At 41.5% G+C, this 144,179-nt stretch overlaps 2 protein-coding genes and 1 long non-coding RNA gene across 9 annotated transcripts in view; 2 read left to right on the plus strand and 1 right to left on the minus strand.

Moving 5' to 3' along the window:
- The first annotated feature begins 13,233 nt into the window (after window positions 1-13,233).
- On the plus strand, window positions 13,234-31,754 carry LOC122174398 (uncharacterized). Its single transcript, XR_006176136.2, has 3 exons — window positions 13,234-13,510; window positions 26,079-26,218; window positions 31,548-31,754. It is a non-coding gene; the product is annotated as an uncharacterized LOC122174398 (long non-coding RNA).
- A 5,719-nt stretch (window positions 31,755-37,473) lies between these two features.
- Window positions 37,474-100,340, minus strand: STAM (signal transducing adaptor molecule). 3 transcript variants are annotated; one of them, XM_005308131.5, is made up of 14 exons: window positions 99,646-100,340; window positions 71,759-71,843; window positions 62,488-62,563; window positions 62,295-62,390; window positions 61,125-61,271; window positions 60,687-60,777; window positions 55,729-55,921; window positions 52,284-52,378; window positions 50,279-50,367; window positions 48,430-48,517; window positions 45,031-45,085; window positions 44,275-44,428; window positions 41,115-41,290; window positions 37,474-40,094 (listed from the first exon to the last, which is right to left on the minus strand). In XM_005308131.5, the coding sequence occupies exons 1-14, from the start codon at window positions 99,683-99,685 to the stop codon at window positions 39,872-39,874; spliced, it is 1,608 nt and encodes a 535-aa protein (XP_005308188.1). In that variant the 5' UTR covers window positions 99,686-100,340; the 3' UTR covers window positions 37,474-39,871. The 3 variants fall into 3 exon arrangements, with proteins under 3 accessions (XP_005308188.1, XP_065439102.1, XP_042713354.1); XM_065583030.1 differs by lacking the exon at window positions 62,488-62,563 and having other exon boundaries at window positions 38,060-40,094; window positions 99,646-99,814; XM_042857420.2 differs by lacking the exon at window positions 44,275-44,428 and having other exon boundaries at window positions 38,060-40,094; window positions 99,646-99,802.
- Window positions 100,341-127,670: 27,330 nt separating this feature from the next.
- Window positions 127,671-144,179, plus strand: part of HACD1 (3-hydroxyacyl-CoA dehydratase 1) — a 22,379-nt gene continuing 5,870 nt past the window's right edge. The window contains exons 1-6 of one of the 5 annotated variants that reach the window (XM_042857412.2): window positions 127,671-127,808; window positions 133,803-133,920; window positions 135,112-135,130; window positions 135,214-135,302; window positions 138,917-139,038; window positions 141,750-141,928. In XM_042857412.2, the coding sequence (XP_042713346.1) occupies window positions 127,804-127,808; window positions 133,803-133,920; window positions 135,112-135,130; window positions 135,214-135,302; window positions 138,917-139,038; window positions 141,750-141,928 (532 nt within the window). In that variant the 5' untranslated portion in view covers window positions 127,671-127,803. Of the gene's footprint in view, window positions 128,033-128,319; window positions 128,679-133,802; window positions 133,921-135,111; window positions 135,131-135,213; window positions 135,303-138,916; window positions 139,039-141,749; window positions 141,929-144,179 lie in introns of those variants that run through there. The other 4 variants (XM_005308132.4, XM_024100939.3, XM_024100940.3 and 1 more) reach the window with 4 other exon arrangements.

Genomic DNA, 144,179 nt, shown 5'->3' on the forward strand with positions numbered 1-144,179 from the left:
GAAACACTTTAGGCGCCTGGCCCCAAGATAGGGTTACCAGTTGAGAATCCCAAGTACAAATAGTTGCCTCCTCCAGACTGAATTTAGGCATCAAATTCCCTCAGAGGGCCAGGGATTGGGACACACCTCAGCATCTCCCATTGGCTGTCTTTGGCCGGAAGCTGCCTAACGAGCTGGCTTTTGAGTATCCCAATCTTAGGCACCTATCTCCCTTGATTCATTGTATAAGAAGCTGGAGCACCAAACTCAGGCTCTGTGAATTCCAGTGATTTCCTAGGCACCTAAAAGTTAGGTGTTGTGTGACGCTGAGTGTCACACCACCTAAATCCCTTGATGAATCTAGCCCTAACAGTCTACAAGTCAGCAATATTAATTTTTGAGATACAATGTAGATTACATTGTGCTTCAATAATATGACATTCAGTATATGAATGTGCAGGCTTTTGGTATGTCAATTGACTGATATATGCAGTGGCATTACATGTTTAAATACTGGCCACCATAGCATGATCTTACAGACTGTTTTAAAATAGTTGCTGATTATTGTTGTTTTTGTACAATAAAGCACTTGTCAGAAATCTAACTACTTCGGGCCTGATCCTCTATTCCTTGTGTACCCTTATGAAGTTAACAGGAGTTTTCAGTGTTCAAGGAGTGCACCTATTCTTTTGAACATTTTGGCAAAGCCTCCTGACATTTCAGCAAAGCCTTTCCTTGATAAATCAAATGAAGACACATTTTCCTCTTTTTATATCTGTGACTATTTCTAGTGTTAACAGAAATTTTAATCTGACTGATGCATCACAGTTTAAAAAAAACCCACAAGCTTGCTTGCTTGCTGGGTGGGTGGGTTTTTGTAAGCTCAGCCAGGGCCAGTGATCTGCAAGGAATTCAGGCAACATTACTGGAAGAGAGCTCAGTTGTGCCTGTAGAACACAGCCTGCAATGGCGAAAGTGTGGAGCCCCAGCTCTGTGCAGGAGCACTGGGAAGCAGACTTCCCCAGCACACACAGGGTGAACATCCCTGCTGCTACACTCGTGAAGAGCAGCATACTGCCCCCTACAAGCTGGTCTCACTGTATGGCTGGAATGGAGGAGGAAAGCAAGAAGATGGATCTCCTCCTTGTCCCTTGAGGGCACTACAGGGGGACAATAGAGGGGCCGCCCCTGTGCTTCCTAGAACACAGAGAATGAACTCCTGGCTCCATCAAAGTAAATGACAAAATTCTCAGGGTATTTCTACACAGCAAAGAAAAACCCAGGGCTTGCCCATGCCAGGTGACTCAGACTTGCAGGACTTGGCCTGCGGGGTTGTTTCATTGCAGCTGGATTTCTGGGCATGGGCTTCAGCCCAAGTTGAGGACTCTCCCACCTCGAAGGGTCCTAGAACCTGGCTCCATCCTGAGCCCAGACATTTACACAGCAGTGAAACCACCCCAAAACCCCAGCCCCAGGACCCCAAGTCGGCTGGCATGGGGCAACCATGGGTGTCTGGTTGCTGTGTAGACAGACTCATTGACTTCAGTGGGGCCAGGATTTCACTCAGGGACTTTAATTATGCTTGGCCCTTATACAGGCCATACAAGGTGGGTGAGGCAAGGTCTCCTTGTGATCTCACTCACATATATGCACCCACAAAATGATGGGGCACACTCTGGCCCAGAGAGGAAGAGAAATAAGTGAGAGAGAGATAGGCAGGGGGTCATTCTAGGCATCTTCAGCAGGGATACTAACTCACACCATAAAGAAATCTGACAATACTCCCTTCCTGAATAGCTGGTATTTCTGGCCATCTGACAAGGCATATTTTTACTGACAATAGTCAAATACACACAGTTGAAAATCCAGATTACAGTGTATTAATTGTCAGTTAGGAAACTGTATCTTGAAGCAATATTTGGATTTGTACAGTTTCCCTTTCTGGCTATGCGCTAGGCATCAGTTATTTGTTGTGCATTGCATGCCCATCGTGGGCTCAACACTGTACAGAGATACAGGAAGATGCAGTACCTAGCCCTAAGAGTCTATCCTCTAACTGAAATACAGACAGTACAGTACAGACATGAGCATTTCCCACATAATCCACCACATTGGAAAAGCCTACGCATTCAGATTTCATATGAAAAGTATTCATAGAATCTTTGAAAGAAGGAGGAATTATTTTCCTAAACTATCCTGCCATTTTTTACCAACCGTTAGCAGGCCAAGAAAACTCAGCTTGAGCTAGAACGAGTTATTCTGAGCTTCCTAATGGGGAGGAGTGTCTAATGCAGCTGTCCTAGCTGTACACATTTGTGAGACCCGACCTCCAAGCCTGCGGACTCTTGTTGTTTGTTTGGCTATAGATCACTGGAGGGGTGGGCACTTTGTACTATATTCAACCTTGGTGTAAATATGTATAATTCCCATGAAAGTGTCTACGTCAGATCTGAGTGATTTAATTAGTGAGGCTAGTTACACTCGACTTACCCACATGTACGCAACACACACATGGGCAGGAAATGAAAGTAAGCGATGAAGTAACTTGCACCTATGTGGCATTCAGAGGGTTTGTGGAGAAGAGTAGCTAATACACTGAGGGGAGACGAAGAAGCTGTAGTAGACTGGCATACGTGTGAAGCCTACAGATGGACAATACAAGATAAAGAAAGAGCAACTTCTACTGCATGCTTGTTTATTCTGAACTAGTATAGCTAAAAGTGGCTTTTTAGCTCTCCCGGGAGAGCTATCTATGGACCATGGAGTCCAACTGAGTCTCAGGTTATAGTAAAATGGAGGCACCAACACACATCAGGTCTAGTATAACAAACAGCTAATGACAGAACAGCATTTGGCACATACTCTAGATAGATATAAACTTTTCAGCTCTCTCTGTGTGTAGGAAGCCACCTCTCCCAGATCATGTTTTGACTGGAAGAGCCAACGTTTTTCTGAAGCAGGTCAGCACATCTCTAATTCTGGAACAGCCTGTATTTACAATGAATGACAGTGTCCCTGGCAAAGTACGCTGAAAGGTGTTACTGAGGTCAAAGTGGCTCTTGACTTTTGACAGTCAACAGGAAAATGGAAAGATCTGTATAATTAAAATCATACCCAGACCTAAAGCCTAATGTCCATTCTGCTTCAGTGTGAACAGAATTATTTCCCAAGTCTCCCAGGTGTATATCCAGAAACATTTTTTGATGCCTTGCCTAAGCCTATACCTCTAAGAGGACATCCAGTGAGACTACATTGATGATTTGCTATTAATCACTTTCCTTTTACATTATAGTGGAACATACAGTCAACAGAAAAATGCATTAGTCAGGTCTGCATATTATATACATAATTCAAATAAAAAATAACCCTATGTTAGAAGTACATTAAAATTCAAAAGTCGTTAACTGTCCTGTACATGCCAGATAGGATTATTAGTTTCTCTGAATGTTATTTTTGGGCTTATTTTGGCACATAATTTTTTACTGAATGAGGACATCATACATTCTAAGAAGAATTTTGAGAGGAATATTTCTCTGAGTGAAAAGGAAAATCAAAGCACTGGTTTCCACTACCAGAAATATCTGAGCTATCATGAGTTCCATAACATCCCATTGGGCAGAGCTAGCCATTCTGGACTGAACTAGTTCAACCCATTTTATCCACTATGCCTGACCTTTTTTGTTTGTTTGTTTTTTGTTTCCAAAGTAGCTTCCAACATCATCCCCTTGCTGCAAAGAGGAGAGAGAGACTTTTTTAAAAATGTAGTTTGTTTTAAACACTACATAAATACACCAAAGACTGTAAAATGTTTCCACAATCTAGTTCTAGTTTGTAACTTCTCAGATTCAGGTTGTAGCTGGCCTATGAAAGAACAAACAAGGGTTCCCTCTCCATAGTCCTCTTGCACTTCTGGTTTCTTCACTGCCGTGCTCAGTTTTTGTACCCTTCCTGGGATTTTAAAGCCACACTAGAGCCCAGAGTTACTAGACTTACTCCACACAGTAAATGTGTCAGTAAATAGTCCATAATTTTTGAAGTTACAACCTTATATGAACTGTGTTTATATGTTTAATCATCAATAATAAATTGCAGTATAGTTTTATCAGTGTAGCAATGGTGTCTGAAAGATTACCTTACACATAACATTTATATGAGGTTCAAATGTCAAAAGTCAGTGAATATGAGGATGCAATAGAAATAGAAAGACAATAGTATTGAAATTAAATGTAACATTATATACATCAATAATGCTCCCTTGTCTTGAATATTTTGCTCAGTTCTAGTCACCCATATAAAAAAAAAAAGATATAGCGGCAATACAAGCAGTTCAAAGATGAGACAAATGAATAAATGCATGAAGATATTTCCATATCAGAAGAGAATGAAAAGGCAGTTTAAGAGGAGACGGGAAAGAGGAGACATGATAGATGGACATAAAATAGTGAATGGTATAGAGTAGGTTAGTCGGGCACTCCTATTTATCCTCTCATAATACGGGAACAAGACAACTACCAAAGAAATTTAAAGGCAACAAACTTAAAATATATTTCCTTCATCAGTTTTAACTTGGAGCATAATCCGTGGAACCCATTGCCACAAGATATCAGAGGCCAAGGGTGTTTAGAACTCAAACAAAGAACAAACAGCTATATGAATGAGACCATCCACAATTACACCAAATAGGATAAGAAAATGTGTAAAGGATGGACCCCCCTCATCCTTCAGGATATAAAGCCCACCTCTAATTGAGTCGATTAAGAAAGAAGTTTCCCCATGAGCAGGTTGTCCCATAATTGTCAGTTACAGGTTTTTTCCCACATTCCTCTGAAGCATCTGGTACTGGCTAACATCACAGATAGGATACCAGATTAACTAGACAACAGATCTGCTCCTGTATAGCAATTTGTATGTTCCCGTGTGACAAGAAAATGCCTGAGAAATGTATGAGTCAAAAAGTCATATCCTATTGGCTATACATGAGGAGCAAGAACATTTCAATGTCTTTTTTATACATAAAATAAAAATCTATGCCAGCAACTTCACACTCATGATGAGCAACTGTTTAACAATCCATTGTGCACATATGACAGATGATATTTCGTTGGGTAAGGAAACAGATTTCACTTTCATCTTGAAGGGATTATTATATTAAACAATAACAAGAAAAAAATTAAAAAGGGAAAGCGCTTGCCCTTATTATAGGAATTTAAATTAAATACAAGCAATGCTAAGATATTTCAATATTTGAAGCATAGACAATGTGTAGTATTTTTGAGGAAAATGCTGTCTCAGGTTTCAGTAGACTGTATTTACAATTGCAATTACATCAACTTAACGGACAATGCCAGATTAAGTGTCTTACTCAGAGAACTCTTGAACACTCTCTACTCAGAGCTGGCTGGAAATTTTCCGACATTTTTCACTTGAAAAATATGGATTTGATTAAATGCAGAAATGCATTGACTGACAAATTTGTGTCCAAAACAGGAATTTTGGAATTTTCAAATTTTCATTCCAATTTGGAACAACAACAAAAATTCAAAATGTCGGAATTTCCTGCAGAACAGAAACTCTGAGTTTCAATCAACTCTATCTCTATCTCTGCTCTGCTTCTCTCTAATCTATATCCTTTTAAATACATGAAAGATCCACAAAATGGCAGTCTGCAGCATATCTAACACTGGAAATCATTTTTACAGTAAGTGAATTTTTTTCCCCCCTGAGATAATTTTTTGGAGAAAAACGCAGATTTGCAAACACCAGAACATTTTGTGAATTCATGTAGATTTTTCTGAATTGTTTCAGTTGAAATAAAACCTAAACAAATTCTAAAACCCTCAAATCATTTCATTTTGACATTTTCAAAAGTAAACATTTCAATTCTTTTTATTCAAGATAATTTTTTGTTTGGACATGTCCTTTTTTTATTTTAAAATGTTAAAAAGGCTCAAAATCAAAGCAGGACACTGTGTTTCAGGTTGAAAAGGATGTTTCATTTGACCTGAAATAAGTTGTTTTTGTTTGGTTGGCTGGTTTTTTTTTACTTTTTGAGTCTCTAAGAATTTGGAAACATTTAACTTTCTCTTCACCCCCAACATATTTTTTAATTTTCCAGAATTGCCAGAAGACCATTTGCACAGCACTAATAATTAATTTTTTTTTATGTTTTGCCTATTATACAAAGGCATTGGATTTGTCGCTCCTCCAGAGTCACTGGGAATTGAGGGTGACCAGAACTTCCCAGGAGACACTCAGTACCTCCGAGGGTCAGATTCACAATTTGTATGTGCATTGTTCCCAACTACTGGTTGAATGGTACACCCATTTTAAGCCTCGTCTACACTAGGAAATTAGGTCAGTATAACTACATTGCTCAGGCGTATGAAAAATCCACACCCCTGAATGATGCAGTTAAACCAACCTAACCCCCAGGGTAGACAGTGCTACGTCAACAAGAGAATTCCCCCAATGACCTAGCTAGCTGAGGGGGGATATGATTGCTATCTTTAAATATATTAGAGGGATTAATACAAGGGAGGGAGATGAATTATTCCAGCTTAGTACTAACGTGGATACGAGAACGAATGGATATAAACTGGCCGTGGGGAAGTTCAGGCTTGAAATTAGACGAAGGTTTCTGACCGTTAGAGGGGTGAAATATTGGAACGGCCTTCCGAGGGAAACGGTGGGGGCGAGGGACTTGTCTGGCTTTAAGATTAAGTTAGATAAGTTTATGGAGGGAATGGTTTAATGGTAAAACATAGTTGTCAAGGAAAACCAAGCAATGGTAGGTAAATAGCATAATGGCTAAAAGGGGTCAGGATGGAGACTCTTGCCTATATGCTCGGGGCTTACTGATCGCCATATTTGGGGTCGGGAAGGAATTTTCCTCCAGGGCAGATTGGCTGAGCCTCTGGAGGTTTTTCGCCTTCCTCCGCAGCATGGGGCAGGGATCTCTAGCAGGAGGGTCTCTGCCGATTGAGGTCACTAATAACAGGATTGGGGACTTCAGCAGCAGAGTCCAGGGAAGGGGCGGGGACGGTTTTATGGCCTGCAGCGTGCAGGGGGTCAGACCAGATGATCATAATGGTCCCTTCTGACCTTAAAGTCTATGAATCTATGAATCTATGAATCTATGAGCTACCACCTCTCAGGGAGATGTATTACCTTTGCCAATGGGAGAAGCCCTCCTGTCGACGTAGGTAGCGTCTTCACTGAAGTGCTACAGCAGTGCAGCTATACCGCTGCAGCGTTTTAAGTGTAGACAAGCCCTTAGATCCATTATATGTTAGACTTCAGTATGTCTAATCACTCTTCTGTAGCTGCTGGATACAAAGAACATAAGATTTTATATCTACATAGACATGAATGTTTCACTGTGTAGAGCTAAAATTATAGGCAGTGCTCAGAGCACCACTTATTATTAAGGTTGTTCAATAGTTCCCATTATAAGACTCTGTTTTCAGTGGTTTATAACTTGGCCAAACTTTTAACCATTTGGACAAAAAATATTCTTGCCAGGTGTCTGCCTCGGGCTGAATATTTTTGGAAAATTTCAGCCAAATGGTTCAGCTGTTTCTGAGAACAAGGTGAAATATACATTGTTTTGCCCATGTTAGAAAAAAAATCAGGTAACCTTTTCTTTGAAATGTGCTAGTACACCAATCCTTTGGAGAAGGGACTTTAAATTTGGTAAGAGAATGACCTTTGTGTCAAGGATGTGCCTTGCGCTGATCCTGTGAAAAATTCACCCAAATTTGGCCAATTTGTAATATCTTGAAAACTTGCAGTTTGCACATGCTCAGTAGAGATTTGCTAGAGATTCGCAGCTAAATTCCCTAAAGAATTCTGCCTACACTAGGCGTACTCCAGCCCAGGGCCAAGCAAGACTTTCCCTGCAATTGCAGTTCTGGGCTGATGCAGAATCAGACCAAGATGGGCACCAGAAATTAGAGCAGGGAGCCTCTCTCTCCTGTGCTCTCAAGGACTGACCCCTCTGGGCCTAGGCAGCATGGAGGAGAAAGTTTCCTGATACAAATGCAGAGGGGACAAGAGCCTGACCTGGGGGTATGTGTGTGTAGAGCGGGAGAAGTAGATTGCGGGCTAGTCTACACTATCACACTATATTGGCGTAGCTGTGCCACTATAGCATGTCTGGTGAAGACGCACTATACCAATGGAAGAGCACTCTCCTATCAGCCATATTACTCCATCTCGATGAGAGGTGGAAGCTATGTCAGCTGGAGAGCATCTCCCGCTGACATAGTGCAGGGTGTGGACACCGCTCTAAGTTGATGTAACTTATGTCACTCAGGAGGGGGGCTTTTTCACAACCTTGAGCAACATAACTTACATTGACTTAAGCCGTAGTGTAGACAAGCCCTGAGACAAAGACTGCTGGTGAAGACTGGGAATAAAGACTGGCAGGGAGGAATGCAACTGGGAGATGAGGAGATAAACAGGAAGGAGGGAGGGGGGCTAGGAGCCAGTGTGTCAGAGGGATATTGAGATCTGATGAGGAGCTGGGAGAGAACTGGGACTGACCAGAAGAAGAGATAGGGACAAGGTGCTTGGGTGCTGGTAGGGAACACAACATATTAAGATTGGATGAAGAGCCTGCGGAGGGGCACTGGGAGCCAGTAGGGACAGGTTCAAGTTGTCTGAAATTGGGTACCCAAAATTAGTGGATACTTTGGACCTTAATCTCTCTGTGCCTCAATTTCTCATCTGTAAAATAGGAACAACAACCCTCCATTATCTCATGGGGACGTTATGAAAATTATTTTATTAATGTTTGTGAAGCACTCAGATACTACAGCAATGGGCACCATAGAAAAGCCTATGAGGAAATTAATAATTCTATCTTCCGAGTAGTGTCTGAATAGCGTGCAGTAAATAAGGCCTGGAGCCACACATTGAACAATCAACAGAGGGGTAGCCATGTTAGTCTGAATCTGTAAAAAGCAACAGAGGGTCCTGTGGCACCTTTAAGACTAACAGAAATATTGGAGCATAAGCTTTCGTGGGTGAATGCCCACTTCATCAGACGTGACTTGCGTCTGATGAAGTGGGCATTCACCCACGAAAGCTTATGCTCCAATACTTCTGCTAGTCTTAAAGGTGCCACAGGACCCTCTGTTGCTTTTTACATTGAACAATGAGGAGAATGCAAAATATTGAATAGCTAATCATCAAATGAGCACTCCATATTTTGCACTGAATGAGGCAGGGGTCTTATAGTAAAAATAGTATGTGATCATGTAATTAAAGACCATGTCCTAATGCATATGCACAATGGGGCCGAACTACGGTTGCATAGGCAATCTTAATTCTGGCACTTCCTAACTTTTGAGGGCTTTACTTTGAAACCTTAATAATCTTCTTCTAATATTTTTGTGTGTGATTAGATATTAAAGCTATATATTACAGTTCATCATACTTATTAGTTTCTATGTATATATTACTTATCCTTGTAATTTCACTAGCATGTGTAAATATTTGGCAATAATATTTTACTGTATGTGTTTCTTTTTAAGACCAATAAAAAGTCTGAATACTTCATAATAAGAATGATTTCTAATGTAAGTGTACATATGGGTTTACAGTTTTGTAGGAATTAGAATCTTACTCAAGTCTTGCACCTTTCCTTCAGAGAAAATTTACCAAGTTTCTCAGTGATATCAACTATTAAATTAAAAAGCCTGAAAGATTAGTGAAGGTATTATTTAGCTATTAATCACTGGGGCCTGTTACATGAAAAAAATAGAAACATTGAAAAAATAATTTAAAAAACTTTAAGAAAGAATACATTATTTTATAGACTCAGAATTCTGTTTCCCCCACTTTCTTACTGTTTTCCAACTCTTTCCAGGTGAAAAACAGTAAATAAAGGTGAAAAATGTTCGCTCCCTTCCCTCCCCCAAACTTCACACTTTACCTCCCCCCTTCTCTTTTTCCAGAGGAAAAAAGGTGGCTGGGGACAGAAAGTAAAAAGGGTGAGAGAAAGGGGAAACCCCCAAACCCTATATTTTAAATTGAAATACTATCTGTATTCATTTTGAAATGTCATCTCTAAACAAAATCTTTGTTTTGAATTTTCCAATCTGCAAACTGAAATATTTAAACAAACCAAAACCAAAAAAGTAAGTCAACAGTGTGCCCCAGAAAATGTCAGTTTGGGGACACACACACAAATCACATTTTCCTGCTGATAAAGTTTTTCTCAATCCTTTTAGGTCTGTGACCCACAAAATGGCAGAAAACCCATTCCACAACCAACACTCTTAAGCAAGTAAAGATAATTGTGGAATAAGGATCAGAAACCAATTTTATGGGTTATGGACTAAAAAAAATGTGCATGAAAGAGGGTGATTTGTGGGATGAGGGGTTGCTGCTCCTAGGGTTGGGGTAGAGCAAAGATTGGGGTGATGTTGGTTGCTGGTGTGAGAAAGATGGTATTGGGGTGGGAGGCTGGGCCTGGTAGGATGAAGGAAGCTGCTGGAGTGAGGGGTGCTTTTGGGGGTGGCCTTGGGCTGGGATGAGGAGGTGGTGGACCTGGAGTGAGGGAGGCTGCTCGTAAGGTGAGGTAAGTGTGGTCGGCTTATTCTTTCCTCCTCCACCTGCCCACAACTCAGCTTCAGGACAGCACTGCTCCAAGAGGCTGCAAACCCATCTTCATAGTCCCTTGAACTTGCTCCCCTGCCCCTGACCCTAAGACTCCGAGCTGGAGAGAAATGAGGATGAGGTGGTGGGCATGAGGAGTGATGGCAGTGAGCTGCTCCTTCACTCACCTGCCTTGGCTCCTGCAGTCTTTTTGGATTGGGCCAGAATCCATTAAACAGCAGCTCTGGAGAATTCACCATCCTTTTCCAGAAATTTACAAAAATTGGCAGAAAGAGCAAAAATTAGTAAGAAATGTGGGAACACATTAAATACAAAACCACCTCTATGTTGCCAAGGAACCTGCCATCTGACAGCTTGTCAGTGGCCTGCATGAAATGAATTGTGACCTCAGGCAACCAGATGCCCACCTCACAGAAGCCATCCCCACAACTGACTCTCTGGTTTCACAGTTGCCAACTTTCACACGGTAAATAAGCACCCCGACTTTCACAATGAGCCAAAAATCAAGCTAATCCCATTTCAAAACAAGGTCAAAACAAGCCAATCCCTAAGAACCCCAACACTCTATGTGACGGGATCCCCCGGGGTGCAGTCGGGGACTGTGGTGGGGCCGCTTGCACCCCTGACTCTCTCCCCCTTGCCCCTGACTGCCCCCCCTTTGCCCCTGCTTGCCAGGAGCCAATCAAAAAAAAGAAGCAACAAGCTACAACAAGCAATAAGATACAAGGCAAAACTAGCCAACAAGCAACTCACAAGCCAATTAAGCCAAAGCAAGCCCAATTTCTGCATTTTTTTTCATGGGTTTGGCATGTCTGTCTGGTTTACAGTTTCAACTGAAATGCCATGGCTTGAATAAACAAAGACTGAACCACTTTAGGGTACTGGCACTTTCGTGGGGGTAGTGAAATGGATATAGTCCCAGTCCAGGCTGTACCTGATCTGCACATAAGGAGAACGTAGCCCTCACCATTGCTATTTGTTGAGCTATTTTTCCATCACTAGAACTAAACTGTAATACTTAAAACATTTTTTAAAAGCAAGATGTCAAAACAGAACTAGTACCACTATGTAACAGACACAAGAGGAATTTCCTTGGGAATAATTATAAAGGTAACATTCAGAAAATGCATAAAATCTGAAAAGAAAATAGTTTAGATGCCTAGGATCTAAGCCAAGAGATTTTAAAAGCATTTATGCAACAATCACTTGCTGGGAAGAAGCGTGGTCCAATGTGTGCACATAGGGAGGGAATTCAGGACTCCTAGGATTTACTCTTGCCTCTGTCACTAATTTGTTGAATGTCCTTGGGCAAATCACAATCTCTTCGTGCCTCAGTTTACCACTGTAACAAACACGTATTATTTGGGGTAATTGATATTTGTACGGACCATGGTGTGACAGTGTACCCCATAAGGCTTCATGGGGGGGGGTGTTTATAAATGTATGTATGATATAACTGGAATATGTTTTGTGCTGCCTGTACCATGTAACATATCTCCGTAAAGGTTATGGTCTACTATATCTATTCATCCTATCTGTACATATATATCATTTTCTACTTAAGGTTAAGAATATGGGCTGTATGCTTGCTTGGTTTCTAAGTAAGCTTTGTGAGGCATTTGGTCAGCTTCTTTAGGGAGGAATTCGCCAGGTTAAGTACCTGATCAGGAAACACTTGGAGAACAATGCATCTTGGAATGCTCCAATCCACATAAGAAGTCTTCCTGGAGACATGCAAGATACCATGTGGACAATGGCTTCGGCCTGTAAAGACTGAGTCATGCAGGGGCATGTGACTTGCCCAGGTGACTCCAGAACTCCAGCTTAGAGCTGGACTTTGCATAGGAGGGAGGAGGGGGGTCTCCACCCACAAGAGAGAGTCTATTTAAACCCGTGGGAGACCCCTCCATTTTGTCTTGAGCTGGCTAAGGAAGGAGCCTCTCCACCCCCCCAGGATACTTGAAGGGAACTGGAACAAATGACAGTAACTACAGGGGATGTGAGTGATTGATGGACCCAGGCTAAAAGGAGATTAGCCTGTAAAAGGGAGCATTCTGGAACTGGTGAGGAACTTATCTGTATTTAGTTTGATTAGACAGATTTGCGCATTTTATTTTATTTTGCTTGGTGACTTACTTTGTTCTGTTTGTTACTACTTGGAACCACTTAAATCCTATTTTCTGTATTTAATAAAATCACTTTTTATTTAGTAATTTACTCAGAGTATGTATTAATCAGTGTTATAGAGGGCGAACAATTTCTGGGTTTGCCCTGCATAAGCTTTATACAGGGTAAAACGGATTTATTTGGGTTTAGACCCCATTGGGAGTTGGACATCTGAGTGCTAGAGACAAGCACACTTCTGTGAGCAGTTTTCAGGTAAACTTGCAACTTTGGGGCAAGTGATTCAGACCTGGGTCTGTGCTGCAGCAGACGGGAGTGTCTGGCTCAGCAAGACAGGTGCTGAAGTCCTGAGCTGGCAGGGAAAACAGGATCAGAGGTAGTCTTTTGCACATCAGGTGGCAGCTCCCAAGGGAGTTTCTGTGATTCAACCCGTCACACATGGTGATTCATATATGGCACTTATGAAATGCTCCTAACTATAAAAACTCACATGCAAAGTACTGTGATGAGAGATTCAAGGGTAGTACTTGCAGCAAACCAGATCAAGACTTATCAGACCCTGAAGGGGGGAGAGGAGGTATATCCAAATTAGAAATGCTGGAAACCTCATGAAGGCCCAAATACTGGGCAGCAGAACACAACCTGAGCACTGTCCTGCTCCACAGCAGGAGAGGGAGGAGTTTTTCCTTCCAGAACACAGAGTGCTGCAGTAGTATCCACATAGCAGTGTATCCTCTGGCACCACTTCCTGGGGCCAGCCCGGACACAGACACATCCTGTGGAGGTGAGTAGCCTTGCATGCCCCCTAAGCTCTTCCCCACCCCACTGACATGGCTCAGTAGCAATGGTTCCACTATGAAGGGAGCCTCCAGACCCTGTTTTCATAAGGGTGCAGCTTTCTAGAATAACCCTGCATTTGGAATTTTGTAAGTATTTTTTCCACAGGCAGGAAAGCCATTTTTGTGTGCAAGCCAGCTATTAAAGAACAATATGTGGCTATCCTTCTCTAAAAATATAATCAAAGTTTAACTTAGGTGAGAGTAACCAATGATGATTAAGGAGCAAATTCCACTCTAGGCTATAAAAGAACAATTCCAACAGAAATTATAGTTTCCAATTTATAATATTGTCACATTAATATTTCCTGGGGCATCTCTCAGGACCTTTTTACCTTGGCCTTTATCTCCCGCCTCCCTTTTGTAAATGACCCAAACACTGATTAATAAAAAACAACATGCATTTCCTACCTCAACTGCTGCTTTCAAAGTTCCAAAACTTGCAATGGTTTCAGTACTGTATCCATTGGCATGGTAAGGCTCCTAGAGAATAAAAATAAAATATTTCTGCTTTGCACTTATGTAGCTTGTCTTTCCTCAGAGGATAACAAAGAACTTAAACCACTCATGTCAGACATGTAAGCAAATATTATTTCCCCCCTTTATATATGACAAAAGGAGGTATATGACTTGCTTGACGGAAACGTATGGCAGAGCCTGAAACTGAGCCCAGACTGCCTGATTCCCAGACTGGTGCCTTAGCTATACCACCCTGCTTAAATTACTGTACAATCATTAATCTGTGCGACAAAAAACTGAATCATCACCCCCTTACAACCTTCCTCTTTACCTGATATGTTGAATATACTACCATAATCCCAAGTAGTACATAATTACCACCATAATACTACCCATAACACCAAGTAGTGCATTCCCCAAAATGCCAAGTTGTTTGAAATACAAAAGTGTGGACAGCAAGCAGAAGTGAGGGAGGGATCTGAATAATGCTGCGAAATGCAGAGATTAATGCAATCAGCTCAGAAACTCAACAGCCCCTGAACTGGGCATCTTACATGGTACTACAAATGAGCACATGCAGGGAATGCAAGCCATGACAGCAGTACCACAATTAAAAGACTTCTCTGTGGTCCCAACCTCTGCTGTCTGGACTCACTGAAGTGTAAAACTTGTATATTAGCTTCCCCCCGCCCCCCCCCCCTTAACAGTCCTGGTCCCAAACATTGTAGTAATACACTCTACTAGTTTTTTGGACCATTATTATTGAATTCTATAGTTTTATTTGCTTTTTTAAGCAATGGAGATAGATACTGTTTAAATGAAATATTGAGTTGCACTGTTTTTAAAGATGTGCTGTAACACTTTGTGTCTCTCAAAGGGCCCTCGTGATTGAGGCCCCAAGAAAAAGCACAATTTCACAGAAATCAGCCCAATATTGCGAATTTTCCAACAAAAGGGAGATGGAAGCTGGCATCCGCGTGTGCTAAGCCCCTGCTCGGTGCAGTTTTTAGTGCGCAGTAACACCACGTCAGAGCTGCAGTTCCAAGCAGTGCTGGTGCTGCCTAACATTAAAACCGGCTGCTAAGTCCCCGCAAACTGCTGCTTCGATATGATACTGCCACACGTTAAGAGGCTCACTGAGCACAAGATCAGATGCACATGGCTGCCTGCTTCCTCCTCCTTGCTGCTGGAAAATTTGCAGCAGTTTGTGAAGGACTCAGCAGCTGTGCCATTCCACCTCCCCGGTGAGGCCATGACTGCTCACATTCCAAGTGGCTGTGGTGTTGCCTCTCTAAAACCATCTGCTGAGTCTGCAGCAGGTAAATCAGCTTGGCAGACAGGCACTGTGTGGGAGAAAGGAAGAGAGGGAGGAAAAAGTCTGCAGCTGCTGGAATAAATGGCAGCAGTTGAGGGGGCACTCAGTGGTGGGTTTTATGCAGAGGAATGCAGCAGGGAGCTTTTGCTGACTGCATTCCATGCATATCCTGTGAAAGTTGTTACTTTATCTGTGACACTGCTGTGAATTTTCTAAAAAATAGCTGCCATTTTCTTGGGGCCCTACTCATTATCCTTATGCACTAGGGTTACCATTCGTCCGGATTCCCCCGGACATGTCCGGATTTTTGAGCTAAAAATAGCGTCCGGGGGGAATTTGTAAATGTCCGGATGGTGCCACTTACATGGGGCTCTGACAGCCAGAGAGAGCCCCTCCTCCCCCTTGCAGCAGAGATCACTCCCTCCCTCCCTCCCTGCATTCGCAGATCGCCTCCGGCAGTCTGGAGCTCCTCCCCAGCTCCTCCTCCCTTGCCAGCCAGCGTGCCGGGACGAACGGCTCAGGTCCTTCCTGAGCAAGTTCACAGAGACATTAGGTGAAGGCCAACAACAAGGGGGCCAGGGGGTCGGAGAAGGGGCAGGGAGGTTTTGGATGGGGCAGTCAAGAGACGGGGGGGGTCGGGAGTTCGGGGGGGGCTTTCTGGGGGAGGGTGTGAATAAGGTTTTGGGCAGTCAGGGTACAGGTAGGGGGTAGGGTCCTGGGGGGCAGTTAGGGAGGGGGGTCTTAGAAAGGGGCAGTTAGGGGACAAGGAGTGAGGGGGGGGTTGGGAGTTCTGGGGGGGGGCTGTCAGGGGGCAGGAGTGGGGAGAGGGATCGGAGCAGTCAATGGGACAGGGAGCAGAGGGGTTTAGATGGATCGGGAGTTCTGGGGGGGGCTGTCAGGGGGTGGGGAGTGGTTGGATGGGGCGTGGGAGTCACAGGGGTCTGTGTGGGGGTGGGGGTGTGGATAAGGGTTGGAGCAGTCAGGGTACAGGTAGGGGGTAGGATCCTAGAGGGCCAGTTAGGATGGGGGGAGGGTCTCAGGAGGGGGCAGTCAGGGGACAAGAGGCAGGGAGGCTTAGGTAGGGGGTGGAGTCCTGGGGGGCAGTTAGGGGCAGGGGTCCCAGGAGGGGGCAGTCAGGGGACAAGGAGCAGGGGGGAGGGTTGGGGGTTCTGAGGGGGGCGGGGAAGTGGGTGGGGCAGGGGCGGGGCTAGGGCAGGATGGGGGTGGGGCTAGGGCTCCTCCCGTCCTCTTTTTTGCTTGCTGAAATATGGTAACCCTATTATGCACCCCATCCCAAGTTCCTAATGGAAGGACTCAATGTATGATCCAATTCCCACTTAAGTGAATTATAATCTTTCCATGGCAGTTTGATTGAGGTCAAAGAGGGCTGCCACAAAGAATCTATCTTGAAGAATCTACCTAGGGAGACCTGGGAATCAGGTCCTACATTGTATATGGCTTGTATCCAAGTGGCCATCTCAGAGGCAGTAGGCAGATCATTTGAGTCTAGAGTTGGAAAAGGTACAAAGAGGGACAACAAAAATCATTAAAGGTACAGAATAGCTTCCATACAAGGAGAGATTAAAAAGACTGGGACTTTTCATCTTGGAAAAGAGACAACTAAGAGGGGGTATGATAGAGGTCTATAAAATTGTGACTGATGTGGAGAAAGTGCATAAGGATGTGTTATTTACTCCTTCACATAACATAAGAACCAGGGGTCACCCAATGAAATTAATAGGCAGCAGGTTTAAAACAAACAAAAGGAAGTATTTCTTCACACACTGCACAGTCAACTTGTGGAACTCATTACCAGAGGATGTTGTGAAGGCCAAAACTATAACTAAACTAGATAAGTTCATGGAGGACAGATCCAGCAATGGCTATTAGCCAAGATGGTCAGGGATGCAACCCCATGCTCTGAGTGTTCCTAGCCTCGATGATTATCTGTTCTATTAATTCCCTCTGAAGCATCCGGCATTGGCCACTGTCAGAAGACAGGGTACCGGGCTAGATGGACCCTTAGTCTGAGCCAGAATGGCCGTTCTTATGAGTCCCATATCCTTTGTTTTGGCAATACTTAAAGCTACCGACGAGGCCTCTCAGTGTAGGAAAGGTTTTTTTGTTTTGTTTGGCTGCAGAGGAACCTCTGGCGGCCCACCCACACTTACTGAGTAGTTTTATCAGAAATTTGAAGTCCCACATTTATAAATCTCATGAAGTCATTAGTAAGCTTTCCACACAAATTAATCAGGAAAGTTCAGATTAAAAAAAGAGAATGATTTTAGCATACTAGAGTAAAATAGTAACAAGGATATTTTTCTTTCACAAACATATTTGTTGTTTGTATAAATAACATTTTCCTGTAGAATAGTTTGCCAACTCCAACAATTCACAGCAGGTTTGATATTAGTGTTTTCTTTAAAGAAATTTCCCAAAATCCAGACTTACTTCCTGCATTTCATCTCAAATAACGTCAGCAGTCAATAAAAAATACTGACTTTTTATTGACTATCAGTTAGCCTGGTGTAAAGGCAGTGATATTGTAAACTGCTGAATGGAACCTCTAAGCGTTCAGAATTATATTACTTGCAATATAGTTTAGAATTCTGTTTGAATTGTTGGCCTGTACCTTTTAAAAGATTCTCACTGAAAACATTGCTTAAGAGGGGATAATTATTAGATACAAAGACAATCTCTTAACGCTACAGAATATTTCATAATTCTGAACTCATTCAGGACCAGGTTTATTTGTGTATCCAGTGTAATAATTTCTGCAAAAGAATTTGCAACCTATTTCATTAACCGTAAAATGGACTTTGATTTCCTGAGAATTGCTTGTTTATCTGTATCATACCCTTGTATATCAAGCATCTGTGCATATCTAGGAGCAATGCTTTTTAATAGAAGGACCATCATTTTGAAGAAGCCCTCCATCTCCGTTCCCTTCCCCTTCAACCACTTAACTTGCATCTTCCCTTCATCCTCTCCATTATGAAAGGCTTTCAGGCCCCATCCTTCCTTCTGTTTTTCTATACAGTGTCCGATCAACTCCCACTGATGTCAATGCAAGGCTTCCCCTGACTTCATTAGGAGCTAGTAAGGGCAAAGTATTATCATTGTTTATTATTATTAGAGATCATTTTGAGAAATCCCATTGTTAATCTCACGTTGAGCTAGCAGTGACAATGTATGTGGTAGAGAATGGAAAAATTCTTAACTGATCATTTATTTTCTGCTAGCAGTGTTTTGCACAGTTCTGTGATGCACAGGTGTAGGCCCAAAGCCTAATGGGGAGAAATTGTCTTGAGTAAATTGTACTCCATTTTGCTTATTTTGTTAGCCTTGAATTAATAAGAAGAAATTGTTTCGGTTTTATTCTTTGCTTTAAGTGTTATTGATTGTTTTTAGAAGGATAGAAGTGTTATGGCTGCAATTCTTGCTTTTGAAATTATTTACTGTTTTGTGTGTGAGTGAAGAATGTATGGCATGCTAACAGAGACCAGTACTGATGGGCCGGATGGTCGGGAGGGGAGTGGAGAAATCGAGAGGAATCGCCCAGATGGCAGACTGAGGACCCTAAAGCAAAGGCATAAGCCCCAAGGACAAGATAAAGAGTGGAACCAGAGGAACAAGATAAGAAACACCTGTTGATTCTCCCAGTAACAACCTGATTGGAAGAACAGGAGTACTTGTGGCACCTTAGAGACTAACAAATTTAGTTAGTCTCTAAGGTGCCACAAGTACTCCTGTTCTTCTTTTTGCGGATACAGACTAACACGGCTGCTACTCTGAAACCTGATTGGGAGCAACCTTGACTAAGAGCTCTGGTGTGCCATTGACTGTTATGGGAACTTATTACTATAAAAGAAGGGTGTATTGCCATGGGATTTTGGGTTCATTCTGCATCAACATCGGAGCTTCAGATGCGTTCGACAGAGGCCCAACTCCCCTCCCTCGTGTGCAGTTTCAGCTGGTCACTGAAACTGACCGAGCAAAACTAAGGACTGGCAACTGTAAGATCCAGCTGCAGAACTCTCTCTCTCGCTCTGTGTGTGTGTGTGTGTGTGTGTGTGTGTCCATGAAAAGGGACAGTTCAGCAAGGAAAGCAGGATCAGGCCCAGACAAGCAGGCAGGTAACAGATAAAGAGATTGGAAACTTGCTGGGAGCCTGAGGGGCAACAGGCATGGGAAATTCGAAGCCCCAGGACAGTACTTGATATGGTGATACCTGGGCTGATGGAGGTGTCATTTTGGGAGATAAGCAAGTGATTTAAGCAAGAGAGTGAGAAGTTAACTCTGCAGAGGCTGGAAGGAATTAAGCAGTTGAATGTTGTAAAAATGTTAGAGGCAGAGAAATAATCTGATTTAAATCATTTGACTATGAACAATTTAATCAAATTTACTAAAGAACATAATGGGGAGGGGGGTATTATTGGAATTTAACTGCCCCAAAATATATAAAAGGGAATGTAATTTATGTACAGTAAATAAATAATGTGTAAAATAATTAAAGCAGTGCAAGGGGTGTTAAAAAAAAATGTAAAATTTTAAGAATCTAAACCAACACTCCTGTTTTGTAAAACCCTGCTTTGTAGGTTTAAGATTAATTGGTTTTTTGTTTGTTTGTTTTTAAATAGTGCCACTAAAAATCTATTTGAATTTTTCATTCAAAGTTGCAAAACTGACAGATACTTTTTGCCAGACACAGGTAATTAGTGTTGTTTGGCTTTGGTGTTTACCATTTAACCCTTAAGGTACCACAATGCTTTATAAAGTTTAATATGTTTTTCAATAAAGACAAAAGTCATGGATGTAATAAGGGGCAGCCAAGAGCTGTAGTAAAAATAATAAAAATATATATATATATAAAAAAAATAAAAAAAGGAAAATGGCAGTGCCCTCTGGAGCAACAGTAGGTTAAGGTGCACAAAGAATCAAGGTTAGAAACACTGAGCCTTAACGTAATCAGACCGTCACTTTAATAAAAGTACATGAAAACTCTGAGCACAAAAAAAAAAAATTACTACAATGCTTCTCAGCTATTACCTGTAAACTTAAAGCTTAGCACAGCAGAAAAACTATTACAAACCTGGTCTATTGTATAAAAAGGAAAACTGAGGTACATCACCTCATAAATTTAATAACTGCACAGTGGGATAATTCACCCTAAACCCTTAAAAGGTGGAATCCATTGAAACATGGCCTACCCATAGAACAAAAACACAGGAAAGTATGGGGGTAATCTGGTTTGCCTGCAAATCAACAAGGAATTTTTTTTTTTTTTACACAAGTGTTTTAAGCAATAATCTGCCACACACTCACCCCCAAGGAGGTAGAAATGCCAGCCCCCACAGATGTACTCTCCTTATGAGTCTGGTTGGGTGGATTCAATTTCCTGCAGCCACATATTTACAAGTATGCGGAGATTACACTTCCTTTATGGAAACTGTTAAAGAAAAAGACTCAGTGGGAATGAGGGCTGGAACAGGATTCCGCCCTAAGTACTTTAAAACAAAAAGCAGCCGCAGCACCAGCTTTATGCTTTTCCAACAGGTCAAGGCCATTTGTTATCCGTCTGGCTGCTAATGAAGTAGCTCTAGCAGCTATTTTACTGCAAAATAATAAAGAAGGAAGCTGGTGCCAGTAGCCTATGAATCAAGGATTTACAAGGCGCAGAATTAAATTTTGATCCTTGTGAACATGAATGCCTAGCAGCTGTTTGGGCAGTACAGTCCTTTGAATTACTCACAGGCACAGCTCCCATTACTATTCAAAGTACCCGCACTCCCCTTAAATATATTTTGTCAGGCAAACTGATGGGAGGTAAGGTTTCTAATACCCCCATGGCCCAGTGGACGCTCCTCAGTTAACAGAGGAGTTACTACTGAAACAGTGTCTAAACCAGACATGCTGATGCATGCTTTAATTGAAACAGGAAATAAACATGAGTGCCTAGAGATCACTCTGGAACAGACGATTGCTTTAGTGCAAGCACCCCCTCTTGAGGAATTGGATACTGTAGGCCAGGAAGAGTATGTTTGGTTTACTGATGGGAGTTCCGTGGTGATTAAAGGGGAAAGATGGGTTAAATATGCTGCTATTAACCTAGAGAAGGAGGTTATTCAGGGACATTAGGATCACGTGTCTGCACAGCATGCTGATAACCAAGTTTTAAAACAGTATGAAGGCTCCCCTGTGTATATCTATGCCAATAGTGATTTTTGTTTGAAGGGGATACAGTACTGGATGTATGACTGGCAAAGAAATGTGTGGAAAGAAGCTGATGGAAAGGATACAGATGTGGTATGTAGGTATGGGACCCCCGAGATTATAGATGCAGACAATGGGGGTGCATTTGTGGGGGAAATATTTACCATCATGATGCATGCTCTGGGAATTAAAAGTTTCATATTCCATACGAACTCCAATCCTCAAGACAGGTGGAAAGAATGTATCGCACCATTAAAGAGGCACTGCGAAAGGTGGTGGATCGCACCCGTAAGAACGGGCCTGAAAAGCGGACCTTAATCCTAGCTGCCATCCACAGCAGTGATAGGCTGAGGACAAAAATCCAGCCATACCAAATCCTGTTTGGGCAGCCAATGCGGTTAATGATTAATCCTGAATGCCTCACTGAAGAACACCCTACTGTAACCAGGCATGACTACTTTCAGTGGTTTAAACAATTGCAAGAAGACAAAATTACCTTACAATACAGGGTGAATCAAGCCATTGGACAAATGAATACAAAATTGTACAAGCAAAAAGCCACCGATTCTGATCTATGGGAAGCTGGTGACCAGGTTATGTATTTAAAGTTAGGGAAAAAGGATCACACCCTGGATTTTAAATGGACAGGTCCCTATTCCATAGTTGACCATCTTAGCCCACTAGTGTACCATATTGAAAAAGACTGCAAACTTAAATGGAAACAGAGCTTATTTTACAAAAATGCAGAGATTGAAGTAGAAAAATTAAAAACACATTCATCAGATTATACTTCAATGGAAGCTGTTTCCTTATGGGACCTACCACAGAGTTTGGCTATCAGCAAGCCTGGGCTAACATATTAGGAAGATTGAAGTTGATATTGAGAATGCCTTTACCATCTCACTACACCCTAACACAGAGGTTCTCAAACTGGGGGACAGGCCCCCATGGGGATGAGGGGGGAGGAGAGATAGAATGTATTCTGTGGCGGTATGAGAAGCTTTAGGGGAAAAAAACCCTCAAACTTACTGCATACATTTTACCCATAGTAATGAATAGCTAACAAAGCTGATTCCTACAGACCTATCAGGTCCTCAGATGGTGCTGTGCATTTTGACAGATTTCTGTTAAGCTTGCATAGCATTATACAAAGTCATTGCCATCTGCACGTTAATCCATTTGCTACGACACGGTGTGCACATTTAATTGTAAGCATAGACCACAATATCAGCTTTGCTTTTGCTCTTATTACAATGGATCGTTGGCTCATTCATGCAACAGAACAAAAAAAAAAACCTCAAGTGAAAAACCAAACGTGATTCAAGTGAAGCACTGTCGCCGCATATAATCGGTATATATACTTGTGTGATGGGCCGTGTGTGTGTGTGCGCGCATGTGTAAACTACTACAGACAAGAAGAAGGGGGTATGATCAAATACGTCTGAGAACCACTACCCAAGCATACCCTCTTCCAAATACTGTAAAAAGATTCACTTTTTAAATGCTTAATTCCTGTAAACGGAACAATGTAATTTATGTATTGTACAGGATAGCTGTGATACAGAAATAATCAAAATAACTGAAAGAGTCTTATATTGAGTGTAGCATAAATATGAAGTAACAAACCTGATGAGAGGACTGAAATTGTGGTTTATATCAGTACAACTTTCATAATGCAACAGAACATTTCTCTAGTAGTATGGTTTCCAGTAAGTGTAAAAGAGGTTAGTCCAAATAGCAGTGATAATAAATAAGGCCTCACTACTGGAAAAGTGTAGTGAGAAATTTAAGCCCAGATTTTTAAAGGTTTTTAGGCATTGCTTTTTTTACCATTGCAATGCATTTTCAAAAGTGACTTAGCCTATGTTCTATTGACTTTTGATGAGACTTAGGTGTAGCAAAGCAAAACAATACCTAAATATCTTTAAAAATCTGAGCATTAGTCTAATTGCACAGTAAAAATGTAACTATTCAATAATCTAATGTATTTTCTACCAATAATTCTGTTTTAGCTTTTTAAACTTGTGTGCTCATTTTAATGCATTACTGTATAGCATAATAAAGCATATATTTTATTTGAAAGGTAACCTATGGTTTTCTGGAAATACTTGTCCACAGTAACTCATGCTTATTTATTGTCTTTTTAAAAAGTCAAAGCATAAAGAATTATACTAGCTGTGGTGTGGAAGTTCTCTCATGTTTTAAAGCAGGGGTGGGAAAACTACGGCCTGCAGGACGGATCCAGCCTGCGAGCCGTTTTAAGCCGTCCCGTGAGCCGCACCACGCGGCTCGTCCCCGCTCCGACTTGGGCACTGGGTTGGGGCCACATCACATGGCTCGGCCCCGCTTTGGTTGGGGTGCTGGGTCGGGACCGTACCACGCAGCTTGGCCCCGCTTTGGCACTCCAACCGAGGCGCTGGGTCAGGGCCTGCACCCCTTCCCGCACCCCTGATCTCCCTCCCACCCTCTGACCCCCTCAGTCCCAGCCCAAAGCACCCTCCTACACCACAAACGCCTCATCCCCAGGCCCACCGCAGAGTCCGCACCCCGTCCCACACCCAACCTCAATTTTATGAGCATTTATGGCCTGCCATACAATTTCTATTCCCCAATGTGGCCTTCGGGCCAAAAAGTTTTCCCACTGGTTTTAAAGCAATTCAAAATATGGTATTTTAACTCTAAAAGGTGTCATTTTTGACCCCACATCTAAAAATTTATTTAAACCTGCTTACCAAATTTTTAAGTCTTATTCCAATTTATTTATTTAAAATTAACAGATTCAATCTTATTCCTTTCACCTCTAGTATCTCAGGCAGTATATCATTGGCCAACTCAAAACTTAGCATTTGTACCACCTAGAAATTGCTCTGTATCAACAGAAGCAGACATTTCAGACTGAATCTCCATAAAGTAACACATTTTTCTCACATGGGGAGGGGACCCATGTCAACCACAAATCACAGATAATTGGGATTAGCCATAATGGACACTACTTGGAATAACTCTGTTGACTGAAATTTAACAAATGCTCTGGTGAAGGCAAAGAAATGTTTTTCTCCTGCAAATTGATGGTGTAAGATTTTAAAAAGTCATCGTCAGATTTGGGACAAGACTTCGGCCACCGATGCTGTAGTTGTCCCTTCTGTTTCAGTTGTCAGTCTGTAAGAGGTTAGTCACCCTGTGCAGTAACTGAGGTTCTTCGAGATATGTTCCCCTATAGGTGCTCCACTTGTAGATGTGGCAGCACCTCCGTGCCTGGGATCGGAAATCTTCATCAGCAGTGCCCATCGGACTACACATGCGCACCTCCCCCAACCTGTGCAGTGAGCGGGACACATATAGCATTGTGCAGATCAACCACCACCCCCTAGTTCCTTCTTTGTCACAGAGCATATGTTTTTGGCTCTGAAACAGAGGGGAGGACAGCGGGTAGTGGAGCACCCATAAGGGGACACATCTTGAAGAACCTCAGTTACTGCACAAGGTGAGTAACCTTCTCTTCTTTGAGTGATGTCTGTTTGGGTGCTTAACTTGTAGGTGACTAGAAAACAGTGCCCCTAATTGGAAGGCTGGGGCTCTGAAGTGACATTTACTGCCTATGATAGGACAGTATGTCCTAGAAGAGCATCTGCTGTGTCATCATACGTAATAGCGTAGTGATGGGCAAAGGTGTCTGTTGATATGATGGCAGCTTTGCAAATGTCAGCTATGGGGACATTATTGAGAAAAGCGATCAAGGTGGATAATGAATGCGTGTAATGTGCTTTAATTGTAATAGGAGGTTGTCTATTGTGGAGTTCGTAAGATAAATGTATACACTAGATGATCCACTTTGAAAGGCACTGTTTAGAGGTGGTTGTGCCTATGGATCTTTTGGTGGTTGAGAGAAATAATTGTGGTGATTTTCAGAAAGCTTTAGTCCTGTTCAAGTAAAAAGGTAATACTCGTCTCATGTCTAGGGAGTGTAAGGCTACCTCCTATTGGTTACTGTGATGCTTCGGGAAGAAGCAAACAAGGTGCATCAGTTGATGGATGGAAAGATGATGGAACCTTGGATGTGGGTATAGCGTAACTCTGTCTTTGGGAAAAAGAATGTACAGGGGATAGCAACAAGAAATGCCATTTTCCTTGATAAATGCACGTAAGAGTAGGTTGCCATTGGTTCAAAAGGGAGTCTAAGTCAGAGAACATAGGATGAGGACAAGGTCCCAGGCCTGGGTCAGGTCTCATATGTGGGGATAAAGATTTTGGAGAACCTTTAGAAAACATTTCAAGAATGGGTGTGTGAAAACAAAACTGCCATCGATGTGGCAATGAAAAGTAGTGATTGCCACCAAATGGAGCTGGTGGATAATCCTGATTGTTTAAGGTGTAACAAGTAGTCCAGGATCAGTGGTAGCGGAGCACATGTTGCATTGATTTGGTGTCAGGCAAACAAGCATTGAAATCTAGTCCATTTGTGAACATAAGTGCGTCTAGTTGTGTCATGCCTGCTATTCAAAAGTATCTGTTTGACTGCGTCCGAACAGGTTATTTCCGAATCCCGGAACCACAAGGAGCCAGGTTTTGAGGTGGAACATCTGTGGATTGAGACGGAGGATGTGTCCTGTGAAAGGAGCCACAGTGTTGGATGGAGAGAGATCGGTTGGCATACCATTCTGTGAAGGAGGTAAGTATACCAGACCTATTGTGGCCATGTTGGAGCTATAAATATGACATGAGCTCAGTCCTCCTGTGTCTTGTGAAGTACTCAGAATAGGAGGGGAAAGGGAGGAAAGGCATAGAAGAAGTGGTGCATCATATGTGATGAGGAATGCATCTCCCAGAGATCTGCGTCCCAGTCCCACTCTGGAGCAGAATGAGGGCAGCAGACATTTTGCGGTGACGCAAAATGATATATGGTGAGTCATCCCCATCAGTTGAAGATGGGCTGAAGGGCTCGCATATCCAGTTCCCATTCGTGATCATGGGAGAGTCTCCTGCTCAATGCATTTGCAGTGGTGTTCTAATATCCAGGGAGGTATGTGGCTGAAATGCTAATGTGTTAGATACAACAGTTCCACAATTTGAGGGTTTCAGAGCATAGAGTGGTACCTCGCTCCACTTTGCCTATTGATGTAAAACATGCAGGAAAGATTGTCCATCATGACTCTGATAGTATGATGTTCAAGTGGAGGGAAGAAATACCAGCAGGCACTGCGGACCGCCCATTGTTTTAGGAGGTTAATGTGTTGGGTGGATTTGGTTAATGACAATCTACCCTACACTGTGTGATCATGGAGATGCACTCCCCAACCAATTAGGGAGGCATCAGTTGTTAGGATCAAGGTTAAGGCTACGTTTATGTCACGGAGGTCATGGAAGTCATGGAATCCGTGACTTCCAGAGACTTCCGTGACATTCTCTGTTTCAGCCCCAGAGCTGCAAGACTCTGGAGCTGACAGCCAGTGGGCCCCTGGCAGGGTTCCAGCAATAGGCGACAGCAGCAACAGGGGGCCCCCTGTAAAGTTCCAGGGACAGGTGACAGACTCCGGAGGTGGCCCTCCTCAGGGTTCCAGCGACAGCCTTGCGCAGGAAGAGGGGGACACCTTGAGTGAGCAGCTGGGGTGTCCCGTTTTCTCTTTAGGAAATATGGTCACCCCTGTAGCTCCCAGCCTCCATGGGCAGAGGGGGAACCCCACAGCTCCCAGCTACCATGGTGGTGGGGGAAACCATGGAACCACAGCAGCAAATGTCTCAGATAAAAATGGAAGCCGTGACCTGTTTATTGCCAGTGACCTGTCCATGACTTTTACGAAAAAAAACCATGACAAAATCTTAGATTTAATCATGGTTGGTGGTGGTTGGAGGAAAGGAACTCCGACACTGACATTGTTGGGCTGCATCTTTCAAAGCAGTGAGTCCTTTGACTCTTGTTGGCTTGGATAAGAGTTTGTGGAGGAGACACACAGTATGGATCCATGTCTGAAGACGTCGCATATGTAGCCCTGCGTGTCTGGCCATGAAAGTGGTCGTTGCCTTGTGGCCTAGAAGTTGGAGACATGTTCTGGCTGAGATCTGGGGGCAAATCCCTATGATGGATACCAGATCTGTGAGGTGGTAGGAAGGTTCTGGCTTGTATGGTATCCAAATGCACACTGATGAATTCCAGATGTTGTACCGATGGAAAAGAGGACTTTTCTAGGTTCAGGAGAAGGCCTACCTTCATAAACAGGTCCATTGTTATGTGGACAGCTCAGAGAGTGTTGATCTCAGATGGGGCCTTGAGGAGACAGGTATCCAAGTATGGAAAGAGGACACCACCTTATTTCATTAGGTAGGCAGTGATTACCACAAGGACCTTGGAGAACACCCAACGGGCTGTTGACAGTCCAAAAGGCAGTACCTTGTACTGGTAGTGGTCATCGCCCATGAAGAGTCAGAGAAATCACAGGTGGGCAAGGTGTACTGTGATATGAAAGTATGCATCCTGGATGTCGAGGGCTGAGAAGTAGTCCCCCTGTACCAGTACTGGGATAGTAGTGGAGAGGGTAGCCATGTTTAAGTGCTATAGATTGACAAACTTGTTTAGACTGTGAAGGTCCAAGATAGGTTGCCAGCCACCGGATTTTTTCTGGATCAGGAAATAACGGGAGTAAAAACCCTGTGTTGGAAAGGGACTGATTCTATGGCTTCTAGTTGCAGAAGATGATTTATTTCTCCCCGTAGAATAGGTTTGTGTGAGGGGTCTCTAAAGAGGGATGGGGTTGGGGGCTGGCGGGGTGGGGTGGATAGGAAGGGGATGGAGCATCCTCCTTTGATTATCTCTAGAACCCACTTGTACAAGGTGATTAGTCTACATGCTGGGAAAAACTGAGCTAGTTGGTCGCCAAATTGGTGGGATGTCAAAGTTGGTGGAAATGACTGAAAAAGAGTGGGGAGACTTCTCAGGGCCTCGATCACACCTTCAAAATTGTTTTGGTCGGGGTGCCTGAGAGGTAGCCCGAGAAGTCAGTTGTCTATGTTTGGAGGGAGGCCTTTGTTTTCAGTGCTGGATGTCATAGTGCCATTGAGGATTATACTGCAGTGGTCAGGATCGCAGGGGAGAGATGATACTTTCCAGGACATCTTTTTGGCGCTGTTATGTAGATGCAGAGAGATCAGAGGGCAGCTCAGGAGTCTTTAAAGGAATTCAGGGAATCATCTGTGTGCTCAGAATATTTTTCGCCCTCAAAAGGTAAGTCTTCCACCATGAGTTGAACCTCCTTAGGAAAACCCGAGAGGTAGAGCCATGATGCCGGTCTCATAACTACAGCAGTTGCAATGCATCGGGTGGTGGTATCTGTCAAGTCTAACGAGGCTTGTAGGGCTGTAGAGCCTGGCAGTTAGAAATTTTAAATTGGAGCATGGCTGATGAATATGCATGTCCAAATAAATCCAGGTGTTTCCAATCTCTGTCTGGATGACTAGAATGGGATTGTATTGATAGCCCGCCCCCCTTGCACTGCACTGATCACCAGAGAATTTGGGGTGCAAGAATAGAAATTCTGCATCCTTCGCTGGACCATAATATTTTTGTTGGCACATTTTCAAGTCTGAGGAATGGATGTTGAGGTCTGCCAGAGCATTTTTGCAGAATTAAGAGCTTCACTGATCAGTAGTGCGATCTTGGAAGAAGAGGCTGTACGGAGGATATCAAGCATCTTATGCTTCTGGTCCTTGATTTCCTCCAAAGGAACCTGCAGGAAGTCTGCTATCCTGCAGAATAAATCTTGAAAATGTCTGAAGTCATCGAGAGTTGTAGGGGGTGAAAGCATTATAGCCTCGTCAGGGGAGGAGGAGGAAAAATGTAATGCTGGTGCAGCTTCCTCCTCCTCAGTTGGTACCAGTGGAGGTTCAGCCCAGAGGGTGAGAGACCGATGGAGAAGGGAGGAGTGTAGGTCTTTGGCTTTGCTCCATGGAAAGTTTCCCAAATTGTGCCCTGTACCTGGCCCAAGGGTCCTAATATGGCCAGTATGGAAGGAGCGGAACATGTGGTTGCATTTGTGGTGGTCTGTATCAAGACTCTAGACCAGATATAGATTGTGCATAGTGAGGATCAGTAACCGAAAGTTGTCTGGGACACGAGGGTGTGATGAAGCCCTCCTCCTCATCGTTGGGGAAGGGAGGTGCTGTCTTCAGGAGACAAAGGGAGGAGTGTCGTGAGTTTGGAGAAGAGGGTGTGTGACAATGCGGTTCTGGCGGAACCCAACTGAGTGTGCCAACTCAGGACAAATTGCTCAAATAGGGCAGTTACAGCCCAAGGCTGGGGTTTTTTCCACCTCTAAGGCAAACCAAACCAGCCAGACTAGGAGGACTTCGGTCTCACCCCACTGGCTAACCGCAAATCTCACAAGCAATCTCCTTAGACACTCCAGTTTCCCAGTACTCCCACCAGTGCCACTCGTTATGGGGACAAATGGTTATGAAAACCAATACCCCAGTAAAAGAAAAGAGGTTCTCCTGATTCCAAAGGACCAAGCCCCAGACCCAGGTCAATATACAAGTCAGGTATTACCCACAAATCACGCTGCTGCCAATCCTTTAGAATCTAAAATCTAAAGGTTTATTCGTAAAAGGAAAAGATAGAGATGAGAGTTAGGATTGGTTAAATGGAATCAATTACATACAGTAATGGCAAAGTTCTTGGTTCAGGCTTGCAGCAGCGATGGAATGAACTGCAGGTTCAAATCAAGTCTCTGGAATACATCCCCCGCTGGGATGGGTCCTCAGTCCTTTGTTCAAAGCTTCAGCTTGTAGCAAAGTTCCTCCAGAGGTATGAAGCAGGATTGAAGACAAGATGGAGATGAGGCATCAGCCTTATATAGTCTTTTCCAGGTGTAAGAACACCTCTTTGTTCTTACTGTGGAAAATTACAGCAAAATGGAGTCTGGAGTCACATGGGCCAGTCCCTGCATACTTTGCTGAGTTACAAGGCGTATCTGCCTTCTCTCAATGGGTCCATTGTATAGCTGATGGTCCTTAATGGGCCATCAAGCAGGCTAGGCAGAGCTAATCTCAGCTTGTCTGGGATGTCACCCAGAAGCATAGCATAAGTTTGCCATACAGACAGTATAGAGCCAATATTCATAACTTCAACTACAAAACTGATACACACATATAGACAGCATAATCATAACCAGTAAACCATAACCTTGTCCTAGACACCCCATTTGACCCCCTTTATACAAGATTTGGGTGCCACTACAGGACCTTGGTTGCAACAATGATCTATACGGTCCCAGTTTATGTCAATAACGTCACAGGGTGGAATCGGGGGGAGGGAGGAGAGGGGAAGAGGTCACGTTGAAGTAGAGGTGACTCAGCAGCATCAGATACCAGCAGGTCTTTAGGGTATCTGAAGTCTTGCAGAGGGGGAAAACACATCATCGGTGCCAGCATACAACTCGGTGCTGAAGGAGGGATGTGTTTTCTTTGCAGAGTCAGTAGATGGAGCCAGAGACTTGGCTGGTGCTGATGACTTGGCCGGTGCCAACGCTTTCAATGGTGCCAAGGGCTTGCTCAGTGTCAAAAAGGACAATGGTGCTGGCAGTTTTGCTGGTGCTGTTGCTCCTGAAGTCAGCCTGTTTCAATCTCCAGAGCTGAGAGATGGTGCCGAAGGCTGTGGGTCTGCCTGGCTAGGGTCTTTAGACCATTTCTTCATCTTGGTATTGGAGGTACGCGGATGGGCCCTGGAGCTATGTCCCGTCAGATGATGTCGAGGCAACTGACCTCACGGGGGATGGCATTCTGGTGGGCTGTGCCTCAAAGTGTGAGGAGGGAGCCCATTTCTTTTCATCCGAGTGAAAGAGAGACTAATTTCTCTTCAAGGGACATGGAGAGTGAGGATCAGCAGTTGACCTGCAGTGCATGAGGGCCTCATGGGGAGAGTCTGAGCCTGGGTCCAATGCAGGTTGCAGTCATTTCTCCATGAGAAGTTTTAATCAAATGTCCCAATCCTTTTTGACTCTATCCATCAGGCTGTGGCAGTGGGAACACTTATGGGATGTGTCCCTCTCCTAGAGAGCGAATACACTGCGGCTGGCTGGCAGTTACTGGGAAGGCCCTGCAAGAGATGCACCTCTTAAACCCAGGGGATCTGTGCATAAGGGTGAGGAAAAAAGCTTCCCAGTTAGGAACAGCAGGAAGCAGAAGAACCAAAACCTAAGCTATGAATAACTTTAAAGGTAAAGTTAAAAACAAAACAAAACATGTTTTTAAATAGAGGAAAGGAGAAGAAGAAAATACTAACTACACTACAACTAACAGGTAAGGCACTATCTACTGAGGGAACAGGAGAAGCAGACTCTGCTGCAGATTCTGTCCCAGACCAAAGGTGGTAGAGAAGGAACTGGAGGCAGTTGGCCTGCACAACACTGTATATATGTTCTGCTCACAGCATGGGATGGGGGAGGTGTACATGTGCAGTCCAACGGGCACCGCTGATGAAGATCTCTGATCCCATGTGCAGGGGGCGCTGCCGCACCTACAAGAGGAGCTCCCAGAGGGATATCACTTGAAGAAGAAACAAAGGTGACCAGTGAAGACGCAGTTGAGGGAGGAGTTGCCTACAAGCCAGTTCATCAATCATTGAAGACAAAAGTAGTTGGAGGAACAATATCCTCCATCCAGAGCTCAGAGAAATTAAATTACATGCATAAGGCCAATAAGTATGTCAGTAGCACAACCACAATTAGAACTAGAGTTCCTGACATGCCACACTTCACTCATTCTTTTAGATCAGACATTGCCCCTTTTAAATGAGAAAGCAACTGACTTTAATATGATTTTTGTTATTTTATAATTTGCTGCTTTTTTAATTTAAAGCAGAGATTGATGTTGATTTTACCCAAAACATGCACTCTCACTGGCCGATCTTCTTTAGACCCTAAAAGATGTGGAATGCACTTTCATTTAATACTATTCAAACCACGTTTCCTACATAGAACTTAGTTGAAATGTTCTCTTATATATTTTGTATATAAAAACAAACAAAATATACATGCTATCACATGGTTTTGCTGTATAAAAAATCTCCTTCTCCACAGACCTTCCAACATGTTTCATCCCTAAACTGAGTCGACTTGTATTCACTCTTCATGTCAATTAAATTCATAGGAACAAAGGAATCACCAGACTGGATCAGACGAGGTACATCTAGCCCATCCCGTCTCCAACAGTAACCACTTACAGATGTTTCAGAGGAAAGGTGTAAGAGACCTGGAGTAGGCAAATGCAGGATGTTTCCCACATTAGGTCTCACCCTGATCTCCAACAGTTAGATTGGCTTAAGTCCTAAAAGCATGAAGTCTAGTATCCCTTCCAAAATTTAGTCTCTCTGCTGAGACTTCCAAGAGGGGTCCCAATTAACATCAACTAACAGTGTTTTATGTGACAATGTAGACACTTGTCCACTAGGTATTAGACTGACAAACTCATTTAACATAGAATGCACAGCCTCTAAATTGTGAATTACTGTGGGTCACTGTCATCCTAGGCTGGAATCAAAATAGCCTTTTCTACAATAGGCATTTCTCTAATAATAATTTACTACTTTGGCAGCAGCGGTGGGAGTGCTAGTGTAGACAATGCACTGGTCCCCTGAAGCATTTTAAGTATTGCATTATGTGGACCTGCTTTGAGCAGCATTAGATTATGCTGAGAAAACACCAGTAGTTCCTGAAGCCATATCTATACAAGCTCTGACCACTGCTACCATAGGTGAAGCTGACTTGAGAATACTAACAGTGAGAAATGTTTGACAAGGAAGCATAGTGTAGAGTACACACACCCTCCAGTGACCTCGAGGCAAAAAGCAGAAAATCATATTCCTATCACATTTTGCTTGCTATGAACATTGTTACCAAACAATCACTCCTGTATTCCCAGACATTTTCTTCCTTTTAAAAAACAGTTTCAAATGAATAAAGGCAAGAAAACATTTATGGTTGTTAAGCTGCAAGTAATATTGGTTATTTACTTGTAAACTGATGTGTGGTGTATGAACAGAATGTCCAGAAATACAGTTGCTTTCATTTGCACTTTATCACCACAACATATTTATACTGTATGCCTTACAGAAAACAAACGATATGCAACATACTTGAAATATGGTAACAGCATACAATGAGTTACTTGGATTTTAACTCAGGGAATTTGATCACAGCTGAAAAACGTAGTGTAACAATACTATTTTTCCCTATACCCAATATGCAAAAAATTGAGTTTGGAAATTTAAGTTAGTGTGTGTCCACAAGATCTCTAGTTCATTTCAAAGTATTTCCTTTCTTGATCATTTTAAACTATGAAATGCATAAAATAACTTTGCAACATAATGTACTAAATGCTTTGAATTTAATATTTTCTACATTCATACCAAAACCAATTAACAGTTTTTACAAATAGTGTTATTTACTAAATTACACTCTTCTACAACAGTGCAATCCATGTACATATGCCAACATTAAATGAAATTTCAAAAATAAGAGTACTTGACTACTGCATATACTCTATTAAAACCAAGACAGACTTTAACATTCTCTTTTCTAGGAGAGACAAATTATTCAGCTTTCCAGAAGAACATGCAGGAGAGAGGAATAGAAAAGAAATCTCCTGCCACCTTCAGGCTGAGGCAGCAGGAGGAAAATGAGCTTTGGATCTGCAGCTATATATATTTCTAATCCAGGCAGTTGAATGTTTCTCAGACACACACAGAGAGCCTAATATAAGATATCAATGAACTTTTAAAAACAATTTTCTTGTGTTTTTCATATATTAAAGTGAAAAGCTCAAATATCAAGGCCTTTTTTTGTGTCGTGGGCATTGTACTTTATAATGTACACATTGAAGTGATCAGTATTTTTAATAGTTGCAACAGGGGCAATAGGGACAACTCTACTGTGAAGTTGGTCAGTTGTATTAAGACTGAACAACAGTAAAAATGAGTCTGCCTACTGCTATTCATAGCAAAATTAGCATGAGGTGGAAAAAAAAACTAAAAGTGAAATAAAACTCAAGAAAAAAACTTAAAGGAGACATTTTCCTTCTCTGCTCCTAAAAATGGATACATGCTGCTTTCTCTGGAAGTAAGTACCAAACTGAAGTCAGGTAGCTGCTGTAACATGTATGGTTATTGCCCATCTGCCTGTAAAACCCAGCAGACTGGGGAAGGAGGTTAAAACCGATATAAATGAAGATTAGACAGAAATCTTTGAAAGCCAAGTGAAAATAGTTAAGAGTCAAATGAACGAACTTAAAGAAACCCAGTTTTTCTTTAAACATTGTGGTAGGGATCAAGTATCAGGGGGTAGCCGTGTTAGTCTGTATCTACAAAAACAACAAGGAGTCTGGTGGCACCTTAAAGACTAACAGATTTATTTGGGCATAAGTTTTCGTGAGTGAAGTGAGGTTTTTACTCACGAAAGCTTATGCCCAAATAAATCTGTTAGTCTTTAAGGTGCCACCAGACTCCTTGTTGTTGTTGTGGTAGGGATGTTGATTTTAGGCTGAAGAGCTGCTTTCTTATTCTTCAGCCTAAAACATTTTAAGCTAAAAATAAGATATTAGCTCTCCAGCCTAAAATCAATGTTCCTACCACCTGGATGAAATCTGAGAACCATGGGTCAATCTCAGTCAGATAATCAAAGATATCTCTCATTATAAGCAGAGAGCTCTATTTTGCACATAACTTGAAATATTTGCAATTAGATAGAATTCTCTGAAGTTCTGGTGACCCAAACTCACCTTCGTTTCAGAAATCAAAGGTAATATCCACAAAGAAACTATATTGTGGAGGACAGTACACTGCTGTAAGATTTTCGAAAAAAATTCAATGATCCTTATATTATTGTCTTTTAAGCCTCCTTTCTACTTTATTTGGGCTTAATTACACTATATTAATACTGTATATTGCTACAGTAGGTGTATTGCAACTGGTAACACTAAACACTTATATACAGAGGCACCAATAGCTAGTATGGCCGGGGCACACATTGATCCAATCCTGAAGCTAGACGGTGGCAAACTCTGGTAGCAGTCTCCTCCTTAACATCAATGTAGCAATCTTTTCAGTTTGGACTACGCCTTAGCTTTTTCCCTGGAAAAATCAATTTCCTTGGGATGTATTTTGGTTGTGCCTATGTGCATTGAACTGATAGACACGGACAAAATGTCTATAAAATGAAGTGAATAGAAATCATTTAGGAGAACTTGCTCCTGTTGGTCACAGAAAGCAGAGCACAACAACACCCTACCTAAAGTCAGATAACAGTTTTTCTAGTCCTTCATGGATACAGAAAGATTTTTTAAAAACACTTTAGTATTACATTCAGAATTTTCATGCAAAGAAATCAGCTTTCTATAGTGTAATGTGTAATATGGTAAATAGTATTTTTGAGGGAAACAAACTTTTGAACAGCCTTACTTGTTGGCATTTAAAATCTCAGCTTTAACTTTTTGTTAGAGAAACTGTAGAGAGACACATTCTTTTCATTCACATTTCACACAGGAAGACAAACCAAGAAACGTGAAACTGCTCTGCATATAGTACATGGTAGATTTAGGACTCTGAAGGGGTGACAGCAACAAAGTATCAATAGTGGGATTCACAGGTGGAATATATTAAAAATAACTAGTGGGAACTAGTTTGAACTGAAGGGCAGTAGCCAAGTAATTTGTAGGGGAAGGAAAGGAGGTTGAATAAGAGAGTTAGTGTAATAAAGGTGTCCAGCATGTTACAGATATTAGCTATCACTGAAAAGTCTATCCTGAGGAAGAGAAAATATAACCAATTTAGGACACTGTGGAGAGAAGCAAGAGGTAATGGTAAACATAAGAAGTGTGATGTGAACTTAACAGACAATCATGTTTGTAAAGAGGTTTGAGCAGGAAGTGTACCAGTTATTCTTATAGGAAATATTTAAGGATATTACTAAGTTTGACAGGCAAGTCAAAAGCTTAGAACTCTACTTAAGAATATTGCAAGTGACATGAAAAGGGAGCTGAGGCAATAGGAATGTTGGTAAAGAATGACACTAATCCTGCTGAATCAGTCATTTAATGCAGTGGTTCTCAAACTTGGGCCACTGCTTGCTCAGGGAAAGCCGCTGGCGGGCCGGGCTGGTTTGTTTACCTGCCGTGTCCGCAGGTCCGGCCGATCGCGGCTCCCACTGCTCGCGGTTCGCTGCTCCAGGCCAATGGCTACAGGAAGCGGCGCAGGATGAGGGATGTGCTGGCCGCCCTTCCTGCAGCCCCCATTGGCCTGGAGTGGCAAACCGCGGCCAGTGGGAGCTGCGATCGGCCGAACCTGTGGACACAGCCAGGCAAACAAACCAGCCCGGCCCGCCAGGGGCTTTCCCTGAGCAAGCAGCGGCCCAAGTTTGAGAACCACTGATCTAACGTACCGCAGTTTTACACCACAATCTGTGCAGCAATTTAGGACAAAATATATGATTCTGAGTTGTTCACAAAACTTGTTATTACAAAACTTAGATAAGGACAATTATGTTAACAGTAAAAGAAATGGAGAAAGATAAGAACTTAGGAGGCAAGGAGGAGACACTGGTAGAGTTTAGAGTGACAGATCCCATTTTGGAAAACAGTTTTGCAAAACTATAGAGGGGATGAAGTGCACATTTGGCCAGAAGCTATTTTAGATTTAAACCTTAAAAGTGAATAAATATGCATGATACATAAGGTGGAAGTTGGGAGCATCTAAGATGCATATAATAGATTTTAAATGCTCAGTAAATATGAAGAACAAACACAAACACAGACTTGCATTAAAAGTTTTCAGAATAGATCTGTCTAGATTTTCCAGTGTATGAAAATTCTAATGCAAAATAGACAATCTTAGAGAAAAATGGACAAAATTAAATTGAGAAGGGAAAAAAAGACAAAAGATGCCAGATGTGCTACAGATTTTATGAAAAAAGAATAGTATCAGTTATCAGCAAGAGCCATAATAAAAATCTAGTTTTGTTGGGCCGTACAGAATTCCACTGATGCTTAGTAGTTACAAAAGCCTTAGGCCTTTATTTAGGAAGGTACTTAAGCATTTGCCTAACTTTAAGCATATGAGCAGTTCCACCGACTTCAGTGGAACTACCTTCATGGTTAAAATAAGGCATAGGCTTACTTAAATATGTTCTTGAATCAGGGCCTAAGGAAACATGAATTAGAAGGGTTTTTTTGTTTGTGTAGAAATTCTACTCCTCTCCATCCAAGTTATTTCTCTCCTTTTGGAATAAATTGTCCAGTACACACAGAGGATAGCCCATAATCCTAGTTGCAGGCCTTCATAAAGAAATAAACCACTGTAAGGTAGAAAAGATTCCAAGACATTGTTTTATGTTCCCCCTTAAATCCCACAAACATACCTGGCTATACTAAGTCGTCATGACTTATGGGGATAATTAGATTGTTGGAGAGAAAATATAAGAAATAGCTAAATATAGTAGTTTCACTAGCTGAAAAGAATACCATTAAGCTGCAATGCAGTAGGTTGGGGTTTGCAACCATCTTGTTTAGTATTTATGCAATCTATTTGGTTGACAGCATTCACAGGCAAGATACAGACCAATGTTTGCTAATGATAGCAAACCTAAATACATGGCAAATAACTATGAACACTGCAAACAGATTCAGAAAGTACTGGATAGTCAAGGTAACTGAGCAGTAACATATGTACAAGAAACATAAGTAATACATTAAAATGGAAAATAAATATTAAATTAACCAGTTATCGCATGTATGGTAACCAAAACCAGAATGTGGGTTTTATATTGAGAGATCTATAAAGCTACCTACTCAAAATGGGCTGCATTAAAAAAAAGGCAAAGAGGATGCTAGGATGCATCAACAGAAATAGAATACAAATCAAAACAAACATACTTTTGTACAAGATGCATTGATTAGATCCCTCTAAAATTATTCATTTGGTTATTGTTACCCTTTCACTGAGTTTATGGAGTGGCATACAGAGAGTTTCATGCCCCAAAGAGTGAGAGACAGGACAACCTGTTTAAGTTTACATCACTGCAGAACAGAATGTAAAATGATCTAAAATTTTAACCAAATTATGAAGAGTTTTGAGAAAGTGAAATGAGAAACTATTCATACTAGGGAAGGTATTAAAAAAACGACAAGGCATCAGACAACTAAAAATTAGGAAATTAAGAAGAGATGTTGGATTAAGGCTGAACTGTGTTGTGTAATAAAAGTACACAGAACAATTTTGCTAAGCAGGGCCACAAGAGTTAAAATAAAAATGTAAAGGTTTACTCAGCTAAGTGACTATATCTGTCCACAGTTCTTCATGCGTAATCTAAATAATTACAAGAGTCATGAATAATGTAGTGTATTCATGTTTTTGTTCCAGTTTAAAAATTCCATTCATTCCCATCCAAACTCAGTTTCTCTGTCTTTGGTGTACTCTTCACCAAAACACACACAATACAGTTCAGAACCCTAGTTATACAATGCTACTATGGAAAAGTACATCATTATATGCTTTAAACAATAAGTTGTAAGATTCTGATCAGTTTCATGGTCCCATGATATGTTTAGCAGCCTGTAAATAAGTGTTTTAAATAATTATTATTCTAAAACAGAATCATCATTTGCTGTGACCTCGCCAGATCATTTAAAATGTTAACTAGTTTACTTTGGTAGATAATGCCAGCTAATAGTACTGCAGATTACAGGAAGTCAAGGTATACTTAAGTTCAATTCACAATGAATAAAACCTACACGTAGTTAAGTCTGGAAATTAACATAGACCTTAGCATGTAAATAGTAACTATGATATGCAGATTTAAGCCTTTTCTTGCATTGCAAAAGGATATAAAATCCTTTACAAAACAAGGTACAACTATGAAACATGATTAAAATAAAATAGTAATGTAAAATATTTTAACAGGGTGTTAAATATATTCACATGATCACCATAGCTATTTCAAATGGCCACTATTGCAATCACACACTATTATGTACATAACATTTATGCCACAAAAGTTTGCAAGTTGAGTTTTCACAGATTAGCCAATTTTACCAGACATAAATAATCTTGTACCAATTTTAGGCCTTTTAAAAGGAATTAAGTGTCCTAAATATTTTTGTTCCGCTGCAAAATTAAAAAAAATCCTAAAAAGTCAGTGCAAATTGAATCATTGAACCTGTTCACCAGGGTAGATTCCTATTAAACTGAGGATAAACAATGTTTAAGAGATTAAAGGAAGAAGCTTATAACATTGTCAACTGCATTTAGCAGAGGTTAGAGAAGATTAGGAATCAGAAGTCCTGGGTCCTATAGTAGTGCCTTCTGGGAGTAAGTATGTGGTTGTGGCGGCGGCGGCTGTTGACTGCCTGCTGGTGGAGGCAGAGATGAAGATGCTAAGTTATAGTTTGGCACCTGGGACACATTAGTTCCAGCATTCTGGTAAGCAGCAACATCAACAGCAGCAGGAGGTGGACTGTACATTGAAGCCTGGTTGGAATATGTGCTTCCAGGAACAGAGCTGACCATTGCACTGAGAGAAAGGGAAATGAAAAGTTGTATAAGAAAGAAGGTAGGAAACAAGTCAATAGGACAGCAAAATTAATGCAAGTTTTTTTAGATGTATTATGCGTGCACGAAAAGCACCTCTCCTGGGCTCAATTTCAAAGAAAATCTTGACGATGTCCCCCCTCCCTTCCAAGCTTCCTATTCATAAATTTAACTCTGGATTATAAATCTATGCTTTTATTTTCTATTGTATATAACACACGACTCAAGTCCTATTTCTATTCTGTTAACAAAAAGTTACATATTATAACTTGTAATACACATTATGCAAAGAATGCACAAGCTTTACTAAGACGTATATTTGTCACACCACATCTTCTAATAAGAAGTAATTTAAGTACGGAAAAATGAATACTTTAAAATAATTCATGGCAGACATCTTTCCCAACCTACTTTAAAACGTTAGATACTGCAGAAAACCAAAAATTCATCCTTTTCTTGAGGTTAATTTAAGTCCAGCTCAAACTTTTGACCCTGTATAGGCTGCTCCCTAGATACTTCCTCTACAGAGACCCACTCCCACTCCCCTTGTATCTGGGTAAATGTACAAGCCTCGCTGAGTCTGCAAAATCTACTTAACCCTTTTCCAATATGATCAGTACCTGCCAACATGGTGAGGTGTCTGAAGCAAAGAAAGGGCAATCATCCCTAATGGCACTCACCATACTTCGTGTTTTAGAACGTACTAGAAACCAGTCAGAGCAGCAGTACATGTGTATGAAGCTGCCTTGCGTGTTGTATATATTCAGTGAACATGGTTATTTGGAACCCAGCCATGCCCATGGTTTCTTCACATTGTTCTTGTGTACAACATTGTTTTGTGTACAAAGTTCATACAATTGCTAAAAATACTTTTGTTATCTAAACATCAGTCAATTATGACTAAAGTAAAGGTTGTCCAAAAACAAATTTCCCCTTAAAAGTCAGTCCTAGTTATTCAGAAAGAAATTTAAGTTTATTTAGAATAGGTAAATATTAAAATTACTTAGCATAAGATGTCTGAGCTTGCTGACTAGGCAGTCCTGAACTTGCCGATTGAGGAACCGTGCCTTGGTTGAGAGAAGGAAGTTGCTCTTGGGGAAGATTATAGCCTTGAATATGGCCCATTTGCGCACTCCCTGCCACCAAATATGTACTACTTTGAGGCTGCCCTGGGTAAACCTTAAAAAAATAAACAAAAGATGGTCATAGATAAAATAGAGGAACATATTATTGCTACTTAGTTAATTGCTAAATTCAGAATCTAAAGAAAAGTCTCTCAAGCCTTTGTCCACAAAAAGCTGTGTATTTAAAAGCAACTTGACTAATTTGTACTGTGCCATAATGTTCTAATAAACAGTGGAGAGTATTATGATTGTACCATAAATCTGCTCTTTCTCAAAAGGAAAAAGACTCCAGTACTCCAGGAATTTATTTGAGACACTACATACCAAATAGGAGTCAGTCATTAAATTTAAAAATATATATATGTTTAATTGTGGTAATTCAAAATATTACTGTAGTTTTTTCCTTCTGAATAAAAGTTAAAAATTTCAACTGTTTATCAGAGAACTGTCAGTGTATGGCAACTGTGGTCTAGCAATATGGTGCTGGCTTTCCTTTGTATGCAGCTGCTAAATGAAAATTCAAAGGTAATATTTTCTTATTTTTAGCTAACATTTTCATGTAAGTAATTGCTGAGGCTGTCATTGGGATGTTATTTGAATGGGAGGGGAGGTGGTCTGAAATAAGGCATAACTTTACTGAGTAGAATTAGCCAACAGACCAGTTTATCAAATATTAGGTTCTCCATCTCTTGATGTCCTTATATCAAGACTAGATGAGTTTCTAAAAAAACATGTTTTAGTTCAAACAAATTATTGGGCCTACTGCAGGGATAACTAGGTGAAACTCTATAGTCTGTGTTATATACAAGATCAGGGTAGTTGACTGTAATGGTCTTAAGATCTATGAATCTGAGGCACTCACTCTATTGACACAGACCACACAATGAAAGAGTATAAGAAGTCCTCATTCCGGGAATGAAGGAAGGCGTTTTCCTAGCTTCTTTAGGCCTTTATAGTGACTCCTCTCCATCCCAAAAGTCTTGTATTTCTTCTGAGGTTAGATATATGCCTCTTTGTAAGGCAGCTAAATCATTTGCTATGGGTGTCTGCTGAACCGGATTACGTGTAGGTGCAGAGACTCAGGATTTCTAATGATTTGTTCCGATGTCATTATGCAAAGAAAAGGCAGTTGTCAGAAGACATCACAGATAAATGGATGGGTTTAATTATGGAAGAACCAATTCTGCCAGTAATGTTTACCCAAAACCACAGTGGTGGGAAATACAGAAGTTCATTAGCTGGCTCAGATTTTTGGACTTCATTAAAAAAATGAACCAACCCTTCTCTCTGATGTTTAGGAAAGTCCTTAGAAGTGACCAAATAAATAAAAGGCAATTAAGACATTGCACAGCTTGAAATACTTGACACCTCTGATATTTTCATAAACTAGAAAATAAAATGGTAAATGTGTATTAGAAGAATTACAATGGCTAACATAAAAAGAAGAACAGGAGTACTTGTGGCACCTTAGAGACTAACAAATTTATTAGAGCATAAGCTTTCGTGGACTACAGCCCAAATGGCTAACATGTTTATAAGGACTTTAGAAATCTCCATTGTATGTGAACTGAATGGAAATATGAACTAAAAGAGCTACAAGACTGTTAAGTTAGGAGAATGAATAGAGCCTTCTACATTTGAGAACCAAAAAACTGAATGATGAACTTGGTGTTGACATATAAGGTGGCATGTAGTGTACATGTAGCTACAGGCCACAGCAAAAAGCAGGCTGTGTCCACACTGCAGTGTGTAGTTTCATGTGTGGGTGAAAAGCTCTGGTGGGGGGGAGATAGCGGGGAAAAGCTTCACCAGCTCCCTGCTACTGGAGCCTTTCACTGCGATGAGGAAAGGCTTCAGCAGTTGGGAGCTGACAGAGTCTTTTCGTGCTGCCAGAATCTTTCCCTTGAGGCGAGGAAGGGCTCCAGCATCAGGGTGCTGGCAGAGCATTCCCGTCTGCTTCCCCACTGCCTCCCCTCACCTGAGACTTCCCTTGCTGCCAGTGACTTTTCCTACTCCAGGAGCAGAACACTATAAGCCACTATTTTTAGTGGTGTAGAGAAGGAAGCACAACTTGGGCATGTCGAGAGCACATGGGGTATGTACTTGCATACATACAGATGCCCTTCAGGTGTATCTTTACTCTACTCACCTAAGCCGTACCTCACCATCTACACTGCTATTTATAGCCATGCTGGGTGGCTACGGCCTCTACATGGTACTGCCAAGAAGCATGCAGATGTACCTTAAGTGTACTGCTACCCATGTAATTCTGTAATTTAAGAGCAACTCCTACACAGGGTTTTGGGCAAGAAAGATAATAGAAGAGGTTGTTTGTGATGGAAAGAACATATGGTTGAACTTAAACTTTACTGTGGCTGGTTATTTTTTGGCTTGGTGTGAAGGAACCATTTTTTTCATTTTATTTTCACACTGGCACCAGGGGCACAGGATAAGCACTTTTTTTGTAAATTTTATAAATTGAAATAAACAAAACAGAGCTAAATTAAGTCAGAATCTGTCCTAGAAAATCTTTTCAAAGCCTGCAACTGAACATGAACAAGTTTAAAGGTTCTCTTTATTTTTGTGTTGTTTCTTACATAAACAGTGTTTTGTTTAAATACAACTATAATTTGTATTTGACTGCTAATGCTGGGAACGTAGTACAGTTTAGTTCTGGAGACGACAAAACATCCTCACCTCAGGAAAAAAGATGAGATTAAGTTAACTGGTCTAAAGGTAATTAGGGAAATAAGGGAGAGGTTGCAGATTCTGTCCATAGAGGGTACCAAAGAAAATAGGTAAGGGTCATTTGCTTGCACAGAATATACACTCAGACAATAAGGCTTCCAAGTTTCTGTGATCTGCTGCTTTAAAAAGTTACTGTATATTCATTTTACTGCTGTAAGACCATTTTTTCTCATAGTGACTAACTTTGTACAATTAGTCGTAGTGCATCACTGATAACTTACAAGGCAACTTAGCCATAATCAGCTCAATAAATATTCAATATCTTCCAGGTCTTTAAAATCAAATATATACCTGAGAGCCAGAAACACCAGAAGACTGCATATAATAATGTTGGTTTGGTAGTTTTGCATACATGGAATACATTGGATCTTCGTTCATCAACTTGTTATATAATGAAAGAGCCTCCATGACCTTAACATTGAGCTCTGAAAGTTCTGAATGTTTCCTGGAATAATTAATAATATTTTAATGTAAATTGAAGTTCCCTTTTATAGAAATATCTTCATATATCATCTATCATATGGCTTACTGTACATTTTAGCTATTTATACTGAACTGGGTAATACAGTGGATCTGTACATGATGAGGTACCATAGCAAACTACTCTTACTGCATGGGAAGTGATGCCTAGACACACTGATCAAGTGTTATAACTCTGACTAGTAGTCAGAAATATTAATTCTTCATCAAGTAGACAAGCAAGACATTTTAAATTAGTTACTCCTGAGTATAGGCAGGAGATACAATATTTCAGCATTCTAAAGTTAGCAAAAGAAATCATTCACACTAAAAGTACTAGTACTCCTTTGAGATAAAATCCCCTCAGCCATCTTCCCATGAGGGACACCACTATTATTTATATTACCATACTGCCCAGGACTCCCATCATGGAGCAGGACTTTATTAACTACATGTACTTTCTCTGGCATATATTATACTGAAATTATTGATAGCAAGCCATAATGTAAACGACTGGTACTTGTGCTATTATTTCAAAAGAGTCTGAGCCTTAATAATCAGTATCAGCATATATATGTACTTTCTTACCTGTCAATATCTTCCAGCTTTTCATCAATGAGAGGTCCCATTTGGTGGCATATTGCTAGGAGAGAATTAAATATATATAATCAGAATCATGAAGATTTCAGTTGTTTGTACTGAAAATCAGAAAGTAAACATTGTTGCAAGTGCTTTAAAAAAAAAATAGCTACACCGCTACCTCGATATAACGCGACCCGATATAACACGAATTCGGATATAACGCGGTAAAGCAGTGCTCCGGAGGGGTGGGGCTGCGCACTCCGGTGGATCAAAGCAAGTTCAATATCACACGGTTTCACCTATAACGCGGTAAGATTTTTTGGCTCCCGAGGACAGCGTTATATTGAGGTAGAGGTGTACTTAAAATATTTAGACGTCAAAAGAAATTTCTAAGATCACAAATACAATTTAACTTGTGATTCATAAAAGCTAGAGTAAAAGTTGGTTATGTACCATTTTTATTAAAGGTTGAGGCCTAGCTTCTCCAAGTTAGATTTTGCAAACTGGGAAGCAACAAAACCCAGCATAAATCCCCCTCTCCCCCTTACATTTTTGAGGAAGTGGAATAACTCAAGAAGCTTTTGCAGTTCTCACTGTTTCTTCACAGTACTGCAACCCTGGAATTTGTATCAAGAAGGCAATTCTGATGATGGTCAAGATATATTAATAGACTGTTGCAAAAAATAATAATAATGCCACCTAGCTCTTATCATTTTTCACTAGATCTCAAAAGCACTTTACACAGGAGGCAAATACTATCACCATTTTATAGATGAAGAAAATTGGGAGCAGAGGTGAAGTCACTTGCCCAAGGTAACCCAGCAGACCAGTGACAGAAAAAAAATTAGTCATTAGCCTCTAGCCTCTGACTTTCTATAAATATATCAAGTTATTTTTGCAAGTTTAAAAAAGAATGGTTACCTACAGTAACTGTGCTTCTTCAAGGTGTGTTGTACGCATGGATTCCACTCTTGGTGCAAATGAGTCCTATATGCACAAGATTGGGATCTTGGCTAGCAGCATCGACTGGGGCCAGGCCTGCATCCTGTATGGCTCAAGTCCTATTCCTCCCCCACAACCGAGGGCATAAAGCAGAGCAGGCCCAGCCGCTGAGTTTCTCCACCCATACAGAATCCCAGAGGAGTACAAATCCATAAGTAGTGGGGAAGGAGGGTGCATCATGGAATTTAAGTGGACAACATGTCTCAAAGAACCACAGTCACTGTCAGGAAAGTAATCGTTCTTTCTTCAAGTGATTGTCCATTCTTGGTGACTAACAAGCGGGTATCTGTTTGCTTGGAGGTAGGTAATAGGAGTCCTACTTCAACCGTGACTGCAGGACAGCCCAAACAAAGTGGGCATCTGATCTGGAAACCTCTATTAAAGAACAATGTCTTGTAAAAGTGTGGTCTATGCTCCATGTTGCTGGGCTACAGATTTCAGAAACAGGGACATTCTTCAAAAAGGCAGCAGAGGCTGCTTAGCTAGGTGGACCTAACCTTGCTAATTCATGATGTGCCCTTATACAGCTGGGGACCCCACATAGATAATCCCAGAGGATACGGTCTGACTCAGTGGTGGGCAACCTGCGGCCCATCAGGGTAATCTGCTCGCGGGCCGCAAGACAGCTTGTTTACATTGACCATCCACAGGCACGGCTGCCCGCAGCTCCCAGTGGCCGCGGTTCGCCGTTCCCGGCCAATGGGAGCTGCGGGAAGCATTGCGAGCCACAGGGACGTGCTGGCTGCCACCTCCCACAGGTTGCCCACCACTGGTCTGACTCATAAGCCTCTCTACAAAGGCCACAAACAGTCTAGGTGCATTCCTGAATAATTTTTTCCTGTCACTATAAAAAGACAATGACCTTACTATACCAAGTGCCTGAAGTATAGTTTCCCCTAACATTGAATGAGGCTTGGGGAAGAAAACTGGGAGACAAGTATGTGGGTTCACATAGAATTCTGAAATATTCTTGGGCAGGAACTTCTTATGAAATACTGTAAGGGATACCTACCACGAGGGCCAGAATTTCACCTACCCTTTAACCTGATGTAATGGCCACTAAAAGACTGTCTTCATAGATAAGTGAAACAGACACATCTTACTAAGAGTTCAAAGTTTGTGTGTGTGTGTGGGGCGGGGGGGGGGGGGGGGGGCAGAGACATCCATCAACTATATTGAAGTCCCTAGAGTGAGGGATCTCCCAAACGGGGAGAAAAAACATGAATGGGGTCCTTAAAGAACCTTACTAGTGGAGGTAAAACACAGTGTAACCCTTCGATGGAAGGGTGATGTGCAGACATTTCTGCTAGATGAACCTGTATAGTTTCAGGGCCAATAAGCATTCCAATATTGCTGAAATGGGTGCTATCAAGGGAGACAGCTGGTGCTGAGGAAACCTCTTCTACTGAGCTTTATAAATTGGTTGGATTGATGCTTTCCTGCTTTGGAGCACAATGTCCTGAATTTCAGCTGAACAGCTTCCTTCAATGAATGTCACCTAGCCAGCATCCAGGCTCGGATGGATGCTGTTGCATGCCACAAGTTTTTTGGCATGGGGACCCTGCCGTGTGTGGAAGGGTGTAAGATATACAAAAGTGTGTGGTTTTGCCTGACCTACATATCTATCTATCTAGAAAAAATCCTGGGTCTCTGTTATGTGCCTAATGAGGTTCTGGAACACTGTGAAGTCATCCACTGAGGCAGATGTAGAGGGGTTTATTGCCTTACCTGGGGAGGAAAGTCACATAGGGGAGTAGGTGTTCTTCTCCTTGGTATTTGATGCTCTTCCTCATTTTCCTCCTGCTGCCTTTCTAGGACCTAAGGCTGCACTACTTGGGAACACTGAGGGATGGAGGAGGGGGTCTACCAATAGGGCTGTAAGCCTATGGGTCCCAGGCCTCTTCCTGCTACCTCATGAAATCTTCTCTAGAATCCCTTTCTGACTCCAATTGTGCTACCCAAGAAGGGGAAAGTGAATGGGTGCAAGATGAGAAAGAAAAGGAGGAAGTGTATCGCAAAAGCCATTCTATTGGGAGTAGCCTGCATTTGGAGAGGAGATGGTGGTACTGGGGATACCAGCTTAACTTGATGTACCAATATCTCAGAAGCTGATTGAATGGATATCACCACCCTGAATCCTGCAAAGAAGAGGTGACTCCAGTACCGGGCCCACAGTTAAGTCACTCAGTGCAGTGTTTGCTTTGGGTGTTGGGGCACCCAGGAATGCAGGTGCCAACAGAGATGCAATCTGAGAATTTAGGGGAGTGGTCTTGGCAATCAGTAGCAGGGAACCTCAGGTGGCCTGGCCTTTGCAGGCTTCTGGCCCTTAGGAGGCTGAGTCTAAAGTGCACCACAGTGGAATTCATGTGGACAATCATTCAAAAAAGAACAAAGTTTCCTTACCTTCAAGATGAAGCAGCTCTGGGAGGTCTGGCTGATCATCAGTTGGATCTGCACTTTGTAACATCTGTAACAGTTGGTCCATTTTATCCTATAAGGAAAATAAGAGAATTAGTATGGGAAAAAATAGCTGGGTTTTACATTGGATTCTCTAAGATTACTGTAATGCAATATTCCTTTATGTCCCGTCCCATCCCCCTGCCCCCGCCACACACACAATGATCTTTCTGATCCAAGATAGGGACTCTACCAGCATTAACAACATACTTAGTTTCAGCAGATATGAACAACAGTATGAGCCTTTATGTAAGATTTTCATTGCTAATAATGGTAATTATCACAGGGCCAAACACATCCCCTCCAAAAAAATAAAAAAATCCTAAGACCACAAAAGGAGCAAGAATGCTCCATTTACTCTCCTGAAAAAGTGTTATTTTAAGAAGTTTCCATTGAGTTTCTTATTTCCCAGGAGACAGTCATCCATCTGAAAGTTTCAACTGCACACAAAGCAGATGTAACTTTAAAGAAAGTCAGTAGAGAATGAAAAAGGATAAGCAATGAATATGACAAAAATGGTTTAATAACGTGAAATGCAGAATGTCCCTCATATATAAAAGTCATTCCTCAGAATTTTATTTTATAAGCAGCTTCTACTTTTCATTCTACTTCAATTACATAAGCAATGCTACCACCTAGTGGGATATGCAAGTATCTACAAAGTGCACATAGTAAGTACGCTAAAAGAAATAGCTCCAACTATATATGTATTAAAAAATAAGCCATATTTTGAAAGTATAACTAGCGGTCGATAAGCACCTAAATAAAGGAAGGGAAGGAGAAAACTAAGAGCAAAGCAGGTGCTGAGCTGCTTGGCCTTTATAGTCTCGTCTTGATGGGCAAAAAGGTGTACTTTTCAATCGTGTTAGCTCGGTACAGTTGAAAAGCCACACTAAGATGTAGTTTAACATGCTGGACGTCATGTTAACTGTGTTAAGCTAACTCAATTTAAACACACACCCCTTTTGCCCATCAAGGCATGTTTTAAGAGGAAAGCAGCATATAGTGAGAAAGCAGAAGGCTGGAACCACACAGTCTTCCCAAGAGCAGGAGGGAAAGGGAACAAGCAAGCAGCACAGCACAAATGAAATAGCAGTGGGGGCTCCCAGAAAAGAGAACACTACGAAGGGGCAGCAGAAGTAGGGGTCTCACAGAATTAGGGAGAGATGCAATTGATATTAGGAGAGTTGTAGGGCCTCAGTAACTTAAATTTGGGGAAGGGGCAGGTCATGGGCAGAAGGGAGGGATTTTGGAGAGCGAGGGTATTCCTGAAGAACAGAGAGAAGGAAGGAAAGATCTGGGGCCAGTGTGTGATCTTGGGAACAATGAGGAGATGCTGAAGGAAAGATGGCCTGAATCCTTGAGACTATTTATGATGAGGCAAGGCTGAGATTCCTGGGTAATGAAAGAAAAAGTTCCTTCAGAGACTGGGCAAAAGGCAGTGTTTACACAGGAGACATGTTGGAGAAGAGGGCCAAGATACAGTGTTTCTAAGAGATGGGACAATAAAAGTAGAATTGGGAAAAGGAAGCCCAATTTGAAAGTGAATCTGCAGTCTGAACCTACAGTTTGGTGCTAGGAACCCAACTAGGAAGCTGCTCCTAATTCAATTTAATAAGAACATATGAGAGAAGACGTGTTTAAAAAAAAAAATTGCAAGTCTGAAGTGCCTCTCCCCTTCTAGATTGTGGTCCCCTTGATATTTTGGAATATTTTTGGCCCTTGGACTGAGGAGATAGGACACCACTGGTTTAGATGCATTAAATGCTGAAAGCAGTATTTTTATTGTACGTACTTCATCAATATAAACTGGTTCAGGCTCAGGTTCTATTGTCTCTACTTGAACTTCATCACTGAACTGTACTGTTTTCTTCTCCGTTTTCACTGTAAAACACATGGACTTTTTAAAAAAAAGTAAATCTCAACTGCAAAATAAAATGTTACGCTGAAAACATTTTGTCTGCCATTTAAATTATTTGGTGGTTGAAACACATTGTAAACTTGAAACTGAAAAAAGAAACAAAGTTTAAGCAATTGAAATATTTGTTTCCTGAAAAACAAAACTGAACCTCCTGACATATTTATATTTGTAATCTTATTACTAAGCACTTAAAGACAAGGGTCAATCACTTTTGAAGATAGGACTTAGGTGCTTCTGAAAATTTTATCCAAGGCCTTTTTTAGGAGCTAGAATGTCCTCCAAGAGAAAGTAACTAAACAGATACCCTGATGTTAAAGTGCAGAGGAAAATTCTTGCTTTATCAATAATTACTTAGAAGTAAGCCCTATTTTATAATTTTATATATAGATTGATCTACAGATATATAAAATAAGATGGTAGCACCACCTATTAGGGTTGTTGATGTGTGTGTGAGCGTGAACATGTGCACGCACATGCATACTTTAAAAAAACATTTCTTGGTTGTATCCACTCCCAACTTAACATAAATTTGTCAAAAGGTAACCAAAGTACCCAACCTAACAAACCCACCAATAAGTCTAATGAAAAATTAAATCAGATTTAAATTTATAATTTGTCACCCTGAAAGCCTTATTGAATATTTAACATTTATTCTTTTTACTTAAGTGCTCAAAGAGGGTAAGACTGAACATTTTCTGTTAAAAGAAACTAACACAGCAAACTGTTCCTTTCATTCAGTACATGTCCACCAATCCTATACTTTTCTGAAGGAGTCAGAGCAGAATAGGGCAAAAAAATGAAAAAAGCACCTTCACAAATAAGAATGTTACAGCTGATTCGTTTTTAACTTTAACTTCAGCCACAGCATTGAATTGTTTCCAATTGCAAGCTGCACCTTAGGATTCTTGGAGGTAAAATGTTTGAAATTATGAAAGGTGGAAGCAATGGCCAATTCGCAGATTTCTTCTGCTGGAGCTCTCGCCTTTTCTACTTTCATCCCAGTCACTGCCCTGGTAAGCTTTATTTTTATTTTTTTTGTAGGATCAAGGATCATTTACAGAATAGTTCTCTAAGACAGGTAGATACCACTACTGTTTGTAAGGATGCAGCGGAGGATCCTTGGTTCCGCTTAACCTTATAAATGAGCTACAAAGTAGAATAACGTGGGTATACTTTAATGAAAATGTCCGAAGGGAAATAGACTTTCTGGGAGAACCGTTCTTCTTCACGTAGTCCGTTGGTCCGACGATGATGTTTTCATGCTCTCTCTTTTTGTGGATTCTAGAGTGACTCTGAAGTCCAAAGCGTGATGCACATGCTCATAAGCAGATCGGGTAGACAAAGTCCTTTGAATGGGAGATCCCTTTTACAAGAATAAACCCCAAGCCCAGGTATAGCTGTACCCGTCTCTGCAGAGTATCTGGGAAGGAAGGGTTGCCCACATTATTGGTTGTAGCATCCTATCTTCTTCTATCTGTAGGGTCCCCTGGTGCTAGTATCTGCATCTTATAGCTTAGCAGTCCCTCTTTGACAGCTGGGCATTCCACGCTAACTGCTAGAATTGCCTACTCGTGTCTCAGAACAGAACACTCTGGTGGCAGGGTCCTCAGTGGACAAGAACTTACAAGTCCCTTAGTGAAGTGACAGATTATGAATAGTTATATCTACACTGACCTAGATGTAGACAAGAACATTAGGATTGGAGGCTGTATGTTGAACTTTATTGAGATTATTATTTCGCTTGGAATAGATTCAGAACGGTTTATTTCTCATTTTTAATGGTGCTTATACCACTGTATGTGCAGACCAAAAATATCAAAACAAATATTGGGTGCATTGTGTTGTATAAATATTCTTCAGCATAAACAGTGTTACTCACTCATTTCTGGTTCAGCAGTAAGGTCAGCTGTTACAAAATTAGAGGGAAATAATCCTATTCCTTGGTGAGTTTCACCTTTCCACCAGTTTGAATCACTGAAGATTAAAAAATAGTTTTTATATAAAATGCTCTACATTACAGCATAATTCAAGTAAAAATGTGAGACATTTACATAAAAACATTTAACATGCAAACAAGTTAATTTAAACATGGGGTTCTAATGTATGTGTCCAAATATTGAGTATGAGCAGCCTGATATTTCCAAAAGCTTTTTATGGACTTCGCATGCCTCTCTTTTTTCACAGTATCCTCTTCGAAACTTTAAGATAAGAACTTAACAAGAATCCAAAAAGGACTGAATATTTATATAGATACATCCATAATTATAGTAAGGATTAAAGAGTCAGAAAAGTTTAAGAATATGAAGGTTTCTCTCCCTCTGAAAGATGGAAGTCAACCCCCAACTGACATGGATTAGTAAGAAACTTTTCCTATGGGCAGGTCATTCCTTAACTGCTCGATGCAGGATTTCTTGCACCTTCCTCTGAATCAGCTGGTAATAGACAATGCCAGAGACAGGATATTAGACTGAAAGGGCCACTGATCTAGCCTGGTATGACAATTCTAACATTTATGTTTCTGTACTGATTTTAAGCTTCTGCATTAAGGGCTTGGATCCTGCAAAGTGCTAGACAATACCAATGGGAGCGGAAGGCAATTGGCACCTTGCAGGATCAAACCCTAAATAGATGGGCAGAAAGCCAGGTATTTTGCTGAATACTGCAGAAGCCAAAAAGGTTGTCTTTGGTCCACATTGTATATTCATATTAGTTAATTAGCTAAATCTTTGTGCATTCCACTATTTCTTCTTTCTGGAAAGGCTACGTTTATATATGCATCCGACGAAGTGGGCATTCACCCATGAAAGCTTATCTGTTAGTCTTAAAGGTGCCACAGGACTCTCTGTTGCTTTTTACAGATCCAGACTAACACGGCTACCCCTCTGATACGTTTATATAGTTGATCAACAACATTTTAAAGAAAACAGAACTTTCCAGCCTTCATATAAACAGCCAAATTGTAAAATAAATACAGGGAATTTTCAGTTGGTATTACTGGGTAGGCCTGGCTTGACATAAGTAACTTGCCTCATTTCTTAATGGGTATAATAGGGAAGGTGAATGGAAGATTAAGTTGTAAATAGGGGCTTGACAAACAGTATGCTGAAATCAGGATGTCTGTGATAGCTAGGATAAGCAGCAACACCCTGATGTTAGACAAGATAAACTATAGACAAAATAAACCTGGAATGTAAAGATCAGGTTCCATGTGAACAGCATATGGATAGAGTATGCTGTACAGGGGATGGTTCCCGCAAAGTAACAAAGCCAATCCAAAAACGTGTGATTTAATGTATGGCAAATACAATGTAATGTATAAATGTATGTAGAAGAAGAAGTTGTCTGTGTAACTTTGGATGTATGGTATGCCCTATACCCAGCCCTACACTTGAGTCTGATCAACTCGACATAGCTTTGCTGTATGACAAATAAAGGAACCTGAATGACGAAATCCAAAGTCAAACTGAGGGTTCTGGATCCCAGAGAACTGGATGAAGTGTTCTCCCAGAACTGGACAAGGTGTTCTGGATAAGCCGAGTGGAAAAGTCTCAGAGGGAATCCCAACATCCTGTTTAGGTTTTTTTTACTCTCCATATTGCATCCTCACAATGACAGACTTCCTGCATTGCTGAGAGATTCCAGCACAGTCACTTGAGAAAGAAATTTATGTCTGTTTTTATTTAATACTGAGCTGTTAGTTAAGTTTTACTACTTACATAATGCCAACAGAGGCACAGGGGATTTCCTGTGATTAATAACTGGTTGGAAAAACTTGATAGTTCGAGGCAGAGTCCTTTGTTGGCATTAAACCAATCTGTAAAATGTTTTTGTTTAGTTACCAGTTTAAAAGCTGTACATGTGCTTAGAGAATGTAGATGAGACAATTTTTTAAAATATGAATTAGACAGCCAGTGATTAGTGTCTTATTTATTGTTACTAACATAAATGTCTAGAGAGTGAAGTGTATGCTTTTTTTTTTTTAAATCACCATTTCAGTGATATATACATGGCAAGATTTTAAAATCTCATCATCCCATTCAATTTAGGCCGAGTCTATATTTAAAAGATTTAGCAGCATAGCTATGTGAATTAGTGTTGTTTACAAAGTAAATAAATAAATGAACCAAAAAAACCCCCAAACAATCCTAAACACACACAACATATCTAGACCAGCAAAAGCCCGATTATACAGGCAGTTATATTAGCAAAAAAGTACTTTTGCTGGTATATCTTATTCTGGATTGGTGAGCAAAATAAGCTCTACCTGCAAATGCACTTTTTTGCTACTTAACACTAAAAGGGGTTTTGCTGGTGTAGCAACATCAACAAAACTTTTAAGTGTAGGTAAGGCCTTACTATATCAAGAATAAAAGAAAAATCTTAGAACACAGCTCAATATTTAACAGAAACAGATTTACCTTCTCCCTAGGAATCCTGTATGCTCCTGTACTTTTCAGTGATGGTATACAACAGACCATATAAAACAGATAGGATGTCTAAGGGAGAATGGAATGTGATCATAATTTGTGAATTATGCAAATTGTGCAATTTGTGAACCTAGAAAGCAAGAAATTGTAGTACAACTGAAAACGGTGAAAAACCTACTAGTTAGATCAGTTGTAGAAATGCCAAATAAACAGAAGGGAAGCAGAAGGACAGTAACCCAAAGAGTTTTGAAGATAAGTGTATGTGTATGTGTTTGTGTTTGGATAAAAAAAAAAAAAAAAGAAACCAGACACTCTGATTAGAAAGCAAATGTTCCCTGGAGAAGAAGAAGAGTTACTTGTTGCTCTAGGAGTTAAAATATGCACATAGCACAATGGAGCACTGAACCTACTTGGGGCCTCTAGATGCTACCATAGTATAAATATGAAACAGTCAAATAATTCTAATAATTACTATTCATTAGCACTGACATTGCTCTTGGAAAATTTTAATTTGTGTATAATAAAAACCTTTTTGCTAAACAAACTAGAAGATATTCAAGAACTTTGAAATAGCTAAATCCTGGATCTATTTCTTCCTCAGAAGCAGGTCTATAAACATTATAATTAAAGCAACCTGAGTACAAGAAACTGATTAAGGAAAATAAAATCCAATCCTGAGAAACAATAAACCTCCAATAGAGGAATAAAAGCATAACAGCATTGGTGTAGTGCAATATATGATCACAATACATGATAATAATGTAGATTATACTAACTAGTGTTGTCAAAAATATAGTAACTATAGAGTTTGAGGATTTAGTATTTATTTTAATATTTAACATTTGTCTGAGAAATGTACTTTAGCATGCATTACTTGTGAACATTTATGTAAGTTACCTGTCATCAAGTACAGTTATAAGTTCTCCGGCTTTAAATGTTAATTCATTATCTTCAGCAGCTTCAAAATCATAGATTGCGCGAACCTTTCGGCCCTCATGTTTGTGATTCGTTAAGAGACTTGACGTGCTCGGATACAAACTGGAAAGTGTTGTTTGCTGTGGCCTTTGTTCTTTTAAGGACAATTCAATGGCTACAAAAAGTAAATAATTTCCTTTAAAATTCACAGATACAAAAAGGGGCAGATGTAACAATTTGTAAATTTTACTCTATGCTAGTTTTGTAGTATAACTCTGTATTTGTCGCACAATACACAATTTCTTCGCTTTGTTTAGAAATAACTACATTTAGCAAAAATACTAACTTTCATCATCTTAAAGCTAATGGGCAAAATCTTGCTCAAGGTGAAGTCAATGAGAACTTTACTATAGCATTCAATGGGAACAGAATCAGTACTTAATACTTAAACATAAAGGCCTCGGTCCAAAGAAGTCAGGGGGAGTTTTTCCCATAGGTTTATGTACCTGTGGGTTTGATCCAAACATTTGCAACTCAATGAATATTTTTCTTTGGACACATGCAAATTTAATTTAAATTCTTACTAAATGCTGCTTGAAGTGTTAAAAAATAAAAAAAAATAAAAGTGGATTTTTTAAAATAGCAATAAACAGTTTATGGTTACAAGTTACATTTGGTAATACAAAAATCCTTGAAGCTGTCATCGGTCAAAGGCCAGAAATGTCCACCAACTACTAGTGCAAAAACTTTATACATATAATGAATACAAAGAATCTATATATCCATTGCTAACCTGCTTAGTCATATAGCAGGTTTCTACACTGCAACATAAGCAAAGGCTTAAATTCAGGTTCAAGCCTAACCCCCCTTCTATCTTCACTGAAATTATGCTAACCCAGGGCTCAGACTCAGGGTTCCAGCCCAAGTGAAGATGGGACCCTCAGAGTTTGAACCCTATTGCTTATGAAACCAATCACAAAGAAGGCTGTGGAACAGAATTAACAGCAAATTCTAGGTCCCAACTCGGAACAGATTTTTCATCCTCCCCCAACCCGAGGAACATCCCACTGCCAGCCTGCAGAAAAGGTGGTGAAGACCGAAGCCTCCCCAGAGCCTGTTAAGTTTCTGACTCCAAGTAAAAGTTTATTACTACAATAATGGAAGGGATTTCCGCTCTGTGAACCAATGCACAAGTTATGAGAAGCCCTGGCTGGCAGCATGTATCTACTAATGGCAGATTGTTTCAGAGCACTTTGAAATCCCCTTCCCTCCCTCCACTCCCCCGCCCACCATCACACAGAGTTCAAGATGGGAATCGGGAATTGAAAACAGTAAAAAAAAACTGCTTTAAACGGTTTTTTAACTGTAAAGTCACAGATGTTTGCCAGGGTCATTCATGTTTTCCTTTCAGTAGTAAGAGCTTGAAATTTGCCACTCTGTAATCACTGAACCATCTATGGAGCCACCTGGAAACAGTGAACTGCGTGTGTGTTTTTCAGAAACTGTCTTCTATTTCCAAATCTAATCCATTTCAGTTAGAGATAGTCCATGCTGTCTGTGGGTCACAAAATTATTTCTCCCAAGTACAAGTAGGATGACATTTTTTGTCCAGAACTGTGCCGGGGATGGGGAAGAGGAAGGCTGTAGAGGTCTGCATGCAGCAACAACAGGGTAAGCTATGTGTGAACTAATGCTGCATCCTGTTAATTCTCTCATGGATTCTGACCCAATCCTGATTATTGATAGCTGCAAACCTTTCCTGAAGCAGGAACTCTCAATATGCAGTTACATTGCAGGAAAGGGCATATTTCCAAGGGCCACCTCAGTAGCTGACTAGCCCACTCCACTCACAGATGTGCTGTTCAGTCACTATACATTTTAATACTTCTGCTGCATACACTGCAGGTTTCCCACCAACTGCTTGGAATAATATCTTCCTTTAGCAATAGGGCACCACCATAAGAAAAGTTATGTCCTTCAACATGGAACACAGGAAAAGAAAGGAAAAGGAGAATGTGGGGACAGGGAACATGTAATGGTAGAGGGTCTGTGCTGGGTTTGCATGGTTTCTGGCACTTTAAAAAAAAAAAGTTCTTCTGGTCTTTGTTTTGGGTTGTTGAAATGTCAGCTGGCCTGCTGAGCAACTGGTGACTGTTGTACTGTTTTAATACATGTTTACAAATAAAGCCTTTTATGTCATCAAGAAATTTTATTGCTATCACTGCGTCACATGATACAATCACGATTTGAGATGATAAAGATAAAAAAAAACATTCAGGAGCAATTATATATTAGTAAGCACACACTATTCTTCTATTTAGGCAGGTACAGCAATTCACATTACAATAAATTTCATATATAAACCCATGCTGCCCCCCTTCAATTCATCATGTCTTTCATAATTATAATGCATAACAACCAAGCCAAAACCCCTCCCAAGAACTGAACTGAACCCCCCCACTCCCACAAAAATTAGCCATTTTCCCCCATAAACATATTCGTACAGGTACTATTCCCCCTACTCCACTGAGCCATGCAAGTCCATAATGTGACAATACAAAGCATCCCTGACTTCTATTGTCCAGGTGTGACCAGCTCCCGCAGAGGTGGTGGCACTTCTTGGCTGAAGGCACCAATTCAGTGGCCTCATGCTGTCATAGGTCCATTCAGAGGGAAATAGCTCACCTCTGGCTTCACAAACATTGTGAAGGGCACCGCAAGCCACAATCATGCTGACAGCATTGATGACACTGGCATCCAAACAGGTTTATCAAAATCTCTAACAGAATTTCAATCTGCCAAAAGCACATTCAACCACCATTCTGCACCTGCTGAGAGTATAATTAAATCTTCTTTTGCCAGGGCCTCTGAAATCACAAGAGTTTAATAAGCCAAGGCAAAAGGGGACACGTGGGGTCCTTCAGGAAAACGGTGGGGACAGTAACTCCGCTTATGTTAATGTCATTTGGTGGGAATAGCATCACAGTCTGTCCATGAATGTAGACTCCCAAGTAGTGAAAAACTCTGGCATTGTGACCTTTTCCAGTACAGCCCATGTTGACATTGATAAATTGACCTCTGTGGTACGTGAGGGCCTACATAATTATTGAGTAGCACTCTTTATGATTTATGTACTCATGTGCTCCTTGAGGAGGACAAACTATGGCACATGAGTCCCATCAATTGCCCCAGAGCAGTTAGGAAATCCCATTCTCTCAAAGACAGCAATTACCTCCGGAATATCTTTAATGCCTGCCACCCTGGAGTAAACCACATGCCTGATTGCCTCAGAAATCTCTACCACCCTTTACCAACAGTCGACTTTCCAACACCAAATTTATTGTTAACCGACCTATAGCAATCTGGGGTAGTCAGCTTCCAGACTGTCATAGCAACCCGCTTCCGGACTGGAAGGGCGATCTCAGTTATTTCTCTTTAGGCTGGAGGGTCGGGGTAATCTTCTCACCAAGCTCCAAAATGCAGATTTCTTCATGTGAAAGTTTTGGACCCACTGCTGGTCATCACAGGTCTGCATGACAATGTGATCCCACCAAACTTTGCTTGAGGCCCAGTCTATATAGGGGGCACCAGTGGCTATGCCAATTCTATGGAGCAGCATTTGCCAGTGCAAGTCTGCCATGTCAGTGTACTCCTCCTCTGCTGCCGCCTCCTCGTCATCCTCCTTTAGTGGGACAGAAAATGCTGCCAAAACGTCCACTAGTGCTCTGCCAGTTTCCTGATACAGGAGTGAAAGTGAAAGCAAGAGAAGTTCTTCAAAAGGTGCTGGTTCCATGTTGCTGACACTGGGAATGCACAGATAAAAAAGGCTGCTCGGCAGGCTGTGTTGGCAAGCTGTTCAAACTTCCTGTAATGTGCTGGATGGGCACGAAAGTTTTCCCTCAGCACATAATGGTCAAACGGCTAGAACAGCCATATTCCAGAAGGAAGCTAGGGACTCTGGGATATGGTTGGTTTGTCTGTGTGCTGCAATGTGGACACCAGAGCCCCAGGTTTGAGCTTGGGTCAGAAAAGTCTTGGCATAGGGTTAAGAAACAGTATAGATGCTCAAGCACAGGTTCTCTAACACAGGTCTGCTGACTCCAGTTCCACTAACCCTGGGCTTACAATGCAGTGTAGATATACCCATAGTGACTTGTCAATAGACCCTGCTACAGCAGGGGTGCGTAAACTATGGCCCGGGGGCCGCATCCGTCCCTTCAAACATTTTAACCTGGCCCTCGAACTCCCGCCAGGTAGCAGGGTCCGGGGCTTGTGCCACTCTGTGCGTTCCACAGCTCCGTGTGGCTCCTGGAAGCCACGGCATGTCCCCCCACTGGCTCCTACACATAGGGGCAGCCAGGGGGCTCCGGATGCTGCCCCTGCCCCAAGTGCCGCCCCCACAGCTCCCATTGGCTGGGTAGTGCAAGCAAAAAATTTAAGCCAGCTTTGGACACCACTTGCACTGTGTGCATTGCTGATCCCATCAAGTTTTGATACTCCAGACAACTAAGGTGCCTCATCTACCCCCAAATGAGGGAGAAAACCAAGTAAAGGATTTCCACTAATTCTTTCAAAGTGAAGCTCTCCTTGAGATCACATTTAACTAGCAGGCTATTACAATGTCGCTTCACTTTTCACTTCACTAATTCAAAAAGCAGAGAATGATTTTTTTTTAATACCTATTAGTAAAAAGGAGAAAATGACTTTTAATACCTATAAGTAAAACAAAGTGTTTTTTTAATCTTTTCCGTGTTTTTTAAATATTTAAAATGGAAATAATCATAACTATGTTTACATAATCATAAACATAATCAGTCCATAAATATACTATTACACGCAGGAAAGGAGGCAAAACAAAACCGACCCTTAAGCAATATGTATTTAGTAGATATTAACAACTATATCATAAAGCATATAGATCAGAAAATAAATATACTCACCTTTTGCTAAATCTTCCTCTTCCTTTTTGTTAGCTGCCGTACCAGGATCTTTGGCTACTAGAGCTGGGCTTGCCTTTGCTTGTTCTGCAGCCTAGCCAACAGCAAAAAAGTGAAAGTTAATTACAATGGACTTTATGGCAGTGCATTAAAAACACACTGTTTTGTTCTATCATTGTCTCAACCAAATTTCATGAGGCCATTTATTTTAAAATCCAATGTAAATCACAGCATGCATTCTTTAAAGGAGCATTCAATTTTTGTCTAAAACAGAGGAATTCTTAACATTTCTGTAAGTTGGCATTTTGTTTCTAAAAAGCATTATATAACTTTTAAAAGTAAACCTACAAAACTGCAGACATCGAAGATAAACAGAATTTGTATGAAATTCCAATAATTCATTCATCACTTCAAGTCACAAGCTTTTGCATATTATTATACCTGTGAACCAACAGCTGGAAATGTAACTCCTTGTTCCTTAAGATTTTTTATCATGGCAGATATTAGACTAAGCTGTGGGTCGTTCTTGAATTCATCTGTCCATTCCACCATGAGGGCTTTTAGCTTTTCACAGACTTTTGGATGACCCTGAAAATGGCAGAAGTTAAGTTATATAATTTAGGAATCTGCTCCTAATAATTTCTTATTAAATTAAATTTAGTATCTCAAGAAGTACACAAAATAATCAAATTGATGCACTCTTAATTCTCTTCATTTCCTATCCCAACAAAAATGCATACAGAAAAAATTAAGGTGGAGAGTTTCTTCAAATGTTTAACCATTAGTATTGTCTGATAACAAGTTGTCTGATAACAAGAACAGACTGAAGAACCATGACATAATCACAATTGGTAAGGACTCTATCAGCATTAAAATTGTATTTTAAAAACATTTAAATTTTTTTACTGCCATATCCCACATCCAAGAAAAAATTCCACCAACTGAGGGGCGGTGACGGCCCATAGGCAGACCCCCTAGTACATGGGTGCATCAAGTCTGTTTCAACGTTAGACTTTCGGCCCATCAAGTCCCCTGCGGCCGCACAAGAACGGACCAAATGGTAAACGATTGCTATGGCCGACCGTTTGATTAAGTGTTGAAGAAGATGACGACGACTGCCACAGCCTTAGGAACTTATTCAAATCTAGCTGATCTTTCACCAATTTTTCAGTTCTGTGTCAAAATTTTAAGAGATCTAGGCAATGGAGTCCTACTATTTGCTGTTTCACATACACAAGAAAGACATGTACTACTATGAAATGCATCATCTTAAGTATCTAGAGAAAGAGAATCATGCTCATAGCTACTACAGAAGTCTAAATGCATAAATTAAGTCAATTTAATCTTAAAAAAAAAAAAAAAAAAAAAAAAAAAAAAAAAGAGTTCTGATGCATACACTCTGTTCCCACCACAACCTGACAAGCAACCATTTCCTTACCAACCCTCACTCACTATAGCCTCAGCCATCCCTCACATCTCTGTTAAAATTCACATCCCCACACAATTTCCAATCCCCAATAGCACAGATTCCATTCCACCTCTGAGAAAGGTATTTCCCCCATCTAATTCAGATTCTATCATGAAATCCTACAAAGGAACACAATACATTACCTTATTCAATACGTTGCTTACTTCACTAGCAAAATCTCTCGAACACACTTCTAAATGAAAGATTTTACCACAGTTTGATACGCATGCTCCTAGAAGCTGAAGAGAAAAAGAAATTAAAAGACAGCCACGCATTGTACAACATAGATTTGCAGGAGGAAAAAGGAAGGAAGGAAGGAAGGAAAAGGCCACCTACTGTCAGTGCTTGCATAGCAACATGAGGATCCTTATGGTTCACTCTCTTCATAATAGACCGAAGGCAATCCTTAGGCCTAATAATTAAGGGGGAAAATTACAACTTTGAAATATTACAGTCATGAACCACATCTCATTATGAGGGAAGAGGCAGAAGTAAAGCAAGCTTTACATAAATATCAGGAAAATAATTCTTTGTTAGCTTCAAGGACAAAAAACATTTTTGTCCATGATGCAATTTTAAGAACTGTACCTTTAGCAGTTCTACGTTCCCAAACATTTCTATGTGAAAGATTGTTAGATTTCTGAATTAGGAGGAGCTCCCCATTAGGCTAAATTTATTTTATCTTTTGAATTATAGTTTTGTATAGCCCATCTAATTTTATGAAAAAAACTTCCTCTTATTTAAAAAACATTAATAAAGTAACAAACATTCTATGTTGCATATACTGTGTAAAATACGGCAATTTCTGTGAAGACCAATTTCTAGCTAGATCTAATTTGTCTCTGCATATTCAGATTTTCTGTATGAGCAGGAAACACATCAATATCCAATTTTAGTTTGGAATAGCTTTCTTTGTGTACATCTACACAAAACAGAAAGGTGAACAAAAACTGTTATTATAATCTGACGGTAATATATAGCTGGCTACATATTCTATACCTGGGTATTTCATGTTGTAATATGAATGGAATATTGCAGGTCAAATGCAATCTTTCATTTGGGTCCCTTTATGGTTTTTGTCTCAGATAGAAACTACAATTAGAACTATAGGCTAACAGCTATATTTCAGAAAAGAAAAAAATCTTATTAGCCAACCTAAAAACCCTTACAAGTGTTTTGTCTGTTTTTAAAAAAATTAAGAGAATTGCTCAGTGATAGAGTTTCCTGCAGACAGGAGTTCTGCAGAGTTACACACTGCAGGAACGGGCCCTAATTCTTTCCCAAACAGGATCACACATTCATTTGTGCTTGCCTCCTCTCCACCCACTTCATGTACTAGACTCTCTACCACCTCTTATCAAAAGGTGGTACTTTTAAAAAAAAAAAAATACTCTTCCTCACACTCTTGGCAGACTAGACTCATCCGCACCCCACAGGTCCCAATCTGGCCCCTCTTCCTACCACGGCGAACCATATCTGAACAATGTAAGCTTTACACAGTACCCAGGGGCTTCGCATGCATAACGCTGGTATATTAATTATATTATACACATCTTAAAAGAAACACCTTGTATACACTTCTAAAGATAAATCATGTATTGCACATTATTTTTAAGTGAATAGATGTCTGTTTTTGGATTCTCACACAATGTCTTTGTAATTCTTATATGCAAGCACTCAAAACATATGAAAGGATATTCTACTTGTTAGGGATTTTGGAGAAATGAAGATGAAATTTCTATTCACATCTCAGTTGGAGATATTCCAAGCCAAAAGAGATTTAGAAAATGTTCTTTAAAAGTAAAGAACATAATTTGTAACCCCCTTATGTCTTCCATTTGCCCCATACTTCCCAGAAAAATTCTACCCTGGCATGACATCTGATATACCTCTATCCTGATATAACGCGACCCGATATAACACGAATTTGGATATAACGCGGTAAAGCAGTGCTCCGGGGGGGCGGGGCTGCGCACTCCAGCGGATCAAAGCAAGTTCGATATAACGCGGTTTCACCTATAACGTGGTAAGATTTTTTGGCGGCCGAGTACAGCATTATATCGGGATAGAGGTGTATATGAATTTTGAGATGGATTGCCTTGGTTTTTGTGAAACTGGGGAAAGAGGAGCAGTGGTTTGGAATATATACTGTAAATATATTATTGGTATACGAAACTGGTTGCGGTGAAGGTACTAGTACTCCATAATAAACACACCTCCATACTCTCCAAAAAAGTGAAAACAAGATTTGAATGTTAGGGTTCTATTTTATATATCTTTAGCTTTTTTTACACTTATCACTAATACCTACAACAAGCAAAGAAGATACAATTACAACACTGTGAAATTTCAGATTTAAATAGCTGAAATCATGAAATTTATTATTTTAAAAATCCTACAACTGTGAAATTGACCAAAATGGACCATGAATTTGGGAGGGCTTTAATAATAAAATACAGTAAGTAGAACGCTATTTAAGAACAGCTACAGTATTCATTAATTCTTGTTTAGTAATTTGGGGTAATTTCTGCCAAACAGATTTTAAAACAGTTTAATATGAAACAGTCTATTTCTCCTGCACTTCTAAGAACACTCATCACTCAGTCATTTAAACACATTTTTCATAGTACTTTAATTATCTTCCTCTCAAACATATCCCATTCTAGTCCAACTCCACTCGTATGAAGAAAAGATGTGAATCAGCAACAAACTGCTGAAGAATGGTTACCATATACCTTCCAGGTCTGAGTTTCAAACAGATGAGATATCTGAACACAGACCTTACATTTTAAAGGTTTTACTTGCATTGTAACAGATACCAATAATGTAGAAAGTAAAATTAAGAGAAAATGCTGCAATTCCATTGGAATTTTCAAACATATGCTATGGGCCTGTTATATAACTATATGGGGTTTTATTTGAAAGAATGGGGGTTGGAAAAAGTATCACCCCTACACAAGCAACAAATTTTCTGAACATTCCATTGAACAAATCTGAGCTGTGTTCCCTTAATACCAAATTGCTTTTTTCTTTCTTCTCAAATAAATTTACAGTAGGTTTTTTTCCTCTAACACCTAAAAGAGTTTTACAGTGTGCATTGATATCTGACAACTAAAATGAAACTCTGGTATAAGTTACACTACTGCTTGGCTAAACTATATTTGGCTGTGTCTATGTTTTACATAAACCTCGCTCTCATATGCAGTACTACTAATTATAGAAAAGGCTGCTACATGGTATGGCTATTACTCAGTACAGTCTTCATAAAACAGATTGAGTATATATATAGATAAACAAAAGTCAAACTTTTCTCCCCACAGTTACTGCAATACAAACATACACACACTTCGGAATAAATGTTGTCCATACAATCATTACACATTAATTTGATAAGCTTCAATGTAACTGAGAAAAGGCATAGGTACCTTTTAGTAACAACTGTTATTAACATTAAAGTTAAGATGTATGTAGACCCAAGAAAGTAACATTACAAGGACAAACATTTAGAAGGATGGAAATTAAGAATCTGGTCAGCACTGAAAAATTGTCGTAAGTTTGCCAGCCCAGGTACAAAATCTATTTATCTGAAATTTATACAATTAGGTCCCTGTGTAAATCATAATTTCATGGAGGGCACAGAAATCATGAAGATACCCCAAAACCATGACTATTTTCATTTGTTTTTTTAAAGGAAAAAATGTCTGTAATAAAGTATTTAATATGAAAAATGACCTTTAGCTTACAGTGCTGCACCCATGTGTGGAAGAACAGTGTTATGTATATGCGTGGCAGAGGTGCACGGCAGAAATCTGAAAATGCAATCTAGGTGGGAAACATTGCTCACTGACAACAGCAGAATGATGCATCTAAAAAAGCTAAAACGGCGTCTGCAGCTGATCACACAAAAGCAGTATTTATCAGGGTGTCTTACATAGTGATGTACCTCCTGCAATATTATTGTTGTCATTAAAGAAAAAGAGAGTCTAATACGCATCTTGAATCGCATAGTCACCAAAAGAGAAAGTCAGGAATACAAAGCAGTATGGGCAGCTGCTTTATTTGCTAAGAAACAAAACCTGTGACTTCCTTGTTTCAAAATTGCACCAAAAAACGTGAATCTAACTATAAATATTGATCCACCAGATCAATGTTTACGCAAATATCCCTCTTGAAAAACTGGACAACCTGAGGTAAGGGAATTCTTTGGATGGAATATAGCAAAAGGTGGAGAGATTTCTTCACATTTTAGCTGGATTGATAAATATTTACTTGAAGCTGATGAGTGTCAAAAGCAGGATTATGGAACTCATGAAGAAATCTGGTTATCTATGGTCACAGATGAATCAACTGGTGGCCAAGATGAGTATGTGTCGCATAATATTTGTTTTGCAAGGTCTAAATGGTGAAGACACACCTGACTCGGACCTGTAAGCTGTCTTTGCTGATGTAATTTATCTACAGGCTGTTTGCAATAGCTTGTGCAATGGTACTGTAGTTAAGTATTTGAATACCTTTGGAATGGATTTTGATTATATCAGTGCATTTATATCTGAAAACGCATCCTACATGTCAAAAGCTTACAAGCAAGTGCTTCAGGGCTTACAGCCTAACTCAGGCCAGGTCTACACTCAAAATGTAAGACACACCTGAGCGACATAGTTAAGCCGACCTAACTCCTGGAGTAGACAGCACAGGATTGATGGAAGAATTCTTCTGTCAACTTAGCTACCTAGCTTGGGGAGGTGGATTAACTGATGGGAGAACTTCTTCCATCACTGTATTGAATGTATACACTGAAGCGCTACAGCAATACAGCTGCAACATTTCAAGTGTAGACAAGTGCACAGTTCATCTTGCCTGCAATGCTCATACAACAGACCTTTCTCAAGACATTGGAATGACCAATTTCCCACACGCTGACAAGCTAACGGTAATAGTCAAAAGGCTTCTCAACATTGTCTGAGCAGAAAAGTGCATTTTAAAGTGTAGTCCAAGCTGTGGGTTCCAGTTTTCCTGTAAAACTGCCCCCCTGAACCAGTTAAGATGAGATGGGGAAGCTGGTATGTTGCTATTGAATATCATGCAGTCTACTACTTTTTACTCCAGTTTTGTGGAGGAGGAAAGAAAATTACACCAGACATGGAAGCGTTGAAGAGCTGAAACATCTGCTGGAAAAATCAGAAATTTTACAGATAAAACTGGACTTCATCACAAGACATGGCAAAGAGCTTGTTGATTTAAAATGCAATTTTTTCCTCAATGTTTAAAAACCTTTTTGACTATTGCTGCTAGCGTATCAGAGTGTGGGAAATTGGTCATCCCAATGTTATTAGCAAGGTCTATTATGTGAGCATTGCAGGTAAGATGAACTGAGCGCTTGCCTACACCTGAAATGCTGCAGTTGCACTGCTGTAGCACATTAGTATAGACCAGAGGTTGGCAACCTTTCAGAAGTGGTGTGCCAAGTCTTCATTTATTCACTCTAATTTAAGGTTTCGCGTGCCAGTAATACATTTTAACGTTTTTAGAAGGTCTCTTTCTATAAGTCTATAATATATAACTAAACTATTGTTGTATGTAAAGTAAATAAAGTTTTTAAAATGTTTAAGAAAGTTCATTTAAAATTAAATTAAAATGCAGAGCCCCCCGGACCAGTGGCCAGGACCCGGGCAGTGTAAGTGCCACTGAAAATCAGCTTGCGTGCCGCCTTCGGCATGCGTGCCATAGATTGCCTACTTCTGGTGTAGACACTCAATACAGCAATGGAAGAGGTTCTCCTGTCACTGTAGTTAATCCACCTCCCCAAGAGGAGGTAGCTAAGTCAACAGAAGAATTCTTCCATCAACCCTGTCTACATCAGGGGTTAGATTGGCTGTAAACCTGTGAAATCCGTGTTCATCAAATGTACAATAAAAGTTGACTTAATTAACACATATTGAGCACTTAAATGTGAGCAACACAGCAGTGACACAGGGATTCAAAACCCATATATTGAAACTTCTATTGAAATTTTAGATAAACTTTCAAATTACTACAATATCAATGAAAGAAAACCGTGTTTAACCCAGCGGGTATACCAGTTCCTTAAAGGTGTAAGGGTGTTTGATCCAATGCAAGTATGTACATTAAGGTTGGATGCTCTTCCACTGGATTCCATACCTAGCTTTAATAGGAGCTTGCAAAAATGAATTACAAGGCTATTGGTTTTATGCAAAGAAATGCAGCAGTACCCTTTCACTGACTGCTTTGTGGAGGTCTGCAGAACCATACTTTCCCAACATTGCAAAACTGGCCAAGTTATATTTTTCTGTTATTCCTAACACTATGGATGCTGAATGAAGCAGCATATTGGAGGGTTCTTGTGCAGACACAATTCATGAAAGAGGAACAAGTGAATTGACTAGTGATACTTAACTATAATTCAAAAATACAAAACAGAAATAAGTGAACATTTAATGGACTGCATATGTTTGTACTTGCTGCTTATTTTAATTATAAGATCGATTAACTTTACTGGTTAAATTCATTCTGTCCTTGAAACTGATTACATTTAGTTATAAAATTTATTCTGTGCATCCTCCTTGAAAGTGATTAACTTTACTGGTTAAATTCATTCCATGCAAATTCCATTAAATTCAATACTTTAACATTTATATTGTTGCAAATTTTCAAATAAATAAATAAAATCATGAATTAAACTGGGCCCTAATTACGATGGATGATAAAACCAAGATTTTTTTATTCTCTTGTAAAAAGCCAAAGCAACAAAAAACTCTTGCCCTGTGCAAACCGTCAAGTAAAATTTTGTAAGACAGATATGAAAAAGTAAATAAATAATCCAGTTCTTCAAACAATCTTCTAAATACATGTGAAAGTGTAAATTAACAGTTATATTCCCCACTTCATTGTTTAAGCATTAACTGCGTTCAAATATTTAAGTAAAGCTCCTCTGGTAAGCTCGGCCACACACACAACTTGATGGTATTTCTCAATCAGTATGTAATGTGATAACTTTTGTATGCCACACCAAATCATTTCCAAAATGTCAGGGAATGTTTTAGGCATCAATGAGCAGAACTCTATGAATTTTCAGGAATATCAGAAAACCAAAAAGGGGAAAAATGAGGGACACAGTGCCCCCTTTCTTTTGTTTAGCAGAGCCACAGCTTCAAGCATCTCTGAAATTGTTTATAGATTCAAAAAACAGTTGATGGCACCTATTACTATCTTCCAGCACAATACCCCAAACTCAGCTCTGCCTATCTTCCCAATAGAGGTAAACGTATTGACACCTGAATGATTGGTCTCCTAGATAGAAAGACGACAAATAATAATGGCGTTTTGTAGATTTAGAGGACCAATGTTCCCAAAACCTCTATGTGCCACTCTAATGCAATTTTCTCCCAGGACAAAGAAGATAGCCCCTCTAAGTCTACTGTAGCTTTGGAAATAGTATGAATATCTATATATGGCACTACATGTATACAGTTTTGTTGAATGCTGTACAGACATACACAAGATGAGAAAATCCCTACTCCAGAGACCTTATAATGTAATAGGAAGAACATGCAACCTTTACTAACATCAGTGTGCATTTACTGACATGATTTACTCATTGGACTGGACTTGGGAAGCAGTAAAAAGGCTCAAGGAGGCCCTGACAAATTCTGGAATCCTTGTAACAGGACTTGTGTCTAGTGGAGTTGACAGGACACTGAGCTTTGAGCAAGGATCAAAGGGTAGTACCATAGTACAGTATGTTGGACTGCAATTCTTATGGAGAACTTTGGTTTATATTATCACTCGTATATTGTACTTTATATTCTCTCAAATAAAAACGACAGACTACTAGTAAGCCTAAGCAAGCCCCTATTTTAAACCAACCTGAAAGCCAGATGTTACCTCACTTCAATGTTACAAAGGTTGAAGTCATAGGCCTGGTTTACACTACAGAGTTATGTCGATATAAGGCAGCTTACACTGACCTTGTGTCTGTGTCTACACTACAGCCTTGTGCCCATCAATGTAAGTGCCCTACTACACCAACATAGTAACTCCACCTCCACAAGAGGCATAGGGCTTATGTCAGTGTAGTTAGGGTGAGGCAGTGTCTGTGCAGATCAGGGGTGGGCAAACTTTTTGGGCCGAGGGCCACATCTGTGTGGGGAAATTGTATGCAGGGCCGGGGCAGAGGGTTGGGTGTGCGAGTGAGTATGGGAGGGGGTGAGGTGTGCAGGAAGAGGCTCAGGGCAGGGGTGCGGACTACAGGAGGGGGCTCAGGGCAGGGGTTGGGGTGCGGGGTGAGGCGGGGGCTCAGGGCAGGCAGTTGGGGTGCACAGGGGTGCAGGGTAAAGCAGGGCTCAGGGCAGGGGGTTCACGTGCAGGAGGGGTACAGGGTGTACGAGGGGGCTCAGGGCAGGGAGTTGGGGTGCAGAAGGGGTGCGAGGTGCAGGCAGGGGGCTTAGGGCAGGGAGTTGGGGGGCAGGAGGAGTTCGGGCTCCGGCCCGGTGCCACTTACCTAAAGCGGCTCCGGGGTGGCAGCGGTGCGCACCAGGACCAGGGCAGGCTCCCTGCATGCCTGCCCTGTCCCCGGCCCTGCGCCGCTCCAGGAAGCGCTGCAGCTCCTGGGGGTGGGGGAGTGGGGGACGGAGGGCTCTACGTGCACTGCCCTTGCCGCGCCTCCAGTTTCCTCCCACGCCTCGAGGTACCTCCCACAAAGCTACCATTGGCCACGGTTCCCCATTCCTGGCCAATGGGAGCTGCGGGGGGCAGTGCCTGGAGTACTTTGCATTTACCAACACTGAATTTCATCTGCCATTGTGTTGCCCAGTCACCCAGTTTTGTGAGATCCTTTTGTAGCTCTTCGTAGTCTGCCTGGGACTTAACTATCTTGAGCAGTTTTGTATCATCTGCAATTTTGCCACCTCATTGTTTACCCCCCTTTCCAGAGCATTTATGAATATGTTATGACTGGTCATAATACAGACCCCTGGACGACACCAATATTTACCTCTCTTCATTCTGAAAACTGACCATTTATTCCTACCCTTTGTTTCCTATATTTTAACCAGTTACCAATCCATGCGAGGACCTTTCCTCTTATCCTATGACAGCTTACTTTGGTTAAGAGCCTTTGGTGAGGGACCTTGTCAAAGGCTTTCTGAAAATCTAAGTACACTATATCCACTGGATCACCCTTGACCACATGCTTGTTGACCTCCTCAATGAATTCTAGTAGATTGGTGAGGCATGATTTCTCTTCACAAAAACCAACTCAGATTAGGATCTGGCTTTTCATCTTGAGAGTAGATCATCAAATCTCCTGTTCTCTCACACTTAAAGTAACTTCTGTATGCCCAAATTCAAGTCCTAGAATCAAGGCCCCAGATTTTTAAATAGTGTGTGAAAATAAATATCCCTCCTTTGCTTCCTATAGCAAGTACATTCTAAACCAAGTTAATTAAACTACTAAGGACAAGTCAATGTCTGAACTCAAAATTGTCATCATCTCTCCCCCTCACCATCAATATAATGAACAGTGATCTAAAAGGATAAAAATGAAAGATTCATAGTTTAAAAGCAAAACCTCACAGTTCATAACACTTACCCTGTGCGCGACTGTCCAACTTTATCACAAATATCTAAGATGAGGCCCCAGTCCTCTGCAGTATTCATCTCACTGGTTGCTTTCTCTGGTTTAAAAAAAAAAAAGGAGTAAGTAGACCAGAATAAACTACTTGTTCATATATATGTGAAAGTTTAACATAGAACTCCCAAGATTTAATGCTGTAAGATTTCTGTTAAATGTCAGTGTTTGATGTCACCCTGCTTTTAATTAATTTATTGAAGTAGTTCTTACAAATTTGCATTTTACACACATGTATTTTTTACTGTTGTATCAAACATTAAAATATTCAAACATTCACTTGGTGCCCTAATATTTGAATTAATAAGCAAATGAGCATTTCACTTTTTCTATTTGCATTTCAAACAACAGATACTCAGAATTATTTTTATATTCCAAGAAATATATCAGCTTTCAAGAAAATTTTGTGAACTCTTAGTTCTGGGTCTGCAAATGAATTCCAAAGGCTACCACTTCCCAGGACATTAGTATACTGTCTTGCCACATCAATATACCCTTGTGCCTCAGCAATTCCAGCCACAACATTGTCTAACTTTCTCTTACTGACTAACACCTGTCAGGAATGGTCTAGATCAGTGGTTCTCAAAGCCGGTCCGCTGCTTGTTCAGGGAAGACCCTGGTGGGCCGGGACGGTTTGTTTAGCTGCCGCATCCGCAGGTGCGGCCGATCGCGGCTCCCACTGGCCGCGGTTCGCCGCTCCAGGCCAATGGGGGCTGCGGGAAGCAGCACAGGCTGAGGGTTGTGCTGGCCACCCTTCCCCCATGAGTGCAGGGGACTGGACTAGATGACCTCTCGAGGTCCCTTCCAGTCCTATGATTCTAATATGCTGCTGTCTCTTGTGCTTGCCTTATACTTGTTGGTAAATATAGTTTTGAGCAGTTTCACCACCTGTAGGTTGTGATCCCCATTAGACTGCAATGGAGCCTCAATGGGTTCAAGAATAGGTTAAAAAGAGAAAAGTCACCCCAACTTTTAGCTCCCCAACCTCAGCTCTGCCCTCGCTGATTTCTTTAGTGGCCTCTTTCCAGCCACAGAAGTCTGCTAATCCCATGATAGCCAGGCAGAAGCCAAAGAGCTCAGCCTTCTCTTTCCTCCCAGTTTATCCATCTCTCTGATTAGGCCACACCAACAAATCTATCCCTTGCAGCAGAGAGAAATAACAAAGAGGCTGAGCCATCAGGAAGCAGATTCAGCTGCCAGACAAGCAGGGGCAACAAATCAACATCTCCCCCCCACAGCTGGTCATGTTCTGGGATGGGCAGCAGATGGATAACGACACCATAAGGGAAAAACAAGGAAACTGAGTTTTTCCCTCTAATTCTGAATTGAGGAATCTATTTGAATCCTGAGGGAATTTATGTCACCACTGGGTAGCACTAAAAAAAAAAAAAAAAAAAACCTAGCTTGCTGTCAGGGAAGACACAGTTTCCATAATTCTGTGAACAGAAGAGTAGACCAGGAGGGGGTTTCTTGGCTCCCCATTCCTGGCCCTACCTCATCCAACTTTATTTCTGGGCTTTTAATTTAATAGCTGCCTCACCAAATAATCCCAGGTCCCAGGGAGGCTTTCTAGATAATTTTCTGAAGGGAAGCAAAGTTCGCCAGGCAGCTAAGTTTTTCTGGGAAAGACTCATAAATCCATTCTAGCAATTCAGTGGATACAGAGAAGAAAGACTGTGTCAGTGAAACCTCCTATCTCCCAGAAGTCATGAGGAATATCCATCTTTGAGCCCAAAGCTGTGGGCCTAAATTCCTGCAAGTGCGTTTCTCTGTCCTGCATGCAAGCTGAGCAGGCCAGTTATTGTCTCACTCTGATAGAGTAGCAAAAGTTTCTTAGAGGAAAAAACTAACACACTCAAATAAAGCTCTACTGCAAGAAATACAACTGAGGGTCCCCTCACCACCCAGGGTGGATAAAAATCAGAGTTCAAAAAAAAAAAAATCCGATTTTTTTTATAACAGGCTTTTTGAGGAAGCCTATCTAAAGATAGTTTTAATTAAGATACATTATAGTTCAAAGATCTCTCATTATGGAACAGGGATTATAAATGCGAATTCTATAGTATGAGACAATATATTCCCATGTAATGTTTAAGAAAAGTTTTGTAAAGGAGTTCCAATAGTTCATGGATTAGGGACCCAATCTTACAGGGTTCCACAGGCTTCTGTATAGATTATTTAGGTTAATCTTTCTATCTACCCAATGGGACTCAGTTCTCAGTCTAGCAGATACCATCAGAGATGCTTAGTTTTTCCATTCTCAAACTGTGGATTTGTGTCTCCAGAGATAACATGCTTGTTAACAGCAAAAATGTTTTTAAATAAAAAAATAATATAGAGAGGTGAGAAATAACAGACCTCAACCCTATTGTCCCTCTGCAAATTTGTGTACACAGAGACAATCCCTTACCTCTCTCTGAAAGTGCATAGTTTCAAAAAGTTCAATGAATAGAAGATTGTTGGGGGTGGAAGAGATCTGAACAAGGAGAAGAAGTCTGGAGATAAATGTGAGAAGGGAGGGACAGGCAGTAGAAACAGAAGTGAAACTGTTTGAGCAGCATATTCCAGAAGTCTTGAGGCCTTCATTGATTTGAGATCTACCATACCATTCCCTCACTAGAAGGGAAAACCTATAATGGCAGCAGGCCATAAAAGAGACCAGTTTGGGAATATTTTAATGAAGTTCCTCTACCTCTGGGTAAGATAGGCATGTGTGCAAAATGCAAACAGTGCAACAAAGAAATGCAAGGCCTGGTTGCCCAAATGAAACATCATCATGAGAAGTGTTCCTTCTCAGGAGAAAGCTGCGTTGAAGTCAAAGATGATGAAAGGAACATGTCTGAACATGCAGGATCTTCAGGTTGGTAAACTTTTTTATTTCATACTTCTTTCTTAAGGACTGCCTGTCTTCCTTCTCGACTATTCTTGAATTCTCATGTTTGAGCAAAAAATATAGTAGTTACTCTATGGTACTATAATTTTAGATGCAATTGTGATAAAAAATAAATAGCTGAAGTAGGCAGATCTTCCTTTTACAATTTCACCTTTAAAGTAGTAATGAGTGTCAGTGAATGCAATGTGTAATACTTAATGAGCAGTATGGTAATAATAATTAAATAACTGCATTGACTTATTTTGTTTAGGAGAATTCATCCTCAACATACAGGATTCTGAAGACTATACACCTTCAAGATCACCATCATTTTCTACAGTTTAAGAGTTATCTGCCAATGATAGTGTTTCAGTCATACCATGTATGTCACATAGCCACAGTATATCACTTGTAGCAAAAAACAACCAAACCAAAAACAAAACAAAAAAAACAAACAACCCTCCATTATCCAAAAACAACCATAGATAAGTTTGTGATAAGAACCAGCAGATTACAAAAAGAGGTAATTGATGAAAAAATTGCCCGGTTTGTTTATGCAATAACTCTCCTTTCCGTATGATTGAGAACCCACGCTTCATTAACATGGTTCAGTCATTAAGACCAGGATACAGTCCACCCAACAGAGCAGATGTCGCAGACAAATTGCAGAATAAAGTGTATGAAAGAGAAATTGAGCAGTGAGCAAAAGGTCTAGAGGGTAAAATTGTTAACCTGAGTCTTGATGGGTGGACGAGCAATGTCCACAATGATCCTGTTTTATGTGCTTGTGTGACAACAGAAGAAGGGAATGTCTTCCTTACAGAAACAATTGATATATCAACAAATGCACACAAAGCAGAATACTTAAAAGAAGTAGCAGTAAAAGCTATAACAAACTGAAAAACAATTCAAATGTCTAGTACGCAGCTTGGTCACAGACAATGCTGCGAATGTATCCAAGATGAGAAGAAATTTAGAAGAGAGTGAAGAGAGTCCGAAGCTAATAATATACAGTTGCAGTGCTCATTTGATGCACCTCCTAGCCAAAGACTTCAGTGTTCCAGAAATAAAGGCTAATGTTGTTAAAATTGCAAAATACTTCTGTAACAACCACTTTGCAGCAGCTGTTCTGAAAAAAGTGGGAGGAACCAAGTTAACTCTCCCACAAGACATGCGATGGAAATCAGTAGTGGACTGTTTTGAGCACTATATCAAGAATTGGCCTAATCTGATGAGAGTTTGTGAACAAAATCGCGAAAAAAACTAGATGGCACTGTCACAGCCAAAGTTCTCAACATTGGGCTTAAGAGAAATGTTGAACACATGCTGAGTACCCTGAAGCCTATTTCTGTAGCCTTGAACAAAATGCAGGGAAATAGCTGTTTTATTGCTGACTCTGTTGAAATTTGGAAGAAACTGAGTGAGATCTTAAAAAATGAAATATGCAATGACAGAGTTAAATTACAAGCATTAAAAAAATGAATGGGACAAGCCCTATCTCCAGCTCATTTTCTTGCAAATCTTCTCAATACCCAGTACCAGGGTCAAACCTTCACTGCTGAAAAAGAGGAGTCGGCTATGACATGCACATCCAGCAATCAATCCCTCTATAATACCAACTATAATAAACTTCAGAGCTAAGGGTGAACCATTCAAGAAATATATGTTTGCTGATGATGTTTTAAAGAAAGTCAAACCAGTGAACTGGTGGAAGTCATTTAAGCACTTGGATTCAGAGACTGTTGAAGTGATAATCTCACTTTTAACAGTAGTAGATTCTGCCGGTGTAGAAAGAATATTTTCTTCCTTTGGACTAATTCATTTCAAATTGAGAAATTGTTTGAGACCTGAAAAAGCAGGAAAGCTTGTTTTTCTTTTCCAGATTATGAACAGGAAAATGAAGGTGAATACAACTGAGTTAGCTGCAGAAGCCAATAAGTTTCTGGTGCTGACCTGGCTGACAAAGTCAATTTAATTTTTGTGGGTTTTTTTAATATTTCATTTTAACTATTTTTGTTAAAAACAATTTTAACAAAAACAAACTTGATTTTAAAAAACGTGAATGTTTAACTAAATTCAAAAATTCAAATGCTTGTTTTGTTAAAATATTATATGTTTGCAGTTGAAGAAAAAAATCCAGAATACATAACATTGTTGTTTTAGTTAAATAAAACAATTTAAATGTCTGTCTGGTAATGATTAACCTGTTGAATTGACATAGTTCACCTCCCAATGACTTCATAAATATCTGCTTCAATTCCCTTTCGTAAATGAAATAACCAAACAATCATTAATTTTCTGATATAGCTGTAAAACGAATCTGAAAAGTTTTCAAAATAAATCACTTTAAAAATTTATAGTGTGTACATTCTAAAAATGACACCTGCATCTATCTCTGAGTTGTGAAGAATATGTATTCAGGTTATAACAACCAACAAGAATGCACTTTTATGTAGAAGTCCATGATTAAATCGAGTCTTCCTGACTAGTGATTTAAATCATGATTTAAATCAAATCAAATCCACTCAGTCACCACCTCTTTTAATTTAGCCTTCTTGGGCTGTTTAATGCTTTCATATAGAATATTCTAAGGAGAAACAAAATAGTGTGAGATGTGGCTGTGGAAGTCACTTTTCTGCATGCTGCACTCCATGAGGCAAGAATCAAATGGGAATTGAAGAGAATATAGAAAAATCCTGGATGGCAACTGATCATCTTTGTGCCCGTCAGATCAAGTAAGGAGAAGGGACCCAAGGTCTGTGTTGTCTCAGACAGCATCACAGAAACTTATTGTACATGTCTTGTAGGCCTGTTGACAAACTTATAAAGTACACATTCAACAAAATTATGGAAAAAATTAATAAGTTGTGGCTGCCAGTGCCACACTGATATCCAAAATCTTTTAAAGTTCCAGAACTAAGAAATGCTGGCAGACCATTAAACTATACCAGCCACCTAAAAATCATCCTTCGGGGGGGAAAAAAACTGCTCCTGTTACAGACATCGCCTAAGATTACTACAGTTGGAAGATTAGAGAAAACATTTCTCTATTTTTTTTAATCTTGTTTATCTTAGCAAAAGGGGAGAGAAATGTAACACAAGGAACTGGAAGGAACATACAAGGACAAGTTTAGTATCTAATTTTTATCATTGAGATTTCAAGTTGACCATCTCCCTTTATATATGCTTTTAGGAAAAGTAATCTAGTCTATGTCCTCAGAGAAAAGATTTGATTCCTGTCAGAAATATACAAACCCACTCCAGAAATTTCCTGCAGATTTCCATTATTCCTGCCAACAAAAGAAAAAAATAAGAAAACATACCATCTCCTTCAATACCTAATGCCAATGTTAAACATAAAATGTGGCATCCTAACATGAGGTAACTGATATAAATGAATCCTAGCCTGCCAGTATCTCTCTTACATTTGGAACTAATTGAAAGGATTATAAAGACTGTACCATAAACATGCCTCCATCACTTAATTCAACCAGTTATTACAGGGGTGGGCAAACTACGGCCCACGGGCCACATCCGGCCCATCGGACCTTTTAATCTGACCCTCAAGCTCCCGACAGCAAGCGGGGTTGGAAGCTTTCCTCACTCCGGTGCTCCAGCCGGGGAGCGGGGTCGCGGGCTTGCCTTGCTCCACTCCGCGCGTGTAACAGCTCCGCGTGGCTCCCAGAATCAGGGGCAGGCAGGGGGCGCCGCACGCTGCCCCCACCCCAAGTGCCAGCTCCGCAGCTCCCATTGGCCAGGAACCGCGGCCAATGGGAGCTGCGGACAGTGCCTGCAGACGGGGCAGCATGCAGAGCAGTGTAAACCCGCCCCCGCGTGAGAGCTGGACGGGGGACAGGCCACAGTTTCCAGGAGCCGCTTCAGGTAAGGGCTGCCCAGATCCTGCACCCCTGACCCCCACGCCCCAACCACCTGCCCCAGCCCTGATTGTCCTCCAAACCCTTAGATCCCACCCCAGAGCACCCTCCTGCACCTCAAGCCCCTCATACCCAGCCGCACCCCAGAGTCTGCACCCCTAGCCAGAGCCCTCATTCCCCCTATGCACCCCAATCCGCGCCCCAGGCGGCCCTCCATACCATTTCCACACCGAGATGTGGCCCTCAGGCCAAAAAGTTTGCCCACCCCTGAGTTATTAGATGCACTCTGTACATATTGGAGATATACATATTACCACTATCTTGAAACTGCAACAAATACGACACAAATACTTGTATCGTTATCTCTTTTACAAACGAGAAATGAGACTCTCAGTCTGTGTATCATTCTCCTCCACACTGCTCCCACACCACCATTTCCTCCCTTCTTGCATATTTAACTCTTCTTCCTTATACAATTTAGGATTCTCCCCATGTTCAAAGCACTGTACAATTGCCCTTATTAACTGTTCATACACCCTATGGTCTTCCCAAACTTCTCTCCTCCTTGTTCTGACTTTTACCATTCCCAACTTTGTTACTTCTTTAGAAGTCTCCTAATTAACATGTGCCAAATATCCTCCCTCATCTCCTTAAAGTCATTTTTCCAAAACTACTTGGCACCCTTAAGCTTATTAGTGAAAAAAATCCGCACACAGTTAAAGAAATCATTGAGTCTTTAGCCTGAAAAGTTGGCAGTCCATTTGTTTAGTATTTTTATCCTTCTGAAAAACACTAATATATACTAACACTCCCATTATATACTCCATAATCCTCAATATTAAGGCTAACCAACCATGGAAAATTTCAGAAAAGCAAAAGGGATAGACAATTTAAACCTACTCTTTACATCACCACCAGCTTCCCCCAAATACACTGCTAAACATACCCAAGATAAAAAAAAAAAAAAAAAACCACTCTCCATCCAGGATCTTACGCATATATTTACATCCTGAAGAAAGTAGAGGCACCAATGTCCTATACACTGGACAGGTGTTTTCAAACCTTCTGAGGGCCAACATATACGAAAAAATAAATCTGAAACGTGTAAAACCTAAAACCACTCAAATGTGCAGCACCTCACTCAGAAGTATGATTTAATCATTACCAGATGCCTCCAAGCTCAACATGCACATAAAGGCATTTCATTTTTATGCATAGTGCAAATAAAACCTGTTACAATACTTCTAAAACACAGAGTACAAACTTGATTACCCAAATGTCATGGGAGACAGGTTTCTGATAATCTAGAGAATCTTCAATGTAACTACCAGATGCTGGGATCAATACTTTTATTTTGGATAATTAAGTTCGAACCACAGTATTAAAAAGCCAATCCTTAGAGATACATAGTATATCCTGGAATGAGTAAATTGATCGAGAGCATTTATGAGAGAAAAATACATACTAGTGATGTGTCAGTGAGTGGATCTGTACAGACATGACACAAAAATGCAGACCGATAACCGTTATATTCTAGTAATTATAAGAAGTGATTAATCAGTTGTAAACAGTGCAATAACTATATATTAAAGATGGTAAGGTAACAAATTGTTTAGTCATGCCATAATCAAGTTATGATATTTAATTTGATTTTTATGAGATTTTTCTTTTCCCATTCAGGCACCTGTCCCATTTATTCAAATTGAGATGTGCTGCTCTTTTCCCCACCTACCACTGATCCTGTCTGGATACCATAAGCATGCAGTTCACTCCCCACATGGCCATTGTGAAGTGAACTGTTATTAGTGTTACCACAGTCACAGAAACACATCAGCATCCAACCTGGAAATCCCAAAAATGGGGCAAGTGGAAGGGCACAGAGTGTAGCCTGTTTGTGGGGAGATACAACGCTGTTTAATTATTGTACAGCGTTCAAATACCATGGTGGAAGATTCCTTACAAACACATTGGGGGGTGAAGAAAACAGATAAATAGGGAGAGAAATTAGAAGTAAACATATGTAATAAAAATGGGCATGAGTAGTTGCCTCTTGCTTGCTATTGTTTTTAATACTCAGAATCTTCAATAAACATCTCTTCACAAAACAATTGCATTTTTTCTTTTTTTGTGTGTGGCAAAATTTGATTCCTTCCATCCCACCCATCTCCATGCCATTTAAATAAAAGAGCAGACTTCAGCATGGCAATGGGTTGTTTACTTCCCAATGAGTGAAAAGCACATGTGCTGACAACTTTGACAGCAGTAACAATCTGGAATCAAGTTTTAGTAGTTGCAAACTACACAGTAAGAGAATTAAAGGATTCATAGCAATGGTTTCAGGGGGCCACAAGACTGCAGAAACCCCTCAATTCCCTCTCTCCATCCTCCCTCCTAGTTATATTCTGCATTTTAGTTTTCAGTGAGAAAATCACGTATCAGAGCTCTTGTTCCTGAGAAGTACTGCCTGCATTAGCAGATATATGACTGTGACTAAAAGTCAGACCACGTACGGAGAATTAATTCACCTCTAGATTATTGGCTCAAAAATCAGTCCAGATCTATGTTTATCTTGGTTGTCAATGTGAAATGAGATCAACCCGAAGTCAACAGATGTCCATATCACAAAAAACAGTTTCAACAGGGGTGTGGTAAGAGGGTAGTCCTGCCTCCCTCGGTTGTCTCTCTAGATGTTGAAGCATACCACCACTTTCCCATACCAACTCCACGATAGCCAGTCCCAAGGCTGGTTGAAAAAGGAAGAGAGAGTTGGCATCAGGCTGGCAGTTGTCCATAAAAACTTTCCATAAACTGACACTGAGTCCTCAAATGAATAGGTATTCTAGAAATGACGCACAGTGCCCTACCGAAATGTTGTGGAAAGTAGGCGAGCACTACAGTACAATTTTGGATGCATGCAGTTAAAGAAGCTAGCCTAGAAATGTTAGATCAGACTGGCAAGTAGGAATGCCGGCACACTAACTGGAGCTGGCAGAGATGCTGAAGAGGATGAAAGTACAGATAGCATGCATCCATGAAACAAAATGTAAAGCAGAGAAGACCAAAGACACTGGAGAAAGATACAAAATAATTTACGGTACTGTGAGGCCTCCAACTCAAGAAACAGAATAGGCAGAGCTCTTGATAGTAAAATAAAGGAAAGAACGATGACAGTAAATAGAATCAAAAACTGGATAATGATGAGCCAGTTGTCTTTTGCATGTGGCTGGCTAAATATAATTAACAAATATTTCCCAGTCTGGCTGTGGTGAGGATGGGAAGACAAGTTTTTGGGAAATATTAAGACACTGCTCTTCAGAAAATTCCAGAAAACATTAATGGTGCCAATTTAAATGGACATGTTAGGGAGTTTTCTAAAGAGAAGATGAGGTCGGCACCACGTGTAGGAGGAGTAGATAAATTTGGGGATTTTATGGTCACAAATGTATTGGAGAGTGCTAAACAAGTTATGGATGAATCAAAAAGGAAAAGCCTTTCCTTCAGAAAAGAAACTCGATGGGTGGAGCAAAGAAGTACAAGTTATAAAAGAGAAAGAAGTTTAAATGCTGGCAAAGAAGTAGGAGCAAATGCGACCTGGAGGAACACAAGGATGTAAAGAAAATGGCCAGGAATTTAGTTGCCAAAGCAAAAGTAAAGATCTTTGAGGAACTTTATGCAAGACTAGGAGCAAAGGACGGGGGGGGGGGGGGGAAATGTATAGAGTGGTACTCCGTCCTATGCTTTCACCAAAGATAAAAAGGAAGTGAGGTCCACCAAAGACTAAACTGGTATGGGGTTGACTGATCATAGTTGCATGAAGGATCAATGGAAAAATATTTTGAACAGCTTTTAAATTAAGAAAACCCAAGACTGCAATGCAACTCAATACAAATTTATGGAAAATAAATCCTGTCAAAATAATCTGATACCTTTTTTGATGAGATTAAAAGTTTGGTTCGTAAAGGTAATACTGTTAATGTAATTGTGACACACTGTACCTCAAAATAGCACTCTATAACCCACAGATTTATCATTCATATATGATTGTGATATTTCATACAAAGCATGATATCTAAAGGTATCTTATGAAAGGTCATGAATCTGCTGAAACCTGTTGTTCTATCCAAATATATACAACATTAGTGTGTACAAAGTTATGAGATTTTTGTTATATGGTTGTTACTGAAATATGTTATAAGTTTGAGAGTCTCTACTACTAGGTGATGAACCACTCCCAGGAGGGTGTTAAACAACCATTAATCAGCAGGGGACTTGTAATCAAGGGAGTTACAATTCAATGACAGTTGCAAAAGCACCACACAATGGAGACTGCTCAGCACTATGACTCAGTTACACAAGACCATGCCAGGGGGATTACTCAAGCTAATGATTCAGCAAAGCCCACCAGGACATGTCTGGGCAAGCGTCTTCTAGGCACATAGAATAAAGACATAAAATAGGGTACCGTAGCATCATGCTTTTGCCTTTCTCCTCCCCCCGCCTACACTGGAAGCAACAAGAACACTGAGAAGATTGACTTCAACTGAGGAGACTGCTCCAGGCTTAAGGGAGAGGCCTGTGTATTAAGAAAAATTGCTTGATCTAAATACTGTCTAATAGAATAAGGTTTAAGATTTAGATGGTGTATTTATCTTTTATTTTCTTTGGTAACTATTATTGTCCTTTTATGCCTACCACTTATCACTTAAAAATCTATCTTTCTGTAGTTAATAAATCTGTTTTATACTTTTCCTAAAACAGTGTATTTTGCTTGAAATGCTTGGGAAATCTCAGCTCAGTTTACAAAGGCTATTGCATGTCCTCTCCACATTGAGGGAGGGGCGGACTGGGTAATACACTTACACTGGTCACAGCTCTGGGGTGTAGGGTTGGGGAGCTCAGAGGAATTGGTTAGTGCCTTTCTCTGGGCGATTCATAAGTGGCTTTGGGCGCATTCATGCAAGCTAACTGAGTGCTGTTGTGCTGAGTGACAAAAGAGCCTGGATGGGGTTTGCTGCTTGTCACTAGCAAAGCATTGTGAGAGACAGCCCAGGCTGGAGAGTTAAGGGGTCACAGCAGTACCCAAGTTCCAGGCTGCACACCGGGAATCCCATCACAGTAATATACTTATACTTCTGTAAGGCATTTGACTTAGTACCACACAACATTTTGATTAAAAAACTAGGAAAATGTGAAATTAACATGACACACATTAAATGGATTAAGAACAGGCTAACTGTTAGGTCTCCAAATGCAAAAGTCAACAAGCTCGTATATTTCCAGTGGGGTCCCTCATGGACCTATTCTTGTCCTATGCTATTTAACACTGATAACGACTTGAAAGAAAACAATATCAGTCATAAAGGCTGCAGATGACAGAAAAATCAGGGGATTGGTAAATAATGAAGAGGACCGGTCACAGATTCAGAACAATCTGGATTGCTTGGTAAACTTCACACACGCAAACAATACAAGTTTTAATATGGCTTAAATTCAATGTATACATCTAGGACCAAAGAATATAGGTTATGTTTACAGGATGGAGGACTCCATCCTGGAAAGCAGAAACTCTCAGAGAGATTTGGGGGCCGTGGTGGATAATCAGCTGAACATGAGCTCCCAGTGTGACACTGTGGCCAAAAGACCTAATACAACCCTGGAATGCATAAACAGGGGAATCCAAATAGGAGTAGAGAGGTTATTTTACCTCTCTATTTGGCACCGGTGCAACCACCACTGGAATACTATGTCTAGTTCTGGTATTCACAATTCAAGAAAGCTGTTGATAAACTGGAGAGGGCTCAGAGAAGAGCCACAAGAATGATTAAAGGATTAGAAAACATGCCTTACAGCTATCAACTCAAAGAGCTCAATCTATTTAGCTTAACAAAGAACTGGTGACTTGATTACAGTCTATAAATATCTAGATGGGGAACAAATATTTAATAATGGGCTCGTCAGTCTAGAAGAGAGGTGTATAAACACGATCCTTTGGCTGGAAGCTGAAACGAGATAAATTCAGATGGGAAATAAGGTATACATTTTAACAGTGAGAATAATTAACCATTGGAACAATTTACCAAAGGTTGTGGTGGATCCACTATCACTGGCCATTTATAAATCAAAATAGAATTTTTTTCTAAAAAATATACCCTAGAAAGTATCTGGGGGAAGTTCTAATGGCCTATGTTATACAGGAGGTGAGACTGTATAAGGATTATCACAATGATCCCTTCTAGACTTGGAATCTATGACTTCAAAATGAACGTTGGTGTAGTAGAGCCTATTGCACCAGATGGAAGTGGCAAATGTTGTAAAAGAAATTAAAAATAATAAAGGACCTAGGCCCAGATGGAATCCCTACAGATGCATGGAGAAACTTTGGAAAAGAAGGCATCCATTTGCTGACTCCCTCTTCAATCATGAGATGGGGAAAAGATACCAAACACATGGAGGAAAAGTATATTTATGGCAATATGCAAGAGAAAAGGTGGTGCTGGAAACTGTACAAATTATAGAGATATAAAACTGGTGGACAGAGTCATAGATAAGACATTAAGAAGTGAAGTACATATTAGCGCAAAACAATATGGATTCATGCTAGGAAGGTCAACAATAGATGCTGGTTTTGCACTGAGGCAGCTAGTGGAAAGATTTAGAAAGAAAAGGAAAAAAGATTAACTTGGTGCCGATTCATCTGGATAAGGTCTTTGATCGAGTTCCAAGGGCAGTCATCTGGTGGTGGATGAGGAAAAAATGGTACCAGAACTTTATGTGTGGCTTGTTCAAGCCATCTACGTAGGTACAATGTCAACAGTCAGAACTTCTAGTGGTGAAACAAATGAACTATCGGTAAAAGAGTGCATCAAAGATCAGCAGTGAGGTCTTTCTTATTTATCCTCATCCTGGATACCGCCACAAGGAATATACAGAAGAAGGCATCTTGGAGCATGTTGTTTGCAGATGATATCATTATATGCAGTAGGAGAAAGATAGTCTAGAAAAGGATCTTGATAAATGGAGAGATGTGTTGGAGAGACATAGGTTCAAAATAAGCAGAGGAAAAACAGAGTATTTGGTATGTAAGATCAATAATGTGAACACTGAAGAATGATCTTTGAAACGAGATGGGCAGACAATAATAAAAATGGAAAATTTCAAGTATCTTGGTTCCAGAATCCTGGAAAACTGGAAGATAAAATAAAAGTTTGGATTATAAATGCCTGGCTCAAATGAAGAAAATTAAGTGAGAGGTATGTGACAGGAAAATATCAGTAAGATTAAAAGAGAAAGTCTATGTAATGGTGGCCTGTCCAGTTTTAATGTAGGACACTGAATGATGGGCAACAAGGAACAAACATGAACAAGTGATCTGTTCCATAGACATGCAAACGCTGAGATGGATGAGTGGAGTAAGCAAGAAAGACCACATGAGGAACATGTATGTTAGAGACATGTTCCAAGTAATACCCATAAATGAAAAAAAATGAGGGTGTGCAGGCTCATATGGTTTGGACAGATAAAGTGCAGACCTGACAACCATGTGGGTAAAAGTATAACACATCAAGATGGAAGAAAAAAAGCAGAGTCCAACCCAGAAGCAGCAGTGATATCTTACAGGAACACGTGTTAGCATGTGGCGGTATAGAGGATATGGCACTGAACAGAGCACTTTGGAGGGAGAGGACTCAGAGCAGATCCCATTTGATGTGATTAATGCAAAGAAGACGATGTCCATCATTTGCCGATGCTATTATTTTTCTGAACAGAGCTTTCAGTGCTATCTGAAAGCTTTCACAAGAACCAATCTCACTCTCTCTGTATACATAAGAGAAAGATTAGTTCTTATAAAATAGCTTTTTTATATATATATATATATATATATACATATATATATATATATATATATATATATATATATATATATATATATATACATATATATATACATACACACATATACATATATATATATATACATACACACACATACATATATATATATACATACACACACACACACACACACACACACATATATACACACACACACTTATTTATTTATTTTTATATATGTATAATACACACACTTTTGAAATATATACACTTTGGAATAACACGAGATTAACATACTCGATAATACAAAAATATAATACTGGGTGTTTGGGCTTATAAAGTTTATGGCAACATATTTGTTCTGCCAGTTGTTTATACATTTTCCCTTACACCAGCCTTTACACCCAATAGTTTGAGACCACTAAAAATTCTTCAGCATGTTACATAATTACTACTTATTTTTCTCACCAGCTCATTCCAGAATCCAACAATGCCATTTATTAGTAAATCAAAGGGGTAACTACACAGTTGCAAGGCCACTACTAATTTAAATTTATGAAACAAACAGTTTCAGATTGGCCAAGTGCTAAACAAAATATAGCACAGAACAAACTTACTTGCAGATTTGACTCCAATATTTCTAAAAGACCCCTTGTTAAGAATAAAAGTCACACTAGTTCTTTTTCCTAGCACTAACCAACCTGAAAAATATTTACAGCAAGGGATTGGCAATGGAATACAGAATCATCTTCAGTTAAATTATTCTGATGAGTAGAAACTACAGGCCACCACCACATTGGGGCTGTTCAGAGTAGACTCTCTGACATTGGGCAGTTTAAAGTAAGGATGGTATCTCAGTCAACACAGCACTAATGACTGAATTACCTCCATAACTCTGGGGGTGGTATCTCCAATGCAATTTAGAGACATTGGCAACATAAAGAAGCTTGGAGGGCAGCTGCTAATGCTGCATCAGTTCTGTGTATAGAAGACATGATTTGCACTAAACTCACTTAAAACAATGTCTTCACTTATTCCACCACGTTTCAAAAAAGTTATAACACTTACAGCCAAGACAACTCAAGTTCCGCCATTAGATTAATCTAAATTAGTCTCAGTTTAACAGCTGCTGGCACTCAGACAACCTGGGAATATCTCATTTCTATAAACCACTATGATATCTTGACACAAAAAAGGCCTCTGATATTGTAAATATAAATCTCTATTTTGAAGTCTTGGGTGAGAAGTAGGGGAGTAAAGAGAAAGTATCCAAAGTCATTTTTAAATTCAAGTTGTTTGTCTTCTGCTTCTGTGATTGCAAATCATTATCGGTCACAGCAATGTTACCTCTTCACTGCTACTCATATCCCCTGTACTGCCATTGTTATGAAATCATCATCAAGCTATTGGCTACCAAGATAAGATCTGACAACATTTTGGAACCAAGAGTTTGGAAACCATCACTATACTTATATAGTACACTCCTTTCCCTTTATCTTGTCTATTTAAATATAAGCATTTTGGGACAAGGACTGTATTACTCTGTATTCTCTGTATTTGTACAGTGCCTAGCACAATGGAGTCCCATTCTCAGATGGCCACTGGGCACTATCATAATAATGTCCAAAAACCTTTCAGTAAAGCAAGTGGGAGTTGTGGTATCAGAGTATAGGTCACTACATATTTCCAACAAACTCCACAGACTCATGCAGTTGACCTTTGGTATCATCCACATGAAATACTCTAGTATAAGCCTCTCTCCTACCTTTTGAATAATGTTTCTCCTTCCTTTCATAACTAAATGTTTTCAAGGGTCCTGTTTATTGAGACAAACAACCTTATTTAACCTAGTTACACTGACCACCAACAGATCCCTTTACCCTTTTTTACCCCATTTTCACAATAATCTAGCACACCCATTCACCATGTTGTGTGCTAGTTCTAATGAGATGACTTTACCAACTCTAGTCCATGGAGTAAGTGACTTGCAAGAAAGCACTGAAATTCAAAATTGAACTCTAGGACTGTCACTGTGATTAACTATCATTTCTTCTCTGTAACTGTATTAATCATTGCGGCACTAAGGACATTCCAAAACAGACAAGAGACCAGCAGTCAGGATGCAGTGACAGAAACTCTTACATGCCTGAACTCCAGTAAGATAAAAAAGCAATGACAACTTATTCCTGGACATAAAGATATGAATAGGGACTTGGACTGAACATACAGCTGTGTTCCCTGAAAGCTGTGTGGTTGGGCGGCCACCCAGGAGAGATTCAAGTGCTGTGCAGTTGACTAGCAGAGCCACGCATATCCAGCCAGCAGCGTGTGTTCAGGTGCCTCCCCCCGACCCCCCCGCTGCTTTGCAGCCACGTTGCTCCTGCAGCTGCTCCCAGGACCCTCCTGCTGGCTGTGCAGAGCGTGGGGGGGGAGGGGGAGGAAGGAGGGTGCTGATGTCAGGGTGTCCCTCTTCCCCTCCCCCAGCCCCTGTACCCCATCTCCACAGAGCAGGGTAGAGGGGACAGGGCTCAGGACTCACAGCAGCTCTGAGGTCTGAACGAGCCTTCAGGTGAGTGAGTGCCTTAAAGAAACAGCACACGGTTTCTCAGAAACTTCCCCAGCAGCCAGTACACACATTCTCTGTCTCTCTCTTGCGTGCGTGCGTGCACACACACACACACACACACAGTCTCTTCCCCTCCCTCCTGCCCATGTACCCCATCTCCGCAGAGCGGGGGAGGGCGGACATGGTGCAGTAGGAGGAGAGCTTTCATTGAGTACCTTAAAGAGACAGCGGATGGGCATCTCTCAGAAACTTCCCCAGCAGCCAGCACACATACTGTCTATGTCTCTCTCTCTCTCTCTCTCTCTCTCTCTCTCTCTCTCTCACACACACACACACACCTGTTGTTGTTGTTACTTCTTGGTACTTCCTGCAATGCACACATATTCTATGTAATTTTATTCTTTTAGTGTTTTATTTTAGTTTTTTACTGGTCTATGCATTTCATAATTTTTACTTCTCTCTTACATTTAAATTTAATTCTTTGAGTAGTGAGTTCTAAACTGCCTAACGTGCCCTGGCTGGAGTAATTATCCCTATTCTTAACTTTTTAAAAATATATATTAAATCTAGGTTTTTCGTTTCTACTGGTGGCACACATCCGCACTTTACCTTGATGCACATAACAAAATGTATTCCACACATAGGTGGAAAAAATTAGAGGGAACACTGAGTATAAGAAGCACAAATTAAGGGGCAAGATTCAAACACTGGACTGGTTCAGGCAGAAGAACAGGGAGCCAATGTAGCACTATTTCTGAACAAGAAAGAAAGGAAAAAAAGTTATAATTTTAAAATTTCAATGGACAGAAGAATCAAGTTGAGAGCACGTTCCTATGGCTACAAATACTGGTAATCATAATACACTACTACTTACTGGATCCTACTCTCCAGCTCCCTCATCCATGTCCCATGCACTCCATCCCTCCCAATATACCTTCAAATGACATCTCTGAAATGGAGGTTGTCAACCACCACATCATCTTTTGCAGTTGCAACAGAGGTGTAAAATTTCCACTCTCCTGTGGATACCAATCCATCTGGTGACGTGTCCGACGTAGCGGCTCTCCTCCTTCCTTTTCCTGCTTTGCCTGTGAACATGCCTGATAGTATGAGTGGTGGAATCGAGTCACTCTGATTGGTGACTAGTGTGTTCACAGAAAGATGTTATTCTCTACTTAGGGTCTCAAGTAATTGCGCTCTTTTTTAAATTCATCCTTCTCATCACCTCATCATTCATACTTTTGGTTGTCCAGCTAATTTGAGCATCCTTCTTTCAACTTCACAGAAGCCTTCGAAAGTTGTTGAATGTATTTTCTGCAAGCTATATCCTTCTCTTGATTTCTTCACGTATCTTTCGTCCAATGTTATTTAAACTCCCTAAATAGGAAGAACTATATAGTTGTTTCACCACCTGACCACGAGATCTAGGTGCTACCTACCTTGTACACTGCTGTGTTTACTTATTGTCATACTTCTTATCTTCCTAACATTGATCGTCATTTCACATTTCTTGTTGGCATTATTCACAGCAATAAGCATTTTCTGAAGTTCTTCCCTACTCAAAGTTATGCAAACTAGGTCATCGGTGTATCTCATGTTGTTGATGTATACACCATTAACCTGTTTGCCCCTTGGCATCTTCTAAGCTTTCCTTGATTATACCTACCATATACACATATGTTGAATAGTTATGAAGATTGGATGCAATGCTGGTGTACAAATTTATTGATGCTGCAATACTCGGATATTTCAGTTTGTTCAGACCACTGCTTTCTGTCTGGCTTTTTATTAACTGTAGATCTTGGAAATCAATATCACATTCTTTAAAAATATGTATCATCTTGTCAAGCTGCATTTTATCAAATGCCTACTCAAAATCTATAATGCACATACACATTTCCCTTTACACTTCTATCGCACACTCATATATGATCCTCAGGGCAAAACTGCCTTCCTTGTGCCTATTCTTGAGTGGAAACCAAACCAACTTCTGCTAATTCTTGTCTCGAGTTGTTGATGCATCCATGTGCCAATGATTTTCAACAAATCTTTCAGTGTGATGAAGCTTACAGTCTGATGCTGTTCACTTTCTCTACCGTTATTAATCTTTGGTAGAGGAATGAAGATGGATCTTTCATTGTGGGAACTAGAAAGAGCACTACAAAGTAAGGGAAAGCAGCTGGGGAGGTTGAAATGCTATAATTCCTGAATGGAGATTCAAAAACTTACCAGCTAAAACTAGACAGATAGACAGACACTCACTTCTGGATGACTTCCCAATAAGTGTACTTTGTAAAACAGTACAACACTCTGTTGGCCTTTTTATTGAGAATATATTACCTAGATTTGCAACTGCAGCTGGTCTGAATGTTTGTTTATAAATCAGACTCTGGAAAAAGGACAATTAACACTTCAAGCATACTGTTTAATGTCAATAAATCATTAATTCACTCATCCATAAACTTACTCCCCATAACTAATACAAGTCATTACTTAATCATGATAAAAAATAAATGCCTGAGATCATCAATAGTAAAATCCACCACCACACGTATAAAAAAGCCTCTAAGAACTCCTTGCCATAAAACCTCCAAAACAACATGAAATTTCTCTAGCAACATACATTAGAGCAAAGAGCAGTTGTAGTTTGGGCAGCAAGCACACTAGTATGCTATGCTAATTTAAGTTAGCAGCCTCAAGTGCAACACCTTGTCCAAACTCCTGGCTCCTCACTCTATTGTTCACTAAGGACCTCACTTTTACATCCATCTATTATGCAAAATGCAGCACATTGATATAGTTGCTGCACTAGTAACTAAACTGTCAGGGTAAGTCGGATATCACCATCTTGCTTTCAATCTCCCAAAAACCACACTCCACTACCATCTTGCAGCTACCAAATGTAGAGTTGAATCTGCATCTCTCAGGAATGGAGCAAAAATTGATATTAGGGTCCTTCAGAAAATGAATAAGGATAAAGACATAAATGTCAAATGTTTTACATTGGGATAGAGTCCCCCGCTGTACAAGTCCAGAATTTTGTTTCCTTAAATTCTGGCATCATGCACTTTGCCTAGCCACCCTGTGTACGCATACAGGAATTTCCCACAGTGATTTACTACGGCTTGCGTCTGCACTGAGTAGTACTCTTTTCTGTTAAAGTACTCCTGAATTTGTTGGTGGTGGAGGTTCACGCAGATCAAAAAATGAGCATTTAGATTCTATCAAGAGATATTGCACACTTTGGGAATCAGAACAGTTTAAATCATAAAAATGTAGGACTGCAAGGGACCTCATTAGGTCACCTTGTCCAGTCCTCTGCACTGAAGCAGGGCTAAGGATTATCTCCAGACCATCCCTCACAGGTGTTTATCTAACTTGTTCTTAAAAACTTCCAGTGATGTCAGTGATGGTTAACTAGCCTCACAGTTAGGAGGTTTTTCCTAATGTCTAACCTAAATCTCCCTTGCTGCAATTTAAGCCCATTACTTGCTTACTGTCCTCGGTGGGTAAGGAGAACAGTATATCACCCTCTCTTTATAACAAACTTTTACGTACTTGAAGTCTTATGTCCCCCCTCAGCTGTCCCTTTTACAGACTAAACAAACACAGGTGTTTCGATCTTTCCTCATAAACCATGTTTTCTAGACCTTTAATTTTTTTTCTCGCCTCTGAACTTTCTCCAATTTGTCCAGATCCTTCCCAAAATGTGGTACTCAGAACCGGATGCAGTATTCCAGCTGAAACCTTATCAGTGCTGAGTAGAGTGGAAGAATTACTTCTCATGTCTTGCTTACAACACTCCTGCTAATATATCCAGAATGGTGTTTGCTTTTTTTTGCAACAGCAGTACATTGTTGATTCATACTTAGTTTATGATTCACTATAACCTCTAGATCCTTTTTCTGCAGTACTCCTTCCTCAGTAGCCATTTCCCATTTTGTATTGATGCAATTTATTATTCCTTCCTAAGCATAGTATTTTGCTTTTATCCTTATTGAATTTTATCCTATTTATTTCAGATAGTTTGTCAAGATCATTTTGAATTCTAATGCTGTCTTCTTAAGTGCTTGCAATCCCTCTTGGCTTGGTATTGTCTGCAGACTTTATTAGTGTACCCTCTGTGCCAGTGGTTCCCAAACTTGTTCCGCCGCTTGTGCAGGGAAAGCGGCGTGGGTCGAGGGACATACTGGCCGCCACTACTAGCAGCTCCCATTGGCCTGGAGCAGCGAACTGCGGCCACTGGGAGCCATGATTGGCCAATGGGGTCTGCGGGAAGCGGCGTGGGTCGAGGGACATACTGGCCGCCACTACTAGCAGCTCCCATTGGCCTGGAGCAGCAAACCGCGGCCACTGGGAACCGCGATTGGCCGAACCTGCGAACGCGGCAGATAAACAAACCAGCCTGGCCCGCCAGGGGCTTTCCCTGCACAAGCGGCGGAACAAGTTTGGGAACTACCTCTCTATGCCATTACCCAAATCATTGACGAAGATACTAAATAGAATCAGACCCAGGACAGCTCCCTGAGGGACTCCCCTCGATATGCCCTTTCAACTTGACTGTGAACCAAGTGAACAACTTGATTGTGAACTCTCGGAGTACAGCTTTACAACCAGTGGTCTGGTCTCCCACCTCCTCCCCCTCCCCCGCATAGTAGGTGTGCCTAAGCTATATTTCCCTAGTTTGCTTGTGAGAAGGTCATGTGAGAGAGCATCAGAAGCCTTACTAAAATCAAGATATCTAATATCTGCTGCTTCCCCCTATATCCACAAGGCCCATTACCCTGTCAAAGAAGTATATGGCATGACATGATTGGTTCTTGAGAAATCCATGTTGACTGTTACTTATCAGCTTATTTTCTTCTAGGTGTTTACAAATTGACCTATTATTTGCTCCATTATCTTTCCAGGTACCAAAATTAAGCTGACTTGTCTCTAATTACCTGGGTTGTCCTTATTCCGCTTTTTATAGCTAGGTACTATATTTGACCCTTTCCAGTCCTCAGGTATATCTCCCATCCTCCAAGAGTTCTCAAAGATAATTGCTAATGGCTCAAAGATCTCTTCAGCCAGCTCCTTAAGTATTCTAGAATGTTTTTCATCAGGCCTTGCTGATTTGCAGATATCTAACTTATCTAAATAATTCTTACCCTGTTCTTTCCCTAGTTAGGTTCAGCCCAAAACTCATTTACACTGATGTTCACTATGTTAGTCATTCGATCACTACTAATCTTTTTGGTGGAAACTGAAACAAAAAAGGGGCATTTAATACACTGGCCACTGCCGTCTTTTCTCTTATCGCCTTTCCCTCCTTGTTAAGTAATGGGCCTACTCTGTCCTTGGTCTTCCTCTTGCTTCTAATATATTTGTAAAATGTTTTCTTGTTACCCTTTATGTCCCTAGCTAATTTAATTTGGGGTAGGGGGTTGCTTTTGGGGGTGGGAGAGGTTTTGTTTTTGTCCTTAGCCTTTCTAATTTATTTCCTATATGCACGTGTTACTGTTTTTATATTCATCCTTTGTAATTTGACCTAGTTTCCTCTTTTGTATGACTCTTTTTTGAGTTTCCGGACACTGAAGAGTTCTTCATTAATCAGGATGGTCTTTTACCATACTTTCTATCTTTTCTTCGCATTGGGATAGTTGGTTCTTGTGCCCTTAATATATCTTTTAAAAAACTGTCAACTCTCCTGCTCACTTTTTTCCCTTAGACTTGCTTCCCATGGGACCTTACCTTCCAATTCCCTGAATTTGCTAATGCCTGTCTTCCTGAAGTCTATTGTTCTTACTCTGCTGTTTTCCCTCCTACCATTTCTTATAATCATGAACTCTATCATTTCATGATCATTTTCATCAAAGCTGCCTTCCACTTTCAAATTTTCAACCAGTTCCTCTCTCTTTGTCAGAATCAGATCTAGAACAGTTTCTCTCTGTTGCATTCTCACCTTCTGTAATAAAAACCTGTCTCTAGTGCATTCCAAGAACTTACTGAATAGCCTGTGCCCTGCTGTATTATTTCCCAACAGACATCTGCCGGGATTTCAGCAAGGTATTTGATACAGTTCCACATGGGAAATTATTAAATTGGAGAAGATGGAGATTAATATGAGAACTGAAAGGTGGCTAAGGAACTGGTTAAAGGGAGACAACAAGTTATACTGAAAGGTGAACTGTCAGGCTGGATGAAGGTTACTAGTAGAGTTCTTCAGTGATCAGTCTTGGAAACTATCTTATTTAACATTTTTATTAATGATTTTGGCACTAAAGTGGAGTATGTTAATAAAATTTGTGGATTACACAAAGTTGAGAGGTACTGCAAATATTAAGGAGGACTGGAATATCATACAAGAAGATCTGGATGACTTTGAAAACTAGAGTAATAGAGATGGGATGAAATTTAATAGTGCAAAATGCAAGGTCACGCACTTTGGGATTAAAAAGAATTTTTGCTATAAAATGGGGATCAATTAGAAGTGACAAAGAAGGAGAAAGACCAGGGTGTATTGGATGATCACAGGATGACTATGAGCTGCTAACGTGATGCAACTGTGAAAAAAGCTAATGCAATCCTAGGATACATCATGTGAGGTATTTCCAGTAGAAAGACAGGGAAGTGTTAGTTCCATTGTTCAAGGCACTGGTGAGACCTCATCGGGAATACTATGTGCAATTCTGGGCTCCCATGTTTAAGAAAGATGAATTTAATTTGGAAGGGGTGCAGAGAAGGGGCTACTAGGATGATCATAGGAATTGAAAACCTACCTTTGAGAGGAAACTCAAAGAGCTTGGCTTGTTTAGCCTGACCAAAAGAACGTTGAGGGGAGATAGGATTGTTCTGTATACATACATGAGAGGGATAAATGCCAGGAAGGGAAAGTAGTTAAAGTTAATCAACAGTGTTAACAAGAACAAATGGCTATAAACTGGCCATGAACAACATTAGGCTTGAAATTAGATGGTTTCTGACCATCAAAGGAGTGAAGTTCTGGAACAGCCTTCCCAAGGGAGTAGTAGGGGCAAAAAACTTAACTGGCTTCAAGACTGAGCTTGATAAATTTATGGAGAGGAAGGTATGATGAGACTGCCTACAACAGCATGCAGCCAATCTGCATCTGCTAGTAGCAATATATCCAACAGCTAATGATGGGACACTAGCTGGGGAGGACTCTGAGAATTCTTTCCCAGGTGCCTGGCTGCCCACATGTTCAGGGTCTAGCTGATTGACATATTTGGGGTTGGAAAGGAATTTCCTCCCAGGTCAGATTGGCAGAAACCCAGGGGGGAAGGTTTGCCTTTCCCTGCAGCATGAGGTACGGGTCACTTGCAGGTTAAACTAGTGTAAAAAGTGGATTCTCTGTAACTCAAAGTCTTTAAATCATTATTTGAGCACTTTAGTAACTCAGCCAGAGGTTATGGGTCAATTACAGGAGGGGGTGGGTGAGGTTCTGTGGCCTGCAATGCATAGGAGGTCAGGCTAGATGATTAGGATGGTCTCTTCTGGCCTTAAAGTTTATGAGTAGTCTTGGTAGTTGAAGTCCCCCATCACCACCAAGACCTGTGCTTTGGACGATTCCTTGTGCTTAAGTAAATTTGTGAGTCACCTGTAAGGTCAAACTTAATCACAGGATGTCAGTAATGCCTGACACAAGGTGTGCTCCCTAGCATCATCTTCACTGCCTGACTAGAGCATGCCACAAACATGTGATGCTCTACACCAGCAGTTCTCAAACTGTGGGTCAGGACCCCAAAGTGGGTCGTTAACCCACTTTAATGGGGTCGCCAGGGCTGGCTTTAGACTTGCTGGGGCCTGGGGCTGAAGCCAAAGCCAAAGCCCCACTGCCTGGGGCCAAAGCCCGAGACCTACGGCCCCACGGCTGAAGCCCGGCCCCACGGCTGAAGCCCAGCCCGTGGAGCTCAGGCTTTAGCCCCCCAACCTGGAGCAGTGGGACTTGGGTGGAGTCAGGCTTTGGTCCCCCTTCCTCGGGTCGTGTAGTAATTTTTGTTACCAGAAGGGGATCGCAATGCAATGAAGTTTGAGAACCCCTGCTCTACACCAACAGAGCAAGTGGGCAAATAATGAGGCTGCTATAATGAGGCACTCTCTTGTTAACAGGATGTATGCTCTTTCCCGTTGATCACGGATGGCATTTAGAAATCAAGGAGCTTACCAGCAAGCACCTGGATGACAAAAGTCCAGCACCAGATAATATGTTGCAGGCATGTGAAAAGTCAAACAGGGAGGTATTCCTGTCTTGCTGTTGGGTTTTCCTGCACAGGCTTGTGTAAGTGTCAGAAGTGTGAGAACATTGACAAAAAAGCTGCTGAACCTGTCATTCACAATGACAATGTGTCCAACAAGAGAGATTTTGAAAGCAGACGGTCAGAGTGGGAAATAAAAATGTATTTTACTCAGGGAATAAGTACTACAGCGCCAACAGCAATAAATAGTTCAAAATGAACACTAGATTTGAATAAGAAAATAAAATGTTGATTTATATAGATAATCACATCAGTTCATACCAGTCCAGATAAGTTGTCACAGTCTTAAAAATATTTAAGAAATAAATGTCATATACAAGAGAATTCCAGTAAAAAGGTTTGTGTTTTTCTTTTCTCAGTGCTGTTGCTGAGAAAAATATACTAGCTGACAAATAAAATAGTAATATTTTAGGTATTTGCATAGAAAAATGTATCAAATGTATTAAATTTATCATTTATCATTAAATGTAACAGTGAGGCTGGCGTACAAACACTTCTCTTAAGGGAAAATAGCAAAACAGTCCAGCCTACAGTAAAGGGTTAGTATTGCCATGAAAAACAAATTATGGGGTCGGGCAATACTTGCTATCAAAAGACAGACGTGGTAATTTACTGCACATTATCTGTTAGACTGATGATTGTAGAAAATATTGATGCATAAAACATCCCAGGAGGGCAAGAATTTTTAGTTCTTTCATATATTTTATTGCCCATAAATAATTTTCACTCAAATTGGCTATTTGCAATATTTTTTTCTTGTGTGTGACTTCTACGTTTTTCAGTCCATTCAGTTCTGCCTTTAATACCACTTCCATATACATTTCTATCATTTTCAGACAATTTGGGCCTTTAAAGGGCAAATATTAACGAAGTTATGGACAAGAACCCTTTGTCAGTATAGTGTCAAATTGGTAACTTTGGACGCGCCATGACAGAAAAATCCAGGGCCTCTTGGGGAGAACTTTTAACAGGTCTTTCAGGCTATTGGCTATATAAATCTGCAGAGAGTATGTAGTGCCCCGCCAAGCTCATTTTCTAAACACAATAATTGGTATTATTGCACTGATTTAGTTATCAACAATTCAATTATCCAGTGCAGAGATTCTTAAACCGTGGTCTGTGAAACATTTGCTGTGGTTCCCAGAAAGCTGACCAATTATATGGTGCAGGTGTCTGGGGATATGGGAGAGTTAATGGGAGCACTGGATTTAAAGTCATACTAATATATACTAAATGAATCATCAATTTGTAGTTTATAACTCCTAAACACAAAAAGTGATGAGTACTGAAGAAACTTGATCCCAGAAACATATTTCATATTTTAATAGCACAGGGTTTTTAGATCATGAGTGGCTTGACTTGCTTATCAAAATAAGATGAACCAGAGATCTCTACCTTTAAACCTAGGTCACTGACAAACTTTTAAAGACAATTACATTAATCGCCTTTATGTTAACTTCTCTGTGCAACACAGTACTGAAAAATTTGAAGCTTATCACTGATAAGAAACCAACTACACACAACAATCAAATGGGCAGGCAGAAAATAACTTCAGATCATTAATATGTAACTTTACATTTTGGCAGAAACAAGAATAATTTAGGTCAAGTATAAAAGGCACACATTTCCTCTCCCTTCCATTTAGGCATGGAATAAGGAGGAAAATAGATCATAACTGAAGAGGTAAGTTTCTCTTTAGTGATTACCTCTAAAAGCATCGCTTACACTCTCTCTCTGGGGAGATAGATAATTGTGCTGTGTGTGCTTGTCTCTCTAGGTGGGAATTTTACGTTGTGTGTGTTTCAATAAGACATTCAGAACCACAGATTTTTTTGCAGTTTCCTTCCAATGCAGCCCCTGTGACAAGTATTTTATTAGTCAGGCCAGAGGCCTTGGTGCCTCTGTACAGCAGCATATGCACAGATGGCACCCATAATAACCAACCGAAGGAGCTGTTTGAATCACGTCAGGCAGACACCAACTCCTCATTGTCCACAGGGCTCTGACCAGTGAGCATTTCCATCCCCTTTGTGTGCGTGTCTCTGTCCTCCGTGACGGAGTGCGGCTCCTGAGAGCGCAGTGGCACTGTAGGCAAGGCTCAGCACAGCCCACCCGCATGCCTACCCCTTGGTCCCAGCTGTCTCTGCCCCTCCCCCAGACAACAAAGCCAGGAACAACGGGGGCTCGCGCGGGGTGGGCAGGCAAAACAAGTTTGAGGCGAAGAGCTGGGGCCAACTCAGAGCGTGGGGAAGGGGCGGACCAGAGCTGATGGTGACAGACCCGGGCGGGGGGGGGGGACAGACAGGGCAGACAACAGAGTGGGGAGGGCCCGCACCAGGGGGCAGGCGGGGAGAGCGTCTGGTACCAGACAGCAGGGGCCGGGGGGGGGGGGGCTGCCTGGCAGCAGGGGCCGGGCCGGGGCCGCTTGTGTCGGTGCCACTTACCCACATCCTGGTCAAAGGGGTTGGTGGCGAAGAGCGGCATCTCGGGTCCGCGCGCTGGGGGTGGGGAACAGCCTCACCCTCCCCTCCCGGTCGCGGGGTACGGTGTAGCGTGTGAATACGATGGAGGGGCGGGGGGGGGGCTTGGCAGCGGCCTTAGCTCCTCCTCCCTGTCAGGACACAACTCAGGAGCCGCCTCTCCGTGATCGCAGAGCATGCTGGGAAAAATAGGGTTGCCGATTCCAGTGCCTGACCCGAAGACTCCTTTCAGCACAGGCACAAAGGGCTGGGAGGGGCTCTTCCCTCCCGCTGTACGTTAAACCCGGTACTTTCATTGCCACTATCTCCCCAGGATGGGTCGTTGGATGGGGCACTGGGTCGGCCAGCAGAGGAGGCCCCTCAGGCGCTCTCAGGCCAGCTATGCCCCTGACAGTCGGTGACTGACACACACACACACCCCTCCCGTCAGACTGAAGCGAGGGGGAGCCGGGACGTTACACCTGCTGGCAGGTGGCCCAGGCAGGGGCGCCTTGCAGCGGGACAGTCCCACGCGGGGGGTGCTGTCCCTTTAAGGCGTCGGGAGGGAGAGGGGCTCGTCCCCCACCCACTGGCGGCTCCCGGGCCTTGCGCCCCTGCGGCCTCCCCCGCGGCACCTGCTCCCAGGCCCCGCGTTTCCAGGGGGGCAGCTCCCGCATCTTAGCGGCAACGGCGGGGGCCCCGTGACTGCTGATGCTGACGTGATTTGCACGAGGGATGGGGTCACGAGGCTGGCCCGGGCACTGCCCTTTGTACCACATGGCTGCATGGTTACAGCTGCGTGCTGTGGGTGGAGGGAGCAGCAGCTCCAGAGCCGACGGCCTGGCAGATGAGGGGCCCCTGGCAGCCTCGGCCCCTGAGCTCCCCTCCCCAGCTGCCTGGCTTTGGATGCCCGCTGCTCCACCGTCCCTGCCCCAAACTTCGTAGCTGTGACTAATTCCCTCCCTTCACAGCCCCAGGCCCCAGCTTCGTCCAATTCTCGCTGCCCCAGGGCAAGCAATTCAGTGTTATAGGGGCAAGGAGCAAGGAAAATCTCATTAAAAGGGACCTCCTCCTTCCGCCTTTCTTTGTTGCTGCCCCAAATTGTGAGTGAGTCAGTTTCGTGACTGGTATGTTTCTGTTTCTAATTTTCAAGGATTCCCTGTGGATTGGGCTGCTCTAACACTACTGCTGTTAACACTCTCAAACCTTTGGGTATGACTACACTACGGGATTAAGCTGAATTTATATAATTCAAATTTTGAAAACAGATTGTATAAAGTCGAATGCATGCGGCCACACCAAGCACATTAATTCGGTGGTGTGCGTCCATGTACCGGGGCTAGCGTCGATTTCTGGAGCACTGCACTATGGGTAGCTATCCCATAGTTCCCGCAGTCTCCTCCACCCATTGAAATTCTGGGTTGAGATCCCAATGCCTGATGGGGCCAAAAACATTGTCGCGGGTGGTTCTGGGTATATCCTCCCCCCCCTTCCAGGGAAGCAACGGCAGACAACCGTTTCATGCCTTTTTCCTGGGTGAATAGTGCAGACGCCATACCACGGCAAACATGGAGCCCGCTCAGCTCAAGACAGCAGTCATGAACATTGTAAACACCTCACGCGTTATCGTGCAGTTTATGCTGAACCAGAACCTGCAAAACCAGGCGGCGAGGAGTAGGCTGCGGCAGCGAGAGTAATGAGGATATGGACATGGAATTCTATCAAACCGTGGGACCTGGTGCTTTGGAGATCATGGTGTTAATGGGGCAGGTTATAGCCGTGGAACGCCCATTCTGGGCCCGGGAAACAAGCACAGACTGGTGGGACCGCATAGTGTTGCAGGTGTGGGACGATTCCCAGTGGCTGCGAAACTTTCGCATGCGTAAGGGCACTTCCTTGGAACTTTGTGACTTGCTTTCCCCTGCCCTGAAGCGCCAGAATACCAAGATGAGAGCAGCCCTCACAATTGAGAAGCGAGTGGCGATAGCCCTGTGGAGGCTTGCAACGCCAGACAGCTACCGGTCAGTCGGGAATCAATTTGGAGTGGGCAAATCTACTGTGAGGGCTGCTGTGATGCAAGTAGCCAAAGCAATCACTGAGCTGCTGCTACGAAAGGTGGTGGAGTACAGAAATCGATTTAAAGAGTCCTTTATTTTGAAATAAATGGCTTCGTTGTGTGGATGGGTGCAGGGTTAATTCGATTTAACGCTGCTAAATCCGAATTAAAGTCATAGTGTAGACCAGGCCTTTGAAATAAATGAGGAAATTAAGGATGGATTTCAGGGTGATGACACTTAAAGATTATTCCTCAATACAGTATGTATTTATAAATAAACCTGGACTGGCCAGTTGTCCATGTGGATTTATATGGAGATACACATTATTGATAAAAGGTATTATTGTTTTTATGGTACTAAATATGCACATGATACGTAACCCTAAGGCCAAATCTTGTTTTCTTAACTTCATAGGAGTGGCCCCATCACCTCCAATAGAATTTATTCCATGAGCAGGATTTGGGTCACAGCATATGACACATTTCCTGCCTATCCCTGCCATTCAAAGCTCAGTCATTTTCTTTATGGGTTATTAGGATGGCATAATTAGTGAGCTAGAAAGAGTAAATAGTGGTGACAGTCATAAGAGAAGTATCTGCTCAGGAAGGATGGTGTTGACATATCATAAAAGAAAACAAAATAGCAACAAATACTTTTTTAATCTAAGATTTATATTAACTTATGCAATACAGAAATAAAATGGTTAAAATAAATGTGAAAATCTGTTATTTCCCTCCCCATTTGGTCAATATATTTATGACTTACAGATGTTGTCTCATATGCAACAGGCTTTCACAAAATCCTTTAAATCCTCCATAGCTAAAAAAAAAAAAAAAAAAAAAAAAAAAAATCACCTTTCTTCTGCATAGGAAGGTCTACAAACCCTTGAGACAGGGACCTATTATATATTTGACATACTACACCTTTTATATAGAACTATTCATAGATATGCCACTATTATATTAATAATAATGCTCAGTTAATTATCTGTGCACCGTAATCAGTTCCTGTTGTTTCTTAATTGCTCTGTGTGTTTACACATGCCTCCGACTGGACAGTAATATCCATCTGACAAATTGCAGAACCATGTGCTACATGTATTTGTCATGTTTCTGACTGCCTCATCTGCTTTCCATCCCTTAATCCATCTCCCCAGGACTTACTTTGATATTCCAAAGTAATATCAAAGCCTTGAGCAGCTTCATGTAGACACCATTTTTATAAAAACAATCTACCAGAGAAAGATTGCCTACACATGTTACAGGAAAAAACTAGAGTTTTTCAAATTATTACAGGAACCATTTTTGTATCTCTGCTTGTAAAACTAGGTCATGAGTTCAATTGTACAAGACTAAGAGAAAGTAATTAAAAAAAAAAGTTAAAAAAAATAAGCTAAAAATAGTTTATGCATATAAAAATGTTCTGCTTTTAAAGTCCTGTTATCTCATGCCTTTACAGGTCTAGAACAGACTTTTGGATCCCATTGAAGCAGGGAATCTCCCCTAATAAAGCTCCTGTTCTAGAACTAGAGGAAATTCCACATTTAGGGGAGAAAGAGCAATTATGTCTCTGAAAAATTGATCTTGCAATATATTTCAAGGCAATACTTAAATTTTCCCCCTGTTTTTTTCCTCATCTAGTGTCACGGTTATTAAGTCATGCACATATCTGGGTATTTGTTTTTAAATAACTTGGATGAAGGTTGATTCTTATTCTCACTGGTTTAGAAAACATGAAGGTTTTCAGAAACTTGTCTCAAATGCACAGTATTATGTGCTTTGACATATTAAAGGATTCTATAGCATCAACTAAAGCTGTCTACTTTTAATGTCTTTTGCATATTATATACAGCAAAAAATGAAGGATAGCTTTAGTAACAGACAGGAAATACCCTATATCAAGTTCTCTGCTGGTGCAACTCTTTGGACTTCAGTAGAGTTAGCCATCAGAGACTATGTCCCTCTAAATTTGTTGATTTCACATTACAATCTAGTTTCAGTCCCAGCTTTATTTACAGTAGTAGCACAGTTATAAATTATTATTTTTAAACAGGCTTTTCTGTTTGCAATTTGTAAAGGCATTTCTAGAGGAAACTTAAAGATACATACTTTTTTGTAAGAGTTACACTTTTTTAAAAAAATTAAGCAATCTCCCTAAAAAACTTTCCAGTTTTCCTTAGATTATTGGACCTCAATATTTACAGTATTCCCTGCACCTACTGTAGAGAGTATTTAGAGAATACTTCAAATATTATTTATTAAATAGAGCAAAATAAGAAAGTTTTTAAAGGTGACCACTATAAATGTAGGCTTCATGAAATTCCTAGGTTAATACACAAGGGTACTGAAATCCTCTGTTTCATCTCATTGACAATGCTTTAAAACCAGAGGGGACAGGTTGTTGCTCTAAGCATCATTTTTTATATATCTAGACTCCATGGAACCATGGAGTGCAGTCCAACTTGTGTGATTTAGATCATCATTTTTCCAAGGTGGATAATTTGCAGTTTACTGTGCAGTGATCTTTCAGATAAGACTTTAAAAAAAACAAAGTTGTGGCTGATCTGCATAAATATAAACCAACATGGCAGTTTACGGATAAAGGTTTGCTTGTCTGTTCTAGGCCAAAATTGTCCCTTCCTCTTACTATTGCAGCATTCTGTGTGTTGGTTGGTTGCTACTCTCCACTTCAGAGATGGCTGCACTTCAGTGATATTTTATGTATATGGTTTGTGAAGAGGTTTGGGATAAAAGAGGGTGTGTAAATTGTGAAATATATTAATTTTCAAAGTTCTCCATTGTAAAACTTCTACTGGGATCATTAAAACATTGGGCAATATATCTCAACCCCGATTTGAAGGACCATCGGTAGGCATGAGAGAGAAGTTCAGTCTGCTTGACTTTCTTGACAAGATTGACAACAAATGTCAGTTATGAAAGATTTTTTTGAAATGTGGCCACCTGTCCATTATGAAATTGACTGAGATTCTCAACTCACTTCATAAAGACCAAGGAGTAGTCTTCTAACAGTTATGACTTTCAGTCAGTGCTATCAAACGATTTAGTCTTTTGATAATTAATATAAAGCATAATATAAAAAAAGATTACACAGACAATACAAATAAGTATTTATAATTTGTTTATTTATTAACTTACAAAATGTGTTTTTCCACATGTCTCAGAGGCAAACAAATCCATAGCCACATGTGACTTCTTGATTATCACTATGTTGCAGATCACGGCAGTTTGGAGCATCATAGGAGCACCAGCGATAGAACTCAAATTCTCTAGCTTCAGAATCATAAACACTTAGGCCCGTATGCCCAAAAGGGGTTAGGCACCTAAGTCCCCAAGTCCCACTTTTGGAATGACTCTGATGCACAAACTCCCTCCGAACTTGTACACACCTAGGTTTTTGCAGTAAAAATTCTCTAGGTGCCTTTGTTTCGGCTTCTGAGCACCCATACTGCTGCCTCCCTCTAGGTGTCTATCTCCCACCTAAGCCCAAGAGTGATTCACAAACCAGAGGAAGATAGGTGTTCAGTCACCTAAGCAGCATGCATGGTCTAGAGGCCATCTAGCTGATCAGGCTCTTCAGGTGAGTTCACACAAAACAGCCAGAGGTGGACCTCCCTCATAACTTTTAGCACAGTGGGTAGGATTCCCACATCCCAGGTGAGTGACACCCCAGGTTAAGTCACCCCCTCCACCTAAGATGTACACCTCAACCACGATATAATGCTGTCCTCGGGAGCCAAAAAATCTTACCGCGTTATAGGTGACGTTGCGTTATATCGAACTTGCTTTGATCCACTGGAGTGCACAGCCCCGCCCCCTCCTGGAGCGCTGCTTTACCGCATTATATCCGAATTTGTGTTATATCGGGTAGCGTTATATCGAGATAAAGGTGTAGATCACCATTCACATGCCTGCTTTAACTTGAGCTATGGGATATTCTGCTGTGGGGTTTCCTCAATCTCCCGTTGAAGCTGTTGCACTCTGGATAAATAATTAAGGAGGCATTGGCGCAGGGGGACCAGATCCTGGATCTCTTTCTTCTCAGCTGAAAGCTCAAACCATCAGGCTATAGAGTCAATCTCATACCTATCATCTCATCCGAAGAAGTGAGGTTTTTACTCACGAAAGCTTATGCCCAAATAAATCTGTTAGTCTTTAAGGTGCCACCAGACTTCTCATACCTATCGTCTCTCTCAAATAACTTCTCTTCCTCCTCATCTCCTCTTCTTGTTAAAACAGCATAAGCACCTAATGCCAAGAGGGTTTATAGCTCAGAACCCCAAGCACAGATGGATGCCTCCTTGCAGACAGGGGCAGGGCTTAGCACATACTCCTCTTGTCACAATCTCCCATTGGATATCTTAGGCAGCTCCCTGCCTAGAATGCTGGCTTTTGTGAATTGCAGACTAACCGTACAGGTACACAGCAAATTCTGAGTGTGGGCCACCATGGTGCCATTATAAAGCCGGAACTGCTCAGAGCCTCCCTGGTGAAATGACTCAGGCTTGCAGGGCTCACACATTCAGGTCCAGGCTGGAGCCCAGGCTCTGAAACTCAGCAAGGTGGGAGGGTCTTGAAACCCAGGCTGCAGCACAAGTCTGAACATGTAGACATACTGTAAGAGGGTCCGGACTCACCCCTGTGGCGCCTCCTGCTGGTCGTCTCGGGAATTAGCTCACCAGCCTCTGGAGGCACCCTCTGCAGGCCGGTGATCCGCCTTGTCCTCTTCTGTACTGGCCCCCGTGTCCCTCCCAAGACCCCGGTGCCCCTTGCTCTGGGTGCTGCCCCTTGGCAATACCCACACACGCTGGGTCTCCCCTCCCTGGGCAACCCCCACCTGCTATCCCCACCTTGCCTCAGCACTAGGCCACTGCCAGTCACCAACTAGCCCCCGCTCCCTGGGGCAGACTGCAGTATAGGCCACTCATCACTGGCAAGGAGGGTTTGGACCTGCTGCCTTGGCCTAGCCCTGGGCTGCCCTCTGCAACCCCCAGTACCCCTTGGCCTTCCGCTAGGCTGCAGCCTGGGGCTATCCAGGCTGGAGCTCCCCAGCTCCTCAGCCTGTCCCCAGCCCTGCTCCATTCAGGTACGCTATCTCGAGCTTGCTGCAGCCAGGCCCTTCTCTCTCTGAGTGCAGAGAGAGACTCTTCTGAGCTCCTGGCTCCCAGCCTCTTATATAGGGCCAGCTGAGGCCTGATTGGGGCATGGCCCAGCCGTGGCTACTTCCTCAGTCAGCCCAGTAGCTTTTCCCTTTGCCCCTGCCCTCTGCCAGGGCTGTTTTAAACCCCTCAGGCAGGAGTAGGGTAACCACCCTGCTACACATACCCTATGGTGCCAGTCTCTTCCCATTCATTATATAGGAGTTTAGGCACTGAACTCAGGCTTTGTGAATCAGTGATTTTCTAGGCACTTAAAGCTTAGATGTTATGATGCTCAATGTCACAATGCTTAACTCCTTTTGTGCATTCAGGTCCTACAGCTAAAGAAAATTTTCCATTAACGGGTAGCACTGTTGAGGCTATGACATCCAGGTAAACAGTTCTGAATCCACTGTGGTACAGATACACAGACTATTCTGTTTTATATTACCTTAGTCAGACAAAACTTACCTGAGAATAGAAAAATACAGCCAAATGAAACCCTCCACCCTAGTGATTTTACAGAATGAACAGAAAAAAAGACTGTGTTGTATCACATTTTAATTATATTCTCAAGTTAGTCATGACTGAAATTAATAGTTATTAAAGACATTTTTTCCACCCTTACTGAATTTTACAATCCAGACCAAATTTGATTTGGCAGCAATGAAATGTGCACATGTTGAAACATGATTTGCCTCTGGAATAAATGAAAAATACAAACAGCTTAAGGGATAATAATTTTCTCTGCACTGTTATATTTTTATAATATCTGCACTGTATCCTCTAGCTACTTACTTTTAAGTCACTTAAAATGGAATGGAATTTTAAGTACATCAGCATTCCACTTCTGTATGTTAAAGCCTTACATTGAAACAAAACGTTCACTACCCATTGGCTTGCAGGAAAATAACGTAAGAGCAGCCATACTGGGTCAGATCAAAGGTCCATCTAGCCCAGTATCCTGTCTTCCAACAGTGGCCAATGCCAGGTGCCCCAGAGGGAATGAACAGAACAGGTAATCATCAAGTGATCCATTCCTTGTCTCCCATTCCCAGCTTCTGGCAAACAGAGGCTAGGGACACCATCCCAGCCCATCCTGGCTAATAGCCAATAATGAACCTATCCTCCATGAACGTATCTAGTTCTTTTTTGAACCCTGTTATAGTCTTGGCCTTCACAACATCCTCTGGCAAGGAGTTCCACAGGTTGACTGTCTGTTGTGTGAAAATATTCTTCTTTTTGTTTGTTTTAAACCTGCTATCTGTTCATTTCATTTGGTGACCCCTAGTTCATGTGTTATGAGAAGGAGTAAATAACACTTCCTTATCTACTTTCTCCACACCAGTCATGGTTTAATAGACCTCTATCACATCCCCCCTTAGTCGTCTCTTTTCAAAGCTGAAAAGTCTCAGTCTTATTAATCTCTCCTCCTATGGAAGCCGTTCCATACCCCTAATAATTTTTGTTGCCCTTTTCTGAATCTTTTCCAATTCCAATATATCTTTTTTGAGATGAGGCGACCACATCTGCACGCAGTATTCAAGATGTGGGCATACCATGGATTTATATAGAGGCAATATGATATGTTCTGTCTTATCTATCCCTTTCTTAATGATTCCCAAAATTCTGTTTGCTTTTTTGACTGCTGTTGCACATTGAGTGGATGTTTTCAGAAAAATATCCACAATGACTCCAAGATCTCATTCTTGAGTGGTAACAGCTAATTTTATATGTATAGTTGGGATTATGTTTTTCAACATGCATTACTTTGCATTTATCAACATTGAATTTCATCTGCCATTTTGTTGCCCAGTCACCCAGTTTTAAGAAATCCTTTTGTAGTTTTTTGCAATCTGCCTGGGACTTAGCTATCTTGAGTAGTTTTGTATCATCTGCAAATTTTGCCACCTCACTGTTTACCCCTTTTTCCAGATCATTTATAAATATGTCTCCCTCGGGAGACACCACTATTTACCTCTTTCAATTCTGAATACTGACCATTTATTCCTACCCTTTGTTTCCTATCTTTTAACCAGTTACCAATCCATGAGAGGATCTTCCCTCTTATCCCATGACAACTTACTTACCTTAAGAGCCTTTGGTGAGCCTTTGGTGAGGGCTTTCTGATCGCCCTTGTCCACGTGCTTGTTGACCCCCCTCAAAGAATTCTAGTAGATTGGTGAGGTATGATTTCCTTTTACAAAAACCATGTTGACTTTTCCCCAACAAATTATGTTCATCTACGTGTTTGACAATTTTATTCTTTACTATAGTTTCAACCAGTTTGGCTGGTACTGAAGTCAGGTTTACCGGCCTGTAATTGCCGGGATCACCTGTGGAGCCCTTTTAAATTGGTGTCACATTAGCTATTCTCCAGTTGTTTGGTACAGATGCTGATTTAAATGATAGGTTACAACCTACAGTTCTGCAATTTCACATTTTATTTCCTTCAGAACTGTTGGGTGAATACCATCTGGTCCTGGTGACTTATTACTGTTTAATTTATCAATTTGTTCCTAAACCTCCTCTAATGATACCTCCATCTGGGACAGTCCCTCAGATTTGTCACCTAAAAAGAATGGTTCAGGTTTGGGAATCTCCCTTTTACCCTCAGCAGTGAAGACAGATGCAAAGAATTTAATTTCTACGCACTAGCCTTATCGTGCTCCTTTAGAATCTCAATCGTCCAGTGGCCCCACTGGTTGTTTTGCAGGCTTCCTGCTTCTGATGTACTTAAAAAAATTGCTATTCCTTTTTGAGTCTTTGGCTAGTTTTTCTTCAAATTCTTTTTTGGCCTTCCTAATTATATTTTTACACTTCATTTGCCAGAGTTTATTCTACTTTCTATTTTCCTCAATAGGATTTAACTTCCACTTTTTAAAGGATGCCTTTTTGTCTCTCACTGCTTCTTTTACTTTGTGGTTTAGCCACGGTGACACTTTTTTGGTTCTCTTACTTTGTTTTTTAATTTGGGGTATACATTTAAGTTGAGCCTCTATTATGGTGTCTTTTAAAAGTTTCCATTCGGCTTGCAGGGATTTCACTTTTGGCACTTTTAATTTCTGTTTAACTAACTTCTCATTTTTGTGTTGTCCCCCTTTCTGAAATTAGATGCTACAGTGTTGGGCTGCTGTGGTGTTTTCCCCGCCACAGGGATGCTTAATTTAATTATATTATGGTCACTATTACCAAGCGGTCCAGCTATAATCACTTCTCGAGCCAGATCCTGTGCTCCACTTAGGACTAAATCAAGAGTTGCCTCTCCTCTTGTGGGTTCTAGAACTAGATGCTCCAAGAAGCAATCATTTAAGGTCTCAAGAAAATTTATCTCTGCATCCTGTCCTGAGGTGACATGTACCCAATCAATATGGGGATAGTTGAAATCTCCAATTATCATTGAGTTTTTTTATTTTTATAGCCTCCCTAATCTCCCTGAGCATTTCACAGTCACTATCATCAGCCGGGTGAGGGAGTCGGTAATATATCCCTCCTGCTATATTATTAGAGCATGGAATTACTATCCATAGAGCTTCTATGGTACAATTTGATTCATTTAAGATTTTTATTTCATTTGATAAATATGATATAGTGCCTCTCCCACACCAGCACAAGCTGTTCTGTCCTTCTGATATATTTTGTAATTTTGTACCCTGGTATTACTGTGTCCCACTGATTATCCTCATTCCACCAAGTTTCTGTGATGCCCATATATATATATATATATATATATATATATATATATATATATATATATATATATATATATATATATATATATAAAATCATCATAAAACCAAGAGTGCCCCAAAAGAATTTGGTACCCCACTTCTGAAACTATTTTTGTTTGGCATTCCATTTACATATATATATATACACACACATAGATAGATAGATATATACACACACACACTTTTAATTTTTCTTCTTACTTCAAATCCGTATGGATTTTTTGTTAGCTATTTAAGACATGTTTTGTTCACGTGTCTGTTATGTACGTTTGACTCTAGGTATCAAGTTCAGTCATGATAACACAGTGTACCCCATCCCCCTTTTGTTCTGGGGGTACACTTTTGAACAATTATTTCTAAATTAGAACTGGTTAGGCCAGTTGTAAGGATATAGTCTATTTCCAGACAGACTATACTAATTGGCAGTCTGGTGGTCAGCCCAAATTGCAGTGAGCTTATTTTTTAGAGTAAAGACAAAAATATTATGACCATCAAAGGAAGGTCAATTGGAGTTCCAGGGAGCGTGTTCAGTGGAGGAATGCTCATACCTGGCATCCATATTTAATGTAGCACACATGCCCAGCGTAGCAGCATGAGGTTTTTAGCAGCTGTCCTTGAGTGGTATGAGCCAGAAAAGAAGTCATACAGATAGACTCAGGAACAGAACAGATACTGAGACCAAACTTCCAGCCAAGGTATCAGACAGATACAGGACTCACCCCCTCAGTATTTTAATTTTAGTTTTCCAGGGATATCCTTTGTTATAAATTGCTTTTTACTTGGAACTGGGGACACAGAGAAAGTGGATTCTCAGAACAAAGGAAGTGTCAATAGCATATCTAATCCCATACCCTGTCTTCAACAGTGGTCGGTAACAAATCTTTAGAGGAGGATGTAAGATCTTCATAATGGATATTTATACCGAAATATGGCTAAAAGGACATTTCTTCTTAGTCCCAGACTGTGACAATGCATTGTAAAAACTGCAGTATAAAATTGATTTACCATGTAAAATTTTATCTAATGAGTAACTCTGGATATTTTCTCTTATCCCAGTACATCTACTCCTTTTTTATTTCTGTTAAACTATTTCCCTCAGCACTAAGTTATATGGTTAATTACTCATTGTGTTAAGACAATTTTCTTTTATCAATTTAAAATGTGCTGCCTTTTCCTCCAAGTGTGTTCCTTTCGTCTTATATTAAGTATGCAAATGAAGATGTCTGAATCAGGTAGCTGGAGCTCTCCTGGGGTCATGATACCACTGGAATTAGACAAATATTCATATATATATGAAACAAGGTAGGTGAGATAATATCTTTTATTGGACCAACTTCTGCTGGTGGAAGGTACAAGATTTCAAACTACACAGAGCTCTTCTTCAGGTCTGGGGAAAGAAATCCGAGTGTCTGAGCTAAATACAAGTTGGGACAGATAGTTAAGCTTCAGGGGCAATGTGGGTAGGAGATCACTTGAAAAAATATTCACAAACAGTTATTGAACTTTTGAAAACAACTTCACTTTGCCTGTGTGATAGGGTACTCGGACGGCCAGGCAGCCTAGCTGTTAGTGCACCTCGCTTCTGGCCAGGGTAGATTTGATTTAAATCAAGTTGATTTAAATCACTAGGCAGGAAGACTCGATTTAATCATGGATTTCTACATAAAAATGCATTCTTGTTGGTTGTTATAATCTTAATACATATTCTTCATAACTCAGAAATAGATGTAGGTTTCATTTTTAGAAGGTACAAACTATACATTTTTAAGTGATTTATTTTGAAAACTTTTCAGATTAGTTTTATAGCTATATCAGAGAATGAGTGACTGTTTGGTTATTTCATTTACCAAGGGGAATTGAAGCAGATATTTATGAAGTCATTGGGAGGTGAACTATTTCCAGTTCAACAGGTTAATCATTAATATTTGGAGGATTTTCTTGCCATGCTGTATTAGGAGGAGAACATCACCAGACAGACATTTAAATTGTTTTATTTAACTAAAACAACAACGTTATGTATTCTGGATTTTTTTCTTCAACAGCAAACATAATACTTTAACAAAACAAGCATATGAATTTTTGAATTGAGTTAAACATTCAAGATTTTTTTTAATCAGGTTTGTTTTTGTTAAAATTGTTTTTAACTAAAATAGTTAAATGAAATATTAAAAAAAAAATTAAATTGACTATGTCAGTGAGGTCAACATGAGAAACTTAAAATATTGGCTTCTGCAGCTAACTCAGTTGTCTTCACCTTCATTTTCCTGTTTGTTTTTCTTTTCCAGATTATGAACAAACTTTCCTGCTTTTTCAGGTCTCAAACAATTTCTCAATTTGGAATGAATTAGTCCAAAGGAAGAAAATATTCTTTCTACACCAGCAGAAGAAGCTACTGCTGTTAAAAGTGAGATTATCACTTCAACAGTCTCTGAATCCAAATGCTTAAGTGACTTCCACCAGTTCACTGGTGTGACTTTCTTTAAAGCATCATCAGCAAACATATATGTTAGGGTTACCATATGTCCGGTTTTTCCCAGACATGTCCAGCTTTTTGGTAATCAAACCCCCATCCGGGGGGAATTTCCAAAAAGCCGAACATGTCCGGGAAAAATACTCCCTGGCTTACCTTAGAGTGGGCGCCGGGGGCTGCTGTGCTCCCTGACTCCTGGGCTCTGTAAGAGCCGAGTTGCCCAAGCGCTACCGGCTTCGGGCAGCCCCCATGCCTCTGGACCCTGCGCCCCCGGCCGGGCACTTCCCCTCCCGGGCTCCAGGGGTGCAGGGGAAGCGCCGGCCGGGGGCGCAGGGTCTGGAGGCTGCCTGGCAAGCCATGAAGCCGGTAGCGCTCGGGCAGCCCTTTTCGCGTGGCTGGGAGGGAGGAGGGGGAATGCGGGGCGCTCAGGGGAGGGGGCGGAGTTAGGGCGGGGACTTTGGGGAACGGGCGGAGTTGGGGCAGGGGCGGGGTGGGAAAGGGGCAGGGCCAGGGCCCTGTGGAGTGTCCTCTTTTTTTATTTTTTAAATATGGTAACCCTAATATATGTCTTAAATGGTTCTTATTCCCAAACTGGGTCTCTTTTACGGCCTGCTGCCATTATAGGTTTTCCCTTCTAGTGAGCGAAGGGTATGGTAGATCTCAAATCAATGAAGGCTACACTCAGAAAGACCTCAAGACTTCTGGAATATGCCGCTCAAACAGTTTCACTTTTGTTTCTACTGCCTGTCCCGTCCGTCTCACATTTATCTCCCGACTTCTTCTCCTTGTCCAGATCTAGGATGCCCCCAACAATTTTCTATTCATTGAACTTTTTGAAACTTTTCACTTTTAGAGAGAGGTAAGGGATTGATTCTGTGTTCACAAATTTGCAGAGGGACAATAGGGTTGAGGTCTGTTATTTCTCACCTCTCTATATTATTTTTTTATTTATTTAAAATCATTTTTGCTGTTAACAAACATGTTATCTCTGGAGACACAAATCTACAGTTTGAGAACTGCAAAACTAACCATATCTGATGGTATCGTCTAGACTGAGCACTGAGTCCCATTGGGTAGATAGAAAGATTAACCTAAATAATCTATTCAGAAGCCCCTGGAATCCCATAAGATTGGGTCCCTAATCCATGAACTATTGGAACTCATTTACAAAACTTTTATTAAACTTTACATGAATATATTGTCTCATACTATAGAATTAGAATTTATAATTCCTATTCCATGATGAGATATCTTTGAGCTATAATGTGTCTTTAGATAGGCTTTTTCCTCAAAAAGCATTTTATAAAAAAAAATCCGATTTAAATAAAAAAAATCGGATTTTTTAAAATCATTGATTTTTATCCATCCTGCTTCTGGTCCTCATTCTTTCCTGGCAGCAGTGACTGGTTCCTGACCTTAGGCTGGGAACCTTCTGGCCTCCACTTGCATCAGGACCCGCTTGGCAAGTTGGATGTAAGGTAGGAGGGGCTTAGCTCCACTGTTTCTTTATAATCAAATACTACAGTTCACGCAGCTAACGTAACTCAAATTGCGTACCTTAGATCGACTTTTCCCTGTAGTGTAGACCTGCCCTCAGTCATGGACACACTGCTTCTCTGCCAGTGGCTGTCTGCCTTGTGATGCTCCCTTCATGTAGAGGGGCAAAGTTACCTCCTGCCTCGCTCAGGAGTCTACATTCTCTCTCCTGTTCTTTTGCCTCCAGGCTTGGCATTGACTGCAGGTATTGCAAGGCTGGGCTAGCTGGGCCCATAGGCTCTCTTTAACCCTTTTCATGCTGGAATGAGGTATCTGCTTCATCAAAGCCTGTGTTCACTTTGAAAAAAGCAACTATTGCAGAATATTCATAAAATGCAAATATAAATTCATATTTGCAAGCATTGCACCAGAAACAAGACTCTAGAATTTATGCTTATCTAATCAAGAGACAGTTCAAGTTGTTTGTTTTTCCATACTCAAAACAGTGTTTGCAGCAAGCAGTTAATGAGCAAGCCCCAGGCTGAAAACTTTACATTAAAGTTTCATCTAATCATTTTGAACAAAAAGCACTGAACTCATAATCTAGTCAGAGGCAATACATGAAAGGAAACAGGGCCAAATTATATACACATTATTTGCTTCTAATAGTCTAATGGCAGTTTATTGTGATATACTTTTAAGAATCGGGCACTATTAGCTTTGTTATCTGCAGGTTTCTTAGATTCCTGGGTGCAGACTTCTTCATGCTGGGTGTTTGAAGCATTTGGAGTTGCTGGGGGCAAACTGCTAGGATGATCTGGGCCTCTTACTGAAGTTTCATTTAGTTTTACCTGCTGGGCATCATTTGGCATTTCCCAGCACTTCTGTATTCCTAATCCCTTTACTTACTATCAGAAGAACAGTTTTAGACACTACTAAGGGACATTGAACAGTTTCTTGTTTTCCATATTTATTGACTGAATCCATCTCAGAACTGTATGTTTCACATGGAATGCTGGCTTATGTGTGGAATTCTAAACTCTCCCAAGGGAGGCACAAGCAAGATCAGGAAACAGAATTCTTCTTCTCTTTAAATTTGGCAAAACTATTACCTTATATTGAATAATGTTTCCTAAATACTATATAGACAGTTCCTTCAGTGGACATACACCTACTTTTTATCATCTTCAGTCTTTGGCTCTTTACTGATATTGCCAACAAGGATCCGGTTGTCATGTGCTTTTTTGGGTGCAGACACCTATTCTGTTTGACCACAAACCCAGTACAGATGCAGCATGCCCAAGCTGGTCACTTTCATTTGCTGGGGACCTGGCCCAGATTTCAACAAAATGTTGAACCCCACATCCTCCATGCCATTTCCAGCCTCCACCAACTCCGACAAAAGAAAATGGGAATATTTCCATTGACCTTAAAAGCAGTTGAGGATTGGCACCCTAGACCCTAGCAAAGTAGGTCTCTTAAAAATTAGTATTTCTTACTTATACTTATTTCAAATAAGTATCTTGATGCGGTGTAAGAGCGATAATGGAAACATTCCCAGCATTAGAGTCTGTAGCACTATCGTGTTAGAGATTTATTGTTTGAAATTATAGTGAAGTGTAGCAGAGTAATTTTTCACCTTTATTCAATTGAGAGTGTTGCAAGCCAGTCCTGTAAGATGCTGTATTAAAGAAAATCATTATTACAATATACTTGATGCAGTAGCATAGTCTCTATTTCAAATAAAAATGACTAAAGCCTAGTTATTGTACATGTTTAAGGAAGGGGACTGAAAATAAGATACTTGGTGAGGTAACAACTGGACTCCAGTAAATACATTTGGGTGTGAGTCACAAAAGTATTGTGTATTGATAAAGTAATCAACACCCATTGATTTCAAATGAAATTAGGTGCCTAAATATCTTTAAGAACATGGGGGTGGCATTCACAATTAACTCAATAGGACTATTCACATACTTAAAACTAAGCACATTCATTATTTGCAGGATTGGGATCTGTCAAGGCTGAATCCCCACTCTGGCACTTCACTTCCAGAAGGTGGGGGCCCGCAAGGATTCAAAAAATTAATACTGGCCACTTCAGGCTGGTATTAAACTACCAAAGTTACAGCTTTTCTCTGACCGTGGCTTGGTAAATGCTGCCAGCACCCAAATGCAACCCCCTTTTTGGAACCCAGGAAGATACACTTGTGAACTCTTTCCTGTGGGGTACCTCAAGCCCTTTCACACCCCTTCCCCCCTCCCCAGGGAAGAGCTGAGAAAGAAAACAAAGGAAATCAGTCGTTGCTGTGAAAATTACAGTTGGGTTCATACAGGATACAAACCACCTTGCCCTAGCCACCCCATGTTGGGAAGGTCAGATTTAAACTGAAATTAGATAACAGCCAAATTAAGATAAATCAATATTAGCCTACTCTGATATAAAAGTGTCTGAACAAGAGGGTTGGACTGATTTAACTACTTTTATGTAGAAACCAGTTTAGTTATGTCAGTGCAAATTCTTTGTGTAGCCATCCCTATATATAGCTTATACATCATTTTGAGATTCTTCAAGTCAAAAGGCACTATCAGATACTCAGGTTTCAGAAGAAGAGATATTAAATTCTGAAAGAACTTAAGGATGAACGGTTTCAGAGTAGCAGCCGTGTTAGTCTGTATCCGCAAAAAGAAGAACAGGAGTACTTGTGGCACCCAGGTGAATGCCTGGCTGCGAAGATGGTGTCGCCAGGAGGGCTTTGGCTTCCTAGACCACGGGATGCTATTCGAGGAAGGACTGCTAGGCAGAGATGGCGTTCACCTTTCGAGGAGAGGAAAGACCCTATTCGGACACAGACTGGCTAACCTAGTGAGGAGGGCTTTAAACTAGGTTCGACGGGGACAGGTGAGCAAAGCCCACAGGTAAGTGGGGAACATGGAGACCGGGGAGATGGGTCGGAAACAAGAGGGAGTGTGGGCTATATTGGCAGAGAGAAAGGAGAGTCAGGACAAAACTGGGAGGAAAGATCAAACCAGTATCTTAGATGCCTATATACAAATGCGAGAAGTATGGGGAATAAGCAGGAAGAACTGGAAGTGCTAATAAATAAATACAACTATGACATTGTTGGCATCACTTAAACTTGGTGGGATAATACACATGATTGGAATGTTGGTGTGGATGGGTACAGCTTGCTCAGGAAGGATAGACAGGGGAAAAAGGGAGGAGGTGTTGCCTTATATATTAAAAATGTACACACTTGGACTGAGGTAGAGATGGACATAGGAGACGGAAGTGTTGAGAGTCTCTGGGTTAGGCTTAAAGGGGCAAAAAACAAGGGAGATGTCATGCTAGGAGTCTACTACAGGCCACCTAACCAGGTGGAAGAGGTGGATGAGGCTTATTTCAAGCAACTAACAAAATCATCCAAAGCCCAAGATTTGGTGGTGATGGGGGACTTCAACTATCCGGATATATGTTGGGAAAATAACACAGCGGGGCACAGACTATCCAACAAATTCTTGGACTGCATTGGAGACAACTTTTTATTTCAGAAGGTTGAAAAAGCTACTAGGGGGGAAGCTGTTCTAGACTTGATTTTAACAAATAGGGAGGAACTCGTTGAGAATGTGAAAGTAGAAGGCAGCCTGGGTGAAAGTGATCATGAAATCATAGAGTTTGCAATTCTAAGGAAGGGTAGAAGGGAGAACAGCAAAATAGAGACAATGGATTTCAGGAAGGCAGATTTTGGGAAGCTCAGAGAGCTGATAGGTAAGGTCCCATGGGAATCAAGACTGAGGGGAAAAACAACTGAGGAGAGTTGGCAGTTTTTCAAAGGGACACTATTAAGGGCCCAAAAGCAAGCTATTCCGCTGGTTAGGAAAGATAGAAAATGTGGCAAAAGACCACCTTGGCTTAACCACGAGATCTTGCACGATCTAAAAAATAAAAAGGAGTCATATAAAAAATGGAAACTAGGACAGATTACAAAGGATGAATATAGGCAAACAACACAGGAATGCAGGGGCAAGATTAGAAAGGCAAAGGCACAAAATGAGCTCAAACTAGCTACGGGAATAAAAGGAAACAAGAAGACTTTTTATCAATACATTAGAAGCAAGAGGAAGACCAAAGACAGGGTAGGCCCACTGCTTAGTGAAGAGGGAGAAACAGTAACAGGAAACTTGGAAATGTCAGAGATGCTTAATGACTTCTTTGTTTCGGTCTTCACCAAGAAGTCTGAAGGAATGCCTAACATAGTGAATACTAATGGGTAGGGGGTAGGTTTAGCGGATAAAATAAAAAAAGAACAAGTTAAAAATCACTTAGAAAAGTTAGATGCCTGCAAGTCACCCGGGCCTGATGAAATGCATCTGAGAATACTCAAGGAGCTAATAGAGGAGGTATCTGAGCCTCTAGCTATTATCTTTGGAAAGTCATGGGAGACGGGAGAGATTCCAGAAGACTGGAAAAGGGCAAATATAGTGCCCATCTATAAAAAGGGAAATAAAAACAACCCAGGTAACTACAGACCAGTTAGTTTAACTTCTGTGCCAGGGAAGATAATGGAGCAAGTAATTAAGGAAATCATCTGCAAACACTTGGAAGGTGGTAAGGTGATAGGGAACAACCAGCATGGATTTGTGAAGAACAAATCATGTCAAACCAATCTGATAGCTTTCTTTGATAGGATAACGAGCCTTGTGGATAAGGGTGAAGCGGTGGATGTGGTATACCTAGACTTTAGTAAGGCATTTGATACGGTCTCGCATGATATTCTTATCGATAAACTAGGCAAATACAAATTAGATGGGGCTACTATAAGGTGGGTGCATAACTGGCTGGATAACCGTACTCAGAGAGTTGTTATTAATGGTTCCCAATCCTGCTGGAAAGGCGTAACGAGTGGGGTACCGCAGGGGTCTGTTTTGGGACCGGCTCTGTTCAATATCTTCATCAACGACTTAGATATTGGCATAGAAAGTACGCTTATTAAGTTTGCGGATGATACCAAACTGGGAGGGATTGCAAGTACTTTGGAGGACAGGGTCATAATTCAAAATGATCTGGACAAATTGGAGAAATGGTCTGAGTTAAACAGGATGAAGTTTAACAAAGACAAATGCAAAGTGCTCCACTTAGGAAGGAAAAATCAGTTTCACACATACAGAATGGGAAAAGACTGTCTAGGAAGGAGTATGGCAGAAAGGGATCTAGGGGTTATAGTGGACCACAAGCTAAATATGAGTCAACAGTGTGATGCTGTTGCAAAAAAAGCAAACATGATTCTGGGATGCATTAACAGGTGTGTTGTGAGCAAGACAGGAGAAGTCATTCTTCCGCTCTACTCTGCTCTGGTTAGGCCTCAGCTGGAGTATTGTGTCCAGTTCTGGGCGCCGCATTTTAAAAAAGATGTGGAGAAATTGGAAAGGGTCCAAAGAAGAGCAACAAGAACGATTAAAGGTCTTGAGAACATGACCTATGAAGGAAGGCTGAAAGAACTGGGTTTGTTTAGTTTGGAAAAGAGAAGACTGAGAGGGGACATGATAGCAGTTTTCAGGTATCTAAAAGGGTGTCATAAGGAGGAGGGAGAGAACTTGTTCACCTTAGCCTCTAAGGATAGAACCAGAAACAATGGGTTTAAACTGCAGCAAGGGAGGTCTAGGTTGGACATTAGGAAAAAGTTCCTAACTGTCAGGGTGGTTAAACACTGGAACAAATTGCCTAGGGAGGTTGTGGAATCTCCATCTCTGGAGATATTTAAGAGTAGGTTAGATAAATGTCTTTCAGGGATGGTCTAGACAGTATTTGGTCCTGCCATGCGGGCAGGGGACTGGACTCTATGACCTCTCGAGGTCCCTTCCAGTCCTATAATCTATGAATCTATGAAAACCTTAGAGACTAACAAATTTATTAGAGCATAAGCATATGCATCCGAAGAAATGGGCTGTAGTCCACGAAAGCTTATGCTCTAATAAATTTGTTAGTCTCTAAGGTGCCACAAGTACTCCTGTTCTTCTTCTTAAGGATGAAGTGACTTTGCTGCTAGAAAAAATATGCAATCTCATTAAAATATATAACTATATTGGCTGATGTGAAGACACCAAATGTTATATCTATTTTTTTTAAAAAAGTTCTAGGCGTGATCCTAGGCATCGCAGATCAGTAAGTCTTACATCTGTACCTAGTTTATTAATAGAAGTTATAGTTAAAATAGAATAATAGAACACCTCAAAAGCACCTGCAAAGGAAATTCATGCCTATTCGCATTTTTGAATATGTAAATAAAGGAGTGGATAATGGAAAATGGACATAATTTATTGTGAGAGACAAGGTGAGTGAAGTAATATTTTTTATAGGACCGACTTCTGTTGGTGAGAGAGACAAGCTTTTGAGCTTACATCGAGCTCTTCTTCAGGTCTGAAAAATATACTGAGAGTGTCACAGCTAAATACAAGGTGGAACAGTTTATACACATGCTTATCACAGTATGTGGTCTACCTCATCCAGTGCACTAAATGCCCCAACAACAACTACGTGGGTAAAACCAGACTATCACTATGCTCTCAAATGAATTCACACAGGAAAATGATAAAAAGACAGAAACACCACATGACCTGCAGGTGAACACTTCTCACAAAAACTCATGCTATACCTGACTCAGTGGTCCTCACCCTCAAAGGAAACCTGCACACCACTTTCAAAAGACAAGCCTGGGAGCTTCAATCCATTACTCTGCTAGACACTAAAAGTCATGGACTGAATAGAGACACTGGATTTATGGCTTATTACAATACACACACACACATATATATATATATATATATATATATAAAAATAACCCACTAACAAGCCCCCAATTGCCTTCCTCCCCTCCCTTTCCTTTCCCTCCTATGACTGGAGGGAAGTAAATGGGCCACTTCACCTTAAATAGTCCTTGAAATATGGGTTAACTACTTATCCTAAAACAATCTGTTCCACCTGCAGTGGCCACCCAATCTCTGGAAGCTGCTGCTGCCACCATTTACCTCAGACTGTCTGCTTTAGAGGTTTAGAATGCTGTTGCTTGATCTTCTCTTCCTGGCTTCTCACATACATACGAGCCTGCTATCTGGTTCTTATCACACGAAAACTCCATCTTTTAAGCCTGCTGGTTGTTGGCCTTATATACTGGTTGCTCGCTCAAGGTCAACTCATTAACATAATATATTAGCCTGGCTCAGCCAATCAGCTTCCAGATATTAGCATATTTCCTTTTCCTGTCTAGCTCCTCCCCTCTTATGTCATACACCTCTACCTCGATATAACGCTGTCCTTGGGAGCCAAAAAATCTTAACACGTTATAGGTGAAACCACGTTATATTGAACTTGCTTTGATCCACTGGAGTGCGCAGCCCAGCCCCTGCCAGAGAACTGCTTTACCGCGTTATATCTGAATTCATGTTATATCGGGTCACGTTATAGGTAGAGATGTACTATTTTTAGATAGCTAAGCTCCTCCCTCTGACACCATCTTGGGTAGAGCTCCTCCCTCATAGTTGCTGGAACCTTCTGGAATTTTTCACTCTCTAAATTTAAACCATGTCATTTCTGTCTCTACCATTTTGGTCCGCCATGTTGGATTTTCTAATTTTAAACTATCATTGATTTCTACGTATTTAGAGCCTTAATCTTAAAATTAATTATTGTTTTATGCAAATCAAAGTGTCCAAAGTGTAAGGTACTCTCACCACCTTAATTATGTCAACTGAAAAGAGTGAATTTATGGTGTTTTTCTGCAAGCCTTTGTTAAGGTGCTGCAATGTATTTCAGAACATTCAAAGCAAAATCTCTCATTACAGCAGGGGATAGCTAGGGGCTGTGTGCAGTCAGGGGTGTAACTCAGGATGCAGGGAGGGAATAGGGACTGTGTGCAGGCAGGAGGTAACTCAGGGGGAAGGAGAGGGTAGCTAGGGGCTGTGTGCAGGCGGGGGGTAGCTCAGGGGCAGGGAGGGGGTAGCCAGGGGCTGTGTGCAGTGAGGGGTGTAGATCAGGGTGCAGGGAGGGGATAGCTAGGGGCTGTGTGCAGTGAGAGTTGTACCTCAGGGCGCAGGCAGGGGGTAGCTAGGAACTGTGTGCGGGCAGGGGCGTAGCTCAGGATGCATGGAGTGGATAGCTAGCGGCTCTGGGCAGGCAGGGGGTAGCTAGGGGCTGTGTGCCAGGAGGACTCCCATTGTGGTTGCTGCTCCGCAGTGGCTCTGCCAGCCCCAGAGCCGGGTCCCCTCACCCGGGCGGCTCCTACCGGCTGCATGAGCAGCCAGAGGGGGCTGGAAGCTTAGGAGCAGCTGCAATCCCAGGCACCAGCAGCAGACAGGGCAAAGCCATGGCTGTCCACTCCATAGAACCACCACTCAGAGGAGCAGCTGTCCTGCACTGCCTGACTCTGGCTTCCCACCTACAGCCTGGCCAGAGGGCTGGGCATGAGGGGGGCTGGAGGAGAGGCGGACATGGGGGGGAGGTGGAGCTGCCCTGGGACTGCCCCACTCTGGGTAAGGCACTGCAGTTTGGGGGGCAATACTCTAATGCTGCCCCCAACTATGCCCATGGGCTCAGGGCTTCTGCCCACAGAGAGCGCCAGAGTTTGGGGCTTCGGTCCCGCATGGCTCCCAAGAATTATGCTTATACAAAGCACACAGGATCTTTATAAAGGAAGGCAAATATGCAGCATTTATTGAAAATACAACAGTTAGCATATGCTTTTTAGTCACACTCACATACACTCACTCACACACACACATAGTCCTGCAGTGATGTTTATAGTTACCAGTCTGTTGTAGCTCGAGTCAATCTAATGGCCAGTTAGATTGAGCACGAGTGTGGAGCTGGGTTCTGTCGGTCGCGATCCGATGCTCCGAGGCTGTGCAGGACTGAACCCAGAGTTCCATGGCAAAACACCCCAGCTTTATAGTTGTAAATTCCCATTTGAGTCCATGCATTTTGCAATGTCATCCTGTAATCATTAGTCCTTAAGTGGTGTTATCATTTGATGGTTATTGTCGGGCTTTCCATCGTTATCTCCTATTTGTTGTCTCACCTTCGGGGGGTGCCTGCCTCACCTCTGAGGTCGTCAATGCTGCTAATGTGTTTAGCATCGGATACAATGGATGTTTTCTGATTGTCTCCTGGTCTTTCCAAGTCTCTCACTTTGTCTTGACCACCTGGACATTTGTCATGGCTTTCACACCTTATCTTTTCCTGATGCATGCATTCCTCATTCACATAAACAATCTCTTACAGAAACCTTCAAAGGTATACAGACAGCATTTTATATTCAGCAGAATACATTGTAAATCAAGCCTTGCTAAATCTTATAACTAAAACAATTCACGTTGGGGCTTCAGGCCCTGAACATTCCTCTAATCTCCTTAACATAGATACAATACAGGATCCTGTTTCTTACTTTCTAAATCTTAAAACAAAGAAATGTGTATTTAACTAGAGTGCCTAATTTGTAATACATATAAGAAACCATAGTAGACATTATAACTTATCCTAAAACAAAAAGGTGACCATAATCAGTCATAAGGATTGTTCTGGTCTGTCATTCCTTTCTGCTATTCAAAAAGGGTGGCTGACAGGATGAAATCAAATCATACATTAATTCTCATAGTACATTATAAAATCCAGCTCCTACACAAGTCTAGCAGAGGGGGGAGTGTGCTGGGGCTCTCAGCTTCAGCCCTGCACCACTCCCAGCTTTGGGGGTGGGGGGGACTGCTGGCTTCAGCCCCACAACACTCATGGCTTCGCACTGGGGAGGTGGGGGAACATCAGCTTCAGCCCCTTGTTGCTCATGGCTTCAGAAGGGGCAGAGAGGGGCAGTGGCTTCAGACGGGGGGGCGCCTTCAGCCCCACATCCGCTCTGAGCTTCAGACCCAGGATGGTGGGGGTCCCGGCTTCAGCCCCACGCCTACTCCTGGCTTCAGATGGGGGGGATGCTGACTTCAACCCCATGCCCACTCCTGGCTTCAGACTGGGGTGTGGGGCCCACTGGCTTCATCCCTTTGCCGCTCCCAGCTTGAGACGGCTTCAGGCCCGCAGGAGAGTGCCAGGGCTAGGGGCACTGGGTTTCTGCCATGGGGCCTCACAGCTCTCCTGAAAGGGCTCATGGACAGACCCCCACAAACTATTTTCTCAGAGACAAAGGCACACTAGCATGCCAGCAAGGTGCTAAAAAGCCATCACCTACTTAACTGTTCATTCACTAGCAGGATGGAAGTTCTAAACAAAAAATTTACATTGTATTTCAAGAACATTTCAAATCTCAGGTACACAAGGAACTGTTAGTCTACACCAGGGGTCTCAAACATGTGGCCCACGGGCCTCATGCAGCCCATGGAGCTATTTCCTGCGGCCTGCCATAGCTCCCCTCACGCCCCGCCCCCTCTGTGCCCCCCCCCCCGAGTGCACCGCATCCCCGCTTCTCCCCCCTCCCTCCTGAAAAGTTCTAAGCGCCACCAAACAGCTGTTTGGTGGTGCTTAGGACTTTCCAGGAGGGAGGGGGGAGGAGCCGGGATGCGGCGCGCTCATGGGAGGAGACAGAGAAAAGGCCAGGCCAGAGCAGGGATTTGGAGAATGGGTTGGAATAGGGGCAAGGAGGGGGCGGAGTTGGGGCAGGGAGTTTGGGGAAGGGGCTAGAATGGGTGCGGGAAAGGGATGGGAAGAGGCAGGGCAGGGGCGGGGGCTCATGGAAGGGGTGGAGTGGGGCAGGGCCGGGGGCGGAGGGGGGGCTTTTGTATCTTTGTATGAAAAGGTGTCAGTGATGCGGCCCTCAGGCCAATGTACTAGTCCTCATGTGGCCCTCGTGGTGATTTGAGTTTGAGATCCCTGGTCTACACCCTAGCAGAGGGTAATCCTCAAAGAAAGGAGGTGGGTATAAAAATAAGTTTCCTTCATGTCACCTCTCTCCTCCTTCCATCTCTCTGCTCATAACAAGAACAAAGGAGTAGGGGGAGAGGTCCCAGGTTGGAAAGTGATGCACCCTGTGAAATGTATTGCAGCTCAGGCAACCCTCAGAAGAGTAACCCTAATAAATGAGCCCAAAAGTAATGGGCAAATCTGGTAACAGCAGCCAATGGGAGCTGTGGGGGCAGGGCCTGCGGGCGCGGGCAGTGCATGGAGCCCTCTGGCCCCTCCGGCTAGGAGCTGCAGGGACATGCTGATGGGAGCTGGGGATCCCCCCAACCCCAGGTAAGTGCTGCCCTACACCCCAAATCCCTGCCCTTAGCCCCCTCCCACACACACAAACTGTGTGGGAGGGGGCTGCTGGCCACTGTAGCTGCTGCTGGCCACTGCAGAAGTCATGGAATCTGTGACTTCCGTGACCTCCGTGACAGACACGCAGCCTTAATCATTATCCATTGTTGGAATGACAAACTATCTATGAACTTGTACTGTCCAGTGGACTACTGAGCAATAGAAGACACATTTCTGGGGAGCCAGGCTGAGGGATATGCAGGTGTCATCCTGTATGTAATTCATGGATGGCTCAGCGTAGGATTCATGTATTCAGCTGAATATGACTTTGCATGCAGATGGCTGAGAGTGAGCAGAGCCTGGAAGGGTTCCTGTTCATCAGCAAAGCAGTGTAAAAGGCATCCCAGGCTAGAGACTTAAGGGGACACAGCAGTCCAGTGGTTTAGATTGCACCCTGGGGAATGTCATAATGTATATGCAGGGCAGGGATGCTGGAACAATTTTTATAATGGGAGTGCTGATGATGGAAATTATGTATTTGGCATTTACTATTACTACTTTAAGCCAGGGGGTGGCAGCAGCATCCCCAACACTAGCACTAGCATACAAGTAGGCATAGGTGCTAACGTTCTCCGGTGCCGGTGGGTGCTCGTGCCCCCCCGCCCTGACTTCACCCTTTCCCCGCCCCGCCCCCATTCCAACCCCTTCCCCAAAATCTCCGCCCCAACTCTGCCCCCTCCCTGCCCCTATTGGACCCCTTCCCCAAATCCCCACCCCAGCCCCGCCTCTTCCCCGAGTGTGCCGCGTTCCCCCTCCTCCTTCCTCCCAGCACTTGCCGCGCGAATCAGCTGTTTCGTGGCGTAAGCGCTGGAAGCCAGGGGGGAAAAGCGGGCACGCAGTGCGCCCAGGAGAGGAGGCGGAGGCAGAGCAGAGGTGGAGGTGAGCTGGGACGGGGGGGGCGGGCAGGGAGCTGCAGGTGGGTGCTAAGCACCCACCAATTTTTCCCCATGGGTGCTCCAGCCCTGGAATCTATGCAAGTAGGGGGTATGTCTATACTGTACACTAAGGCTGGCCTCTCACTCGGGTTTGAGCCCAAAGCCCCCATTCCATCAACACATAAATCAGTCTGACTCAGGTCAGCAAGCACTCAGGACCCCCAGTTCCTAGGACCCTGCCGGCGGTGGGTCAGGTCCCAAGTCCTGCTGAGACTTGGATCCAAACCCTGTTATTTAGCAATGTGGATGCAGTTCAAGCCGCTGAGCTGAGTCATAAGGTCGGCATAGCAGTGTGGTCATGTTAGGACAGCTGTGAGACCCAGATCTAGCAATTGTAAAGCCAGGTTTACAATGCAGCGTGGATGCTCAAGCACAGGGTTGGAAACACCAGTCTCACAGACCAGGGTTTGCAATGCAGTGTAGACATAGCTAAGGTGACGCATATCAAATAAATTTGTTAGTCTCTAAGGTGCCACAAGTACTCCTCGTTCTTTTTATATCCAACATAGGTGATCCCTGTAAGCAAAGCACCAGTAGCAGGGGTACAGCCTGTGTGAGCATACAGGACCCATTTGGACATTTCACTTGGCTAGCCTGCCAATCGCTCATGTTGCACACAAGGACATGTTACACCTACACGGTTACCCATGGGAGTGTATTTTGTGGTGGCAACTTAGAGTGTCTGTGTAAAAACTTTTGCTCTCAAGTCAGGGGGTGACCAGACAGCAAGTATGAAAAATCGGGACAGGGGGTGGGAGGTAATAGAAGCCTATATAAGAAAAAGACCCCAAAATCGGGACTGTCCCTATAAAATCGGGACATCAGGGAAACCAGACTAGGAACCGCGCGGCGCAGCAATCACGTTAGGGTGAGGAGGGTCGGCAGCCTCTCTCCACGCAGACCGGCGAGATTGGCTGGGAAAGGGGGGGACACGTGTGACCTGAGGAGCCCCGGGAGGAGAAGGGAGGAGCCGGCGACACCATGTGAGACGCTGGCCGGGGGCAGCAGCAGCCCGCCGTGAAGACAGATGGGGTGAGAGTCAGCTCCAGCTGTCAGCGCGGCTTCAGCCCTGCCCCTGCCCGCGCCCCTCCTCCGCCGCGCGTCTCTCCCCCTGGCCTCGGGCAAACCATGGCGTCCAGCGAGGAGGACGGGGCCGGCAGCGGCTCGCTGGAGGAGAAGGAGAAGGGCAGGAAGAGGCGCCTGGGCGCGTTGGCCACAGCTTGGCTCATCGGCTACAACATCGCCATGACCGCCGGGTGCGTGCCGGGGAGCGCTGCCGGTATAGTGTAATATACCGGGCAGACACGGCGGGGCGAGGGGGAGCGGACTGCGGCGGGAGCCGGGTTGACAGGTGGAGGCCTTGCGACCGGGGGCTGGGGGCAGAAAGACTCGGGGAGGGGTTCTGGTCTAGCAGGGGGCGGCAGAGGGGGCTGCCTGTGGGGCTAGCCCTCGCCCGCCTGGCATTTCCTAATACGGTGCAGCGGTGCAGCCGCGAGCGCGTCATCTCGCAGCCCGGAGGGGAGGTTAAGTATAGCCTGAGCCAGGAATGCCGGGCGGGGCTGCCGGGGCAGGGGGCTCCCCTTGGCGTAAGTCACTGCGGCCGCCCCTGCACGCTGAGCCGGCTCCGCGCAGAGACTGGAGGGACCTCGTGGAGGGGATCTAGTCCCCGCCCCCTGGGGCTCCCTGCAGACGGCTCCCCTGTGGCTCGCTCCCCGCTCTGAGCAGGGCTTGCCGGGCTAGGCTGACTGCCAGCTGGGGCACTGCACGGTCCAAAGAGCCTTGGCAGACTTGGGGTCTCAAGCTGCCCGTGAAGACTTCCGGAGGGGTTGCGAAGTGGTTGTAAGCGCGTAGTTATAGCAGGATTCCTCGTTTTCCTCCCACGTCGAGGGAGGGGTCAATGTGGTACGGCCTGCCCGAAGTTTCTAAATAGCTTTGGTTCAAATTCTTGCTTTGGAGAGCACTTAGGAGACAGGCAACGTATATTAATTTCTTCCATCTGTCATGTTAAGAGTAAAGTGCAAGAAATGACTACTACTATTATACTGAAAAACCATCTTGGCTTCAGTCTAAGCAGCATCATTGATTAATATTTAACTGATATTGAAACAGTATTTTAAGACATTAGTTTCCTTCTTCCAGCTCCATCTTGGTCTCCCAACTTGTTCTACAAATCACAGCCTCTCAGTATTGAAAACAGAGGTTACAGGCCAAATACAACCCTGACATAAGCAGACAAAACTCAGTGGATTTGTACCCACTTGCCAAAGTTGAATTTGGCTCCGTATGTTATTTCAGTTTTTGTCCTCAATTCAGCTACTGGTAGGGCCATTTCCAATTTGAATGCATTGGCGTGGAACTGTTAATAAGCCCAGGAGTGCATTTAAACTGATGCCCAGTGTTACAATGGATTCTTTTGAGAAAATGTGGTATTGGTATTGAATGCTTGTACTGAGTTTTAATGGTAAGGGAATTCTGGCTTATATTTAAGTGGTTGATGTATGTATTTTCATTCCCTTTAAAGATTTGTCATGTTAATAGCAGTAGTTTTCATAACATACTTAAAGTAAACTGATTTAATTTTCTGTTGAAAGGCTGAAAATTGTCAGACTCCCACAAATTTTAATACTTAGGGTAATTCGACATTGGAACATTTTACATAAGGAATTGCTGAAGTCAGGCATGGGGCTTTATGAAGTTATATTTGTGTCAGCTTTAATTAGTGTTTTTATTCGTTGTTCATAATCTTTGCTAGTTTGGAATTGCTATGTTTCCTCATTGTATTCCCTAACAGTCCACCCCTTGCTTTGTTGTTGTTCATTTGCTCAGGAGCACTGGGCTCCTGCCAGAGACTTTTAAGGTGGAAACATTCATTTTAGTTGTGATCCCTGCAAGTGCTGAGCCCTACATCTCCCATCAAAGCCATTGGTAGTTGAGAGCCACTAGCACTTGTAAAAGTGGGCCCTTTGTTTCTTGTGTGGGATAGGAAAAAGAAGAAAGACAAACATTTCATCATCTTTTCAAACCGATAAAGTACAGTAGATACACTTAAGGGAACACTGAAGAGTAATACTAGTACTGGCAAGTTTATCCACTTGGCAAGAAAGTACTTGTTAATAAAATTCTAGGCATGCCCTGGTTTATCAATAATTGTGCTAACTCCTCTTTCTAATATGGGATTACATTTTGTCATTCATACTGGTAAATGTATAGGTGGAGATGTTCAAAAGCAAAAATGGCAGGTAGGTGCCCAAGTCCCATTGAAAATCAATGGAAGTTAGGCCCGTAACTGTCCTTTAGGCCTCCGAAAGCCTCCCTCAGGGGAATTTATCGTGTAGGGTATTTTCTTTTTCAGACTGAATGCTTGTCTGATGTTGAGTGAAAGTTGCCATTTTTCTGTATGCAATACAAAGGCCCATATGAGACCAAAAAAAAAAAAAAAGTTGCAAGCTGAAGGCCAAATAAAATGGCCTGTGGAAGTATACTTGTTTAAAGAATAACCTGTCTAAGCAAGAGACCAACTTTTTGTTTTGTTTTGTTAAGTCAGAGAAGACATTTCATGTTCCCTTTTTGTTGCAAAATGAGATTCAGGGAACCTTTTTGGTTTATATTTATTGCCTTTTTGGTCAAATATAATATGGCTTCTCATGGTACCTCTTATGTAAAGATACTGCTGTCACCTGCCATATTGCCAACCATATAAAAATCCATTATAATTCTCCTTTGACACATACTTTACTATAAAACACAAAACATTTAGAACCCAGGACAGCCTTATTGTGAAGGCAACATGTATTGATGAATTTAAAATAATCCACTGATTTCAGCAGTGGCTGGAGAACGCCTCTAATTTTATACTCTACAAACATTTACTCAGATTTTACACTAGCCATAAAAAACCTAAATAATATCTGTGGGTGTTGTTTAACTGGCACTTGTGTTTCAGTCTTAGGAAAGGAAGTGGAATTCATCCTGTGCCGCAGCATTATGGAACCTTGGTAGTTACACAACACACAGGGGAATAGATGTAGAATAGGCATGATGAGAGAATCCACATTTGCAGTGTATGGTGGTGCCTAGTTCCATGTGAGTTCCAGGGCTTGTCTACACTATCGCGCGGGGTTGATCTAAGATACGCAACTTCAGCTACATGAATAGCGTAGCTGAAGTCTATGTACTTAGATCTACTTTCCATGGTGTCTTCACTGCAGTAAATTGACAGCTGGCGCTCTCCCATCGACTCCGCTTGTGCTTTTCATTCTGGTGGAGTACCGGAGTCAACGGGAGAGCACTCAGCGGTCGATTTGTCGCATCTACACTAGACATGATAAATCAACCCCCGCTGGATCGATCGCTGCCCACCTATCCAGCTGGTAGTGTAGACAAGCCCGCACATATTGAAAGAGAGGCTTGGAGGTGAGAGAAGCTATTGTCAGAGAGTGTACCTATCCAGTAGTGTCCCCTTCTGGCCAAGTGTGGAGCTGTAGGTGCTGCCAGACAGACTTTCCCTTAATGTCATCAATAAGGTCACCGAGGCTTTACATGGCCTTCTGAAGGATCTAGTTTATTAACCAAAGACCCAATAAAGATACCAGCAAGCCCTCACCCCAGCATCTTATCTGGGAGACAGAGTCAGTCTCAGTTTATCAATTCCCACCTGAATCCACCACTCTCCTCCAACAGTTCTCTTAGTTCAGGTCCCTTCTCCAGAGTCAAGCCTCTTGACAATCGCTGGGAAGAATTCTTTCCTAGAGCCAGAGGAGGGTGTGCAGAGATTTGTCAGCACTAGCCCTTCTCTGGGGAAGCACACAATTCCTGACAGGCTGGCCCTTCTGCCACTATTTGGAATTCCCTACCCCTCTGAGCACACCTTCCAGGTCCCTTGCTCTGGTGAATTCTTCTGCCCTCAAAAGCTTCCTGTCTCAAGGATCCACCTCAGCTGATCCCTGGGAACGCTTTATCAGGCTCATTAGCTAATTAGCTACCAGCTAGCCACCTAGATATTTAATTCCTTCCAGGTGTGTCTGACTTGACTTTTCTTTATAGGAGCCTGTCACAGGTAGGCAGGTCCCTGAGTCTCCTAAAAGGGCTACTGAGTCCCCTGCTAAGTGGCCGCAAAACTTCATGTAAGCAGTATTTAGGGAATGCAGCCCCTATTCCCGGCAGGCTTCCCGCAGCTCCCATTGGCCGGGAACGGCAAACCGCGGCCAATGGGAGCTGCGGGGGGTGTGTGTGTGCCCGTGGACAGTTTTTTAATTATAGGTCATGCTGCTTCAGTGCTAAGGGGCACATGCTATTAGATAGGAATCTTTCAAACATTATGTTAACACAAGTCAGTGTCTAGTTCTCCAGCTAGAAATGAAAATCACTTATGTTTGAAGAATAGGGAATAATCCCAGGTTTGGCCATTATGTCTCCTCGCTGGCATTGGTTACTGTCGGGAGACAGGACACTGGGCTAGATGGACCTTTGGTCTGACCCAGTATGGCCATTTTTATGATTTTTATGATCTTTAACATACAAACTACAGCCAGGCACACACTGGCTGCTATTTTTGCCTGGATTATCCATGCATAATACATGTAGACAACTTTGATAACACTTAAAGAAAGAGCAACACTAAATAAAGGCAAACTATTTCTTGCTAGCACTGTTTTGTAGACACCTGTCCCCAGATGCTTTCCGTGCAGCATAATTGGTACTTCTCAACTGAGATACTGTATCCAGTACAACTGTTGATAAACCCAGTGCTCAGATTTCCACCTATGAGGTTTTCAGCTTCTCTAAACTTCTCTAAATCGAATCCGGTATGTTGAGATCAAACTCAGTCAACATAAACAAAACGTCTCGCAGCCACCAGCGGATTGCCCTGATGGGTTGCATGCCAAAGGTTGCCGACCCCTGCCTTAGGTGATTTAAAATTTATTTTAGCTCAGATTTGTTTTATCTCAATAAAGAAAGCTTTAATTTGACTAACAATTATTATTGCTTTCTTTATTTGAATAACAGCAGAATGCATATTTTAAAAAACCCATCCACACTTAATATCAGTACATGATTACCAAAATGTCAGTTCCAGAACTAACCACGTTGGCCAAAATTTTCAAAAGTGACTAGTGATTCTGGATGCCTGGATTTTTTAGTGCCCAACTTTAAACACTTTAAATTGGCCTGATTTTCAGAGGATGGGTATACAACTCTTTCTGAAAATTGGACCCCTTTATTAGTGTCTCAAGATGGACACCCACAAACTGAGGCACTCAGAATCACTAGTTGCTTTTGCCGGGCTTGGCTTTAAGTCCCCATGCACAGTCCTTCAAAGAGCATTGTGTGGGTAGAACCCCACTTTCAGGGATCCCCTTACACAGAGCTCCTTGCAGGATTGAGACCAAGTTTGGAAATGTTGGCTATAGTGCTTACTTTTCAATATGTTTTAAGAAAACAAAATACATATATTCAAATAATTTTTTTAATTTCATGTAAATTTTTCAGTTTCCTAACACTATGGAACTATGATAAGCAATTGGGGATTTGAAATTATATTTGAAAAAGCCCCATAGTCTAGACTAGAACCATTACACTGAGTTGTTCAGAGGTTTTCCAGTCGGGGACAACTGCTGGTGTATGGAAAGTGGCTGGCACCTGAAGTTGGCGCCTTTTTTTTTTTTTTACCTGCTAAGTTATGTTAAAAACAGCTAAAATACATGAATGAATACTCTTTGAATAATAGAGATATGGTCCATACTATGGAAAAGAGAACACTTTAGCTATGTAACACAGAGGGCTCTTTGCAAAGAGAAGCAAGGCATTCTCTCTATACTTTTCCACAAAGTAGGGTACAGGAGCTAAATAGTTAATGGATTTTGCTATATTTTAAATTATATTTTCAATCTCTTTTTAAACAACACCAGTAGAAAATCAAAGTTCTACTCCAAATATTTGAGATGAAAGTAATGTAATGAATAATTTAGATACCTGGGTGTTCTTAGAATTCTCATTTGAAAATTATCCATTCTCTTTCTTTTCTAGGTGGCTGGTATTGGCTATTGCCATGGCACGATTTTACATGCAGAAAGGAACATACAAAGGCTTATACAAAACTGTTCAAAAGACACTTAAATTTTTCCAGACATTTGCTGTGCTTGAGGTAAATTTTTAAATGCTACACATTGCTTGAGAAAATATTTACCCTCAGCAAAAAAAAAACCTTAATTAAAATGGCGTTAAGGATGAAAGAATATCTCAGAATTTCCAATCTATCTAACTTCATTTATTTTGAAGGTGGTTTTGGCGGGGGGAGGGAGGAGGTTGGTTGAAGGCAATGGATACATATTGTAACATTAACTCTAGGCTACTAAATTATTTGCTTAGGATTTTTTTACATTTCAAAAAATGCTTAAGAATTGCTCAGTGACAGATCTTGCAAGCCACACAGGGACTCCATTCCTTATGGAGCCTATTCCTTTGCAGACACCCTTCCCTCCTCCACGGGTGATTGCTTCTCTCTCATTCCCCATACGGAACTCATTATCCCCCATATGGCTTTCTCTCTTTTGCTCCTTCCAGACTAGACCCACATGCCCCATATGGTTTTCTACCAATCTTTCATTGAACCATGACTTTCCACAAAGGGGCAATGCAAATTTTGCAAAGCACTCTGGAGGCTGAGTGCACTTGGCAAAGCATGCATCAGACTGATATGGATGTATAGTACATTCATCAAGCAGATGCATGTATATACTACATGTGCCTCTTTTAACATGTATGGTCATCTGTGTTTTGGTTTTTATATTCTAAATAATTCTATCTAAACCCATCAACACTAGTCATAGATTTAATTAGCAAAAGAATTAATAAAAAGCCTTCTGAAATGAACAACAAAGAAAATTTTAAAATCCTTATGTATCTGAAACACCTTATGTGTCTTGCTTTAAATTTTCCAGAAGAATTCTGATCTGGATAAGATGTTGCATGTGAAACTGAGGTTTGGTTTTGAAGCTGAAGAGCAAGGTGTGTGTATCTATATGAAAATCAGTCTTATGTAAAAGTTCCTTTGGTAAGCAAGTCAATCTGTTTCAGTGGTATTACAAATCAAGGGCCTGATCCTGTGAGGAGTGAAGTGCAGGAATTCAGGGTACTTGGCACCTCACAGAATTTGGCCCTAAGATCTTTGTTTTTGCTGCCATTAAAGTCAGTGAAAATGTAGTCTGAATAAGGAGTAAAGGACTAGGGGTAAGCTTAGATTTATGTTAACAGCCGCAATGTCTTTGTTTATACTGCAAACAGTAAAATGATTTTAAACGAGTGACTTTTAATTTATACTTATTTTTATTGACAGGTAGTCCACTGTGCAGTTGGTGAGTCTTTTGCTTTTAATTTCTCACTTAACTGATTACAGACGTGAATTATGGGGCATAGATAATGTATTTCTCTTTTTAAGGAATAGTTCGCACCTCTGTGCTTGTGACTGGGGTCCAAGTGAGTTCAAGAATCTTCATGGTGTGGTTTATAACACACAGTATAAAACAGGTGGGTTCATGAGCAAATTCTGTTTTACTCTTTACAGGAAGGGCTGATTATTAATATAAAGCTCATTTTAGCAGGAAGTGTTATTTAACAAGTAATAGAATCTGGCAAATGCTCCATACAGGGGGCTCTCGCAAACTTCAGTCAGAGTTCTGCAGGTAGAAAACTTACAGGATCAAGCCTATAGTTCAGGGGTGGGCAAACTTTTTGGCCCAAGGGCCACATCTGGGTATTGAAATTGTATGGGGGGCCATGAATGCTCATGAAACTGGGTGTTGGGGTATGGGAGGGGGTGAGGGATCCGGCTGGGGGTGAGGGCTCTTGGGTGGGGCCAGAAATGAGGAGTTCAGGGTGCGGGAAGGGGCTCTGGACTGGGGTAGGGGGTTGGGGTGCAGGGGTGTGTGAGAGGGCTCCGGCTGGGGGTGCAGGCTCTGGGGTGGGGATGAGGGGTTGGGGGTGCAGGAGGGTGCTCCGGGCTGGGACCAAGGGGTTTGGAAGGCAGGAGGGGGATCAAGGCTGGGGCAGGGGGTCGGGGATGCAGGCTCCGGGCGGTGCTTACCTTAAGCAGCTCCCAGAAGCAGCTGCATGTCCCACCTCCGTCTCCTATGTGGTTCCCAGCCAATGGGAGCTGCGGGGCAGCATGCGGAGTCCCCTGGCTGCCCCTACATGTAGGAACCGGAGGGGGGACATGCCATTGCTTCTGGGAGCCACATGGAGCCATGGCACACGCGGAGCAGGGCAAGCCCCCAATCCTGCTCCCTGGCTGGAGCACCAGAGCGGGGCAAGCCCCGAACCCCGCTCCCTGGCAGGAGCTCAAGGGCAAGATTAAAACGTGTGAAAGGCCGGATTTGGCCCCCGGGCCGTAGTTTGCCCACCCCTGCTATAGTTTACAGTTGCTTACAAACAGGATGCTGGTAAATGCCATCGAAGAGGGACAACAGAGACATATTGGGTTGCTGCCAGGTTTGATCTGTCTGTTAAGCAAGATCAAAGGCTAGAGCTTCTGTTCATGAACAAATGTACCATACTGTCAACCATTCCACTTTGAAAAAGAACTTCAATTAGCATGTGTTGAATGTACAAATGGAAATCATTCTTAAACTGAATGCATCTGGATAAACACTGTTGTGACATTTTACGCTGGTGTTTTCTTTGTAGTTTGTATTAAATCCTTTCTCCAAATTTTTTAAATTAATATTATATGTTCACAGCATGCCAGTGTAATAGACTGTCATTAAAAAAACCCCACAGAAAACCTCCCAGCATATGAAAATTACCCAACTTCCCCCTGAAAGTGTTATTTATGTGGTTGGTTATAGGTTTTAATGTAGAGTCTATTGTTTTGTTAGCCCAAGGAAAAATGATCCAAGGAATCTATGATTCTCGTAATGAATGGAGTAGGACTTCGAGTTTAGTGTGTCTGAATTTTATTTACTTTGCAGGGCTTGAAATTCCTATTCTCTAAAGATAAATATTAAGTAATGGATCCCAACTTTTGGGTCTGTGCTCCTATGTGTGTGACTTGGGTCATAACTTTCTTAACTCAAGGTGCTGAGCCTTTAAACTTTCTCACCAGCAGGTGGCACATGCCTAACTGCTGATGAGATACAAAAGCCATGTAGGAACTGCTTCCATTGTCAATTCCCTTTTTATCTGTTCATAGAAGAGAGCTCTCTGATACACTTTGTTTCCTTTACCTCCCTTTTTTGTAATACCAAGTAGGTTTATCTTAATTTTTTTTTAAAGCTAAGTGCGTGCTGTTTTGCTTTTAGAAGAAAAGAAAAAATGTTCAAGAAGTAGGGTGACCAGATGTCCCGATTTTATAGGGACAGTCCTGATTTTTGGGTCTTTTTCTTATATAGACTCCTGTTACCCCTCACCCCCGTCCCGATTTTTCACATTTGCTGTCTGGTCACCTTATCAAGAAGTGAACTATTTGTTGGTTACATTGTACGAGTAGATCGAGGCTAGGGCATATATCACTGATTCTCATCATTCTACTCATATGTGGAATGGACTAAACCTTGTCCACCCAGCTCTTTGTTTCACTTGATTTTAGTACAGTAGGTCAAACTACATCAAAAAATCCCCAGGTCTAAACGTCTGTCTGAATGCATTTCTCATTGTTATTTCTTTGCATGCCTGAACATTCAGGGTCATGTGAGGGGATATGTAGTTAGAGGCCTGTTAGTGATGATAGCCACAGATCTCACTACTTGTCCAAGAGATTTGCGAGGCAACCACATGGAATTCTCTACATACTTATTCAAAGCACTGTTGCTTGGATTTAGCATTGTGACCTGAATCCAGGTTTATCCTATTGGTGGTAGCCTCTTATCTACTTCAGGTGGAGAGTAGCCTAATTCTCTTCTCCTTTCTCCCAAATAGCTATATATTTGAATATCTTTGTACTTTGGTTTGTTTGTTTTTTGCTTTCATTATTGAGATGTATCCTAACCCTCTTAATTTTTTAATAAAAGTTAAATCTTGTTTCCAGTTTACACATATTGGGCCTAATTTTCAGAGGTGATGAACATCTGCATCTCCTAGTTGCGAGTGTTCAGCATCGTTGAAAAGCATTAAAGCTTTGTCACTAGGTTGCATTTTGTTGAAAAACAGTGTTTCCTTTTTCTGTGTTTGGAACAAAAAAGATCTCTGATTTTATTTTACAGAAATCCCAGGAGGTTTTCAGCCTTCAGGCACAGAAGTCTATTACCAAATTCCTCCCCCTTTAAAGAAAATAATTAAATCACTTGTGTGTAATTCTTCTTCTCAGAAGGTATTATTTGTAAAAGACCCCAACCATCATCTTTGAACAGTTGGGGATCCCCCCTTCCCCAAAGGATCTGATGTTTTGAAGCAGCAGGTAGATGTGCTACTTCCTGATGAGGCAGTTTAATGACTCAGAACTTGAATCTTTAAAAGACTGCAGATGAGTATATTCACTCACAGCTCTTGATCCTCTCACTACTCCTCCTTCAATGATTGACCCACTCCCAACTGCCTAACTGTCCTGCAAACTCCTGAGCACTCCAACCTGATCTCCTGCTACCAGGTTTCACTTTGTAGCCCATGGAGCACACTGAACAAAATGGAATTGTCTAGAGTATCAGGGAGACATTAGTAAGCAGGCATGGGGGAAGCAACTACAGACATGGGCTAGACAGACAAGACAAAGAGTAGTGTGATGTGATATTTATCCAGTCTAAAATGGAAGAGAAACATTATACATAGTATTTTGAGAAAAAGAAAGCGAGAGAGAATAAACACAAGCAAATAGACCAAAATTCAGAAGAAAGAGAGCAAATTGAAAGGGCAGATGCAGGGTAAACAAAAGAAGGAATTAAATCAACTAAATAGTTCAGTGTTTTGATGTATTTACAATGGTTACAGTCGCTTTGTACTGCACAGTTAGCAAAATTTCAGTATGTTGGTGAATATCTGTAATAGAAAAGTTAACATGATGGTGACTACAGCTGCTGATTATTGATACCCAAGTTTTCCTTCTTCTCAAATTCTTAGTTCTATTCCAAATGTCTTAAGTGGAAGTCTATTGCCGCTTGCATAGAAAAGAAGTTTAAGGGTGAAGAAAATGTTGGTTCTTTATACTTTCACAGATCCAGAATGAGGAGAGCGTTATTCTTTTTCTGGTCGTTTGGACTGTGACAGAGATTACACGATATTCCTTCTACACATTCAACCTGCTCAACCATTTGCCATACTTCATTAAATGGGCCAGGTGGAGATGTCTTGCAGTTTAGTTTCTCATAGTTCTGTGCATGCTAATTTCATGCATGCTGAGCTAACACACAGGAGAACAGATGTGTGAGCTTTGGCTTTGTGTCAGAAGAATGCGGTTGGTTGCCTTGTGTATTTAGGAATATTGCCATTTGGTTTAAAATGTAAAGGATATTTTAGCTCAGATAGTTGGATGTGATTTGTTTTTTAATTTCTGTGTTTGATAATTATTTTCATTTACTAGTCATCCCTTTTTTTATGCTTGCAGGATTACCTTTTAACTTTTAGAAATTTAAGTTGCATTTTGAATACAATTTAAAATGTACTAAGTTCTTTTTTTTTTTTTTAAATGATCATACCATATATCCTCTTATACTATGCAATAAAGAAAAACAAAACCTTTTGTTGCCAGAAATCTAGTTGTTTACAAACGTAGGCCCAAATTCTACAAGGACTTACCCATAGACACTGTGAGTGCTGACTGTGATGGGACTACTTCAAGTACATAAAGTTGAGCACATATATAAGTCTTTGCAGGACTGGGGCGAGAGTGCCCACTCAGTCCTGTGAAGTTGCTGGGAGCTTTGGGCTCTGATCACCTTGCAAGCTTTGTCCCTTATTCTGCATTCAATTTATGATTTAATTAGAGGTTTTACAAAACCTTCGTTAACATTTTAACTAGCTTAGCCCAAATAACAAGGGCATCTTTTTTTATAGAAGTAACCTTGAAGTAAACAATACTTGAGTATGTTACTGTATGTGAAATACATTACTGGTTGTATTTAGGTTTGTTTAGGTTGGGTATTTACCATGAAGATTAACTGGATGAATTGCATCCTCTGTAATTATTGAATGAAAAATAAATATATATACAGAATAGACTTTGCTTTTTATGAAGCAGATAAGTCTTTTTAAAAATTCATTATAGATGATTATTTGTCCATATTTGTCCAAAAATATATTTTTATTTGTTCATTTATTTAGCTTTATTTTTGTTTTGTAGATAACACGGTTCTGATGCTTCTAATGCACTTCTTGATATGGCTGATAATTATGTCCATTCTTATAATACATTGTCTTTCTACTCATACAGTATGTGATAGGTTTTGGCATCTTTAAGACTAAATGGCAAACGTAAAAAAAGAAACAGTTAAAGATCCCCTATCTTTAATTGAATATATATTTAGGCTTTAAATTTAGAAACATATTTGAAAAATATCAAACTATCAGACACTCCCAGTGCTTCCAAGTTAGAGGGTTTTTTCCCATGTAAAATATAATAAGGCAGTAGGAAAAATAGTCATTCTGACAAAAGAGCCTTATATGTATGTGAAATATACTGGAAAACAAACATTTGAAAATCAGTTCTTCTGTCATATATTTCACCAAAGGTTAACATCAGGAATCGGGGGAAATTGATAGCTAGCACAAATGGGCACAAATCCATTGGCTTATCTGAGTTGTGTCTTCTCTCCCCGCCTCCCACACCTCTTCCCCTCCTTTGATGAGTTTTATCCTTTTTTGTGTATATAGATATATATCAATACATACGTGCAAACCATAGTAAACTTCTATTTAATGCTTTGGGATCACTAGCTTTTTATTTTGAATTATAAAAGCTTTCTCTTTCCCTATTAAATAGAATAAATACACCTAAATTTTCATTCAGAATACCCCATTTTTGGTTTGTTTCTGTTCTGCATATGGCCAAGTTGTATTTGGAGTTATGCCATCAGTTTCTTGTTACATCTCACCTCGTCTGTTCTGTTTGATGTATGAGCCCTCTAAGCCCATCGATTTCTAGAGAGTTTCATATTCAGTTGCTGCCATTTTAAAACTCATCTGGTTTGGTCATAGAATGCATATTGTAAATTTATTTCAGACCCTGTGAGGCAGCTGTCATTGCTTTCTCCAGCCTGAACTCAAGAGAACAGTTCTTTATGAATGATTGCATCTGTATGTCTTACTTTGCATGAGAATTTTTCAAAACATTGCTGATTTCAGTTTCTTACTTTTCTACCATGTATGTAGCATATGGTATTCAAAGTAGTTGGCTTCTTTCAGTGCCTTTGCTTTATAATTTATTTGAAAGTTGGTCGGTTTGTTCTAAAATGGGTTCATTGAGATATCTGGTCTCACGCACAGACGCTTTTGCATCAGTAATTCCCATTCATGTAAGTGGCAGATGCAGTACATGGTTAGATTCCCCATATGACAATGGGAGGAACAGGCTTCCTAGGTATCTTAAGATTCCATTAACTTCAATAGAATTACCATGGGGAAGGGATGCACTTGGACCAGTGCGCATGGGCTGTGATTTCCTACTTACTATTGGTCCAGGCCTGCTCCCAGGCCAATAAGTGACACCAGGATCAGGCTCTATAAATCAACCAAAACAAGATTATTGGATGATACAACAGTTTTCCAACCTTTGACTCTTTATCTTTAACATTGGAAAAACATTAAAACATTTTGATATTACTGCAAACTAAATGTAAGGGCTTAAGGCCAGATCCTCATCTAGTATAAATCAACATAACTCTATTAAAGTCAGAAGCTGTGCTCATTTATACCAGCTGAGGGTCTGGCCCTTGGTTTTCTCTTGCAGGAAACTACTATAGTTCATTGCTGTGGCACTAATCATCAAAAGAAGAAATGTTACAACACGAATTTATCTTTAAAAAAATAATTCTTAGATTTGTTTTTCTTCAGATACAACTTTTTTATCATCTTGTATCCTGTTGGAGTTGCTGGTGAACTTCTAACTATTTATGCTGCATTACCTTATGTGAAGAAGACAGGCATCTTTTCACTGAGACTTCCCAACAAGTATAATGTCTCTTTTGACTACTACTATTTCCTTATTATTGTCATGGCCTCATATATACCATGTAAGTATTATTATACTTTAATAATACCAATAATACATTTATGCAGCCGTTCTCAAACTGTGGGTCAGGACCCCATTTTAATGGAGTCCTGGGCTGGTGGTTAGACTTGCTGGGGCCAAAGCCCAAAAGCTTCAGCTCTGGGGAGGGGCTCGGGCTTCGGCTTCAGCCCTGGGAGGCATGGCTCAGATTATAGGCCCCCGTCTAGGGCTGAAGCCCTTGGGCTTGGGCTTTGACACCCCCCTCCACTCTCCTGCTTGGGGTGGCAGGGCTACAGTGGGCTCAAGCTTCAAACCCCCTTCCTAGGGTCGTGTAGTAATTTTTGTTGTCAGTAGGGGGTCTCAGTCCATTAATGGCTATTAGCCAGGATGGGTAAGGAATGGTGTCCCTAGCCTCTATTTGTCAGAGGGTGGAGATTGATGGCAGGAGAGAGATCACTTGATCATTACTTGTTAGCTTCACTCTCTCTGGGGCACCTGCCATTGGACACTGTCGGCAGACAGGATTCTGGGATGGATGGACCTTTGGTCTGACCCAGTATGGCCATTCTTATGTTCTTATGCATTGCAATGAAGTTTGAGAATTATAGGTAGAGCTCGCAGTGATGCCTGTAGTTAGAGTTGCCTAATACTTTACTTTATAGGACCTAGTTAGTTAAAATTTTGTCACACTTTAACTGCTTAGGCAGAAATTTTTCATGCTGAGTGTCTGACTCAGGTTGAATATATTTGGAAAGCTTCAGTGAAAATAGTTTAGCCATTTCTGAGAACAAGATTAGGGAAAAATAAGATTTGTTGCTTATGTTAAAAGAATCCTACTACCATTTTGTTGAGAAGCTCTAGCCCCTCCACTGCTTGGAGAAAGGACTTGAAATTTGGACCACGGTTGGTGTCAGGGATGTGCATTTTGCAATCCCCATGAAAATCCATCTAAAATTGGCCTCTGAAAATCACGGTTTGCACATACTCAGTAAAGGTTTGTTAGAGGTTAGCAGCAAAATTCTCTAAAAATTCCATCTGCACTGAGCATGTTGCGCTCCACTCCTACAGAACTTTGTTCCAACAACACTGAGCATGCTGCACCCCCAGAGAGTTCATTGAGCATGCTTCAGACCAGGGGAAGCAGGACTTTTCCTGCAATTGCTCACATCTGGGAACCACTGTTGAATTGGACACATGAACTGATAGCAGAGAGACTATTCTGTATTCTCAGTGCTCTCTATGCTGGCACCAAGACAGAACCAAGAAGCTGTCTCACTCAAATGCAGAGAGATGAGGAGCAGCATGGGTACAGGGCAGACTGGGGAGGGATAGAGGCAGGCCGGGGGGATAGGATAGGAACAGGTGAGATGGGGACAGGCTGGGGGGCGGGGGGAGTTGAATAGTGAAGAAACAAAGGCAGGCTGGGAGTGGAGGCTTGGATAGAGCAGAATAGGATAGATGCAGGGAAGACAGAGGCAGATGGGGAGGGTTATGCAAGGGGATAGGGCAGAAGAAGGATGTTGAGGATGACAGGGGCAGAAGGATCTGTGACCACTAGAACACACTGCCTTACACATTTTGAACTAGACCCTGAGCTTCCCGAGTCTCAGTGTTTCTCTACTGTTCTGCAAATATATTGGAAACCCACTGGCAAACTGTGAATTTTAGACCAGTAAGCCCTACAACTGTACTTGACAAATTGGTTGAAATGATAATAACAAAACACCTGGAATATCGTGATTGATAGGCTCTAACCAGTATACATTCTGTAAAATAAAATCAAGTCTCACTAATCCCTTAGAATTCTTTGAATGTGTCAGTAAACCAGTGGATAAAGGAGCAGTGGTTGACGTAACTTATTTCGAGTTCCAAAAGGCCTTTGACAAGGTTCCACACAAGAGGCTATTAAGGAAGCTAGGTAGTCACAGGGTGAGAAGCAAACTCATGTGAAGAGAGATTTAAAAGACTTGGATTGTTTACCTTAGTAAGGAGACAGATAAGAGGGGACATGATAAAAATATCTAAAATAACAAATGGTATAGAGACGGGAGATTGGGAATTTGTCTTCTCCCTGTCCCATTACAGAAGATCAAGGGAACATTCAGTAAAATCAAAAGGTGGGAAATTCAAAACTGATAATACTCTTTCAAACAATGTGTAATTAAACTGTTGAACTCTTTGTCCCAACAACTCTTAGTTGTTGATGCCAACAATTTAGCAAGATTCAAAAAGGGATTACATATTCATATGGATTAAGAGAATATCCAGAGTTA

The sequence above is a fragment of the Chrysemys picta genome, chromosome 2 (assembly GCF_011386835.1).
Source record: "Chrysemys picta bellii isolate R12L10 chromosome 2, ASM1138683v2, whole genome shotgun sequence".
Lineage (NCBI taxonomy): Eukaryota > Metazoa > Chordata > Testudines > Emydidae > Chrysemys > Chrysemys picta.

Excerpts from the sequence above, each read along its gene's own strand:
- STAM (XM_005308131.5), bottom strand. The coding sequence starts at position 99,685 with ATGCCGCTCTTCGCCACCAACCCCTTTGACCAGGATGTGG. Across the intron at positions 61,272-62,294 it reads TAAGCAACGTATTGAATAAG|GGTCATCCAAAAGTCTGTGA; the intron begins GTAATGTATTGT and ends TGCCATTTTCAG. Across the intron at positions 52,379-55,728 it reads ATAACTGTACTTGATGACAG|TGATTCAAACTGGTGGAAAG; the intron begins GTAACTTACATA and ends TTTAATCTTCAG.